This window comes from Gasterosteus aculeatus, chromosome 9 (assembly GCF_964276395.1).
Source record: "Gasterosteus aculeatus chromosome 9, fGasAcu3.hap1.1, whole genome shotgun sequence".
NCBI lineage: Eukaryota > Metazoa > Chordata > Actinopteri > Perciformes > Gasterosteidae > Gasterosteus > Gasterosteus aculeatus.
Window position 1 is genome coordinate 5,841,881 of NC_135696.1, and position 144,179 is coordinate 5,986,059.

The window sequence follows — 144,179 nt, forward strand, 5'->3', positions numbered from 1 at the left end:
GCCTCGGAATCAAACCTCGGATTTTCACCATGAGCATGATTCAGTGTAGTGCATTATTTGATTCGATATTGATTTTCTAATCAAGTATCAAAATACGCTCCCAGATTCATGCTTTTATTTTATTTGCATTTGGACGGTAAGGTGGAACGGTGGAGCAGTGGTTAGCACTGTCGCCTCACAGCAAGAAGGTCCTGAGTTTGAAACCGCCCAGTAGCTCCTGTAGGGTGTTTGCATGGGTTAAGTGGTCTAGAAGATGACTGACAGACATTCATATCTGTTAATAAGAGGAAGGGGTTCTAAAGCCTGGCTTGACTAAGTACAGTCTTACTGGGCTCACTGTTATTTCATTGTAAAATATCCCAGCATGGTGGAAATATGAGATTCCAACATGTAGCATGTTTGCATCTTTGAGATAACACCAGGGATGGAACATCCATTGGCCGGTAATAATTATCACAAGCTCTGAATTTGCTTTTTATTTCTGCGACATGTTGAGGTGAATCTTTCTAATACCACTCTGCCTTTTAAAGCCTTTTCTTTCAACACTAGTAAACAAGAAATCACAGACAAAGTGCTTGCGACCACAGATTATCGAATGCAAAACTAATGCATTTAAAATGCAAGCAGAGCAGTTCTTGTCTTCAGCTCGAGCCAAGCAAAGCAGGAAAAGCATAGCTTGGAATAATACAGCTAAATACAGCTGCATTCCACAGGTGAGTCATTTCCAGGTATTGTGCACGCTCACAACACTGGGTTGTCGGGACGGAATGGAGCCCTTGTTAATGTGATCATTTACACCTGTGCTTTTGTAGACGGTACATGCAACTATGGCTGCTTTGAAAATAATGGCAGTTACCGAAACCAATTCATGCCGTTCATAAATGTCCCATTAAAGTCCAGACCGCGACCAAACGCAGAAAAGAAGTAAATAAATGAATACAAAATGCAGTGCTGATGTTTGGAGTTGTGTATCCTGGAAAATCACACATTCGCACATTTGAGACTAAACGAAGCAGCGAACAAACATTTCAACCCGAACGAACATCTGTGCGATCCTCAGCAAAGCTTTGCCGGAGCTACTGTCTGCTGAGAAATGTGTGAACTGTAGGATGGAGAAACACCGAAGTGTTGTGGAGACAATCATTCAAAACTCCACTGAACATAAGATACTCAACATCTAACATCCACAAACCTCGTATAATTCACTATATACATTATATAGATTATGTGATGTCTCTCTACAAAACTCCAAACCTCTCCCTGCTCTGCACACACACACATCCAAAGCCTCTTCATGACTCTCAATGTCTCTCGCTCTCTCTCGCTTTGCCCTTTGTTTGAGCCCCTACAGATCTCAATCACACACAAGCATGAATCACATTTATGAGCTGATCTGGAAGCTTCGCTGCACTCATAAACACGCCAGCCAGACCCAATCTCCACCCATAAAGAATGCCATCACACAGCTAATGTCTCTTGGAAGGTTTGTCGGAGGGCAGAATGAGAGTTTGCAGGAAATGGACAAGCTGTCCTTCAGGATTTGATGGACGTTTTGTACGGGGGGCAAATCACACGCAGCGCTCATTTTAAGTTTATTAAGTTTTATCTGGAGACTGACTCAGCCCGTTATGATGACACAAAGAGCAAAGAAACGATTGTCAGCTGGAGACTTTTCGTGACCAAACATGAGGCTTTTGTCATTTGTGTGACACAGCGTTTTGCATCTACAAACATCTGATGGTTGAAAAAATGAAGTCGGTGGAAAACTAGATGTTGTTTGCAGTCCTAAATTAAATCATCAGTTGACATTTGTTTAGTTTTGCACATACTTTTAACAATGTCAAACCCTGTGACTAACAAGTTTAGAGTAAAATTGCGACCAAATGGCCCACGGACCCGTACCGGACTTCCCAAGCATCACAAAATGGTCCACTCAGTTCCTATGCTCTCCGCCACCTCGCCGGCCCGTTATTTTGCTGTGTTTATCCGCCACACCTTCAAGACCGGTCTGCGAATATTCTCTGACATGAAACTGGTCTGTGAGGCAAAAAACTTTTGGGAGCGCTGATTTAAAAGCAGGTTTTTTTCCCCATGCAGACTGGAAAGAAGCGGTGATGCCATAAATGATTTATTGTGCCATTGCTTTAATTCCTGGCAGCCATAAATGACCTTTTCAACGAAAAGGAGCTAAAGAAATGTAAGGGTGCTGACAAGTGACAGGCTCGCAGAGAAAATGTAGAGCAGACAGCAAAGGTTAATTGCTGATTGGTGGTGAGTTCCACAGCCCTCCTCTCTTGACACGGCACTTTAACAAGCAATGCATTGACATCATATCTCGTCTCAGTGGGAAAATCCACATGGCCCATCAGTTCAATGACACGTTTTTGAGCCACAAATGCAGACAACAGGACCACCCTCTGGGATCCTGTGATTTTAAAGGTCATTCTTTAACATATATTAACGGGCTCTGCATTGCTTTTAGATATTGTCATTATATTGATTTACATGAAGTTACACTGGACTGGAGCCAAAATGCCTCTAACGTGGTTTGAGAGAGCTGAAGCTATACTACATGAACATCGAGACATTAAGGGGAATTGTGCTTCGCCATCTGTGGCCTCATGATGCATCGGTCTCAGTGTAATCTGCACGCTGTTCCAGCCTTCCAAAAAGATGCTATTGAATAATCTTGATTGTAGTGCAGCTGCCTGCTGTTGCTGAGGGGTTTTAGACTGGAGAGAAAATCATCATGACATGTTTTTCACACAAAAGTCTTTTTATAGGTCTTGGGCTCAGGTGGCCGCTGTGATAATCGGATTAATTGGCTTAAGTGATGTCACTCGAGACTATTTGAAGACAACTTGAAAGGAAGCCACCTTTATCTTGTGAAATACCGACGCCTGGCGACCTTCCGCTTCATTGTCCCTTTAGAATCGGCCTGCGACGTGTAAGTGACGACAAGACGGTTTCCATTACAAATGAATTGGGTGTAATTTGCCAATTTTGTGCGTTATTGGGTTGAAAGAAGCGTCTCTGTTAACTATGATAATAAGGTTTGTTACTTAGTTGGGTCAGTCATGTTTTGCCAACCTGTACACCCACCAACCTTGTGCGACTCGACTTGCTTCTGATGACGACGCGTATGAATACGTTTGAGTTGGTTGAAAGCCTGTGACGTCTCATGTCCGGAATCAGAACGCTGCATTCCAGAAGCAAATGAGCTGTGACAACATCGGCGCCACAATGTAAAGTGTGGAAGGAGCAAATGACGTCAGATAAACAATTTGTGCATGGCGTCTTTAAAATGAGTACATAATTCTGTGTCGTAATGTACAGTTTAATAAGCAGTTTGAGGTATCTTACACCTGTTATTGCTATTGTTAGCTCCATCTGCATTGTCACTGCTCTTGCGAGGGATTGACGGATTAATTTGATTGAGGCTATTTCTCTGGCCAACATTAGTCCTGTATAATCAGATTTATCGTACCTGAGTCATGATTCTCTCTAATCTCAACAACAATCTCAGGAACCTTTGTTATCTTTTGTTTGGAGTGTAAATTGGTGAGGTGCTATATTTGGCGACTCATCCCATGCTTCACCGAATCCCGGTGGTGTTGTCAGCAGCTTTGATGCGGGACAAATCTACGTCTGAGGGAGAGTTTATCACTGAGAAACCAGCTCTGCGGAGATCAGAGGCATGTTTCCTCCGAATCAGAAAGCTAATCTGGCTCAGAGCATACAGGGTGGCTGGCCTACCTTCTTAGTGAATGCAGAGCCGTGCTCAAACTTGCCAATGTTTGCAAACGCAGAGGATCAGCCTCTTCTGTTTGCTTGCACTTTGCAGTTGCTGGTTTCTGCATTGCATTACTTGGCCTAAATATATCCTTCGTTTTGGCTCCACTCCCAGATTAGATTCCCGTTTCTAAAGGTGTTTTATGATGGAAGTTAAATGCGGCTCGCACTGCTTCCGTGAAAAAGATGACCCCCTGTGTGATTAACACTTAGGCAACCGCTAACTCCCTGAAATTCATTTCCCTCATGGGTCACCAATGTGTGACTGAGAAATTATTCTTCATTTAATAATAGGGGTGGACAGATGTCCGCCGGTGCTAACGGACGGGGAACTTATCGGGTTCGACAATGAATAATGACGCCACAAGTCACACACATGGCTTAAATACACTAGGGAGGTGCAGGTGATTGGACACAGGTGGAAACAATCAGACAATCACAGGGGATGACAGGACAAGGCAGGAAGTGAAGTTACCCAGGGAGACAAGAGGCAGAAAACTACAAAATAAGACAGGAAATAACCCACACCAGGACAACCTTGAATCGGTCAAGGTGAGCCCACGTCCTATTTGCATCATAAAAACTACAATACGACTCAAGGATGCGAAAAAAGCGAAAGGAGTCGTCCTGCTTTATGAAACCGCTGCTCACCGAAGACAGACGCACAGCTGAGACCGAACGCCTGTAAGTCAGTTGGTGTCCGACGTTTGTTTAATTTCCGCAACGACAGAAGTAGTGTTTATTTCCATGGTGGATAGCGGAAATGATAACAGTCTTTACGGAGACAAGCTATGGAGAGAAGCCACGCCTATGGAGCCAAATCCTGGTCAAAAGTTTCGATCATTTGAAACCTGAAAGTTCAAGTTTTGTTGTTGAACATTGAACAATAATGTATTCAAAATAAAAATAATTCGATAAAAAGTATTTTAGGGTTGAATATAGTTTTGACTCAGTTGTATAATCAATCAATCTACACATACTGTATATACTGTATATTTTTTGATATTCGCAGCATTGTCTTTTTTTCGATTGCAGATTTTATATTTTCAGATTCAAATCATTAGAGTTTTGCATTTTATTTTATTACATTACATTACATGTGCACTGCTGTCTTGTCTATTGTTACACTGTCTAGTGTCACGCACCAACTGCCAAGTCAAATTCCTTGTATGTATGACATATTTTGACAATAAATATTTCCTGATTCCTGAAATGTTAGATTTGCACTTTTCAGATCTTTTTTACAGGGGGCAAGTCTTAGGGCAATAGCAGTATCACAACATACGGACCCCCCGTGTTATTCGCCTGTCACAACAGATGCCTGCCTCCGGAAGTGAGGCGCAGTGTTGTAGAACAGGACTCTGGACCACAGGGGCCTGCTAATGTTTAATAGCTAGCGCTAAAACATTTCCCACTATACTGGTAGGGAAAGAAGGTGTTTGTCCGGTTGGACAACACCTCTGCTGTGTTTTGAAGACAATATCGGGGGGGGGCGACATATTTGCGGAACTGATTGCCCTTATTCCGGTGCCTTCTTACTTTGGCAATTTGCATGACCAGCCTTCAGGTAATAACCCAACTGCATCCAGAGATTACATTACATGTCATTTAGCTGATGCTTTTATCCAAAGCGACTTACAATAAGTGCATTCAACCATAGGGTACAGACTCAGAAGAACAAGAAACAAGAAAGTGCAATTTCCTCAAATAAGCCAATTTACAATTTGCTATAGATGAGTGGCGTTATAAGTACAATTTAAGTGCTAATTTTTAGTCGAGGTAGAGTCTGAAGAGGTGTGTCTTTAGTTTGCGGCGGTAGATGTGAAGGCTCTGTGCGGTCCTGGTGTCTTTAGAGAGCTCGTTCCACCATTTCGGAGCAAGGACAGCAAAGAGTTGTGATCTAGTCGAGTGTTTTGCTCTCAGTGACGGAGGGACGATCAGTTTTGCAGATGCAGAGCGGAGAGTGCGGGTCGGGATGTAGGGTTTCACCATGTCCTGGATGTAAGCTGGACCCGATCCATTCACAGCATGGTACGTGAGCACCAATGTTTTGAACTGGATGCGGGCAGCCACCGGTAGCCAGTGAAGAGAGCGGAGGAGTGGAGTAGTGTGGGATAATTTCGGAAGGTTAAAGACCAGTCGAGCTGCTGCATTCTGGATGAGCTGCAGAGGTCAAATGGCGGTAGCAGGGAGACCAGCCAGGAGCGAGTTGCAGTAGTCCAGGCGTGAGTTGACAAGAGCCTGAATCAGTACCTGGGCAGCCTTCTGAGTGAGAAGGGGACTAAGGACGGCTGTGCCCTCTCAAAGCAGGGTCCATCCTACTTGGTTTCAGAGGCCATTGGCTGGACATACAAGGCGTTCTACCAGGAGTGTCTTCACATCATGGGCAGTCCTGAGAGATACGCCTATGAAGGGTATACGTGCACACCGAGCATATTCACAAAACACTTCAGAGTGAACGTTGCCACCCCCTCATCCACTGGGGATGGTTCTTTGGCCCAATTCCTCTGCCTGAGCAATAGGAGGTGGTTACTTGTAATCCTCGTGACTGTTGATACAAGTCATCCAGTGTGAAGCACTGCCTCTGGCGGTCAGTAAGGATGAAATAGAACAAAAGTTACGTATGTAACTACGGTTCAATGAATCCTGGATGACGGAGAGAGGCTCATCTCAGAATGACATCATAGCATTGTCATAGTGGAAAACTAAAATCTCCTCCTAATGATAAGGTTAGATGAAAGAGCCGCTGATCAACATCCACTAATCAAAATGTACGGTAACCCATCAAATTCTGGTGTGGAAAGACCTTCACAAGCAAGCACACATTTCTTTTAACCTTTATTGTATTGTAAGGCTGATGGACTGTGTTTGTGTCGACCAACAGGGTGCCATCCTTCTTCACGCCGCCTCTAAATGTCCCGTGCTGTTCCATCTCCAGACACAACCCTGTGTGCAGCTTTTTCTGTTCCCATGATTTTAGTTCTTTCTACCAAAATATATCCACATTTAAAGTCAGTGAAATGTAAGGGAATCTATTAGCCAAAATTGTACTAAATATTTATAGGTCTATAGGTGCATAAATCACCCAAAACCAAGAATCGGTTTCATAATCCTTTTAGCGCATAATGAGCAATTTGTATCTACATAGGGGTGCAGGGCCTTTTCACTCCGTCAAGGGGGCTGTCCTGTCCACTTTCTAAGGACTGTTTGACAATTTTTAAACCCCCTGCAGCCTGGTGTTCTCATATCCCCCCTGGCTTTGCAGCTTGGGCCCATCCATCTCTGAATTGACTATATTTAGACGCATATGACTGGCCTTGATGCTGACGGTATTCATGGGCGGTGTGTATTAGCCCTTCTAGCCTCCCCTGGGCACTCACCCACTGTGATTTAGTGTGACTGGGAACCATGAATTTCAGCCAGGCAGTTGAGGAGAAGCGCAAGTGATTTATGCTTTTGTTTACGGGGTGCTGTGGGGACCTTAATCTGGCAGTGACGAGAGGGGGGGGGGGGTCGACAGTGAACATAAGTGTGTGAGGAACCTGCGTGCATAAAAATAACTAAAAAGAAGTTAGGTGTGTGAAAGAGGACGGGATCGGAGGGGGGAAGTGGGAAGTCTCCATGTGCACGTCTGGATATTTGTTAGAATTCACAGGGGAGAAAACACTGAACGGCAGAAGCTGTTTTATTTTTAACTGGTGAAAATAATACTTCTTGACAATATATAGTATGCGGCATACTTTAACAAGCTCAGCATTTATCAGCCAAAGAGCCACACAAAGGTGTGTGTACATATCATCCAGCAGAGGACTGCTTCTGACTGAGCGCCGGTCAAATCCTCCACTTGTGTCCCTTTAAAGGCACGCGATCCTTCATAAATAACAGCCCTGTCCATTTGTTGGAGTGCATAAAATGAGCTGTTAGTCGGCAGATTGAAATGGCTTCTATCAGAGCTCCCTCACCTGTCTGACCGCGCGACCGGCGATAATATCCTCAGTGTGAGAAGTGCCCCCCGTTATCTTCCCATTTTTATCTGTGCGACAACACAGAGACACATATCAATAATATGCTCCCGCGGGTTTTAAGCTGTTGTCTGGTGTTGTAGATGAGAGGGGTGTTCTCCTTGGGGATGGGTGTGAAGGATGTGTGAAGTGTGAAGGATGTGCATGTTAACAGAGAGAAGGGAAAAAATAACCCTAAGCACAACACACACACACACACACACACACACACACACGTGCACGGCCAGACTCCATTGTTCTTACTGTGGAAAAGAGGGTTGATGGTTTCCAATTGTAATTCTCACATCCAAAAAGGAAACCTCACATCCTTGGAAGGGAATTACTTTAACACCCTGACAAATGCCGGAGGGATATGAACTCTTTATATTAACAGTTGAAACATCAAAGCGTGTCTGAATGTAAATGTAGTGCTTTCGCTACAAACTTTTACCTTTTTCTCTGAAAGCCACAGCAGCGGGCAGGAGGGATGTTTTAAGAACTACAAAGACGGTAAAGATGTACTTGGAAAAAAACAGAGGCAGGAAGACCATTAGGTTACTGACTCGTGTACCGTTTTATTGGGAAAATTGTTGCACTCAAGTATCTCCCATTTGTGTTTTGAACCGAGCCGGACCAACTTCCAACAAGAATATTGTGAGTCTTGGCTACAATATCAACTTATACTAAATACTCCAAACACAAGTCCAACAAATTAAAAAATATAATATGCAATAAAGTCCAGAAAATGTGCACACGGCGGTGCTTATGTATTTCATCAGCAAAACAAGAAGCTAACAAAGGAAACAACACACCAAAGACCGAGAAGACCTTGACATAATTCTTCATTTTCCAATCAGTTTTAATTTTTAGTTATTGCTCCAAATATTATATATCATAACTGAATTCTTTTAGCTATTTAAGTCAAATATCAAACATTTTAATCTGCTTAAACCAAGACCATTAATCATAGTTCTTAATAAAAATCAAAAGCGGTTTCTTTTCTAATGTCTTTATTACAATTTTTTTAACATATTGCATACCGGATGGTGGGCACATACCCGGTGGTCTCCCACGAAAATAATTTCTTGCCCTCACATATATGTCTATCATGGTTTTTGCAGTTTGAATAATGAAAACTATGGTAGAGAGTACGTTCTCTACTCTCTGCAGGTGTATGAAGGACCTGTAAATTAAGGACGTTTAATGGTCCTGTATAAGAGGGAGCCTTGTTTACCCCCTTTTGTTTTTTTCAATACACTATGATAATTAACATATTCGTTTTAAAAATGTCTCAAAAGACACTGAGCGTCTTTACATCTTCTGCTGCAAAATAAAGACACACCTCTTCAGACTCTACCTTGACTAAAAAACACAAAAGAAATTGTAGCACTTAAATTGTACTTATAATGGCTCATATCTATAGCGAGTTGTAAATCGGCTTATTTGATGAAATTGCTCTTTCTTGTTTGTCGCTCTTCTGTCTTTGTATCCCTATGGTTGAAATACACTTATTGTAAGTCGCTTTGGATAAAAGCGTCAGCTAAACGACATGTAATGTAAAGCATACATGGTATATGTACTGGCTCAACATGAAAACTGCAAAAATTTGCAGAAAGGAAAGTGAATATCGGATTCAGGAACCTGGCTGTTTACCTGTAAATTCACCATTTTAACTTAAATTGTGATACCAAAGTGCACGTTGTGTTCATACCTCATATTTCTGACTCTTATTCGATTGTGCATTACATTCTGTGGATAAAGGGGGTATTTCAGAACACACATCTGGATTTAATACGCATGTCAGAGGGAATCATTCGTATCACTAGAAATCATAATAGATGTATAAAACTGAACCGTGTGAGTGATTGTTCAAGCTTTAAATGCTCTGTTATCTCCTGACCCTTTGAACGAGGAAATATCATGTTTACGTTTGAGAAGAGGGAGAGCAGGGTAGCTACAATTAAAGTTCAGGTAAATGTCACATTCCAAGTTTACAACACCGCTTCCTGTTTCCACACCAAGGCGCTTGGAAGCGACGTTGCATTCATTGTGTAAAGAAAGGTGACATTTTGCCAGAGGGAAGCTCAGGGATCGTCTTTCACGGAACTTCTCCGGTTGGTTACCCTTCAGATAAATTGTTTTGGACCAAATAGGACTTTAGAATTATTATTGTATAAAGCTGGAAAGTGTGCCTTGCTGGAAAAGACCATTTTGTACAAGCGCGCTATTTTAACTTTAGTTTCAAGGGAGTAGCTCCATTGCCATTTGGGCCAAAACAAACTCAACACAAAGTTCATTTTAATCGAGTTAAGAAAATTCTCTATACGGCTTCAGGGTGGAATAAAGGGTTCCAACAGTAAATATCTTATTGATTGTTGAACTGAACTGTTGTTTTAAACCATAGAGCTTGAGACAAAATAAAACACCTAGTTGTCAGCTACACATACTGAGTTGAAGTCATCCGATTGTGACCAGTTCCTGCTGTTTAATAGAAATCAGGTCTATAACCTTCATCCTCTCATGGATTCTGTGTGTGCCGAGAAGGACTACTGCTGGACACAAAACTGGACACAGCATTATATTGAAATATACTTCTATCCTTAGGGTTTATCTGCTGCTCTCACACCAGCTTGCTAATTACAGAAGCAATTTGTCTCTTACCTCTTGCCTTTTCCCTCCGTTGGCTGTTGAATCATCTATTTGCAATGTCGTCCTGGGCTGTTTGTTATGTCCCACTATCACCGCTCCTCCACTCACATCTGCACCAAAGCATGCATGCTGCCGACTGCTGAGTCACTTCCTGTAGTGAAAGCTATTGTCTCTGTGATGCCTTCACTTAACTTCAGTTTCTTTTCCTTCCTTCCTCTATGTCTAATGAAAACGTCCTGTTTCCCATATGCTTTTGTACTCACTGAGCTTGTCAGCTATGGTCTTTATAATTGAGTTTGGCTGTTAAAACCCAAACGTCTGCTGCAGGTTGGACACAGCATCGTTCTTTTTATGCACTGAGATAATGTACCGTTCAGCCTAACTCCTTTAGAACAGTTAAAAAATAAACATTTAGGTTTTTACTTGACTTTGATTGGGTCCAAAGACTTCTTTTAAATTGTCGGGCAGGTTTCAGGGTGATGTTTTATTAATGCTGTATGACGTTGCATAGTCCTCCTTTAAATATATATATATATATATATGATAATGTCCAATCTCAAATATTTTTTGATCATTTTGTTTTAAGGAGTCCAAAGGATTAGGAAACTCTGCTGAAACAGACAAGAACTCCAGATAAATCACTCGGATTTGCCTAATTACACCAAACTTTAGTCCTAATTTAGACAAAAAAAAAAAACGCTTTGAGCACTGAGAAATAAAAATTGAATTCCCTGCAGAGCCACAGCGTGGTGGTGGTCCAGAGAGAGGCAAATATAGTAAAGACAAAGGTTTGTATTCCAAATCATCTGTATAGCACACAACATATTCTGCATCAAAATGAATAATAGTTAACTCTCAACATTCCCTTTAAAGAAATGGACAAGACCGATCAGTCAGAGGACAAATCCGATTGCAGGATTCCTGTTTATATTTAAATATATATTTGGTTGCCCAAACCGTATATTCAGTGATTTAGGCTCTGTTGGAGGGGTTTCCAATACTGGTATTGGTATCGGAACTCTGCTTTACCACATGGGATAAGATGAAGCCATGCCCACCATAGTTTTCATTTCCTTTTCGGCCAAAAAGCTTTTTGAGATTTTCCATTAGGCCTGGAACCACACCAGCAAGCTCTAGCTTAATTTATTTGGCCACAATGTGCGGCTGTGATATATCGCTGGGATTGTAATGAGGTTTTAATGGGCTTCTGTCAATAACGTTTTGCCACAATTCGCTGTACTTTGTGTTTAGGAAGAGAGTAACGCTAAAGCTCCACAGCAGCTGCTTGGGATTTTCAGAAACAGAGTAGATCCATACTGCCTGCAGAGTTTTACATAGTGATTTATGCATGCTGTTCTCGTTCTTTTCGAAGGGGTTTAGTTGGAACCAAAAGTAGGAACAGAAAGTGATGATGTTTTTTTTTAGAAACCAGGCCTAAATGAGTGAGGGTAGCCGATCTGGGCAGTGTGATGGGAATTCAAGCTGGGCCAAAGCAAGAGCTCAGAGTTAATGGGTGGCAGGTAGGCAGAAGGAGGGAAGTGATCCTGGGAACACAGTGGAAGTTTTTCCCCCCCCAAAAAATCCAACAGCACAAAGAAATACTCAAAACTGTTTGTCCCAATGATCTCGTGACAAGTGGCTGAAGAACGAGGGTTGCTTAACTGCACTGCGGTGGATGCAAGGCAGTGTGGGTAATCAGCTGTAGTGGAAATGAGAAGTGAGGGGAGGGGAATTGATGCAGGGAAACACAGGGAAGTTACATAACCAAAGCCATACCAACGCATACGTCTGTTTATAGCCAGTAGAGTAAATTATCTTTATGTAAACCAGTGAGTCAAGTGGAAAGAAGCATTAGTCACTCGTGTGAGCCGTTGATCAGTAGATGGCACTTTACCCGTTGCTCGTTTCCTAACCTTACTAAGTAGTTTTCTTCTCTCAACTTACTGTCAAGACAGAAGCATATTTTGAAAACACACTCTGCATGTAACACGGGTGAATTGTTACTCATGTACGTAGAATGGCTGGAAGACTTTCTGAACCTCATAAGCACTGAAGCAAATGCTTAATATCAGATGTTGGATGGAATATCAGATGGAATAGTGTATTGATCAAAATAAGGTCATGAATGGACTCAAAACATAATTTCACGTTGATCGGTATAATTACTTGTCTTATGATAAGACAGCGAACCCCCAACTAAGCCCATGAAAATAACTTTTGATTATCAATATTGATCCCAACCATGGCGTATGTTTCTGTAAACTATATATATATATATATATTATACATAGTATGTGTTGGAGCTATGCATGTATTAATGTAGGACCATGTACATGCATGTGTTCCTACAGTGACACTAATTGTGCGACAGTATATGTTCTTATGGTGTCTTTTTGGTTTTCTTCTTATGTTTTTCTATCGTAGAAAAATAGTCCAAAAAAATAGACATAACTCTGTAATACATTTCTTGTTGAAGGGGACTTGTTTAATTGTGGAGATGTAATATATAATGCTCTTTACTGCAGCGCCTCTGATTTGGCTCTGCGCTCGTCTGTAGTTCACAAGAAGCCTCCAAGCGAAAAGGAAGCAAAAATGAAGGGATTTCTAGGCTAGAGGAGTTTTCTGTCATCAATTCTGTGGATGTCTACCTCCATCTATCCATCCATCCATCCTTCAGTCCACCCCTTCACATACATCTCTCCCTATTCCAGGTTGGCAAATTGATTGTTCTGAGCTCGTGGGAAAAGGCAGCCTCTGGGGACACGCATTGGAGCACCGGTCTGCCAGCACCTCTATTTTAATTAAAAACTAAAGCCCAAGCGATCCTATACATAATACTTACACTTACACACAGCATGGACACACACTGAAGCGGGCCTGTGGGTGGACCTGGGCCAATAATCACCTATGCTGTGTTGAGTCCCGCTGGCATCTCAACTGGAGTCACCATCCTGTTTTCCCGGCTGAATGGGAAATGTATGTTGGAAGCGAGTGTTTGTGCAAAAACTGGGTTCCCTTGTGCGAATACATAAATAATGTGTAGAAATTCATTCAATGTGTTGTTAATGCTAGGCTAATATTTTCCGTGTGACATTTAGATGTTCTCTTTACTACACTAAATCTCAGGGGTAAACTATATATTCAACCCCCCCGCCCTCCATCCACCCTGTCCACAGTACACTGCTTTCTTCTGAGCAGTAATTCATGGTGTTGACCAGCATCTACTGTATATAATACACTGACTGTGTATAGCTACCTCATACAACCCCACTCCACCGACGGTCGCGTAATCCATAAACGTGTTACCCTTTAGTGTGTCTGGATTCTTCCCCACAAAACGACCTATAGTTTAGTCTGAATAGCCTTTTATTGCTCGAACAAGCAGACGTGTCTGCAGAACTAGCGTAGCAGAGAGAGATGGGGAGGGAGAGAGATTTTTATTTTTTGGGGTGTGGGTGGTTGGGCACGCTCCTATATCCTTGAAGGGGGCCCTGACAGAAAACGTTTGGGAACCACTGGATTATGGGTAGTTCTTCAAACGCAGCCCAGAGCGAATGAATTCAGGTGTGCACAACTTGATTTGAATGAAATGTTTTATGCATTTCCAACTTAAGGCTGAACTGTTAACTAGGCTTAGCTGCAGCACAGACACTTCCCTCCCTGGTGGAACCGCTCCAAACACAATCACATAACTGCAGATGCTCCCCTGTCGAGGAAATGTGCTCAGCTGGAGTTTGTTTGTGTTGGGTGCACAAACACACACACGAACACACACACACGCAACACTCGTCCCTCACGCCTCAGCCTTGATTGGAAGCCAGACTGACGAGCTGTTTATTTAAGGAGTTGATTTTTCTCCCTTCTCTGATTTTGCATCCCTGTCATGCTGCCGCATCTGGCTGATCGATAATGTCATTCTTAACCCACAGCTGCTGCTGCGCGCGCGAGTAATTACCTCCTCCGCTATCTGACCACATCTCATTACACTGTAAGCCGCCTTCATCAGATCCACGGGCTGAAAAGCATGGAGGGGCGACCCACACACACACGTATACACACGAACGACTGATAAGCATGCGTGAGCCCCTTTTTGCACACCGGTGTGCTGGAGTACTCCAGATGACAAACAGGCCGACAGGCCTGTCACCTTTCTTCACTGCGTCGCCTCTCTTTACCCACTCAATCAGATAGCCATTAGCCGCTATCGGTCCCCAGGGCCGCTCTCTCACACACTGCACATCCACGGGAGCATTTCCATTCGGCGAGATGGCTCACCTCCTCGCCTCACTCTGATAGCACTTGCAGCCCGGGGGGAAATAAAAGATAGTCTCAACCAAATCAAATTCACAGCACGGCGGGGGGGCAAGGATGCCATGGATCAGTATGTAACCATCCTGTTTAGGCTCCGTCCGGGGGGGTTTTGTGAGCCGGGCCGGGGGTTTGAGATTGTCCTTCAGGGCTGCATGCGTGATTTTGGCCGTGGGTAACTGCCTGAAGACAGTGCTGGGAATTGCACAATAACTGAGAGGTGAATAGTTATGGCATTGCTTGGTAATGGTTATGAGATTTTCAAATAGTTTCCATGTTAAAGAGGAAAGGATTTTATTTGAATAGCACATCAACCACAAGGACATTCAAAGGGCTCCATACAAAGCCATTAGAATATAAAGCAAAAGAAACGTAAATGTTGTGTAAGAACATGTAAAATAATAAACATGTACTGAAACATTGAAAACAGATGTTATAACTAATAAAAACTAAACTAAAAATAGAATAAAGTTGCAGTGCAGTTTAAGAAGTAAATGGAGGAGTATTCTGTACTTTGTTGCAGATATGTGGAGAAGAAAAAACGAACGTTGCTTCTCCATGTTTGTTTCTGACTGTGCAGAAGGAGACCCGTCCCAGATGACCTGAGGGGTTTGGATGGCTTGTGACGTACGTAAATTAGTAGGAAGAAGGTGCATCTCGGAGGTGGGGAGAAAGTTGGCGATCGGAGCTGGTCCCTGATGATAAGGTGTGAGACTCCTCCTCTTGGCCCTTCCCATCCGTGGGCATCCTTCCCTGAATGTCTCTACTGGTCATATTGAGCGGTTATCTCTTGTTCAGACTCCTCTTGCATCTTTTCCTTTGCAGTGAGAGATGACGGGTGGACAGAAGGTAAAATAGATTAGAGGTAAACAGTCTTACCCCAGGTTTGTTCAGGTAAACTCAATTTGCCTTAAAAATTAGCCAGAAAAGGTTGAAATTGTTGACAAAATGCACTGAATGGTGAGTTGACAGGCGTCGCTTCCACTGGTAAACACGTCAGCATTGACACAGCTCACTGTGTTTAACGGATCATTTAAGTCCCGCTTCAGAAGTTCAGACCGTCGCTTCACGATCTCACAGCTTCCTGAATGCAAAACTATCATTTTCACCGTTGAATGGTCAGCCGCGATGCCCAGGACTTTATCTCTCACCTTAGAGACCATGTCTTTCCGAAAGCAGTATTATTTTTAGCAGTATTCTTTCTGCAAATCTTTTACAGAAAAGTCACAAACGATCAGAGAGTGAGGCCCAGTAAGTAGCTTCCCCCGCGGCCTTTTACCTTCACATTTACTCTCAGTTCTTACCCCACTTTGAGAAGCTGATTATCCAACTCATCACAAGGAGATTTTGTATCCTGCGACAGTGGAGCAAACCAAAAACGTTCTTAGGTTGTGTGTGTTTACATTTATTTCAATCTATAGCTGCCCTTATATCTGTGGTGGAAATGTGTGGATCAAGCCCTTGTAAGAAATCAAAAGTATCTTGAACTCGCTTTGTGATTAAATATTTATTACTAACTCGAATGTAGAAAAATGATGAAGAATACAGAAATCGTCAACACAAGCCGTACAGACAGGAGTCGAATGACTGCAATTCAGCTGAAAAGGGGCAGATTTTACATTACAGATTTCCCAACAAGGTCACACGCAGTTTTACTGAGAAACCCTGAGAAATGTGCAGATCCAACTTTTTCCCACAACTGTATCCATCTTCCCCCTTTTTGACTTGTCAAGGGAGACGTGGCGTGACCTGTGAGAAAGGAATCAGTGTTGCGTTCTTCCTCGTCAGCTGTCTCCCCACCGCGGCCCTCGGCTTCTCGTTATGCGCCCGGCTATCGGCTGGATGGCAGTTTGCTAATGGTGTCAGCGGACTTAGATTAGCTCTCCGCCACGCTCTAGTGCACAAGCCTTTTCCGCTGGAGACGGTCCTTAAATTGTCTGAAATACCAGAGCCATTAGGGTCGAATGGTTAATGGGAGTTTAAACAGGGAGGGATTGAGGAGCGGGCAGGAGGGGCAGCGCGACATCACGCCGCCGGACCGTCTCAGGCTTTGTTTCCCACTCTTCCTCCTCTCTGCGGCCTCGTCTGGAGGTGTATGAACACGTTACGTCTGGAGTGGTGGGGGATGACTCATGGCTTTTCTTGCAACGCGCTGCAAATTACTTTCTTTTTCCCACGACTCCTGGGAGATGTGGAAGAGAAGCACGTTTTATTTCAATCCCCCTCACTTTACTGTATTTTTAACCCCTCAGAGCTCGCGTGTAGAAACAAACACAGATGTAGTACTGGAGAGGTGTTTACGACCATTAAAAATTAAAATTAAAATTAAAAATCATCGTTGTCGTAAAAAACTAAAGAGAGGTAATTCCGTGTGCAAAAAAGCTTTGTACTCAATATGTTTAAGACAAAGTAACTGTAGTCATTCCTTCCTTTCACAACGGGTTTGAGAATTAGTCTGAATTGACTTTATTAGTAATGAAAGCACCATCGATCAGCGTGTTTATTGTCTTATCAATCAATAATCACAAAACGGTTGCATTTAAGCTCATTACATCAGTGTCAGAATGTCGAAATCCAGTTATCAACATTAGTATTTGGAAGACAAAACTCTTTTAGAACCAATTCAACGGTCAAGTGTTGTTTTCCTTTTGTGTTTATTTTGCAGTGTTGGTAAAAAATAATGTCCTGGTTTAGACAAGCAGGAAAGATAAGCACTTCTTAGAGGGCATCAGCTGTGAGAGCTGGAGGGCTGGAGAGTGCGATCACAGAGACAAACATGGTTTTATTGCTTTTCGGTTGTGCGTTTTTGATACCGAGATTCATCTGATTTAGGCAATAGTTTGGGATGATTTATTGACTATGCGCTGCAAGTTTTTCTTGCGTCTGCGACCGTACGTGCTGCAATTCCAAATTGTTATGGATGAAATGAGTGCGCTCTCAATGAAGGCTGTGTAAATATGAAGAAGGAAGCTTTGTTGAGCTTTAATTTTCTTTTTTACCCTATTTGCAGACAAGAAAAGAGCTGTATTTTTGTATTCATCTATTTGAGTGGGTTGCAGATGTGCATGCCAAGAAAGAGTCGCTGGGTCCTCCTGTATGGGGGGCATTGGCAGGGGTCAGGGCCTGAAGCCTATAATGAGGTCCAGGGTTTTATATGCGCTGAGCTGGAGGCTGTCAAAGGACGAGGTCAAAGGCTAATCATCTTAATTCTAACTGTATGAAAGGGTCAATGCTCATGTCCAGCACGGCCCATTGGTGAGATTCACAGGCTTATTGAAGGGCTGAAAACGGTGGATAGAATGAGAGCAAAGGTCTTGGGAGACTCCAGGTGTTGTAGGGTGTGGTGGAGGATGATGTAAAAAGCCTCCTCAGCAGACCCATTGGCTCGCAAGGCAAATGACAACTCTCCATCAGGGTGGTCTTGATGGATTTCAAACAAGAAGATGCTGTGCTCAAAACACCTCCTCGACCACAGATGTAAGATGTAATCAATTGGTCTGAAGTCACTGTGGCCGGAGACCTTTGTGTATTTCAGCACAGGGATTATGTTGCTATTTAGGGGGGATGTTTCTTTTGTGTGCATCAATACAACTGTGCCAATTCAGTCCGAGTTCTACCCTGGGCTGCAAAAGAGCCTTCCAACAGCTAGAGGAGAGGCAGGTGGTATTTTCCACACTTTTCAATTTTCACACAGAAAGGCAAAGCCCACACAGTGTTTCTGGACCAGAACTAGAAGCACGAGGGGCAAACTTTGCGTGACAACACCCCATCGGAGAGTGGGCACCTCGCTCCCTGAGCAGGTGAGACTTAGAGACTAAAAGCTGAGACAAGACTATTTCTTTTCATATAAACAACCCAAGGGCACAAAACATCTACGCGTGTGCTCAAATATAATCTTTCTCTGGGCCAGGAGGGACATTTAGGAACACAGGCAGTCGGTGACAGTGTGCCAGATCAAGAATTGGCATATCTAGGATGTTTAGCCACAGCAGGTGTCTGGAAATATAATCCATTTATTTCCCCTACTCGTGCATTGTATAGAGCCAACAAACAATGAGTGCCAAACTATACTGAATGAGGAGAAAAGGAGAGGGCTGTCTCTTAAAAAAAAACAACCTTGTAAAAGGTAGATAGTCATATCTTCAGTTTGTTCGTATTACACTGACATTTGATTTCTCGACTTCCTGACATTGATTTACCTCCTTCCTTTGGCCTGCAGGCCCATTGGGTCTGTACATCCGCACTACTACGCCTGTGTGTGTGGGGAGAGCAGAGACCTAGACACAATAAGCCAGACACCCGCATTTGCAACTTGATTGGGTTTTAGCAGCCACGGCATGTCCTTCCCTGATTTGTCACGCCACCTGAAGAAAACAAACAATGGCCTTGATTACAGATCGACTGGTCTATTCAACGTGGACAATAGTGTTCAACAACATATTGTGATATTTGTTTTCAGGCGTGTTGAAATCCGCGGAAATACTTTCTAAAACGCAGCTGAAGTGCTCACGTGGAAAGAGACGTGCGTGAGTCCACCTGCAACTGGATGCAGATTCCTGTTTAGTGAGCAGCTTATGAAGCAGCAAAATGGTACATTAGTTGCCTTTTATTCAAGATAAGTCAACTGAATAATCAAGAAAAATGCACCAAAAGAAGCAGGCTGAGATGTGCCTGAACATCAACACTTCCGTCAAGAGATCTTCCTGCGTGAGCAGATCTCCAAAGGTGCTTTGGACATAATCCAGTAATTACTTTCAAAACAGAGGGGATGGTTTTAATTTTAATGAACGCAGGCCCATGTGGAGTCTTCCTGCTTTCCTAGCTCCATCTTATCCCCTAAGTCCCAACAACGTTGTTACGTCCCCAGAGTTCTGGGTTTGTATAATGATTCTGATTCGGGGACTGCTTGTGTGTGTGTGTGTGTGTGTGTGTGTGTGTGTGTGTGTTTGTTTTCCAGGTAGGATTGGGACCCGGAGCTCCACCCCCTCGTCAGTGGTCGCAGCTGGCTCGGCTCTTTAAAAAGCCCAGTTTTGGACCAGTTCTCTCTCTCTGCTAATGCTGTTACGTGGTCTTTGGTTTGTACCCTGTGTGGGGATATTTGGATTTCGAAAGTTTGTGTTAATGTTGTGTTAAATAACCTAACTTGTGTTCTTTTTGTGAACTTGTAGCAGCAGAAATTTTTTGTTTGTATCCTTTGACTAATTATTTGTTTCCTCTTTTGTTCACAGGGAGTGGGGAGTAGATTTAGAGCTACCCCGGGGTATACATCACCCGTAGGTTTACTTCTGTCTAGAAACACCATTTTAGACCTGGGCGGACACACCACCTGTACGTTTGGTTAGGGCGCCTTGACCGTGTGCCAGGAAGTATTTTCTATTGAGGGTTAGTACAGGTTATGGGTGGGGACCTTTTTGTTTATTTCTTTGTTTTGGTCCGTTCAGCCCTCCCCTTTTCCCAGAAAGTTATTTATGTATATTTATTTTTGTGTTTAGATAAACGCTTTATGCAGTATTTTGTGTTTGTCTGTTTCTCACACCGCGACTCCACACCCCGTTGGCCCGAGCAGTGGGTTGTCATGTTCCCCTCCCTTTTGGGAGCTGGAATGTAACGTCTGTATACATTAACACACATTTCTCTGGACTATGATCTATATTCTGTGCATAATCCTTTGAATTAGTTTTACTGTGAACCTCAGGACATCGTATTGCACATTGCTGTCTCATTTTTAATTCACACACACAGACCGTCCCAAGAGGAGACAAATTGTTGTCTCAGTCAAACTTGAACTATTTTAGTGTGAGAAGGATGTTCAGTACACAAAACACACCAATTCTTACTCCACTCCAAAGGCCTTCCAAGTACTTCATAGATTTGATTTTTCTTATAAACCCTGAGATTTGCTGCTGAAACGAAATGGACTTTGCCTCGATCCGCAACTCTCGTTCTCTGTGATCCCCCCCAACTGACTGATGCCTTCTGCGTGACGTGCCAACTAGAACCACTAGACGAGTTGAGGACGTGGCCCTTCCTAACGAGCTGATATCCTTTCTCAAAAACCTATTCCGCTTCGTGAAGGAAGTGAAGAAGGGTTTGGTTGTAGCCTTCGCGTATCCTGCATCCGAGAGCCAAAGACCTCCGTCCCCGCTGCACGGCGCTCTCCATCACTTTGGAGGTTAATCACTATAAAGCATGTCCCGTGTTAAAATTGCACCAATGCATCCAAGTGTGAAGCATCTAATGAGCTTATTTTGAGATATGCAAAGGGAATACACACACACACACACAAGGACGGGACGAGATTTCTTTGCTTTATAGTTAAATTCTTTCATCCCTCTTGCGTTCAGTCAGTTAAAAGACAAATGTGTGATCCCGAGGCACATTAGATCTTTTAATGGCGAACTCTGTCTTTGCTTTGGTAATATATTGATTCGGCTTTATCTGCGGAGGAATGAGACCCAGCCGTTGATTCAGTTTGAGCCTGCTGTGATCGAGGAGTCTTGCTGCTCGTTGTAGGTGTCCATCTCCAAGATCGACGGCTGGGCCGCTTAGCATGGAATCAGATAGTATCCGCAGGTGGCCGTGAACATTGTTTCTCTTTCATTTTCCTTTCATTTAGTCCCTCAAAAAGCTGCTTCATCACCATAAAGTTAGCTCAGCAAAGCTTCTCACCCAATCTCCTGACAGCCATGGCTTGGTTTAAAAGCTGATAGCCTGTCAATCTTGGCATTATATTTAATGGTGAAAGATCATTTTTTAAATATTTCCTATGTATTGCACAATATATATGGAATATTAAAATGCTTCTGCACCATTGTCCTTCCTGTTTGTTTGGCCTGAGGTCTGAACAGCTTTGTTGCTCTGTGTCGATTAAAGCAGATGTTAAGTATCCTGTTGTTGTGGAGACTGTGGGTCTCATCATCAATCACAGTTCTTATTGCTAAATATTGTCATTAACGTCTTACTTGAATGGGATGAACGATGCAAGCGGGTCCGTGAAATGAAGAACGAGCTGTCTGTCATTTGAGCAGCGGGATCACGGTAAGTTGTGCAGCCTTTGTTTCTGCGCTGTAGTGCTCTTTTTATTTATTCATTACATCCTTACATCAGAGTTTGGGATTTTTTGGGGTACAATTTTTGTACAATTTGGGGAGTTTTTTTCTATTTTCTACTTTTTTAGCCGGGCACATTGACATCTGCGATTAACACCTGAACTCCTTTGAGCGTCCCTGTGTGGCTCCGGCCCTCCGGCCTCCTGCTCTATCGACATCCATGAGTTTTGGTTTGACTGGCGAAGAATAAAAAAAAAAGGACACATTCATACAGTGCTTTGTAAACATTGGAGGGAAAAGCAACGCATCCATACTGAAACAACAATCCCTCTCAGTCACAAACACACACAAACGCTTTTTTCTCTAGTTTTAGTGAAGAATTGCTGTCGCTGCTGGTGAGCGCCCTAACACACCGGCTTGCGCGTGCAATGACGCCAGCGGCTGAGACCGCCCCACTGGTGATTCATTGCTTTAATCACTCCGGCTCTCCAACCTTTTTACCAGCCATGGCAGAGTTTGACACATCACTGCCTTCTCACAGCAGTTGCACCATTTGTCGTGTTTAGGACGCTGCCTCCCCCCTCCCAGACAATTGGATGTTGGTGCTGCAGTGTTACGTACAGAGCTGGTGAAATACAGCACAGCCGGTGCAGGTTGATTTGCGGCGCCGACTTATTGGACTTCTTGAGCGCCTCCTTCGTCACCGACCTCATCTGACCCCATTGCCGGATGTCCGAGAAACGGGCAAAAAAACATTCAGCCCCCATATTGAAGAGCGTCGTATGAAAACGGGCCGCTCGTTCCGTCGATCCAGCCTTTGATTTCTGTCCTCTTGCTTTGCTAGACGTCACTCTCTAGGATTCATAGTGGTCATAACATTGTATCCACGGCAACCTTCATAACCTATTGATTTTCCCCGGTCGGTCTTTTTACTGCCACATGAGGTGTAAAGTGGACAGGCTCAACCAATCCTCTTTGTCACCAATCACCACCTACAGTCATCACATAAAGTTTCTAGCAACAGTCCCAATGCTGCCACTGTTCGGGGGAAACCTAAACCAAAGGGAAAGAAGCCTCACAGACGCTTCACTCTCAGAGTAGACGAGGACAGGATGCTCTGCTGGCTGAGAAAGTCTGACTGGCTCTCAAATCTCACGCGGAGATAAGGGGTTCGTCTGAAGTCAGCTCCAAACGGAGGCGAGGGCTCGTCCATTCCTACTCCTGAGGTTTTTTTTTTTTTTTGCTTACTTACCTTATTTCCTTTATTGCCCAACTCTCCTCTCCTGCAGTCACCATTCTCTCCAACAAAAGCAGGGCAGCAAATTACGTGCGATTGTGCCGGTGGATGACGGTTGTGCATGTAGTGTGAATGGGAGGAGATGTCGCCCCTGTGAGGTGCGGCAGCGGGAGGCTTGGCTTAACCTTTCTCTCCCCCAGAGGAGCCAGGACATTCAGCCAGATCCAGAGGCTGAAAAGAAGCTAGTGGTCACTTCACCCGTCTTCACTGCAGCTTGTTTTTCTTCTTCGAGCTCCTCTGATATGCTGCATGGCCAAAAGCTGAAGATAAGTCATTTGCATTGACCGCCTGACCTGCTCCGAATGGCCTTTGTCAGTTAGCATCAGCAGCATTGATTATAGAGCTTTGATTTGTTCAGTAGACTGGAATCCTCTATTGGCAAACTGGATCATAAGCATCTAAATAGTTGATGGGTGACAGTTCACATGTGGAGGGTGGATGGGCGGGTCAAACAAACACAGGGGACCGCCATTCATGTCCAACACACTATATGTTTTATATTGTACGAAACATACTTAATTCTTTCATATGTTAGTTAAGGGTTACATACGGGTTTTATATTAAAGCCTCCTAAACCTGAACAAGTAGGTTAATTTAAATTCAAATTGTAAAACTGCGTCCGTTTCTCAACATGTGAGTAGGTGCAGTTCTCCAATCCAGAAGCACAATGGATGTAATAACGACGGATTGCAGCTGTATCACGGGCTGATAACATGAATCAGGTAACAACTTTCATTCCCACAAGAATTGTGAATCTATATATTGCCAAGCAAAATTGTAAATGATTTCTTTTAAAATATTTATCTACTTGTGCCCACTGAGTGATGGAAAGAAGGAATTGGGTAGTGAACAGTGATCAAAAGGAGAAAGAGAAAAGAGAAGCTCTGCTACCTTCTGTGCGTGCATAACTTATAAACCCATTTTAACTTTGCATGTACCGCCATGGTTTACTCCGCCGGCGCAGCATGTCTGTGCTCTTGGCACGTTCTGTGAGAGACAGTAAGCCACGAAGAGAAGCTCTGTTTGGATCAAAATGCTGGGATCAGATCATTTCTGGAGCTCGTCGCCTCTGTATGTTCCTTATACCCTGCTGTCACTGACTGGGACTGTAGGTCTGTCAGTCATAGTGTCACGACAAGGGTTCTCAGTGGCCCCCCAAGGCCTTTCCCCTTTGGCGTAACTTGGTGATGCCACACAGATGACTGACTGCTCCTTTCAGTCGGAGGGCTGCCGGCTGTCAAAAATGTCTGCGTGACAAAAAGGCTTATTCTGTATGTGTGTGTTTGTGTGTGTGCGCGTGCATGCATGCATGCGTGTGTGTGGCTTCATCACATGGCTTGCAAAACCTTTCCCAGTTTAAAATCTAGAACGCCTGATTAAACATTGAAATATATATACATAGAATACGAGAATGATTCTTTCGTTGCCCTTTCCATATCTGGCATCGACACACACGAGGGCCTTTGTGTAGCTGTCACTCGCTCACTGCGGAAGATGCCAAAGGTCTGACACTGCACAGAGACAGAGCCGTCCATGATCTGTCCATGTTTGTTTACCATGCAATGTGTCTGGGAGTGTGTTTGTGTGGGAGTGTCGACCCGCAGAGGAGAAAGAAGTCAATCTCCAATGTAATGAAAATGCAAATCGTCTCTCTTGTGTGGACCTGCGCTGTCAATCAGCCGCACAACACTCCGTCGCCTTTCAACCCCCTCACAAAATGGTGCCTCCATCAACCCGGACGTGACTGGATCAAATTACTATTCTAAGCCATTTCCCCCTGTTCATTACAGATAAATCCATCTCCCTTATGGTTCTGTCCATTCTCTATTTTGCCATTGATTTCTGTCATCCCTCCATTTATCTGACCTGTTGTCTTCATCCCTTCTTCTAACAGTTTCCCTCCGTCCTCAGCAGAGGCAGGATTAGACTTTGGTATAAGAGTGAAGATAGGGGAAATGAAAAACGATGAAGGTAGCTGGAGGGGACTGTGGTGATTAACGGTCACTAATTAACCCTGGGTTCTTTTTTCAATTAGGGTTCAGAGGTAATGGATTGCTTGTTGTTGGGGCCGACTCCAGACACACAATTATCCTGTCTCTGTCCGGTAGCCAGTGACGGCAGGACAGAAGGAGTTGATCCAACAAAGAGTGGCACTGCCTGGTCTAATTTCTTATTTGTTGGTTTGAACTGTACAGCAAAACTGGTTACGCTCAATCCTTTCACAAACACGTAACCTGCAGTCAAGAAGTTGTAGGGAAATATCTGGCAGCTTCCAAATGCTTCATTTAATTTACTCGAGTTCTGACAGCGGTAAAACTTATACACCGACTACGGTTTAATGTGTTCTACTGTGTCAAAAACTGTTTGCAAATGATGCCAACATTTTTTGCCAAAAACAAAGTTTTGTTGAACAAAGTAAAACTATTAAATAAGACTAATAAGAGTTAAGTTAATTCAACAATTTATTTTTCAGACTAAATAGCCTCAACCTGCTCAAACACAAAAGGTCCAGAAACCTCAGACATGATTCTTAAAATTGATTCAGGCCTGTCATTTCTAACATTTCTTTGCACCTGTTGCGTTTGAGCCGGTCGGGGTTATTTCATCTGGGAAATAAATTGTTGAATTAACTTAATTCTCATTAGTCTTATAATAATGAGGTTTGAAGTATAAAAAATGTTCCGTTCTTCAGGCAGGAAGCGTTTTACTCCATCTATTTTTTCATTTTTTCATTAAACAAATTAGATATGTTGCAAATGAAGCTATTGAGATAATTGAGATTAATTGAGGGCAACTTTATCACTGTGGAGTGTTGATTACTGCTGTAATAGCTCATCAAATTGTTAGGATTTTTTCAGCACGTTACAAGCTGTCATTATCTCATTCTCAGATTTGTTTTACTGCCTCTGTTCAGATTGGTTTGGATGATTGTTTAAACGAAAGATGCGTAAGATAACCCTGTGGTTTGTGCACTCATATTTGCAAGCGAAAGGGATTTCTTCACCCCCACACACCACGTGTCCGTTTTAAAAACTGCCCATTAGACAATCAGACCGCTAGCTGTGAAGATTTGTTTCAATTATAAATATTACGTCTCGGCAATAGCATCTACTTCATGTACTTCTCTAAACACCTTGTTCCCTTCAGTGAACTGCATCTCTAGTAGCTAACTCACACTGTGTGAAATACTGCGCGATAGATTTGTTGGATACAGTTGTTGCTTTTTTTGATCCATTTTGAAACAGATTCCTTAAATTTCTCAGTCACACAGCAGAGAGGAACTCATTGGCTGCAAAAACATTTTGACCACATGTACCATGTTGGTTAGCTCACAGACACCAAATCCATGACCTGTCTGTCATGTCCACGAAACGCTGTTAAGTTAATTTAATGTTGCCTCGTGATTTCGTGTTTTACTTTTAAAAGTTAACTTTCCATTCCTTTCAGGTACCTTGCTCCTTCCCCTTGTGTGCTTTCCCGCTGGTCCGACTGTCTGTCCCGCCCCTGATCGTTTCCACCTGTGTCCTTTCCCTGCTGTACATATTGTCTGTGCCTCCCTTTGTCCTGTGCTAGTTCGTCTTGTCCCTCGTTTCAGAGAACCCGTGCTGCACACATGCCATTTGCCGTTGTCAGGCCTCGCTACTTTGATACTATGTTCATGTTTGATTTCTGTTCGGTTCTTTTTTATAGTTTATTTTCTAGATCATTTTTAGTTCTTAGGTTTAGTACAGGGTTTCCCTCTATAGAGAATGATTAACATTTGGGTTTTTTGTGATAAACTTTTTGCTTCTTGAGTCGTGCATTTGGTTCAGTTCTATTGTTCTCTTCTCTTCTCTTCTATCTTTTGGCAAGACCTGTGGTTCTTCCAAAGACAGGAGGCCATTCTTTGCCACAGTGGGCACATCTTGCAACTTTTTTAAACCAATCTATCACACAGAGAGTACAAGACTTTCTGAATGATGGATTTGATGTGAGCCGGGGTGAAATGTCTATGTTTGCTTCGTGGGAGTCTGAAGCAAGGTGTTCTTTAAGGGTATTCTATCTGTCTGACAAAATGCTTTTTTAAAATTTGTGTTATTTCTACTATTGTGTGTGTTTGTGTGTGTGTCTGTTCATTCTCAAATGTGTGCACAAACGTACACGCATACAAACAAACAAACCAGTGGTGTAAAAATCCCTTGTTTTTCTCAGTGGTTTCCCGCTGATAGATCAGAACTATTCCCACAACCCGCAGTGAGGGACAGCGTGCACGGGCGGCGGACTGTCAGTCAAATCCACATCTACCAGAGCAAGTGATGCATGAAGGGAGTTTAAGATCGCACTGTCATCTTCACTCTGGTCCCCTGCAGTTCTTCCCCCTTCTGCTTCCATTTCTGCTCCAATACTCCGCTGGCCACACACTGTATAATCTGTGTAGCGACCATAACTGACTACAAATAACTCAGCAGGACAGATAACACTGTCTGAAGTTATAGCTTCGGGCCCCTTTAATGTGTTAGAGTGGTGTGTTGTGTCATTTTAAGTGTCAACCGAGAAGAAAAAGGAAAAGCTTGTGTCATTATTGCATCTTTACCGGTAAATCAACTTTCTGCTCTACTAAGCAGTCTACTACTACGATATCTGTCAATACTACCGCTGCTCTGACAGCTTGTACCAACACCGGCCGCTGGGGGCCGCTGTTGCATCCCGCTCCCCGTCGCTGTCCGTGGTGCTGAAATCACTTACTGCGGTGCTCAACACCGGCCTTATTTTGGTAAACACCAAATAGACACACAGCGCAACCGTCTAAAGCGACAATCAATTACTCAAATAAGTAGTTCCACCTCCAAATGAGACGGTGATCCACTCCAACTTGGCTACAGTTTAGAGCCCCACAGAAGGCATGATTCTAGGCAGACTGCACAGAAGAATCGCAGGTAAAGTGCGAAATGATTCTCAAGCACTGAGGTGGCAACATAGAGGTTTGGGTTTTTGAGTGCTACTAGAGTGCTTTTCGTGTCACAACATAGAAGCTGGCACCATGGTCGCGGGGAGGGGGGTAGGGGGCTTCGGACAATCCGGATCAGTGCCGCTGGATGAACGTCAAGTCAGCCAGAGGAAGTTACAACGAGAAAGGAAATAGTGGAAATACTACTCCTAAATAAAAAAAAGAATACGTGTTCGCACTTCGGGGGTGTTCTAGTGCTTCAGCCCCCAGGGTCGTCGTGCCGTTGAATCAATTTTCCTCTTCAGTAACAAAAATATCCTGGCTAAAGTACAACCTAAAGGATTGCACAGAAAGCTAATTAATATATGTTCCACAGTTTGCGTAAATTACGATTTCAAGTTTTGTAATACATGTTTACCATTGATTTTACTAAATATTGTGTTAAAACTTGAAAATAAGAGGTTAACTGTGGGTATGTAAACCATTAGATACGATCATGTGGATTACTCAGTTCCTCTGGGGAACACTTCGTAATTCGGGGTCTTATAAAAACAGTTACTCAAATTCGTATAATTGTTTATATTCGTTACCTCCTTGAAATTCCAAGCAATTGGCCATGACGAACAAGCCTTTTATTTTGAAAATATCAACCGGATTAAACAAAAACTAGCGAGCTTGCCTCCTGAGAAGTGGACACTGGGCGATGCGACCACTCGCTCTGGCTTCCCCGAGAAGTTCACACGTCCGAGAAACCAGCTCGCCCCTCCGTGGAATCCTCGACGGGACCCACGCACACTTCTACCCGGAGGTCTGACGACAACGCCATTTGTTCAGTAACTCCCATCGGATATATAAGCCCGACAGAACCAGCGCGCGGCACTTCGCCTCAGATCCGGAGTGCTCGCCTCGCGACGGAATTACGCTCCATACACGTTATCTTCCAACACGGCCACGGACACTTGCTGAATGAAACTTTCCACCGTTTGGCAGCCCCCTCTGGTCACAGTGTCCGCTTCGAACGAGCGCGTGGCCCGCCGCTGTGCACCGCTGGTTGGCACGCGCATAGACATGTTGTCGGCTCGCGTCAACTTCCACGTCGGGAGGGTAGCAGCGATGTCCGAGGTCGCTCGTTTTGGGAAGTGATTACTGGCTGCATCGACGGTCGAATTATGGTCAGAAGATGCCTTGTGACGTTCAAACCGTTCAGGTAAGAGACAAAGAGCCCCACGGGGTTATTTCTCTCCACCGTGTTTTGGTTTTTTTTTTTGTCCCTCTGTCATGTTGGCGTCAGGCGTTGCGCTCGCATGGTATTGATTCAAAATGTGCATTGATTCCCTGCTTCCGCGGCGCTGGTGCATTACGCGCGGCCAAAGTGCGCGGACGAGTAGCGCCCCTCACCCAAAACATTGGCCGCACACACCAGATGTTTTCTCCGGGAGGAGAATTAGATTAAGATCCGCGCGGATGAAAAGGGACAAAACGCAGAGGAACCGCTCCAAGAAAGCCCGTGCCAGCAGGCGGGCGAGCTCTAACTTAGTTTCTTGCATGGGGGGGAGCGTTCCCTTATCTCTGTGTATCCGGCCTGTTTTTGTGAAGATGTCAAGAGAAATCTGTCACACACGTTTGACAGTTTATAGCCGTAGGGTCCATTGAGTCATCGGGCACCGAACTGCTTTATATCTGCCCTGAGAGGTAAAGAATAAAGGCGGCGTTAGGTTCATTCCTCTATTTCTGGATTCTGGGAGTTGGAGAATCAGTGGACACAGCCATCTACCTTTTCTTTTTGTACCCACTTTCCATCTAATACTGTATCTGGTGGCTACATTCATGCTTCACTGAATCAGTGGAACAAGCTCTCATTCAAACACCGTCATTAAGCAGTCTTTGTGAGGAAGCCTTGAGAGCTGGTCACAGATGTGCCTCATGTTCAAAATCACAACGGATGTCTCGCCCAGTCAGCTGGTGTTTTAGTCATTCACTCTGAAATGTATTACTTGGTGATATTCAACCTTCTTTGGACATTTAAAGGCGCTTGAACTGTGGTTATTGTGAACAGGAATCTCAGATCACTGGAGCATCATGACAAGACTGATTTCATTTGATATATTAATATCTTAATAATAAGAATAACTTCATTTAAAGGGCACATTTAAAAACAGAGTTGACAAAGTGCTTTGACGGACGAAAGCCAGGCCATAATACCAACATAAAGCTCAGCGGGGAGCGGGAGGGACCGGAAAGGGGCCATTGGCCAGGCAGAATTCAGCCGTCACGGTTTGCTTGTTACCAGTTGAGCTGCTAGGTTTCCCTCAGGGATCACTGATCTTTGGCTACTTTGTGCACCTGGAAAAGGTTTACTTGGAAAACACCACAACGAATATCTTTCTCCACCACGCAGAGCTCCTCTCGCGTTGACACCTGCAGGCAGAATCTGATTTGTATGTGTGAGGAAGCCAATTAGCTGATAGCAGATCTCTCCTTCTGATCCAATTAAGGGGAGCAGAGCATTTACTTTAAGCCTGTTAATTAAGGACTCGTCAACCAGGGCCGGGACCTAATCCTCTCATATCACCCACCTAACACCACTTTGGAAAACGGTAAGAGAAAATGATAAGAGCGGAAACGACCGCCCGAGGACGGCATCGGGCTTCTGCACCCACATGAACTTCATATTTTTATCAGTCTTTTTATTTTTTTCCCCCCTTGCTTTGTCTTCCCATCAGTCACTGCGTCGCTTTCCTGCAAACACACGCGCACACACACACACACACACACACACACACACACACACACACACACACACACACACACAAGACTATTAATCCGTAGATCACTGAGGGACTAGATGAAGTGTAATGAAAAAAAAGCATCCTGGCGAGCTGTAAAATCAGCCAATTTTCCCTAAGTGTCCTCTATCTAACCCCTTTAATCTTTTTCAAACCTGTCATTGGGCCACGCCGGTTTTCCTGATAAATAAGAGATATCAGACAAATAATACGGGGGGGGGGGGGAGGGGCTGCACTGTGGAAACAATGTGTCTCCTGCTAATCATATCAAAGTATATAGTAAGTGCATAATCCATGCAGGTACAAGCATCGCTGGATCACGGCAGTCATATTCATGACAAATAACCCCACTATTGTAATGAGTGTTTGGGATTATTGGATTCGCAGCAGTTAATGCATCGCAGCTCTGCGGTCTGCTGACAGTGATTGAGCTATTCTAATTCATTCCGCAATATGCCCAGAACAGATGTGAGCGTGTAGGAAGGGGGGGCGGGGGGGGTTACGATATTCATAATATCATAATTTTCATAGTGTCCTGGGAGGGACAGAGCGGTAATAGAGGAACCACGGTGAATGTGCCAGCTGCCGGGATGCTCTGATTTTGATGTACCCTTACGCTGCGATGATGACGTGCCCGTGTTTTCCGTGTAAATGACTAATTGGTGCCGACGTGCTGCCACTTCTCCATGCCGCTTGCGGCTCCGATCCTAATGATCAGAGCGTTCATCACGAGTGTGCTCTACAAAATTTAGGGTGGTGTCAATTTTCCACACGAATGTAGTCAGACAAAAAGTACTGTTTGTCTTTTAATTCATCGGATCCAACCAGCTAAAAGGAAAATAATGTCATCGGATCAATTTTGCTTCCAAAACGTGTGGGAAACAAAAAATAAATCCCACTGTAAATGAACTGAAACCTGTAATCACGTTTGATGCAGCCCATTAGATAAGAGCCTTGTCGATGAGAATGCTAATTATTATTATATTGCGCTCCCACTTTCTGTCCTTGAAGCCGGCGGATTACGACAACATGGGCTTCGTCTGGGAATATAAAGTCTCCGGGGGAGTTTTCCAAAGTACTCAATGTACTTAGCAGATCATGTGGCATCATCGTGATCACTCCTGGCAAATGTACTTTTAAGTGGGCATTCTTGCACGCCGCCGGTGGCGACTCATTTCTGACGGCCTCATCAATATTAAGACCTTTGGTTCAGAACTTTGCGTGACTGGAGCTACTTCCCATCGCGGGGAAGTGCTTTCAAATTTCACAGAGGGGCCGGGGCATTAAGGCAAACAGCCTCTCGCCCCGGAGTCGAGGAGTAAAGCAACAGCTATGAATAATGTATTCATTTGTTCTGTTAACATTCAATTTAGCCAACGTCTGGGGCAGAAGTTACGAGCTTCAAGGTCACCGGTGCAGAGTAAATTATGAAATGGTTTGTGACAATTATATCACCAAAGTTGCTTTTCTTTGAGCTGTATTATTGCACTTTTAGGTACGTTCTTCATTTGCTGGATACAATATTTAACTGCTTGTTTTGTTGTAGAAAATCTAGGATAACAACATTGTACCCAAACAAATGTAGGGAAATGGGAAAATATTTAGTATAAGTAGAGGTGAACTTCACTCTAAATCCTCCTTTTGTACTGTTCTACTGCTACTAAATCTTCACAGACTGTTCTCTTGCGAGGTGGGCGGGCGGGCGGGGGGAAGGCAGGGGGGGTGTTAGCAGCTGAGCAGCGAGCTTTTTTAAAGGAGGACCTGTTAGTCACGGAGGCCGACTTGTATTTTGTCCAGCGGATGAAGATCACAGACAGCTTTGCCTCTCCGGTTCCCCAAAGAGTCTTGGCATTATAAGATAACCTCTGATCCATATTCAGCAGACCGAGTAGCTTAACTAGGGCAGGATTTGAACACACACACACACACACAAAAGACCTGATTTTCCATGCTTTTAAGTGAAAGATCTGACTCTCTCATGGCTGTCTTCCATGGGAGAAGTCTCTTTTTTTCTCTTTTCCCCTTCTGAGGCAACACGTCCGCGCCACAAAATGAGGCAACGAAGAAGTTTATGTTTCTAAGCCAGATCTTCACTGCAGATCAGAGCTCACAACCTGCTGGATTTAAAAACACGGTCACCAGAGGTCCGTTTAAAGGATTGGTTCAATACTGACATGCTGACGTGAGTTATTGGGGACTGAAATCTTTTACACTCTGACGGTCACCTGAATTGCTTCAATGTTTTTGCCCGTCTTCTGTTCCTCTTCCTGTCCCCTCTGCACGCCTCTGATGTCGCGTGAATAATGACATTTTGCCTGCTTAGGGGACAAACCCATTCTGGCCGACGTCCCGCTTGTCAGCCAACCGATGACATCCAAACGCTAAAAGATTTTGAGTGCCCTTTGGCATCAAATTTTCACCATCTCCGCTTGTGATCGCTGCTGTATTTGTGCCCTGCCTTCTGGATGTGCTTCCTGTTGCTTCTCCACTCTCTCCTCTTCTTCCTCTCCCCTCCACATCTTCCCATTGACACTCCTAAACCACTTGTTTTCCACCGCCACTCCGCCCCACACCCACTCTCTCTCTCTCTCTCTCTCTCCTCATATTCCCCATATTATTTCCCAACGACCTGCCCGGGAAAACATCTATTTACCTGCCCTTCCCCGTAAATATGTGTACCTGTCTCAACTCCCTTTTCATCTATTCCCACTCTCCTCCCCCATGTGTTGCAGGATATTCGTGGTGGGAATTGGCTTCTTCAGCCTGTGCTTTCTAATGACCTCTCTGGGGGGGCAGTTCTCAGCCAAGAGACTCGGGGACTCCCCATTCACCATCCGCACAGAAGGTACTGACATGCATGTGTGTGTGTGTGTGTGTGTGCATGCTCTAAACTGTTCCTCCGCTGGGTTGAAATGCTGTGATGTCACCGCGTATTGCCGTGCTATAACTCTCCCCGGTCCTGCTGGCACTTCACTGCCACTTGGCACTTTGTCAAAGCCGCGCCACCTGTCACTGGAAACATAAAATGTCCCGGGATGGCGGGACGAGGCGAGAGAAACCGCCAAGTAGATGTAAATTGGGTTGCAGAACAAGCACGACCAGTACATTTCACTAGCATAACCCTCTGCAGAAAAGCTGCTTTTGCAAGAGGTGTGGTCAAGTGGTGAGAGACAAATCAAGCCGCCTGGAAGGGAAGATTGATGCGGCGGTTGGGAGGTGAGGTGGAGACGCCAGTCGGTCGCTGTGAAGCTATGGGTCCGATCCCCGGCGGTGACGGCAGGGTGGGTTCATCCTCACTACTTTTAGGGTTCCTGCACTAGACGACAACATGGTGCATATGTTATCAAAGCACATGTGACCAAATGAGTTTGGTGAAATGCTGTTGACTGAGCCAACAGTGCTGCGCAGCTTAACAACGCACAAACAGTTGTGCACAACACAACGGAGAATGAATCTACTCAGTGATGATTTTTTGTTGTCGCACTGTCAACAATATCTGGAGGATCAAAATAATCATTTTACAGCTCCCCTTAACGCTCTCAGCTTCCTCAGCGAGACTCTCCATCACAGGAAGTCCAGAGAAGTGATATAACTCTCTGCTTTAACTACACGTGGTATGACGGACAGTACTTCTCTGCCTAACCCCAGAATGTCTTGTGCCAACTTACACATCAGCCACTGGCGTCCACGTTGGAGGGTTGAATGAGCATCTTCTAAGGAGGGTTTAGGGTTTAGGGGTGGGATGATCGCAGCGTGGAATGGGAGCCATGCCGGGCCCGGAGGCGTCAAGGAACCCAGGCAGTGAGACTCGGGATGGGGTCTCGCTCAGCCCCGGCTTCATCCTGCATTTAAGTGAATAATAACTACTTAATTAAGTGCTAAACGTACTCAATGTTGAGATGTGAGAATGAGTAGGATGTTGAGAGCGCGGCAGTGAGAGACATGGAGAGGTATGAGCAGGTGACTTTACATGCAAATTGAAACGGAGCAAAATGGATACATTAGCATAAGCTGCGGGCGAAGCCTCCTGATCTTACACTGTGCCGTTGAGACACTTCTCAGCACCGGCGGGAATTTCCACACACAGCGCATTGGCCGCCGCTTGGACACTGAGGCCGGCCTCCAGCGGCGCCGTATCTCACCAGTGAAATATCATTAACGCACCGGCCGGCCGATTTCACACGAAGGCTGACCGCCGCGAGCGAGGCAGAGAATAAAAGTGCCGGAGCTGTACGGGGCGCGCAGATTGAAAGTCAGAGGCCATTTTGTCGAGGCCGACCAGTCATAACTACACTCTGTCGGTCATGATGGACTGGTGGTAATGGAAAACATAAAATAGCGGACTTAACTGGAGACGGAGGAGCGTATTATAAAGTCAGTCACAGTGTGTGTGTGTGTGTGAGAGGGATAATGGAGTGTGGATGGGGAGGTGAGGGAGGGAAAGGGGCATTTGGGATTACTGTGTTTGTGATAAATTGAGATTACTGTGTATGTGTTGGTGTGTCTAAATAAAATGCACTTGATTATTCAACTAGTCATGCACAGCAGCCTGGAAAGACATCTGGCGCCAGCTCATTAAAAACTGCATCGTGTCCACTGGTGCTTTCCCATAGGACTTAATAGTGTGTGTGTGTGTGTGTGTGTGTGTGTGTGTGTGTGTGCGTGCGCTTGTCTACAGGGTTTTTTCTGTATCCCAATGCGCTTAAATACTTTTGTGCCTGTCTATGCACTAAAGCTTGTATCTCGGTCATCAACAGTGTGCCGGGGCACATTTGTTTGTGCATGCCCCGCTGTGTTCACCCTCTTCTCTCCATTTACGCTCTCTGTGGTCCACCACCGCTTACAGCTCTTGCTGTGGTAAAGAGACTTTAGAAATCCATGTGTGTGTGTGTGTGTGTGTGTGTGTGTAGGTGTGTGTGTTTGCGATGAGCTGGCTGGAAATTGGCTGTTAAATGGGGCGACGGCAGCAATGTGGGACAAGATTGAGACCAGAGAGACCAAGAGACAGATCCATCTGCTCTGTTCAAATCAGCCTCGTGAAACAACTGGCCCTTTCATTGAGCCTGTTGTCCCCACCTGCAGAGGAGCAGCCGCACACACACAGAGACACACACACACACAGCTAACGTGTCAAATCGGACTGACCTTCCATGTGAAAATGTGCCACATTGCCAAATTAAAACAATTCCTGCTTCTGTTCAACACAGAAGGGCTGTTTTATTGTGCGGCAACTTTAGCCGTGGTCATTTTTATTGTTTTTATCGGCTTTGAAGTCACTAATGTATTTTTTCCACAGGCAGAATTTGGCTAGTTTTATGGCCATTGGATATCAGTCAAGACATTTCTGGTTAAGGAGCAGTTAGAAACAATTTATGCTGCGATTTGCAGAAGAACTATTACCAGTTCCACAATATTAGGTGCAATGTACATAATTAACAGCATCATAATGAGCTTTAGCAATTAGAAATTTAAGCTGCATCACAATGTGGCTGTGAAAGGTTCTGCATCGATGCAGTGACCAACCTGAGAGTTGGCTCCTTCAGGGGTCCATTAACTTGTTGCTTTCACTACTAACAGTGATGGGCCGAAATGGAGGTTGTAAGAGCTCTGAGTAAGGAAAAGTCCATACAGGCTCGGCAGATTTATATAGTGTAAAATGACAAAGACCTGCAGGAAGTGTCTTAGAGCTGCTGTCTGAGAAATGTACTTTCGTAGTCTACCGCACACTACTTATGCGCTTGTAACGCATCACAAGAGACAGGAGTGAAACCCAAGCGCAGAGCGCAGCTTTATTGTGGAAGTACAGACAAGGGTTAGGCGTGGTCGAGTCCAGTAGGCGGGCAGAGGGTCGAAAGCCAGGAGAGCGGGGATAAACAGAGGCACCGTCAGGGGGTCAGGCGTGGTCGTATCCGGAGTACAGGCGGGTGGTCGAAAGCCGGGATTACGTGGAGTTAGGCAGAAGTACCGTTGAGGATCAGGCAGGCAGGAACGAGGTCTGGGACAAACGAGAGGTCAATAACAGGCAAGAACAGGAGATTGGGAAAACGCTCGGAATGTGATGGAACATGCACAAGACTTCGCAAGGAGCTTTGGGGAGTCACAGGCTTAAGTACAGGGCTGGCTCTGATTAGTGACGAGCCCCAGGTGAGTCGGTGGGCTGATCCCAGATGGCACAAACCATTATGGCTCAAAACAGAGGGGTGACTGAGGTCCCGATCTTCGCACCTCAATATTCCGGGGACGGGGAGCGTCTGCCTGTGACAGAGCCCCCCCTTCTACAGGCGGCTCCGGAAGCCGAAGTTCGTCCTCTACGGGGGGGCCGACCCCGAGGGCGCGGGCCGGGACATTCGGGGTGGGCCTGATGGAAGTCCGTGATGAGGTCAGGGTGTATGTCCGCGGCTGGACGCCAGGCTCTCTCCTCAGGGCCATAACCCTCCCAGTCTACGAGATATTGTAGACCAGACTGGCGACGACGCGAATTTAATAGTGCCCTGACCGTGTATGTTACCCCGTCATCCAGGAGCGGTGGGGGTGGTGCCGGCTGCACCTCAGGTCCTGACTGACCGCCCTCGGTCCTGACTGCAGGTTTAAGCAAGGAAACATGAAAGGTCGGATTGATCCTGTAATGGGAGGGTAACTGTAACCGATATGACACTGTGTTGATCTGTTTGATGATTTTGAATGGGCCAATGAAACGGGGACTTAGCTTCTTAGACGGGAGGCGGAGACGGATGTTCCGCGTGGAAAGCCACACGTCCTGCCCGGGTTGGAACCGGGGCGCTGGGCGCCTGCGCTGGTCGGCGTACTTCTTCTGGCGCTGAACGGCCCGTTGTATCTCTGTCCGGGTAGCGTCCCAGACCGTCCTGCTCCGCCTTAACCAATTGTCTACCGCCAAGATCTCAGACGGTTCCCCAGACCACGGGAACAGCGCTGGCTGAAAACCGAGCATGCACTGGAAGGGTGATATCCTTGTGGATGTGCTTTTATGCGAGTTTTGCGCATACTCTGCCCATGGCAAAAACCGGCTCCATTCCCCTGGTTGCTGAAAGCAGTAGGCGCGTAGGAACCGGCCAATCTCCTGGTTCAGCCTCTCCGTCTGTCCGTTGCTCTGCGGGTGGTATCCAGACGACAGATTCACTTGTACATTTAACATCTTGAAAAATGCTGCCCATACCTTCGAGGTAAACTGGACCCCTCGGTCTGACACAATCTCCTCAGGGAGGCCGAAGGTCCGGAACACATGATGGAATAGAGATTCCGCGGTCTCCAAGGCAGAGGGTAGCTTCTTAAGGGGAATCAAGCGGCAGGCTTTGGAGAATCTATCCACCGCCACCAAGATGGTGGTAAAACCCTGGGAACAGGGAAGGTCGGTGATAAAGTCCACTGCCATATGGGACCAGGGTCGGTTAGGTATGGGGAGGGGTTCCAGGAGACCTGAGGGGAGGTCCCGGGGGGATCTTGTTTGTGCACACGTGGTACATGCCTGAACATAGTCTGTGACATCCTGTGTTAGAGATGGCCACCAAAACTGCTCTCTGGCTAGTGCAAGGGTGCGTTGGATACCTGGGTGCCCAGAACTGGGGCATGAATGCATCCACTGAAGGAGCTGAGCTCGGACCGCTGCGGGCACATAGGTTTTATTCCCGGGGCACCCCTGGGGAATCGGGTCACCTGGCAGGGCCTGTTGTATCTGCCCCATGATATCCCACCTGATGGGAGCGATGATGTGCTTAGGTGGTAGGATCGGTCCCGGAGTGTCCTGGGAGGACGCAGATTCCTGGAGCCGGGAGAGTGCATCTGCCTTGCCATTTTTCGAGCCGGGTCTATAACTCAAAATGAAGTCAAAGCGGGTAAAAAACAGAGACCAGCGAGCTTGACGCGGATTTAGCCGTTTAGCCGACTGTATGTACTCCAAATTACGGTGGTCGGTTAGCACCAGAAAGGGGTGTTTGGCTCCCTCTAGCCAATGCCGCCACTCCTCAAACGCCAGTTTGACCGCCAAGAGTTCTCGATTCCCTACATCATAATTTCTTTCGGCCGAGGTCAATTTGTGAGAGAAGAACGCGCACGGGTGTAGCTTTGCGGGCTTACCCTGGCGTTGTGAGAGGACGCCTCCCACTCCTGTCTCAGATGCATCCACCTCCACCACAAAGGGGAGGGCCGGATCCGGGTGCCTGAGGACCGGCGCTGAGGTGAACATGTCCTTCAGTTTCCGGAAGGCCGAGGCGGCAGCCTCATTCCACCTGAGCTTCTTGGAGGACCCCTTGAATAGAGACGTTAAGGGTGCTGCAACAGAACTGAAATTACGGACGAAGCGTCTGTAAAAGTTTGCAAACCCTAGGAACCGCTGGAGCTCCTTGATAGTCTGGGGCTCGGGCCAGTTCATTACTGCCTTGACCTTCCCCTCGTCCATCTGGACCCCCTGGGGGGATATTATGTACCCCAGAAATTGTACCTGTGTCTGGTGGAATTCGCACTTCTCCAGCTTGACATACAAGTGGTTCTCAAGCAGTTTGTCGAGGACTTGGCGTACATGCCTGACATGCGCCTCCAGATCTGTGGAGTAGACCAGAATGTCATCAATATACACTATTACACTCCTGCCTATGAATTCCCGGAGTACTTCATTGACAAAGGCTTGGAACACTGATGGGGCATTGGCTAATCCAAAAGGCATCACCCGATACTCGTAATGCCCTGTTGCCGTGTGGAACGCCGTTTTCCACTCGTCCCCGTTCCTGATGCGAATGAGATTGTAGGCGCTGCGGAGATCTAGTTTAGTATATATCCGAGCTTCTCGCAGTTGTTCCACTGCTGCAGGCACCAAAGGCAGGGGGTAGCGGTACTTAACGGTGACGGAATTCAACCCCCTGTAGTCAATACATGGTCTGAGACCCCCATCCTTCTTCTTTACAAAAAAGAAACTTGAGGCTGCAGGTGACGTGGATGGGCGAATAAAGCCGTTGGCAAGAGCCTCCTCCACATATTTTTCCATGGCCCGGGACTCTGGTAAAGATAATGGGAAGATCCTACCTCGGGGTAGCGTAGCTCCTGGCACCAAGTCAATGGCGCAGTCCCATGGTCTGTGTGGTGGCAGGCACTCGGCGCTCGCCTTGCTGAACACCGCTGCAAGGTCTCGGTAGGCCGGGGGGACCTCTGGTGTGGCAGCCGTGGCTGTGCTCCTGATGGTGGCTGTTCTGAGGGGTTTTGTCAAACACTGAGAGACACACTTGTCACCCCAACGGAGCAGTTCGTTAGTGTTCCAAGAAATTTGTGGTTCATGAAAAGCCAGCCATGGCAGACCTAAAATAACATCGTTCGATACATTGTCAATGACTAACAGGGATAATTCTTCAGAATGCAGAACACCCACAACCAGGGTAACCGGGACGGTAACCTGTGAGATGAAGCCTGACCCAAGGGGCTGATTGTTTATGGCGGTAATCGATAATGGTGGGGAACAGGGCAACGTAGCCAGTTGCAGTTGTTGTACTAGGCGTTGACTAATAAAATTCCCCGCAGACCCCGAGTCTATCAACGCAGGAACGGTTGTTGCCTGCCCCCTGCTCCCGATGATAGTGACCGGTACCAGGCATTGGTGCTGGGAGATGTTTGGGCAGAAGAGCGTACTCACAGTCAGTGGCTGTTCCCTGGTCCGCCGATGGGGGCAGTTGTTCCGGTAGTGCCCAGCCTTACCACAATAAAAGCACAACCACTCCCTCCTTCGTTGATCTCGTTCCTCAGGGGACAGTCGAGTTTTTCTGAGCTGCACTGTTTCCCCCTCCGGGGCTGGGGTACCCTCGGGGACGCTGTGTGGAAGACCCCTTAGCGGGTGGTCATCACTGCCCCTGGACTCCTTCTCCTGCTGTCTCTCCCTCCTGCGACGGTCGAGTTGGGTAGCCAGGCTGATGAGGTCCTCAAGGGTATTGCCCCAGTCCCTGTTCACCAGTTCATCCTTAAGAGACTCGCTAAGGCCATGATAAAAGGTGGGCATCAGGGCAGAGTCTTCCCACCCGCTTTCTGTTGCCAAGGTCCTGAAGTCTATCGAAAAGTCAGACACTGACCGTGGGCCCTGGCGTAACTTCAGGAGGCGCCTCGCAGCCTCCTGCAGGCTAGTAGAGTGACCAAACACCTGTCTTAGCCGTTGCATGAACCCCTCATGGTCGGAACAGACAGGTTCCTGTTGGTCCCACACGGCCGTGGCCCACACCAAGGCTCTTCCTGTGAGCCTAGAGATGATAAATGCCACTTTAGCACGGTCTGAAGCAAACTGTGGGGATTGCAGTTCAAATATCAACGAGCACTGCGTCAGGAAACCTCTGCAGAGTTCGGGACTACCATCATATCGCTGAGGTGGCGTTAGATGAAGTGCTGACTGTGGTAACGCTGGTGCGAGGGTTCCTCTGGTAGAGGGAGCCTCGACAGGGGCAGTAGCGGCGAGCGCCTGAACAGCCGTATGTACTGTGTACTGCTGGAAATCCTGGAGCGCTGCTGCTAAGTTGTGCATGGACTCCCCGACTCGACCCAGTCGTTGACCGTGCTCTGCTTGGACCGCGGCAAGATGTTTGACGATATGTGCCATGCTGGGGCCTCCTACAGCCCGCTGGTCCGGGTCGGACATCTCCAAGGACTGAAGGGACTCTGCGACTCTGCTGGGTCTGATTGAAGGCGAAGTCTTCTGTAACGCATCACAAGAGACAGGAGTGAAACCCAAGCGCAGAGCGCAGCTTTATTGTGGAAGTACAGACAAGGGTTAGGCGTGGTCGAGTCCAGTAGGCGGGCAGAGGGTCGAAAGCCAGGAGAGCGGGGATAAACAGAGGCACCGTCAGGGGGTCAGGCGTGGTCGTATCCGGAGTACAGGCGGGTGGTCGAAAGCCGGGATTACGTGGAGTTAGGCAGAAGTACCGTTGAGGATCAGGCAGGCAGGAACGAGGTCTGGGACAAACGAGAGGTCAATAACAGGCAAGAACAGGAGATTGGGAAAACGCTCGGAATGTGATGGAACATGCACAAGACTTCGCAAGGAGCTTTGGGGAGTCACAGGCTTAAGTACAGGGCTGGCTCTGATTAGTGACGAGCCCCAGGTGAGTCGGTGGGCTGATCCCAGATGGCACAAACCATTATGGCTCAAAACAGAGGGGTGACTGAGGTCCCGATCTTCGCACCTCAATATTCCGGGGACGGGGAGCGTCTGCCTGTGACAGCGCTTCAGAAGGATAAAGATTTTATGTTTTGTAACGTTTTTAGTGATAACGGCACAAAGATGCAGCTTTTTGTGTCACTTCTTTGCACTCTCGTTTTGAAAACATGTCCTAAGTGAAAAGGGAGCGCGGACTCATCTGACTGCTTCTATTGAGAGAAAATGGCAGAAATGTAGAAAACTATTATGCGATACATTGAGATGGTTGGAAAAACGTCGACACGTGATTCATAATTATTGAATCATCAGGCCAGTAAACAACATCGACGCTTCTAACGCCCAGTGACAAAAATATATCTCCATTCAACTGGTCCATGTAACACATTTAACCAAACCAGCCTGAAAATGGAAAGGATATTGAACTGATGCATGAGAGTCGAAGGGGGTCAATGAGAGTCCACTCATGTATTTGTAAAAGCTTTATTCTGTAATTGAGCCTTTTATCAAAGAGGTGACTGTGTCATTACAGAGCTGGCTGTTGCTTTGACCACAGCCTTTGGCTCCCTGTCAAACATGACCTCTGCCTTCAAAGCTCCATTGAAATAGTGGGAGAGATGATTTACTTAAAAAGATCAGTCTTTAACATTGACTAAATTAACACAGGAAGTATTTCATACAAACATTTGAACTGAAGAAGACAGCTAATTTTAACCTTTACGAGCATAATATTCAGAACTGGTACGTCCACAGAAAACCTTTAGTCTGTTGTCTAGTTCTATTATCTCAGAAAATGACCGAGTTTACATGTAATGGGGCTTTCTATGTCCCGAGTTGGTGATGATGTCAGCAGCTGTCATCTAAGATGAATCATCATGAGATGTGTCGGCAACTGTCAGGGTTGGGTAGGAAGGCAGGACTCAAACGCAGACTTTAAAGCAATAACACATACAAGTACCGGGGGAAAAAACCGCTGGCAGGAACGAAGAACTTCCAGGACAAAAGACCGGGAACATCCAGGACAAACAAAACACACTGCTTAAATACACTAGGGAGGTGCAGGTGATTGGACACAGGTGGAAACAATCCAACAATCACAGGGGATGACAGGACAAGGCAGGAAGTGAAGTTATCCGGGGACACGAGTGGCAGAAAACTACAAAATAAGACAGGAAGTGAACCACACCGTGACAGGCAACAAGGCCATCAGGAACACATGTCAACGAGACGCTTTTCTCAACATACATCAAATTCACAGGATTTCATGCCTTTGTCATTTTTCTTCTTCTTCTTATTCTTACACAGATATTAGCCTGCCGTTTGCACACAATAACGGGCAACTCTGTGTAAGGCTTTGTCGCTGTAGTGGGAGTTTCGCTGATAGCGATTGTTTGGGTATTAGCTTGAATTTCGTCGCCACCTCTCGCCTACGTGGATTACCGGCTTCCACTGGAGGTTGTCTCTCAAATCCCCTCTCAAATCCCCGTTACTCAGTGACTCACAAACTCATCAAGAGCCGTGAGCCGGAGATGGAGAGGTTGGGACTCAATAGTGTAAATGAGAAAGTGGGGGAGGAATGCGGAGGTGGTGGTAGAATGGAGATTGTTTGTTTGTGTGTGTGTGTGTGTGTGTGTGTGTGTGCATCTGTGATTAAGCAAGAGAATGAGATTCCTAGAGGTTGCATTGCTTAAAAAAGACAATGATGAAAAAGCGGGATAAAAAAGGTGCGTAACCACATTTTCTTTTCCCTGCCGATTCAAAAACTCACCAGGGAGATGTTAAAGTTGATCAAAGGCCTTCCCTATGGAGCTTGTTTATACTCTGCAGTTTAACGGATTAACAAGGACCCATGACAGTCCCTTCACCCAAAGCGTGTTTCTCACTAGCGTTTGTTCTAGCTGAGAGACCCGCGGCCTTCTCGCTGTCTGGATCTCGCTCCCCGCTGAGACGATAGAATTTAAATGTTGTGCTCCGTTTAAGATGTTCCAGTTCTCTCATCCCGTAGGTTTTTCATGGCTAAGATTACTGTCAATCAAAGACAGTGATTTTATGAAATACAAGATTGCCAGGAGGAGCGAGCTCTCTTTGGAAACGCTGGAGCTCTCCGATCAAGCGGAGGCCGAGACTAATGTTTGTTTGTCTGAACATTTCCACGCCATCAGTCAGAAAAGGACCTGCGCTTATGTGTCACATTCCCCAAAGACGTTTCTACTCGAGTCCTAAAAGGACCTCAAGCGAGAGAAATACCGACTAACAAGTAGCGGCAGCTCCGGTGCGCGTGCATTTCTTTGATTATGATAAGATGCGTGTGTGTGTGTGTTTCTGTGCATCAGTATGCAGCAGCTGGTAGCGGTTGAGCACCCTGGACACCCCCGTCCTGTGGTCCACTTTCATGTTTTCTTACACTGGATGTTCATCTCTCTCACACGTTCCCTGCAGTTATGTTCCCTTCCCATCGCTCCACGTCGAACAAATCCGGCACGACAATCTTCTGCACGTCGCTGGTGCAGATGGGGAGTCGGTCGGGGTGAATACTTTATCGGTGCAGTCTTAGCCCGGGGGGGTTTAAATGGTTTGTGTGTGTGTGGGTGGTGGTGGTGGTGGGAAGGTTATAGGTTTCTGACTCTCACTGAATAACACCGTCAACTCTGAGCCAAAAATAGAAAATGGTATGGGAATGTATTTGTGTCTCTTTCCGTTCTGCGTAGGTGTATTTGTGGATTCCTGACTGAATTGTAGAAAGGTAGAAGATGGGGAAAATCATCAGAAATCGTACATCCACGATCTCTGACCCGCTGCATCGCCGCCAATACAGACCGACATTTTTGTCTTTGAGAGGTCGTGTGAAGCGGGAAGGGGGTCAAATACGCCTCCGACGTTGTGGAACGTTGTGGGCGAGCGGAATATTCACCTCTCCCCTCAAAAACACAAATGGGTTCAATGGTCACCCGGGAATAGCGCCCCATTACAAACACACGCTCGTCTTATTCGGTTTTGTGGAGAGAAAAAAACGCACTTCGTTGCATTCGGTATCTGTATAATTGTTAGAATTGACTCTTGTGGATATAATAGGAGACTTTATAAACATATTAGAAGTGTTATAAACTATGTTTACTCAAAGTCTCAATGTGGTATTTTGAAGATATGTAATAGAACTTCATCGATTTCAACTGTTATTTACCAAAGCATTGCTGAAACCATTAGTAGTGTAGTATATGGTTGCACTGTCATCACCTAACAGTTCTGGACCCTTTGTGCATTGTGTTTCAGTGTGGAATATGTAATAAGAACCTCACATAACTAAAGAGTAGAAATGATTGAGAATGAAGTATTGGTTTAGCATGTGTATGGTATGAATGAAGGAGTTATTGCATGATAAATAAAATACCCAACTCTTAGCTGTGCTTAGTTTATCCCCTGTTATTCCCAATGGTTAAATCCAAATCATGTGCCTTGATGTACACAGAAGTCGCACACAGAAGGATCTGCGTTTTACACCATTTAACATTTTGTTTTGAAATTAGAGACCAATTTTTCTCAATTCTCTTCCATGGACTATCTAAGCCAGGTAAAGCTGAGTGTTGGTCATATTATCAATTTGCCAGCCGAGACGTAACAAAGGCATCCACAAGTTTCTGGGTAAGGAAAACACAGCAATGGTTAGACTTTGGTTAGGAAGCCGGTAAGCATCAGTCGTGTGGTGATTCAGAGTAGAAGATGAAAGGATGCATGTGGTCATAGGAAGCCGATGAGTCACGTTGGCGCTGTACTTTGCATTCATGAGAGAATCATTGGAAGTGTTCAGGCTTTATAGAAGCGCATGCACATTGAACATTTTAGATGCAGCAGCAGCATGGTAATCTTTCTGATTCGGCTATTTTTCAACCACTACCCCGTTTTACTTCAAAAGACAAATTGTAGTGTAAACCCAAAGGACCATAGTGTAAAATCGCCTGCGTTTGTTGTCGCTCCACCGTTTACTTCCACACTGTGCTCAGGGGGGGATGAATCGGTGGGGACGCTGCACACGCACCGACTATCCGGAGGAATAACGAGCTTTTGTTGGCATCGTCTAGGGCTTTTATTATGAAGGTTAAAAACTGTAGGAATGTATTTTTGTCCTTAAAATCTGGTTGCCTACAGCTCTTAACAGTTGCTCTTTGTCTTTACTATACAAGTACGATACATTTGTAACTGTATATGTTGCATTATACACGTTCCACTAATGAACTTTTCTGGTATTTATAACTCCCCGACTCAATTTCCCCTTTGTGCAAACGTCCAGGCCATTCGCCGTGTTATTCCATCATAAGCCCAATACATATTAATGAGAAAGCCTATCCAATTTCCAAGGAGAGGGAGCCATTGTTCTGAACTAAGTGCTATTACCCGGCCAAAATGAGAAATTTCTCCACTGCACATTATATTATGGTTATATCTGTGGGAAGGTTATTCTGCAGCAATATGCCGTCTCAATTACCCAGCCTGCATCGAGCTTTGTCTACAGGTTGCTAGCTCATCGTTTCCTCTTCCACAAGTTATTTCCTCCCGTCCTGATAGTGTCACACTCCGGCATGCCTGCGCTTCTTTTCCGCAGATATGCACTAATGGTGTTTTACGAAGGACCAGTGTCGCTCGACAATTTTGGGAGGTCTACCGGTTGTATTATGTCTGTGTTAACAAAAAGAAGTCCACTGAATTCATCAAGTTCCTTCACTGGAGTGGGCTGATAAGGTGGTAAAAGCACATCAAGCATGACTCAGGATTATTTCTTCCTCGGGTTTCCTCTCTTCCTGTTTCTGATTCCTTCTCTCTCAGAGATGCCCAGTAACACTCGACTAGATCGCGACTCTTTGCTGTCCTTGCTACCAAATGGTGGAACGAGCTCTCTGATGACATCAGGACCGCAGAGATCCTCCACATCTTCTGCTGCAAACTAAAGACACACCTCTTCAGACTAGACCTCGACTAAAAATACTGAACGAATTGTAGCACTTAGTTTGTACTTACAACTTGCTATAGATAAGAGCTATTATAAGTTGCTTATTTGATGAAATTGCACTTTCTTGTTCCTTGTTCTTCTGGGTTTGTACTTATTGTAAGCCGCTTTGGACAAAAGCGTCAGCTAAATGACATGTAATATAATTGGCAAATAATTACAGCTTTTTCTTATTTTCCTCAGCTCATGAGTCCCACGCGTACCTGTGTTGAAGGCAAATGGACAGTTCTGCCAAAGCCAGAAATAAAATACCCCGCTGCCTTTGTCTGAAAAGCGACAGTAATGATCATGCAGGGGACTTATTTATTGCAGAGTCGGTGGCGGTGCAAACAAGAAGGAATAAACCTTTTTGAGTCATTTTTATAACTTCAAAGTGACAGATGTGACTTTAAACAATGAGGCTTCGTTTCAGATTGTTAGTAGACAACTGCCAGTTGGAGACGGCACAGAGAGACAGTCCAATAGAGCTTGTTAGTAGAGCTCTCGTGTTTTTGAAAAATAACTAAAATTATCTTTGGTGAGATACTTTGAAAGATGGACGTTTGCCAGAGCCCCCCACCAGACCGTCAGATGGCTCCCGATGGCATCAATGCTCCCCGTTTTTTGTTGTCTATCAAGTGTCTGCTGGAAAACACACACAAAGAAAGATCGCTCCGTTGAAAAAAAACAAAAAAACAGTAATTTCTGTCATCACAGGCTGGAATAAAGGAGCCCTGTGCGCCAGCACAGTGGCAACATTCAGTTTATCACAATGCATTTAATGGGAGCTTTTATTTAGCATTAACATTAGCAATACAGGCCGGTGAGCCTTACTGTTAGTTTAAAAAGTTGTGTTGGTAATTTTTTTAAATAATTCAGCCATAACAGACAGATTTATATTTGAGAAAAGGGGGAAGCAACACGACCACTGACGTGTTCAGGCCTAGGGTGGCAGGGGCCACCCCTAAAATCTGATTGGCCACCCCATGTGCCACCCCAATATCTTAAAATATGATTGGCTATATGCCCAGTCAGAGGCGGGCCACGGCACTGAATGTAAACTGCACTCTTGTTCAGAGTTGCAGTTCCTTCTCAAACCTGACCAGTTTTCAATCACATTTGTATGTTGCGACTAGTAGGTCTGTTCTTGCTTGCAGTGTTAGTAAGTGAAGTAGATGTGGGTTGTGGATACAAAAATGGTAAATTAATGCTATGCCGACACCTGTGTGTGTGTGTGTGTGTGTGTGTGTGTGTGTGTGTGTGTGTGCATACGCTCCTGCTTACACTTCATGCCACCCCTGCATACGTCAGCGTGCCTGGGCACGCCCCTGAACACGACACTTTGTGCAAACCATTGTCCTTGTCACAAGAAGACACATGTGAAAAAAAGACACAAGCCACACTGCATTATTCAAGGTACCAACACGGGTCGTAGCTTGGGGGGCACGTTAATTCTCATATAGTGTGCGTATGCACTGAATCTGAAGGCCTGTTTTGGACGCGGCGCTTACGTTGCTACACAATGGCTGTGAGCGCCGGTTTCTATTTCAGGAAGCGCTGCAAGGAGGAAGTGACACGTCAGCAGAGACGCACTAAAGATAGTCAAAAAGTAATACATGGGATAGATCACTCTAATAAGTGTAAGTGCATCTCTGCTCTTCTTTTACAGTTCAATACCTCCCTGTTTAATTGGATTCCTCCGCTGTGTGTAAAGTGCAGCTCTCTTTTTCATCTCTGATCTCCATCTTGTTTTGCAGTGCTTAGAGTTTTAGTTTTCCTTGGGCGGAGTGTTTCCGGCCCCCCCGAGCAAAGTTATTCAAAGCTGCCACAGACGTCCACATGTAATCTACATGGATCTGATGGAATTTTGGTTTTGAAGAGGTCAAGACACAAGGTCACTTGAAATACCTCACAAAACCAGTTTTGGGCCATTAAGATTAGATAAGATTATGTGCAAAGAGAATAACCTGATGAATGGAGGACATTTTGGACGGACGTGGCTCAACTGACTTGTTGTTGCAGTCATCCTGACAGGGAATGAGGGAGAATTAGAGAAGTTTGACCACGATGAAGACGACTTACGAGAGAAAGAAATGAACGTAGCTCCATCGATTCTCTGCCAGCTCCAGACAGGTGGAGTTAACCTCACCTGGGTGTGGGTTTGTTTGTACACATGTGTCTGTGTGTGTGTGTGTGTGTGTGTGTGTCTGTGGAGGCCCTGTTTGCAGCCCCGGGAGAAATTAACCGCCTCTTCTGAAGTGAAAAAGGTTTGGAGAGTGATTGCTAAACGTTTCCATTTTGAACGAGGGCAGACACACAACGCGCAAATCTAAATCGGGTTGCTCCTGTGCTGAGAACACACGTGTACAAACACTCTGCTTTGTCACGCAGCCAGTTACAATTATGGTCACCTTGAATGCCCCTTTTTCTTCTCCCCCATCACGCGACACACACACACACACACACACACACACACACACAAGTGTCAAGCTCTCCTGTGCTCCCAATAATCACGCTGCCGCCATAATCACAGTAATGATAATAGCCGTTATGTTGCACATCTGTCAGCAGCGTGCGATAATGTCAGGAAGCGGCGGATGTTCGCCGGCGGTCTTGTCGCACACAAACACTCGCAAAAGCTCTCTAATAGTCGCTTTATTGGCATCCGTGTCCAATTGTTTGGTTTTTGATGAAGTGGAAAGAGAAGAAGAATTTTGCAGTTTTTCTCTCCTCAGACTAAAGGAACGAGACTAAACGTGAATGTATGTATGTATCAAACCACTGGAAGCATCTGTATAAAACATGACAGAGAGAGTAAACACTACTGTTCAAATGTTTTGAAATCAGCAGTTCATGCTTCTGTTCTTAAATAATGAAGGTAAAAACAGTTTAATTTAGCCGCCATATGTATTATTTAAATTTGAGATTGTGTTGGGGATTTGAGACCCAGAAGTAGGATAATTAAATAACTCAAACTACCAAATCCCCCGCAGGGTTACAGGGTAGAATACTTCCTTCCAAATACCCTTTTGATTTTCAGTTTGTTCATTTGGGCTATAAATATTTCACAAATATTTAGCTGTGATTAGCTCGTACTGAAACTCTTTAATCCAGTTATCAATACTGCTAACCCTAAACTGACCTCCTATAAGAAAAGCTAACAGAGGTAGCATGTTTTGTGTTCTATGCAGGACAGAGGTCTACCACAGGCAGGAGATATGCATTTATTACTCAGTAATATCTCACACCGGATGTTCAATCATTTACGTAGACGTGTTTGCAGCTTTCTTTCACTCAGGCGTCTTTTTCGCCGTTTACTGAGCGTTCGGTGTGGTGGCGTGTGCTGCAGCGCCGAGCCTTTGACTCTTCTTCTCTCCGGGAAACCGAAAATGGCGTGGCCTGTCAACGCGAAGGACAGGGCCATCCGTCTCTCAGTAAATAAAAGACGTGCCAAAACACAACAGAAGAAAAGAAAACAAGCAGTTCTGGAAAAAAAGAAGCTTTTCCCAAATCTCAGCTTCTTTGTTTTCTGTCACATAACATTCAGCAGATTTGTCTTCTGAGAAACGCAGCACGTTTCAACGGAAACGGCTCTAACAAGGGCAACCATTCTTCCTTGTCAGGAGCACTCGCCTCACAATTGACGTGTTGGAGTACAGCCGCTTTCCTGGGATTTACAAACAGTGATGTGAGTTTAATTCAGTTATCTTCAAGCAGGTTGAGCTGCAGTCGTAGATGCAATGCTGTAAGGTGACCAATTATAGCTTTTGGCTTTAGTTTTTGCAGCTTAAAAATGACTTAATCGGGTACTTGTACATGCCAATGGGTACCTACGTGGGTTTGCGTTGTGAAGACATTGCGTCTTAGTCCCTGCTCACACGTGGGTGCGTTGGTCCAGAGCCTCTGGGAGATCAAGTCGGATTAATCTCTTTTGAGTGATCGCTCTAATTTCCTTAATGGACCAGCCCACGGCGCCGTCGGTCAGTGTGTGAGAAAAATGAAATGTGTCCGACTCAGCATCCAGTGGGTCGTGGGAAACCGGGAATCCATATAAACCTGTGGGACACGATTATTTACACAACGCGGTCTGATGGTTTCCCGGCATACATAAGACATTGCATATGTATATTTGCCAACCCCCACTTTCTCACGCACGCACACACACACACACACACACACACATGGCTGACTATACCCACAAGCTTTTGAAGCAGCTCAGCTCAGACTGTTTAGCAAGTTGATGGAGGAAATTGCCTCGAGCCCATCAGCACAGCTTTCTGCAAATAAAATCCATGCTGCATTCACATCGAGGAAAACGAAACGTTCACAGCAATTAAATGTACTACATCCAGACTGAAATGCACGCAGCTGTAGAGCACTTAGTGCCTCTCCTTATACGATCCTGTGTTTGCCCGTGTGAATTATACATCTGTTTATGGGTAACCCGCCCGTGTCCGTGGCGTCAATGCTCTTATTCTTGCATGCGTTCCCTCTCTTTGTTTTTCATTATAGATGTATAGCTGGTTCTGTCTCTGCCACATAAAACGCAGCCATGTTCCATTTTTCTGCACTGGATATTTTCTACAAGCGGTGAGCTTTCTGTCGCTGCATGCTTCAACGTGATTTTCTATAAAACCACACCTGTCTGCTTAGTTTCCCTCACTTGGATCTTGTTTCTTGTGTCCTGGTGGAGTGCGGGGGAAAGCCTGGCAGGGACCACCGGCTCTACCTTTTTTCCAACCTAAACGACTGCCGTCTGCAGCTGAACAAATCGATATCTGTCCATCGTTACCGGACCAATCAGTGTCACTGCTGTCAACGACCACACCAAATCTGTTTGAGGATAAGCGGTGTTGTCCAGCATCATCATTTGCAGGACAAAGGTGGGGGTGTGGAAGGAATCAATGCCCATATTTCAACAGTTGTTCTGTCATAGTGACACTACCGGCATTCCTCCAGTGCACAGTGGTCATGTTACATCCAGCTGGATAGAGCCTAATACTCCCATATCCAAACATCCGGGTTCAGTCAAACCGAGAAATAAATAAACTTTTATTCAAAAAACAAAACCGGGTAAAGAATTCTTGAAAAAATACATATATTATTTTGATTGAACTGAAAAGACACGTGGACAGTACCGTCCATCTCAAACCGAGAACTCTGTCGTCCATCTCTGTTGCTGTCCGTGGGGGGCGGTGGCTGAAAGGGCACGGCGGAGGCCCCCTCTGGCTGCATTATGCATGGAGACATCAGCCTCGGGACCCAGATGTGTAAGGGGGCTCGCAATTTCTATGTCTTCAGGTAGTTCACTGCAATAGTTCTGCCTGAATGGAAAAAAGTGGGTCACTCTTTAACAGCACTGAAGCAAGCAGATAAACATTATAACTTCTTTGTAGATTTCAAAAAAGCCAAACTTTGCAGTTATGTAGTTAGAGCATATTGTATTTGTAAATATACTTTTTAAAGTAAACATTCCAAACAAAGACCTGGAGTACAATTATATATTTATCACCTTTACTTTCACACACAATGGAACGACAGAGATACTCAGATACTCTATCATTAATATTTCATAAGAACAACATCCTCAGCACAGGGGAATTCATGAAATATTAATAAGCCATCCTGTGGGATTTAATGAATGTATTCTTTGCATGCACAGTGTTGTGATGTGTGTGTGTGTCTGTGTGTGTGTGTGTTGCACCTCCTAGTGTGCTGAGTTTGTCTTTGTGTTGGCATGTTTCTGCCCGGCCCACCTGTCATGGTTCCACACTGTAACCCCTGAGTGGACTGTAGCGTTGTCGACACAACGCGCACTTTCCGAATCACCCTCTACAATAACTAACGGCTTATCGCCGCGTCAGCAAAAAAACAAGTAGTGTCTCCGGTATCTAAGATTAAGGCGTTTATGCAGAGCCGGAGACTCTTTGATTAGGCTGTCAGATTAAGCTGGGAGGGAGACGGGTCACGCCTGTGCTTTAGTGTATGAATCTTTGAAGGTTGTGGACTTCAGGCGGAGCTTTAAAAAAATAAACTTATTAATAACAACAGAAATCATTATTGAAGCTTTTGGCTGTTATGGATCCAGATATTCACCAAAAACTTGGAGCAACATAAGTTTCAGCCAGACTTGTACAGCATGTTCCTTGTCTTTCAAATTCTCTTTTAACTTTGTTCAACTCGTTGTTTCTGTGAGCCTTGGTGCAGACTGTTGGAGACAATAAAATGTCCTCATCGTATCTCACTTATTGCATGCAAAGTGTGAAGGACAATTCACCCATTTCTTCATTTCTCATACTATGCATGTTGTACTGAGTGAGCTGAACAAAGGTCTTTACATCTGTGGACATTTTTAAATTTAAATTTAAATCAAATCCCCAATTGTTTTGTGGACTACTCTTTCAGAGCCTCGACTTAAAATGGCGGCCCGCTCCAGATCACACAACAGAGTAAAGTAGGGGGTCAAACACAAATCTCGCTGCACGGGGCGGTTTGCTAACTTTGCTATGTGAATGGTTGGTTATGAAAATAAAAGGAACAAACTGAACTGAAACAAATAATGTAATGTAATGTCTATAATGCAGCAAATGTGCAAATTATTTTGCGACGTTGCATATGTACCATTTTTGTTGTAAGGTGGAAAATCATTCAAACATAAAATCATAATAGAAGCGTTTCATTATTCAGTGTGGCTTCGAGAAGAGCTGCTGTAGCTGCTGTGTTTCCTGAAAATTTAAACAATTCCCTCTGTTTTTGCTGCTGCATTAATCTGGGTGAGGAGAGGGGGGGGCAACAACATTCGCTGCTTTAAAATTCAATCAGCGACTGAAAGTTTGGGAAAGTGCACTTACAGAAAGCCGTGTCAGCTGTTTCAGAAAAATGCTGTTGTTTACTCCCTTTTTCTAAGAGCTGCAAAAAGCAGCTTGCGCTTCCAAAAAATGTATCGTAGCCACAAAACATGTCCTGGATTTAACAAAACCTTATTTTCCGAGTCAAACTTGTGCAGTGAACTACTTTTTTCCCGCATTAGAGCCAACAACTGTGTACATTCAAAGTGTGCATGTTATTTTATTTGGACACTTGGGCACCTGTGGCACGATTTGTTGCCAATGGCTAAAAACCTGCAGATAAAGTTCCACCTAAACTACCCCGAGCACAGCTGTTAATTTCCCCTGTAAACGTTTGTGTATCCCATGTTTCCATCTCAGCCCCTCGGTATCACAGGGACAGATGTCCGCTCTGGCTCCTGGAGCGCTACGTCTCTCACACGCGGTTTCACCGGTCCTCTGCTTCATTACCTGTGACCCGGAGTAACTAACGGGATGACTGAATGTGCCACGGAGCAGCAGGAAAAAAAAACTAAAAACACAGCAGCTTCTGCCAAAGCTCTCGGCACAGAGCAAAGCCTTGACAGATGCTGATTTATCTGCTGGGGGCTGAATTATAGAGACAAACACTTACAGGTCCTGAGACAGGAGTGGGGAGGGACTTGTGAGCCACTTTGCATTCATCCTATGGATGTCTGTTTTGTCTCATTTTTCATTCTAAGGCCCTTTCTTTACTCCAGCTGTAGATGGGCTGGATGGGCTTTGGGTTCTCCGTTAAGTCACCGTTATGTGCTGATGGTCGATCGCTGGTCTCTATGAAGGCAGATCAGAGCAGAACAGATGACTCAGCCATTCTGATTGAAACATTGACATTGCAGAGCGTTTCTCTCCAGCTGTTTTCGCACACACACTCGCTGCCCTGTGAGCCGTCTGAGCTAGTGGATTGTGTTAATGTTAATGTGTTAGTGCAATATAGAGACAGTAAACTAACCTAGGCTAAAGACAGTGGAGCAATGGTTCATGTTCATTTACCGAGGACTTTTAGGGCTGCGGTTTTACTTCTGACAAATCTCAAAATTAGTGTGTTATATATATATATATATTATCTATTCCTTCATTACTAACATATAAATTAGTTTTACACACCAGAACACCCACAGGGCTTCCGCTTTATCCCCACAGAATATGTCCAAATACATAAAGTAGTAACAGAGTTAGTCCGTTTTTTTCACGGGTTTGCCATTTTCTCAGCAGAGGCCCGAAAAAACCGCCTCAGCGTGCGACAGGTCATGGAAACGGCCCTCTGGCTTATTCTGACAGCTGCCAAAACCCACCGTCTAAAACGTCCTCACAAACGGTGCAAGGTAAGTTACAACGGTCGGGCTGAAGCACAGGACGAATCCCTCTCATTCTTTACAAAAGCCTGGCAGCTCGCCTTATCTCTTCAAACTCAACAACAAATAGACAGCGAGTGCTTGTGTGCAATGAATTCCATCTAGAGTGGAAGGAAAGACGAGGTGAGAAAGAAAAGCACGGCAATTTTTATGCCAATTTCACATCTCCATAGTCTGTATGCGGATAGAAAATGGGAAGCTGGCCTCTGGCTGGTTGTTTATCTACAAACTGATGGGTGACCAGCGAGCTCCACTGGTTTTACTGCTGTCCTTCTCTTGCTCTTCCATTTTTTGCTCGACTTTCCCTGTGGGTGACAATGCAACCCCGTTTCCATGTAATGCTGATTGATGGGAGGCTTTCAAGTGATGTAGTGAAAGATAATGGAGAGGCAAAGAAGACCCAACACATAAAAATAGCTTGCTTGCTTGAGGCTTTGCTTGCATGTGCAAACATGAGCCTCAAGTTGCATTTTCCATTTCATATTTGCACTTTGTGTGGCACTAAGACTTTTACAGCGTTTTTCTCAAGCAAAATGAGTTTTACTGATATTAGTCTCACTGTGAAACTATCGTCGTCTTCAATGGCGTCCAGAAATGAAGTCCAAACAGCCAGCTGGAATTTTTCCTCCTAACATCTATTGTAGTGCTTGTGAGCGTACAAGTAAAAGTCAAATCCAAATTGCCGTCTTCTTCCGTCCGAACTGGTGGGAGAAGTAGCGCTGGTATTTATTTATCCATATTTGTTAATCTGTAGCCAGTAAAAAACAATGTCTCAAAATTGTAAATCCTCTGTCATCAAAACACAAATCATCTGACCTCTTTCCAGGAAATCCCTCTGAAGCTGCGCATCGTGCACGGCTCTACAAACACACGCACACACACACACACACACACACACACACACACATTTGTGAAAACACTGTAGCAGAACGCGTCACACAATACGGCGTAAAGGGTTGTGTCAGACATGGTCCCAATATGAATTCTTCTATTGCACTCCTCTAAACCCTGGCCCCCCCCCCCCACAGCCCGGGCATAGAACACAACGCTCCGTCACACTAACGCACTTAGACGTGGTTGTGGTGGAGCCCCCGCGGCTGTGTGTCTGTGTGCGTCTGAACAGCGTGAGTAGTGAAAATCCTTTGTGAAAGACAGCGACATCAGCAGGTGTAGGGAGCTTGTGTGTGTGTGTGCGCTCGTAAATGTCACTGCTTTGTTGAGGAGAAACACATTGCGTTGCTTCTATTCCAAGAGGAATGATGCATTGCTGTTTGATGAAGGGAACCCGTTGTTTTGTAATTGTGCTTTGGAAGAGCAATCAAGACGCTATCGCCCCGTTTCATCACAATTTCATCAAGAGGCCGATTGCGCGGCACTTGTCAGCAGATTAGCCTTCTCATTCTGCAAAAGCGTGAACCCAATTTGGTCTCTGTTTAAATATTGTTTTTGACTTGCCCGTCTCAGGTCCCCTTGCGTGTCTGAAAACTCATCCAGGCCGGTTAATTATCTTCTGTCATCGTCATTCGCTAAACTACGAGGACAGAGAATTAAAGACAAGAGGACGAATAAGTGGGGATGTAGCAGATGGACAAAGGAGGGGAGAAAGAAAGAGATCTTGTCCACTTTTATCTTTTGAAACAACAGCATCAGCACATTTTGGGATGGGGGTTGAATTGAAGCTGTTGAGATTGCAGCCGTATACTGAATCTCCGTCCTCAATCACTTTGATAGAGAGAAGCATTCACAGGAGAAGTGACAGACACAGTTAGCGTTAACATGCATTGGAGCTGTCCGTCTTTCTTTGTGTCTTTTAACATCCTCCCGTCCGTCACGTCTCCCTTCATGAAAACCAATTTGTCTTGACATCTCTGGATAAATGGTGAGATAATGTCAAAACCAGATGAACAATAGATATTTTAGAAGCTGGACAAATAGAGGAAATTAACTAAAGCGGGTTTAATACCACGACCTCCAGCTGCCTCTGTTCTATCCTGTAGGGTACAAAATAGCTTATTGATCCTCATCCTATGCAGTCTTACATCTTATTGAATTGTCTTTTAGATCATTGCCATTTATTGTGTTTACTTTATTGCCAGCGGGATATTTTGCTTCCTTCATGCTTCATTTGCTGCATTTCCATTTGCCTGAACCCTGCTCCCACAGCACACCTCCATTCTTATCGTGCAGCTCAATAACAAACAACCCACTCCTTTGTGTCGGCGCTCAGTCCTGCCGTCTTTTCGGCTAATGAGCAGCCGAGCTCCTGCGCCATAATAATTAAACTGCGTGTAATTTGCAGTAATTGCATGTGGGTGTGTGGATGTTGTGGAGGACGGAGCTGTCTGTACGTCTGTCGAGAGAGGAGCTTTACTGTTGTGTTATTTTCCTTGCCACAGAAGAGAGGGAAGCTGAAGCGGAATGGGGGGGGGGGGGGGGGGTAAAATAATGAAGTGAAGGACTATGGATGTGGCTTGAGGAGGGTGACAAGCGATAAGGTTGTAAATTGAGTGGTTTGAAAAGTTGAGGAGGAGATGGACGTGTGTGCGCGTGTTTGTCTCTCGAATCAACCCGTGGGATGTTATTTCCGGCAGGAGTGTCATGCAATCAATTTGCACGTGGCATCGGCTTTGTCTGTGAGTGGGCGTGCGCCTCTTTGTCCGTCCGCGGCTAATCTGACATCCTCCCGCGGCGGTAATGGCCGCCGGCTCGAGGGCCACCGGAACTAGCAAACACACTGCCAAGTGCCTCTCGGCAGCTGCTCCGCGGCTCACTTTCATTTCTTTTGGATGCGGCGTTCGGCTGAACCGTTACTAGAACTCCAAGTACACACGCAGCTGCACCTCTGTGCCACTCGGGCACGACTAAGCTGGCAGGAGAATGGGAGCGTTTTGTTTTGTTTCCGAGAAGATCGTACGCCCGTGTCTTATACAAGCGCTTAGAGCCAATTTAGCTGCAAGCGTCGCTGCGTGTTGAATGTGAGTTTAAAGCCCATCGGTGACTAACAGGGTGTGGGTTTGGGGGGGCGGAGGGGATGTGGGTCAAAGGAGTACCTGGCGCCGGTACTCCTTTGATTGCACCTTTCTAGTTATGTGAGCGTTTTGTTTGTGTCGCGCGGCTCGGTTCGGGGATTGTGAGCACGGTTCTCTTTGATCCGAGGAGACAGACTGCGAGGGTAGCGTCGCCTCAAACACGTCCTGGGATGGAGGGGAATGGTGGGAACCACCACTGCACACATGGAGATTCTTAAAAGGGATTCATCTGCGTTTTCCGATCCCCAGCTGGGAAGGAAAATTCCCAAAACTGTTTTTTTTATCTTCTGAAATCATCATCATATCTTAATTCTACGCTTTACAGTTGAGAAAGATTTTGTGTATGTGTAAAATAATGTGACCATTTGGGTTTGTGGATGGATTTACGTAATGGCGACCGTGACAACCTTCTTAATGTGCTACACGCAAAACCTCTTGCACGTGTGCCACGTTTCGGAATGACACACATGCTATCAACGCACCCACATACACACTGACACAAATTATAGTTTGACAATAGGAAGGATTATCGTCCACAGCTGTCTCACAAGCACGCAACACATCAAATGATAGAGTGTTTCATTTTCAACGGGGGCGCTCAATCGCATTTGATGTGTCGAGACAAGAAAGTGTTTTCAAAGCCCCGTAACTTCTCCAGAGTTTCTCCAGATCACATTTATCCTTTTTAAATGCTATTATTGGGGTACAACATGGTACTAGTTCCATGTTGAACTGTTCAGCAGATTTGCCAATCCAGCTATCATTTGAGCTCTGAAATTTAGCTCAATTCAATTAGCCATGCAATAAAAGCAAAGCAAAGCCCATTCACCCATCTGTGGCCTTTCTGTGACCTCTGTTCTTGTTACAAAGATAAAACCTCACACACACACACACATACTCATACTCACACTCACACGGGCCCCCTGGGCACAATCACACTCCTGATGGAAGGAACCCCACCACTTAGAGGCCTTTTTTTACCCCCTGCAATCAGCCATAGTGGAGGAATGTATTGTATTCCACCCAGCACACATTACATGCCTCAGTCATGAGCCTTTTTCACACATAGTTAATTGTTTCTGTTATCATACCATTAGATCCATCCGGCTCAATGACTCAGAGAGCTTTGAGATGTTAGGATCTTTATTCAAGCTCAGCTTTCTGCCGATTTATAAATGTATTAAAAAAATGTAACATTACTTTTAAGTGTCCTTGAGTCTCATGGTGTGAGGACACTACATCATGCACCGTTTAACATCATTAGGTTATCTTTTACATGACATTATAATTATATAATTATGATATCCATAACTAGGAGGGCATAACGTTGATGTGGAAACAGAGTCTCTGTACCAGTCTTTCTTTTACTCTCTGTCACACGTGAACACAGCAAGCAATGCAGCATTCCATCCGCAGTTAAAGAAATTACATATTTAAAATGAAAAGAAAAGGATGTCGTGATTTATTAAAATATTATAATATCTTTTTGAAAATGTCATGTACTGCTCTCAGCACACACACAGGGAGGCATGCGCCTGTATTAACAGGGCAATCTCGCAGTAATCCAACAGTATCATAAATCATAGTTATGTAACCACAGAAGTTATTTTTTCACATATTTTAAGGTAAGGACATCACATTTATGTTCATTAACATAGGAGAAGATCTCACAGATTATTTTCTGGAACTTGGTTAACAAGAATCTTTTTTTTTGGTGACAACTTTCTCTAAATTTGAAAAAAAGAAACAAGAGACAACCCGAAAACCATACGTTCAGTATTAAGCCTTTTCTTCACTTGTTTACCTTTAACATTATAAGGTAAACACTGGAATTATTAGTAAAGCTCACTCAGTTTCCAATCACTAAAGTCAGGCCAATTGTGCCCACTGTGTAGATTAAAAAACATTTGTAGATTCTAGGACTGCAACTAACAATCATTTTAATAATCGATTATTTAGTCGATTATTTTTTTGATTAATCGATGAATCAGATAAAAAAAACAGCATTTTAACTCTTTATTCTAAAATAGAACTGCAAATTTACATTGCAAAAAGACTTCAGAAAGTCCTCAAACAGGTTGCTCCTTGAACATAATAATTTTTATAAAAAATAATGAAAAATACAAATCAGAAAATTTAACAGGATAATCAGAACTTGTTCTCTACGCTAAACTCACAGGCGCACATACTCAAACGCTCACACACACACACACACACACTCACAAACACACCCCCGTGTTCACTTGTATATGTATGAAATGTATACACTACATCTAAATACAGCTAAAAAATAACCAAGTGGTATGAGATGAATTTAAAATGGCATTAAAAAGTACAACACACACAAATATATTTGTCAACAATAACCAATAAGGGACAAAGCACAATATATATAGATGACAACAGATTGAAAAATGAATGGTACCAAAAAGGCGAGTAAATAAAAACGTCTCTTTAGTCTTGCTAACTGCTTTACTGCTGTTGTTAGCCAGCTAACGCTAGCTTAATCAGCTGGATGACGAGAGTAAACAGCTGCTGGAGGCTCCTTAGGTTCCTTACGTGAAAACGGGGCAACGTGATGCTCCTGTTGACTTTACATATTTTGCCATTGACACACTTTTTTAGTTTATTTAGTGTGAAATGTGCAACATAGTCGATTTTTTTTTATTGATTTCATCGATTTGTTGTTGCAGCCCTGGTAGGTTCTAAAAGTAAGAGATGTTTTGGATTGGAATGTAGTCTTGAGATATTACAGGTTTAAAAAATGCAAATATTGGTTGAAAGATTATGCCTTTTAGAGAATAATATGGAATAGAAGTAATGATACAATCATCATGAATCAATAGACCGTTCACAGAGTCTCTGGCCCCGAGGTCACAGGGTCACTAGACAGTTGATACAATAAATACACAAATACAGCACACAAACCTGCAGTAGAAACCTCTCAGTTTCCTAAACTCTGTTTATAAACAGTAACAAGAACTCAGGTCCCAAGGTCAGATCACTCAGTCCCCAGGAGAAATACGATAGACATAACACTAAATATTCAGTCCAATATGGTTGATAAAGAAGGCAGTGTGTGTAGTTGTGGGTATTTGTGTGTGTGTGATTTACTTAACAGCACACCAATGGGGAAGACTAACACGGAACAAGTATGCCGGCAGCTTTGTCCTATTAGCACACAGCTTTGACTCTTTGAATCTTAAGTCTGCATTTATCTTAAAAAAACAGGTAGTGATTCCGACAGTACAGCAGCTCTGTGCTCGATTCATCACTGAAGACAATCCCCCCCCCCCAAAAAAAAAACAACACTTATGTTTGATCTCTTGAGATAATTATTCCTTCATGGATTGTAAATAACTTTCAGCAAGATTCACATAAAGTAAATATTTGGTTATTGGGAGTCAGTTTGAAAGTTAACCCTTTTAAATCCATCTTAAATTGTACCCTTTATAGTTCTATTTGGATGAAATTTGCCACTACAGCATAATTAGAACTGCAGGGCAAAGACGCATTAATCAGCATCAAATATGTGCATGCACTGATCAAGGTCAGCAAATTCAACACGGAGCCGGACCTTTACAATGTGTTAGAATTGACAAGATTCACAAATGCCTTTGTTGTTGTTTGTTATCTTTTGGCTACATTATTCTGCTCAAACTTACAAAAAAGTAATTTAGACCTTGAGGCAGCCATCACCATCTAATGCTCCCACTCTAACTTTGCCTTCAGCAAGGACCTTAATATAACCTCAGTGTGTTCTAGTGCAAGTTAGCTAGCCGACCTGCTCAAAAATAATGGAATATTATGTTTGTTTATGTTCTTATTTGCATTTCTAATCATCAAATGTACTTTCCAAAATGTTTTTCCCGAGGCTGAATCGGATTTTGCTGGGTTGAACAGAAGTTGAGAGCTCAAGGCATTAACAGTAATGAGAGGCAGACATAGCAACCATGAGGGAAACCTTCCTCTGGATGAATATAACAACTGTTTTTCATATCATTTGCATTGTTGTCGATGGTCAGTTTCACTCCTTTGGTCCGTTGCAAGATCAGAGACGGTGTTTCGAGTGATGCAAATCAGATTCCCACACTTACTAGCCGTGCACCATTTACATATGAATTAATGCTCCATGTCAGAAACCCCCTGAATCCACTTTAGCCGCTTTTATTTCGATCCTTTAACCTTTGGCCCTTTATGTTTAGTAAATTGCGCTGTAAAATATGTTTAAAAGCTGTGGTGCTGCATCACAATGCATTGCAGTGATTAGCAATGGAATGAACTTATATCCCATAAGAGCTGATTCTGTGCAAGGTTTTCCTGGTGATTTTATTGGATGGAGGAGAACTTGGCAACAATGAAGGGCGTTACTTACTACAGAAAAAGAGCTTATATCTAATAACCTCAAACTATACAGATACTCAAAGTGGTCGTTTTTTGGCTTTTGAGTCTTGATTGTGCACCACGTTTGTCCTTTTCTAGTTTGTATCTTAATTTGTGTATTTCAGATTTTCAAATGATTTATTACAGCCGGTCAATAGCAAAACATGGGGGTGTGGCTTCATTTTGGCCCAGATATTCATTAAGAAACTAAGAGTCACGGAACAATTCGCCCCCTGACTCCAAATTATATTCCATACAATGGACCATTGCAACAAATATCTATTCATTAATTTGCCTTGACTCCCTTTGCTGCACTGCTGAGCTTCTATCAGCAAGGGTTGTGTAATATTATTACATCGGTGGTTTTTACTTATCTTACATTCATTAGCAGTAAAGCCAAACAAACCCAAATTAAACATTGTCAAAGTAGCTGCTTCATACTTTTTGCAAAATAAACAAACTTTAAAAGCGGGTGTTCTTTGGGTCATCGAAATTTATTTGTTAGAGGTTTTGCGAAGAACATTAATTTCCGGGAGAAATGCTGAATATCAAACACGCCGCTATTTGTTCAACCCACATAATAAATGTTTTCTCAGCATTGCTTCAATGTGCTCTGTCCTATAACATGGAATATTGGAATATTGCCCGTCATCACAAAGATGTCGCCAGAGCGACCCGCCGGCTCACTCTGACGCCGCGATCCATCACGACAAAGGACATGAAACTGCCGGTGTGAGACGAACGCATCCATCGCTGAGGGGATAAGCCACTGAACTTTAGGATTGGGCTGCTGGGGAGACGGAGGCAGACAATGACCTTGCACCGCAGCGGCCCATCGGCTGTAATTACCTGTCGAGCAGCAGACACCAGGTTTGACAGAGTGGTCGGACAGCGTAATCCAGGTTTTTGCAGTGTCAATATGTGCCCCGTCAAGAAGAACACACTCTGACCTGCGTGTGCCTTATTTCCCGTACCGCTTACATTTATATTCGATGCCACCAAATTGAACTCCCTTTAGGCACTATTTGATTAGGGTTAAACTGTTTGACTGTGTATGGATTTATTATTCACCTTGGGTTTGGCGTCCGTCACATTGGTGGTGACTGAGATGCAAACAGGGAAAAACTGCAACAGGTGTGACAGAGGCAGCAGTGTTTACCTGGAGGGGAAACGCCGCGCGGACACGCTTCTGCACAGACGGCGTTGCCGCGCTGCAGAGCGATGGCCTTGAGCTTCAGCCCGCTCATGCAGTCAGTAGCCCGCGCAGACCGCCCAGCTGTGGATAGACTCTATTTCAAAGGTCGCAGGCACAAAAAAAGAGAAATAAACAAAACTTTTCTCAGTTTTAAAAGTTTAAAAAAGGATGTTTTCATGTGAGACTCATGTGTTGAAATAACAGCCACGCTTGTTATCATTAGTGTTTCCCCATCATTCTCATGTTCCAAAATGTCGGACAGAAGGCGCCCTTGCTAGTGTACAGGACTCATTGAAGGGTAACAATAGAGTCTTGCTCAAAGGTAGTTGCCATCCGCTGCTATCTGAGCCACAATCTTCCGTTCAACTCATTCTCACCAGCGATTGTTAACTCGTAAGATTCTGCTCTTTCATATTTCGGTGAGGACTTCATTAAAGTCTCCCTCACTGTCCGCGCCCATGTTCTATGAGTCACTCTTCCTTTGTGGTGGTCAGTGATGTATATATCTCTCTGCACACACACTGCTCTGCTGTGCTGGTGGAAAACGGCCACCACACAGACGGGGAGGGAAAGAGAGGAAAAAAAAAAACACGAGTGCCTCTGTCTAATGAGTTCCTGGCTTTTCATAAGTCACAGTCTTCCTGGAAGTTATTCTATGAAGGTAAGCCCGTAGTCATGGCATCAGACCATGAACAAAATGTTTATAACCAGAGAACAGAATGCAGCGCTGCTGGAAGAGGCAGAGGAAGGGCGAGATCAGGCCTTAGATAGACGGGTTCAATACGGAGGTACTCACACTGGGGACTCGTGGTGTGTAGTTGTAGACGGGCTCATGTGAAGAAGAGCTGCTCTCATGAGGTTAAAGCAGTGTTACAGTGGGGCTTTTATTTCTCAAACTTAAAATGTTTATTTTTTTCTCTCTGCTTTTCCTTTAAGGAACTGTCAGCTTGTGTCACATATCGCACGTTCAATGTGCCGTTGCTTTACACGCGCCTTTGCGACAAAAAAACTCTCAATATTGAAGAGAACTTATTCAATGCTGAGGGAAGTTTGGGAAATCATAACCTGATTGTGTGGGTTGATTTCATTTCAGAGGAACCGTCTATCTTCACAATCATAACACCGTCTTAAGCTGGCAGAGCACTGCTGTTCAACACAGATGGAAGATGGATGCCGAGTGTTTTCCTACAAATCTAATAGAGGACTCTTGCCTTTTTTGGCACGAGACAGAAGGGAATTCTCTTTGGATCTGCTTTACAGTGAAATGCACACACACAGTTGTCCAAAACAAGAGCAACGTCCAAAAAATAGGGGCCAGAAGATGGCGAGCCAGAAGAGAGCCGCGGCCTCGATTAATGTGCATGCTGTTCTGCTGGTTTGTTACGTGCTTTTCATTCATCTCCCGTCCCTCCCCCCATGTGTCTCTGCGCTCCGCAGTGCTGGGAGGCGTGGAGTCCCGCGGCGTCCTGAGGAAGATCAGTGACATGCTGGAGGTGATTCTAAAGAGGATGGACAGCCTGTCCAAGCTGGACAACAGCAGCAGCAACACCGCCGACGCGCGGCGCCTGGATGAGCTCAGCTCCGCCATCAACAGGTACGCCGGCTTCCAAGTCAATAGTGCGTCCAACTGGTTTTGATGATCACGAAAATTTGATTTACTCTTATCAGTCTCTGCAGATGTAACCGAGTGAAGTGGGACTTGATCTGGCAATCATTTTAATACATTCCCACCTTAATGCTCTCCTTTAAGGCCCAAGGGATTCATTTTTAGACATGTTTACTTTTCTAAATGCTGTGTTTGTTATGATTATTTTCACACAAAACACAGTAAAGTAAAGTGACTTTCATTCCAGTTAATCAGAGCTCTCACGTTATGGGTAAAGGCATTGTCCTGTTGGGATGGGAGTCAGAATGGGTTGAAATGTTGATAACGGGACAGAACAATGTGAAGTAGGTGTGTTATTATGCTGTTGGGTGGATTTGCACCAGTACTTCATTCTCGTTGAAAACACCAAATCTTTGTTGTAATTAGTTGTGAGAATGAATATGAATGAGAGTTACTGATATGCATAGTGTGGTAGGCATTGTTCCGTCCTCTTACAGAAATGGAGAAGTATAATACAGACACAGATAACGCTTTTATGACCACGAGTTCTTCGCTCAGCTCAGATAAATGCAGAAAGCAGCTGCCGGAGCTTTGTAAGATGTCCTTTACAGCATAAAATACTATAATGCCACCATCATGTTTGAGATATTCCTGATTGTCATTTATACTGCACATCAGCTCTATCTCGACTGGAGACACGTCCTTTTCTTTTTATTCCCCGGCTTATTTTATTTCGCTCTGATCTTAGACTAGAGTGATTTTCCCCCGTCTGTGGAAATTGACGCCTATTACCCTAAAACCGCTGCCGTCTTGTGTGACCTTCCTGCGGTTGCTTTTATCAGACGACTCCTCTAATCGCCCCGCTCTGTCCCCAAACATCCAATTTGTCCTGCCTGTTGTAAGTTCCTGCCGTTCTCACCACTCTTTCTCCACTTTCATTTTCAAACGGACTGACTTAACAGAACGCAGGTCGGGGGGGGGGATGTGATGCTCACTGACAGATATCCGCCTCACTTCTTCGAACCTTGTTAAATGATCCCCGGTAATGCGCTAAGGTTCAAATCCGCACGGCGGCACCGGAGCAGAAGGATGGAGCGATTAATACGGTCTGGCGTTGGTGTTGACTGCAATCAATGTCTCGTAATGGGCTGTTTAATGTGGCGGGAGCCGTTTAACTCCCTCTGGAGGAGAGTCCACGCTGAAGGAGATGACTGTCTGCGACTGGAAGCTGGACGGTGCACGCGTGTGTTACTGTAGCAGGAATCAATGTCTAGCTTTTGCCTCGGAAGGAAGCAGTATGAATGGATTAAGGACTGCTTGATGTGGGTGATGTTTGCCCCCTTAATGGCCATGCCGTCAACCTCCAAGACATATTAATGTGTCTTAATGTGTTGAAAGTCTACCAGGATTAGCCTTGCACGATCATGCTTTATCATTACTCCAAAACAAGTTTTTCCTAAACAAACCATCATCAGGGATCCATCCATCCATCCATTTTCAACCGCTTATCCGGGGTCGTGTCGCGGGGGCAACAGCTCCAGCAGGGGACCCCAAACTTCCCTTTCCCAAAGTGTTCCGATAACCCCCTCAGTTGCGGTCAACATGGTCCCATCCTTACTGTACACAGCTTGGATGGTTCCCCGTTTCCCCCTCCTGGGGTGCCGGATGGTCTTCCAGAAGCACTTTGGTGCCGACCGAAAGTCCTTCTCCATAGTTACCCCGAACTCCTCCCATACTCGCTGCTTTGCCTCCATCACGGCAGAGGCTGCTGCCCTTCGAGCCTGTTGGTATACTGCAACTTCCTCCGGAGTCCCACCGGATATCATAACCCGGAAGGCCTCCTTCTTCAGTCGGACGGCTTCCCTGACCACCGGTGTCCACCACAGGGTTCGAGGGTTACCGCCCCTTGATGCACCTAAGACCTTGAGGCCACAACTCACTGCCGCGGCTTCAGCAATGGAGGTTTTGAACATACACCACTCTTGTTCAATGTCCCATACCTCGACAGGAATGTGAGAGAAGCTCCGCCGGAGGTGTGAGTTGAAAATCTTTTGGACCGGGGCCTCCTCCAGACGCTCCCAGTTCACCCTCACTACACGCTTGGGTTTACCGGGTCTGTCGCAAGTCTTCCCCCATCGTCTGACCCAGCTCACAACCAGATGGTGATCAGTTGACAGCTCTGCCCCTCTCTTTACCCGAGTGTCCAGAACATGCGGCCTCAGATCAGACGATACGATTACAAAATCGATCATTGATCTTTGGCCTAGGGTGCTGTGGTACCACGTACACTTATGAACATCCTTATGTTCGAACATGGTGTTTGTTATGGACAATCCGTGACTGGCACAGAAGTCCAGTAACAAACACCCACTAGGGTTCAGATCAGGGAGGCCATTCCTCCCAATCACGCCTCTCCAGTTATCTCCATCGTTGCCCACATGCGCATTGAAGTCTCCCAGTAGGACTATGGGGTCCCCTACTGGAGCCCCATGCAGGACTCCATTCAGGGTCTCCAAAAAGGCTGAATACTCTGAGCTGCTGTTTGGTGCATATGCACAGACAACAGTCAGAGTTTTCCCCCCCACCACCCGAAGGCGTAGGGAGGCAACCCTTTTGTCCACCGGGGTAAACTCTAATGTAGCAGCACTCAGCCGGGGACTTATCAGGGATTATTGTTTTTAAATGATTGTCCAAAGGAACCGGCGCACATTCTGCTGCATTCAAGTCACGTTGGATGAAACGCTCTGTAACGACTTTCAACTGTACGGCGATCTTTGGATTGTTTAGGATGTCAATTGAGTTTCAGCAGCCTGAACAAGTCAAATGTTCACATTCACTGAATGAGCGCTGCATGTTTTAATAGCGTAATTGGTCTTGCGGGGTTGAAGTACAGCGTGAACGATGGAAACGGGATCCTATTAGGGTTTAGTTGTGGAGCCTGAGAGGCGCGAGAGGGGGGGGCTTCCACTCCAGAGGCCGAGGCTTAATCCCCTGCAGCCTGCGGCTCTGCTCAACACCCCATTACACACAATTGTAGCACAGATCGCAATGCTGATTTAGTTACTTTAAAGTTAAGGAACATTTGTCGAAAAAATGTTAATGTTTATATTGCATTGAAGTTGCTTCGTCATCTGGAAACTATTATATTTAGCTGCAAAAAAGTGACTAAATGAAAGGAGTGAGCAACATGGATAAATGTTTTAGTCTTATCTGTGCTCACACCAACACAATTATCTAAAACACCAATAATCAGCTTCATGCTGCAGTTTTTCTTTGTTCACACTGATTAATTATTTTCTCTGCTACTTTTAGATTGAGCTTTAAAAACAGCATCACATACGTTTGTGACGGGTTCTAAAGATCAACCTCCCCACGGAGACCAAAATCATCCTCCTCCAAGCTCTGAGACGTATCACATCAGCTGCCGCTACAAGAGGTTCACATCCCTTTTGTCTCACGCTTTGACGAGTTCTCTTCGGCGGCGGCGCTCTGCGAACAAAACTAAATCACTAAATCAGAACAAAACCCCAAAATGATTTCACATTTTTCAGGGACAATGTCGTTTGTTTTGGGCTTGGATGGTGTGAAGTATCTTCAATAGCTGGAGTAAAACTTTTAGTCCAGGCAGCCAAAGGATGAAAAGGATATCGACTCAGGAAAAACAGTGGCAAAGAACAAACACCACACACACACTCACGCTTTTGGTATCGATGATGGTGCTTTGATAGCTCCCCGCCGAAAGAAGCACAACAATGTGTTTAATGAGTGTGCGTGTGTCCGTGCATTAGATCGCCAGAAGTAACACTTGTTAAAAGCAGTCTGGGCGTGAGACCAAGGCACAGACCCCTGACCGAGCACACAGCCTGCAGAATTATTGGCCACACGCACACACATGCACACACGAACGTGGAGGACCAAAGTCTCTCTTTACTCCAATGATTTCCGTTCCATCACTCGTTTCTCCCTCTCATTCTTTCTCTGTCTGGTACTTTTATCCTCTTTCGCTCTGGCTCTTCCTTTACGCACCTTGCTCTTCATTTTCCTCTTGTACTCTTACACACAAAGAGAGAGAGAGAGAGAGAGAGGGAGGGAGGGAGGGTGAGAAATATGAGCGACGTGGTAAAGTGTGATTTTGGCCAGCGGCGAAAGGGGGCAAATGGGAAGAGAGAGCTTTATAAAAACGTATCCCAAATCCAGGCCAGTCAGGCACACATTCACAGAAAGACACACACACACACACACACACACACACACACACACACACACACACACTGGGCGACTGGGAGGCTCATCTCTGTTTGAGCTTCATTGGCGCTGACACTCCCGCGTGGCGACGAATGGGACTTGATGTCTGAGGCCCCGGCCTGTGATTCGCTCACAGGGCAGCCACTCGTTAGAGCAGAAAATGGAGGGAGGGAGCCTGAAAAACAAGACGGAGGGGGCAGAGGATGCACAGTTGTTTCACTCCATTTTGCTGTGCTGTGGATGAGATGGTAAGTATCCCCTGAGGCGTCTACGCCCTCCAAAGATCACTGCCCTGGCTTGGCTTTGCCTTTTCCTCCTCCGTAAGCAGCCTTCGCTTCCACGTTGCTCAAGTCACTGTCATACCGCACCTCTTCTGCTGGAAGTAGGCAGCACAGCGGAGGAGACAACACTTAAAAGGTTCAACGCCCCGCCAGAGATCAACAGAACGGCCAAAAGGCTGAGTCATTTAAAACCACGCCGTGCTCCAGCACGTCGCAGGTCACGACCCAATCTTGACAAACATCACAGCTGGTGATTAGAAAATATAGATGCGGTGTGTGGAACAGGCTGTTGAGGTTGTAGCGATTCAGCTACAGCGCAAAACCTTCTCCCATGTGACCGGCGGCTCTCTTCCCTGCTGCAGCCTCCAGGCCACCGTTCTTCTCATTGTATGTGTCCACTACTAACATTAGCACGAAAGCTAACGGACATAATTAGCCAGGTCACTAAATGTGAAAAATTGTTGCCACGCAGCGTGCGCCTACGTGAACGGGTAAGCAGTGAAGCGTGATGTTTCCACCCCCCGTGCCAAAAGGTGTAAAGGGTCAGGGCCGTGGCAAGCGAAGGCGAAAGAAACGACATGCCGTGGCTTTGTCTCATGCGTCTCTCGCCCCAGACGGCTCCGCCTGATGTGATGCCGTCAGAACTGTTCCCCTTTCCGTTAAGAGGATGAGGTCATTACGTCGAGAAGAAGCAAAGGGAGGAATAAGGAGAGCACGAGAACACTTTTTGTATCCTTAGAAATTCTCCCAGTAGCTATCATTGGTTTTCTCTTAAGGCCTCCCTCTCGTTCACCTCCCTTCAGTGGGTTCCTCTTGTCGTCTCTGCTCCCTCTAGAATTCCCTCTCGTTTTGTCTCCTCCTTGCTATTCCTCATTTCGGTCTTGTTCCCCTTATTTGTAAGAGAGCCAACTGTCTACATGCATCAGCAGGGAGGAAGCTGCCATTAAATATGTATATGCTTGTATTCTTTGATCATAATCATCGTTTAATCTTTCAGTCTAGCAGGGTTCTTTTGGCTTCCGCGCAAAGGAGCTGAAGATGTCTTGATTTTATTATTTCTGCTTTCTTAACACAACCCCCCTTCATTACTGGCTCAGTGGCTGTGTGATCTCCCTCGTTTCCCCTGTTTTCCTGGACTCTTGCGGCGTCCGTGTCTCTGTATGTGTATGTCCGTCCCCCTCTTTGGATCTCCTTGTGAAGTCCTCTCTGTTACATCTCAGACTTTTCATATACATTTCTCCGACCTTCGTCTGTGCCTCAATGACTTCTGTCTGTGTCCATCTCTGGGGATGATTTCACATGATAGCAGATGTTGGAGGTGGGATTGGGAGGTTGCGGCTCATAGAGGACAAAGTCACAGTGAAGATCGAGTTCTACGGTAATAACGTTTACTCAGCGCTTACCCAGCGACGGCAAAGTAGCGGTAATTCTTTCCAGCTGTGTGAAGTGTTCAATTTAATAATGATTTTAATATAATTTCATAGCGTATAATAATGCTGGCTTTCATTATAGGACAATAAAAGGTAATATCTTGCGTATTTGCTTCCTTCCCCGGCAATGGGGGAAGGGAATTAGTTTTGTCAGATGCTGTCATTCAGGTGCTGCTTTCACACCGAGCATGTTTGTAGAGTTTTTTTCACGCTGTGGAGATATTCGCCTTGCTGACTTTTACCAGGTGAGAGGGGGGCATTTGTGGCACTAAATCAACACACTAACAAAAGTTTAAAAGGGGTATTCTTCAAGTGTGGTGCAGAATGCAGAAACCGTCCTGTGACAAAGATGCTACATAGTGAAAGTCAAGAGGTTGGATCCCTTCCTGGTGGTCCCCAGCTACGGTATGAAGGGGCCGGGATGACAAACACCACCTCCGTGTCTGTGGCCAAGCTACTCTGCAGGGAGAACAGTGGTTCAGGTTTAGAGAAAGTCAGTTCCATGAGTTCTGAGTATTTTAGCTCTCTGTAAAACGGTCGATTGGTCATTGCAGCAGCAGTAAGGGAGACCCTTCATTGTTTTAAAGTGAAGCCTTGCGGGCCGGGCTCCTTTTTAAATGAAAGGGGGTCAAAAAAAGGGGGGTTTGCATGTGAGTTGGAAGCTCTTCTATGAGAGTATTCTGGTCTTGCCCGAAGGAATATGCATCCCACGTGGCTGGTTGATCCCCAGGAACCATGGACATGTCTATGAAGGAAGACGTGTTGGCTGCCTTGCAGAGCTCGCTGCAACAGCAGCTACAGAGCAGCATAAGTAGGAAGAATGGATGGATTGATGGATGCGGTGTCCCACGAGGCTGAAGCCGCATTTTGCTTTCTCATTTTATTTGTCCCCTAAGGGTAACTGGTTTCAAAGCAATGAAAAAAAAAACAGCTATTATATTTGCAGGATATTTGTCCAGCCCTCATTCCTGTGCACATTATATCTCAGTAGACGTCTGTCGGTTATTAAAAAACATGTTTTTGTCTCCAATTCAAATAGTAATAATGACAATTTCACACAAATGGATGAAATCCGTTTCAGACAAACATGGATATGTCACATAGCAGTAACATGGTAACTAGTAGTTTTTAGTAGTTTAGTTTTGACCTACAAGAGTCCAAATGAACAAAGGTTGTACAGTTTTGACAATTATTCATTAATTGAATATTCAATTCTGCCAATTGTGCTGTTTTGGAAACAGCCGAAAAGAACTTACAAATATACAATAACTTGACTGAAGTGATCGTGTTGTTCTGGATGCAAACACACATTGCAATGCTTACTAGTTATACTTACTAGTTATACCTCTTAATGACTTGATGGCTGTCTCCTATGTGTAGTTTGCAAAACTGAAAACCGTCCTCGCCGTTCATTTTTAATGCAGCTGCTGTTGTTATTTAGTACATATTCACCCTCTTTTACTCAAACACACACGGACGCACACACACAATCAATAACTCTCATCATCATCATCACTAATGATTTGTTATTATGCTGAGTTTCATCTTCTGACCTTAATGAGCGGTAATACCGTCTGCTGATGAGACAATACAGAGTAACAGGAAGGCACACTCAGACACAACCCAATACACGCACACACACACACACACACACACAATTTGCACGCTCAAATCGAGTCATTTGAATGGACGTAATGGGCACAGCCGTGTGGGCATGTGTGGATACGCAGCTTTGGTTTTCTGTGATGTGCAATCATGCAGTCAGTCGCCTCGGAAATATGCAGAACTACAATGAGGACACACGCGGACGCAAACGCATACAACACTTACACACACAAACGTTTCCCACACATCTTACTAAGTGAACGGGAAGTCTCTCACTCCACAGAGGAAGCAGTATTAACAGCACAGGTCTTTTTCTATTTCACGCTCCAACCAAGTGTCTAACAATTTGCATCTCCCACTAACACTTGTACATCTGTTGAGTTGTCAGAAAGGGGAGGTGGGGGAAGCAGAGGAGGAGACGGCATAGAAGGGGAGAGTCCATGAACAAGTGAGATGGGGAAAAGAAAGTAGGGACAACCAAGAGACACAATTGGGTGTTTCATTCTACGCTTGTGTTGTGTGTGTGTGTGTGCGCAGGTTTCAACCCGCCGGCTTGGTGGAAAGGATCCAAGCTATCGCTCAGAACGTCTCCAACATGGCTAACAGGGTGGAGCAGATCCTGCAAAACAGCATGTTGCAGGGAAGAGGTACGTACCCATCATCATCATCATCATCATCATCGTTGTAATTGGTGCAAAAGGCTTTTTTTGTTTTACTTACATTGTGGTTGCATAAGACATCAAAAAACACAACTAACAAAAAAGGAATTATCAGCAATAATCAGTTCAAAGATACACAGAACTCACCTGAACACAGATTGCCTTGTGTACTACAAACTTACAAACCATTCAAAGGGAAGAAAAGTTACTTTAGTGTTCGTCCTCATTAATGTTGTAACTTGTAAGTGTGACTGGGCTCGTGCTCCGCTGCCAGTAACAGAATTGGAATTAGTAACAGAACAGAAGAGAATACACAACATTTGAGCACATTTGTGCGCACACATGCTGACTAAGAGGCAATATTGTCTGTGTCACGTTAGCAGACTTTCATTGTCGCCAGTGCTGTAGTGGTAAAATTAGAGGTGGGTAAACTCTGAATTTTGTGATCATACAGACCTCGATGCGATGCGAAGCAACGCAACACAAAGCGTCGCGACTCTGTAAGGCTGTCCTGGCTATATTGCATTATCTTATCAGTAAAAGTCATATACAATCATTGACAATGAATACATGTGTTAGTAGTTTATTAAATTTAAGAAAACAGTAAAGAAAAGTATGTCAACACAAAAAAATTGCAGATTAAGAACTATCTCCTTTTTACAGTAGTGCCCAGAGGGCCTCCTTGTCGTCCACGTCAGGTCCTGCCTTGCACAGAGGAGCCATGAACCCCAGAACGCGTGTTCTGGGGTTCATGGCTCCTCTGTGCTTCTCTCTCTCTATTGGACCTGATGTTTCTCCTCTCCCTGTGCTGTCTGCATCATTGCCTGTCCTCTCACTGCCTGAAAAAATATGTTGAATTTAAGAGCTAAGAGCTAAGAGTTAAGCAGCCTGTCAATTACACTGACAACATAAGTTAAAGGAACACTCAGCATGTTTTTTTTCACATTGAGAACTGACTTGTTTTCTAATCTACGCGTCACCAGGCGTTTTTCTTTTACCGTGCACGACCAGCGAACACAGAGCGCGCGACTACTCCCCCCCCCACCCCCCCCTCCGTCGGTCGTTCCGCCCGCAACGAGGCTGCACTGAGGCACTGATTGGATGCTCACAGACCGTAATACAGCGCAGATGAACATGTTTCAGGCTACGGCGTTTATATGTTCAACAATAGGAAACGTAGTCTTAGCTGTTTTAAAATTACACCAAGTTTATTTCGGATTTTTCCAACGGAAGAATACAAGGCGCAGGAAACTTTGAGGTCCCTAAACGCCACTTAGAGGTGCGTAAACGCTATTTCCAAAATTCAATAGGTGCGTAAACAGCGTTTACGTGCGTTTACCCTCCACTACAGCCCTGATTGTCGCACTTAGACCCTAATAAACTTCCTAATTCCTAAAAGGATATTTACATATTTTATATTTCAACGAAACGTGAGAAGATCTTATCATTTCAGACATCTGAACAAGGGACCCTGAAGTGCAAAATGTGTTTTGGGGATTTATTCTACTCTTTAATTTGCTCAAAAAGACCAACCACAAATCTGAAAACATTGACGTCTGAGAGTTGCACTCGTAAAAGCCTGTAGTTAGATAGATTGACTTCATTTGTTCTGGATGTCTTCTCTGGCAGCACTGTTGTGTTTTACATGTGGGACTCTGAGGTCATCTCTGCATAGCTCATCATCCCTTTATTGCCTCCCTCCACCCCTGCCGTTTGCTCTTGTCTCGCTCTCCCACATTTATTAATCAAAACAAAAATGTTATGCACACGCAAATATTACAACCCACATTATGATCATTCTTTACTCCTTGTTGTCCTCCCTCACTTTTCTCTCGAGTATAATTGCCCAACTCTTTACATAAGAATAAATGAGTGTCACATCTCCTTTTGTTCCTCCCCACCGCGTCCGCAGGGACTGACGGCACGCGGCATAATGAAAACCCCGCTGCTTTCTCTAATCACAGATGAATTGAAACTCTGCCGGCAGACTTTTATTTTCATACGGCTCAGTGGCGCTTTTTTTATCTCGTGGTCAGGCGTGTGCGAGGGAGAACGACAGCAGACAGGGACACAGAGAGAGAGGACGTGATTAGAATATCCTTCTCCTCAAGCACCAAGGAGGCTTTTATTTTTTGCCTTGCAATGACAGCAGTCAAGTTTTTATCTAGTTAGTTGACCACATTTCCAATTGTTCCCACCACGGTTGCTGCTGTAATCATATTTGAAAGCGGCGTGCGTCTCGCTGTGTGTTTGCAGTCGATTGGAGAGAAGCCCCCCGGGGAAGACTTATGTGGAGAAATGTCTCACTTTCATTAGGCAAATGAAAACAAACGGAAGCTAAGGGAGAAGGCAGATTTATTGGCCCGGGAGAGAAAGGAATAGAAAGACAGAAAAACAATGAGACATTCAACCTGGACCTTTATTTCTTCTTGGACGACGTCATTCCAATCTTGTTCATCTCTGTCTCTGTCCCTCTCCTCCTTTCTTCCCCCTCACATCAGCAGCAGTTACTTAAGCCGGTGGAGCAATTAATGCAGTGAGTGTAGCCTAAGCGAGCGGACGGATTTGCCGGCGTAACCGTTGGACGGTTGGCAGCAGCGGGGTGGGGGGAGGGGGGGGGTTGCGAGTGTCAGGCCCAGTGAATGCTGTGCACTGCAGCGGAGCGGATACCAGCGCGATGTTGCGAATGGGAAACCACAGGGATTTATGGTGCATATGGCGGACGCTGAGAGCAGTGATTGTAATGATGATGAAGGAAGCCAATGTCACCATAAAATGGTTGAAAGGGGGAGTGCAGAGTGCAGGTTACTCTGTAACCTGGCGTTTCCGAGGGGGGAGGCTGTGGGTCGGACAGGTTCATGTCTGCAGTAACTTTGTGGAAATGAAGAAAGGAAGGAAGGAACATTTTGCGGCTTTAAGGTGCACCCGGTGCTGCTAAATGAGCTGCATGATTGTATACTAGTCGCTCGGAATTGTTATTTTAGTTGTTATGACAAAAGGCGACTAACGTATAAAAGCAAAGTCTTGACTAATGAAGCACTGATAGTGAGTGAAGCAAACTATCTCCCTCACAGGAGTTATATGTTGATTCATCGTGCAGCTCAAAATAAGGAGTGGATCCTGGTGTGTTAAGCCGACAAAAAACGCACGTTTTCTTACTAATACTTGAATTTCACTCACTGTGTTTTCTCAGCAGTGAGAGATGGGACGTCCAGCCAGTGTGAAGTACCCAGAGACCCCCGCTTTCCTGAGTGCCCGGGGAAAGTAGATGTGAGTGTCCATCTGTTATTTAAAACCCATTAGACCGTTCATCTCTGACTAGCCACTTCAAACTAACTATATTTCTCGGGAGGTGACACATGGTGTGACTAGGAAAAGAGCTTTAATATGATTGTTTAATATGAGTTTTACATCCTCCGTGCAAAGCCCCGGGGGACTGAAACTGCTGTTAAATAAAATCCTTTATACTCGGTTGGTTCATGCACTTCCTGTGTCCTCTATATTCGTCCAGTGGATGCGTGCACGTTGGACTTCGGACCCCTGCTACGCCTTCTACGGTGTCGACGGCTCAGACTGCTCCTTCCTCGTCTACCTCAGCGAGGTGGAGTGGTTCTGTCCCCCGCTGGCCTGGAGGAATCAAAGCAGCCCGCCCACCCAGTATGTTCTGCCGCCAAAGGCCCCCAAAAGACAGGTGAGCGGAACACATCTGTCAGAGAGCATGTAGCGAGGGATGCTCGTGCTCTGCAAGGGCTTAACGTGACGCCAGCGCTGTTGGCCCTGATAGAGCCGCGTACAGGCAGACAGTCCGGGCTGAATGGGATGTGTAGTAATTGCTACTGGATTAGGTTGGCTGATGCCCCGAGAGGTTTTGAGCACTCATTCCCAGCCCCATGCCCAGTGGGTGAAGGCTACCACTTGACAGTAAAGATGTACGGTAAAAACATAACGGATTTTGGTTGGCCCTTCAACGTAGCATCAATATGGCTTTGATGCACCAGAGAAGCAGCATCTAGCAACTACTTAACTTGGTTGCATTACCAATGCCTACTACAGTAATGTTCAACAAGTTATTCATTTAAACCTACACAATAATAGCATCTTTCAGGTAAAAGAACTCTCATTTAGTCCGGTTTAAATTAAAGGTTGAAACTGTTGCAAAGACAGGGGAGGAACAGCTGCTCTGGTAAAATAATGCACGGCTCCCAATTTGTGTTTTTATGATGACGGATCCCTTTCCTTTCACCTTTGTTTGATTAAAAATACCACATCAAATTAACTAACCAGCTTAGAATTACAACTTACAATGCGTTCCCACTAACAAAGGTTATGTCAAAACCCTACGGTTGAACAATTCATTTTGGGATCAAGGCAGTTCCTTCAGATTCATACTGTGAGTTTTGAAATGAGGGTTAAATAGTGCGGCTGGTTATTTGGAGTAGCTCTTGTTGCATTTAACCCTGTTCGGATTTTTCTCATGTAGCTGTTGCGTATTTAAGAATGAATTTAATAAATGACTCCTTTTTGCAACTAGTGATGATTTGTGGATGCTGCTTTGGCTCAGGATTCTTTTCCAGTGCATCACGGGTAAAAATAAAAAAAATACTACAGATTTGCAAATTTTAGACCAACCACTTGAGAAGTGTGAAGTAAAAAACCGTTAGGAGATGAATAAAACATTATACCAACATATTGAATCTTGCTCTCCTTGGAAACCATTTTTTGTTAGCAGCCTGTAATAAGAGAGACAAAAAAATCAGGATTTAAGAGGGATTGAATGTGGTCATTAAGTCGTCAGAAACAGATCCAGAGGAGCAAGTGGGAGAAGAGAAGAACTCTCAGTCCTTTTGTTCAAAAGACTTGTGTTTTAGGAGCAGTCTGCCGTCACCGCTACATAAAAGTTCACCTTCATACGACCCTTCTTCTAATTAAAAAAGGCTTAATCCTCCTCATTGTTTTCTTCAACTTTTTATTTAACTAAACATTAACTTTGAAATGATGGAATAATACTTGAATTCAAGTATGCGCGTTATGGACTGCTTTTAAGTTGATAACAATAACAAAAAAAGATGAGATAACTGTAAATTTCCATTTATGCTTTTTTTAAAAAGGTCAGAAGCTGTTTGTGTATTCCCGAAGGTGAGAGAGTGTTTGGTGAACAATAAACCAACTTTAAGGTGCATACGGCCACCGACTATATTGGACTGTGCAGAAGCAACTTGACGTTATATATTTGGGGCTGAGATTTTATCACCAACAGTTTAACTGTCTTCATAATAAACAGTAATTAACATTTGCCATTATCAGCCGCTGATATATCGGCCTGATATACGCATCCCTCCTCGAATTCCTTACAGAGACAAACTAACACGCAGTGTGACTGTAGCACGATGCAGCGCCACACACACAAAAACACCAGCACCTTTTCTTTTTTTTACAAAGGGAAACCCTTTGGGGAACTACCACTGCTGATGCCGGTGTCCTCTGGGTCTTCACAGTGATAATAAATATGGGTTTAGAGGTTTATTAAATGGAAAGGACATAGTTCAAGTTACAGTGGCCTGCTCAGCCTTTCTGCAGAGTGTTTTGGATCAAAACGCAATCGTGACGTGTGCGCGCTGTGCGCTGGTGTGTATGGGTTAACCTCGCCTTTATTTGCACTTTATTTTTGGTGGCAGTGAATTTTTCAGGCGGGTTTTCAAAATGTCACCCCAACTGAAGACTGATATCTCCACCTTATCCTGTGACCCAAATTACCCAACTGTGGATTAGAATCTTCCTGTATCCCGCTCACAAACCAGGCTGAGCCAAAGTTGTTCTCACAGGACAAAACTTTACTGTCTGTACTACAAAGCTTTTATTTGAGTGGAGCCACTGAAGCCAGCCTCTGAATACTGTAGTAAAACAAACGGTCACGTGAACATCGTTCTCATAGGACTCTGTCATACTTGTGTAAAAATAGGAGAAGGTCTCGTCCGTATTGCTGCTGCTAAATTGAAATTGACTGTGGAACCCGTTTGGCCCGATTGCTACATTCTGACAACTTGAATCCATTCACTTCCCAGGCCGCCTTCCGCACGGACCTGTCTGTACTGCTGGACCAGGTCGGGGCCGGGAAGGAGTCCCTCAGCTTCATGAAGCGCAGGATCCGCCGCCTCGCGCAGCAGTGGGCGATGGCCGCCAACCGCCTGGATGCAACGCTGGAGCAACGTTGGAGGGACCAGAAGAAGGTGAGAAATGGAGTGGGGGTGAGGGGGTAAGGAGATTGCACGTCTATTAAAAAGAAAAACTACGGGAAGAAGACCAGGATAGCAGTACAATACTTAAAGACAAATGTCTAACCCTTAAATGGGGGATTCCAGGTCAGCTAAAATCATTTGAATTCAAAGATCCAAGGCAGGGCCACCACCGTTTCCCACTCAAGTAGATTTCTTTGACGCGTCTGGAGGGTTCTCACTTTGAATGGTGATGGGACTAAAATCATAGAGGAGGTAATGACAGGATGTCTGAGGTCTGACTGCTCTGGTGTCTTTTTGTAACCGTTTCCAAAGCTTCGTTTTTGAAAATAAGAATTTATCGCGTTATCCAACTGTTAAACAGTCCTCATTTTCGTGGCGGTTTGCACAGCTGTGCAGCGTTCTTCCTGCTAGCAACCATGCGTGCCAGAGGCTTAGTGTGGGCAAACAGAAAGGAAGAGAAGCAGGAATAGATCAAAGAAAATGTTTAAAAGGTTGAGAAATGATTGCAAACTATTGTGATCGTGATGAAATGCATGAGTGTGCGACAGAGCTGGAGTTTGAAGAATAAAAGGAAAAGGGACGGACGAGAGGCAGATAAATGGTGGGAAGGTATTCTAGAATCTGGATTTAGGAAATGATTGGGGGATTAGAAAGGGAACAAAAGACTTGAAAGCAGAGATGCCTGTGAAGGCAATTTGGTTAAAGATAGAAAAGAGTTAGAAATAAGACTGAACTTTAAAGGATTCTCTAAATATTTGTAAAAGCAATTTGTAATAAAATCTTTGAGTCTAATAAACACATTTTCCGCATGTAATCTTTCACTACACGAGCCTATTGCCCACTCAGCCCGCTCTGGGTAGGTTGAGGAAATAATGATGAATGAACGTGTTAATGCAAAGGGGCAGATGTAAACTACACATTCTGCTCCTTCTACCTAAAATGTCTCTCTTTGCCCCCATTTCTCTCTAAAAGGGTGAAAATAGTCTGTTTCTGTGTTCCTCTTGTAATGCACTGAGGGGTTTTGTTTTCCTACATCACGGACGATGTTAACGTCTATATAGATTTATAATGTGCCGCAGCTATCTGAGCCGTAGACGTCTGTGGTATTTGTAAGACTAAGCCTTCCCCGTCGAAAGCTGTTCATCAAAATAATTAGAAATGAGAGGAAAGTGTGTTTGTGTTTGCATAATTTGCAGTAAAAGCCAAAGGCTGAATCTCATACATTTTATTTGACAATTTAATCTCAGTCTGAACTACTCAAATATAACGTTTTTCATCTGTTTCCCATCCACACCCGTGGAAAGATTTATGTTCACTTTCACTTTTAAATAAAACAAAGGGCTGGCTTTTGAAATTGAAAAAGGCAAACGCTGTTTGATTTTAATTAACTAGAACCTCTGCAAAAACATTGTCTGATGTGAGCTGCACTCGCCTGACCTCTGTCTGTGACGGAACCCCTCGGTTCCAGTGGCCACTTTAGCATTCTGCTGGAGTGTGCAGCTTTTACAATTCCAGCGGGGTTTCCCGTTAGTTCACTTCTGTTTCCTTGTTTGGCTTTCTCTTTGATTGTGAGCGGAGTGGATGTTTACTCAGAAAAGGAATAAATTAGCAGAGCAGAGAGGCAAGCTTCCAGGGAGAGAAGGATCAAGAGAGGGAGAGAAAGCAGGAGGATTCTTTTGAACTCTCAGTGGGGAGGGACGGGGAGGTGTGTGAGTGTGTGTGTGTGTGTGTGTGTGTGAGATGACCGTGAAAACTTTGAGAAACTTATTTCTGAGGTTGAGTCGTGGACGAGGTGGAAGTTTCAGAGACATTATATGAAAGCTGCCGCATTGAATGAGGCAGAAGCCGCCTTAAACATTCTAGGAAATCTCTTATTTTGTGATTAATCCACAAAGTGTGTTTCCTCTTTGATCATGGGGCTCAGGGTAAAAATTAATCAATAAATCAATCTCCTGCTGCACTTCACTTTCAAAGCAGCTCCGTTCTGAATCATCTTTCCTTTACGAGACCTCAAGGCGAAAATATTCAGCAAAGCCACGGCGCGACGGAGAGCTTTTAAGAGACGATTGCACAGATTCAAGGACGCTCACCGTGTCTTGTTGCCTGTCTAGACTGGATCCAAGAGGCAGAAAGTGACTTTGTGTGCATCTGCGGCCACTTGGTGATGGTGCATAGTGTGTTTGTCAGCATCCGCCTAACCGCTCATTTCCCTTCTCCCAGTGTCTGGCCTCTCGACAGTTGATTGACCCCCTGACTGATGAAGTGCAGACAGAGTGGGAGACTAATGGGATGTGTAGTGGGAGGGGGGGGGGGGGGGGAGTAAAGACGTGAGGGGAAAGCAGGTCTGTGGAGCGTTGACTCGGAGGATGACGGAGAAGGTTAACTTAAGGTTTGGGCGGCGGATGGTTGGCAGCGCCAGCTCGCCTCGCCGCCCGCGGCCTTCCATCGGACAGCTGTGACCTCCATGAGGGCCGTAGTGCACGAGTGAACCGGGTCGCACGGGCGCATTCCACCCCCCCACACACACACACACACGTACGGCATGCCTCAATGTGCATTAGCATTCCTCTGCCAGTCAGCGATGAGTAGAGTAGGTGGGACTCCGTACCTGAGAGACATTTTTAATATCAGCGCATCAAGGACTTTTCAAGGATTCTACATATTTAATGAAATGTTCCGAACACAAATTTTTATTTTCCACCCTGTGTCTTATTAGTTGTATAACTACAAGTTCCCAAAACACACATTCTGAATGCAGATTTGAGCATGAGAGCGTTGTCATGGTGCCTCCCCGTCCGTCTCAGCGGGTTTGGCGGATGGTTGTGCTCGATCCCCACGGGGCGCCGACAGAAGAGAGTGGCTTCGGATTCAAACGAGAGACGCACACAGAGTTCACTGATGTATGACAGTGAGTGTGACGCAAAGGCACGCACAACAAACAAACAAACAAACAAACAAACGAGAAGGACGGATTCAACAGCCTTCGGCTCGCACACACACGCCCTGAGACCCCCACTCTCGCATGTGAGATCGGGTGAGGCGTGCGGCCTCAGTTCATGAGGAAGTGCAGCTTTAGCGTCAGCTGACGGCCTCGCCATCGCGCGGCTCCTCCCACCCGTTCATCTCCAATCCGTGGAGCGATGAAACCCAGTGCGAGCCCACCCTCACTGGCTCTCCCTCTGCTCTCCGTTTCTAGCTGCCGATTGCTGCTCTGTGATGTAAAGGTTACTTCTCCGGCGCGGCTCTGATATGTGTCACTGAGCTCCGCGCTAATCCGGTTCCCATTCGGGGGAATTAACATTTCCAAATGGAGATAAATACTGCCTATTACAGAGAGTGAGATCCCCCGACAGCACTCCAGCTCCCAGGTGCAAGTTGCCAGGTTTGGTTAAACGGCCTTACCTGCCCCCCCCCCCCCCCCCCCCGTTAACTTTTCATTTGTGTGTGGATGCCAGATTGCTAGAATTCAATCCACAGCCCTGCAGTCACAGAGTGATATTCCTCGTGTTTATTTAGCTTCATCTCTTGCGCTGCTGCCAGTATGTGAATTTCGCCTCCCTCTGACTCCATCGCCTGCCTCCGACTCCATCGCCTGCCTCCGACTCCATCGCCTCCCTCTGACTCCCATCGCCTGCCTCTGACTCCCATCGCCTGCCTCTGACTCCCATCGCCTGCCTCTGACTCCATCGCCTCCCTCTGACTCCATCGCCTCCCTCTGACTCCATCGCCTCCCCCTGACTCCATCGCCTCCCCCTGACTCCATCGCCTCCCCCTGACTCCATCGCCTCCCTCTGACTCCCATCGCCTCCCTCTGACTCCCATCGCCTCCCTCTGACTCCCATCGCCTCCCTCTGACTCCCATCGCCTCCCTCTGACTCCATCGCCTCCCTCTGACTCCCATCGCCTCCCTCTTACTCCATTGCCTCCCTCAGACTCCATCGCCTCCCCCTGACTCCATTCTCGCGTGGTCGCCTGTGTTTGCGCGCCGTTTTCTCGCCAGCACCGCCGCCGACCTGCGGCCGAGGCGGGAGAGTGCACTCTACTGGCGCCACGAATCCTCACTCGCCATCTGCCACCCAAACTGTAATTAAATTTCACTTATCTTTTTATATGAAGCAGAAGTTAATAGAGCAGCCTTATTAAATCAGGGGGGTTTTCACGCCAGCTGGAGCTTGACTCTGCCGAGTGCCCGCCATTGTCCTCACATTTTGTACATGTTAACTTTAGTGGGATCACTTGAGCAATTCGACTGGATGATTACAGTTATTACACTGCATGAAAGAACAGCCCATCACTGGATATGTTTTTAGTCTCGGACAGGATCATAAAACGTGTGATGTGCAGTGCCAAGGTTTGTTTGCCGTGCGTTCCCACGGTAACCTTCAAACATTAGTACATGGTGGCTAATGTGGCTTCATGGAGACAGGAGGAGAGTATTAAAGCAGCGCACTGCGGCACGCTTCTGAAAGGCTCTTGGAGGCTTTTAATCATTACCTCTCCAGTTCAAAGCTGTGAGGGAACAAACACAGTACCCAGATGCACTTAGATACAGGCAGGGAGAGAGAGGGAGGCGTCCAAACTTTTAACTTTCAAACTCCCCACAGTTGGCATCAAACTCATTCCGTACGTCGCACGGAGGTGTTCATGCCGCGCCGGCTAATCAGGATTAACCAGCAGAGCCGCGTTTTGGACATGGCCGCATCTAATCCCCTGTGAAAGGCAACGTGTCGCTAATTTCTCGGTGGGTTGCGCTAATTACAAAGCAGCTAGGTGGACATGCACGACAGGACTGTAAGTAGCAAGTTGCACAATAGTGCAACATATAAACTGGGATAATTCCTCCACGTGTGTTGTGCCAGGTTATTTTGACCCGAAAGGGATTCCCATCGGGGGGCTGGTACTTTGTCCCAGCGGTTATCTGCACAGGCGTGCTGTGCGTGTGAAATGAGTTGTCCGTGAGGATGGATTTCGACACGCGCCTGCTGTTCCTTTGGAGCAGGAGACCGTGATTCATTTGGGGATTTCCAAGAACTGCTTTTCATTTTCTGGTGGAAGAGTCTGAAATTCCAATGATCTTAATCCTCAAACTCATTAAAACAGTTTGCACCGCGGAGGCTTGACTTTCAAGGAGCTTAGCCTCATACAGTACAGTATGCACACATGCATGAATGATTTAATATAAATCAGATTAAATTAAATGTGCTTGATGACATTGTGCCTTGTGTGTGTGGAAATTACTGCACCAACATAAACTTCAATAGATGCATATTTTGGTAAATAATGAGAAATTATAAATTGAGAGTGTAGCTTCTTTGGTCACATTGCTCTGGACTTTTACGTTTAATCTATGAGTTAAGAATGCAAAGTCAGGCCTACTAAGCTGCACAACATCATTCCCAATTAGTCCAGTTTTCTATAGACAATGGTTTGTTGTAAACGTCCATCACTGTCATTGACCAACCTTAAAACTTCTAACTCAACTAAACAACCGCTGTTGTTTTATCTTCGAGTAAGCGAGAAAGAATCCGACCGATCTTGAAAATGTCGTCAGCGGGTTGTGTCCCTGTCTTCTTTCAGATCCTGGTCCACGTAGGCTTCCTAACCGAGGAGTCTGGAGATGTTTTCAGCCCCAAAGTGCTGAAGGGGGGTCCTCTAGGAGAGATGGTCCAGTGGGCCGACATCCTCACCGCGCTCCACGTTTTGGGACACAACCTCAAGATCTCCATGTCCGTCAAGGAGCTGCAAGGGTGAGTTCACTGCTGTTTTTATCAGCTGATGGTGTATGTTTATCCCTTTTCTCATTCCAATGGTTTTCTCCTCAATATACACTGGTAGATTCAATCAATAAAGGGATCGTTTAAATAAGGCAACATATTTGCACTGACTGTCGGGGTCAAGGCTGTTAGTAAACGGAGCGACCCCTGCTAACATCTACATGTTTGATTAACTGAATAAATTACTTTCAATAATCCCGTCCTGTCTGTATTTATCATTTTCATAATGACGCCACAAAATGAAGCTGATGACGACTGACACTGAAAACCACGTTTTACTTCAGCCCCCCCCCCCCCCCCTCATTTCAATTTGCTCTTGTACGTACTCATATCGGAGCTGAGATGTTCAAGGGTGCGTTGCGCTGTAATTACACTACTTTTCCCATTCAGATCATCCACAAGGGCCCTGAGGTCCTGTTGATTCATTTGTAGGTGCATTGATCCCGTATCGACGCACTCCACAGCCTCCTGTCGGTGCGACTGCATCGGCGTGTGTCTTTTTATCCCCTGCATCAGCACGCTTGCATGTTCTGCTGACGAATACAGCTACAGAGCCAACACGCACACGCACACACACGCGGATGGTTGGATTGATGTGAATCAACCTCGTGGGGCAAGATCCCTCCGGCTTCTTTGGTCTCTGCAATATCTACTTCACGGTGGAGACTGAATGAATCCCAAAAGGTTGTCAGGCGCCAGCGATGACTGACGTTGAAGTTCAGAATACTGAATAGTTACGAGCCTGAGATCACAACCGAACCATGCGGCGCATGTGCGATGTCTTAGTTCGGCCTCAATTGGGGTAATAGTTTTTTTTCTCTCCGCCATCACAGCAAGGACCCGGGTAGGGAGTATAGATCGATGTGATGACAGAGACCCAGCTGTGCCCTCCTCCCACTGTGTGCTGCCTGCGACAACTATGGCAAATCATAAAAGAAGTACTGTATTGACCGCCAGCCTTCGGCAGTCATTTTGGTAGACGTATAACACCGCTGCAGGGAGCAGGAGAGAGAATGACAGACGAGAGGAATTTTTTTCTTTAAAAAATGGGTTTGGAGATAGCAGGGTCGTGCAGCAGGCCGGGCTCAGTTGCCACACTTGAAATTGATGTTGGAACCGTTTTTAGGGCCGTTGTGTCACTGCAATTGTCTCTGGACCTTCGTTTCAAAGACCGATCTCTCTCACAACCCGGGTGGCAACGCGTTTTAGTGAAGCGTGAGCTGGTGTATCAGCATGATGGATCATCTCCTCTCCTCGGCCACATGGCATGCCGTCTGGTTGGAAAAATACCTCTCTGGATTGCTCAGAGAAGCCGTCTACTTTCTCTGCTTTTGGATCCTTAAAAAACACCAGTTGGAGAAATGGCAGTAAAGTGGAACAGGGTTGTGCGGTGCGTCCAACCATTTTTGTGTCTACTTTTTGTTCTCACACATTTCATTTGATGAAATATTGTAATTTTTATTTATTTATTTCAGACCTAGAGGGATCCATAAGACAGTATAAAGCAGACACCCATTGCAATAGATACAAAAAACTAAAAATAAATAAAAAGAATAGCAATACAACGTATAAAAACCTTCAACAGTTCATTGTCTAACATACAGACATGTTCTCCAGTGGTTCCACAACCTGGACGCAAATCTTACAGAACTTTGTCCTGGGTTAGCCAACACAATGATTATGTAATTTTCTGACTCCGATACTCTACCCATAAATCTGTACATCAAGTTGCGCAATACTGCAGTACAGGTAGGTACCCCAACACTAACAAACATCTGGCTTGCACTAGAGTCTCTTGGGACTTTTAGCAGCAGCCTCATGTAGTCATTATATGGGCAGTATACAATGGTGTACAGTACGTCCTAAAGAGTGAGATCTTCACAGGGACAGAGCACATACTGAACTTACGACTCAGCATGTTTGCTTGTGCATACAGTTTACGACGCTGCCTATAAATGTCCTTATCATCGGACAGGTCATTTGTAATAATATGGCCCAAATATGTAGTATCTGTGCATACCTCAAGTACAGTACCAGACAGATTGAAGTCTGGAAAGTCAGACTGTCTATCCTCGCTACTCCTTATGGTCATGAAAGAAGATAAAAGAAAAAAGATGAAAAAAAGAAACGCAGAGTTAAGGTTGAGTCCTTCATGCTTCACACAAATATATTCGGTTTCTCTATTTAATCTTTGGCGATCTTGGGCGAGCAGATACTGCCACCGCTGATGTGAACTATTTGAGGCACACTGATAATTTGTACTGTCATTCTTTGTTCAAATGCATATTTATTTTCCATATTCCTTCTGCAAAGCTACACGCCCAACTGCAGGGATTTGTGATTTGAAGAGCATGAGCATTGATTACCGAACCTTGTGAAAAAATGGATTTAGTACTCTCTCAGCGCAAAGCAATGCGATGCATTGGTCTGTTTTTATCACTCATTCAGGAGGAATCCAGCGTGATAGCTCACAATCAACTCATTCGGATGGAAATCATCAAACGCATTGTTCCCAAACAGATGGCTGGTGTCGATTTATTGTCAACAGAAAGACACACGCTGACTGACAATGTCCTGTTATTTTGGTGGCGGTAAATAATTCTGCTACTTAAAAAAGGGACTTTTCCTCCTATTTCATGTCCGATTCATAACTGTACAATTCTGTCTCTGTATCGTTGCAAAACCATTTCTTTCTCCGCTTACGTCCTTTCACTTGTTCCCAGGATTGTCCCTTGACTTACTGCACTTCTTTCTTTGTTCCTCCTGTCACAAAGACAGACGCGCACAGAGAAAAACAAACTGGACTACTTGTCCAGACAAACGATTAGGACAAGTAGGCCGACCAAGACAGATAGAAAACCAGACAGGTGGACACAAATATCCCAAAAGACGCCGTTAATGGCGCGTTTCCACCAAGCGGTACGGTACGGTACAGGTTGGGTCGGTACCCTTTTATTTGTGTCTCCACTGCCAAAAGTTGAGGATGGTACCAAAAATCCGAACCGTATCGTACCACTTTTTGGGTACCCTTCCGTTGGGGTACCTGGCACAGTTGTTTGGTACTAAAGGGTGGATCTAGACTCACTGCAGAACGTTGATTGGTTGAAAGAGTGTCGTCATTTGTGCGTGCCGCAAGGGGAAAGACAACACACGACTGTGTTGTATTTTTCCGCTGTATTTTTCCTTGCAGCATGAAGCCTTTGCTCAAACAAAGATTGTCGTCTCCTTGTGACAAACAGCCAAATATCGAGAAGCAAGAACAGGATCGGCTGTATGTTTGCGGTTAGCTTTCAGTTTTCGCGCGATCGAATGACGTCAATCTACTTTCCGTCATATACCACGCCTATCAAGTGACGTTATCACTACTTTCTGGAATACACCACGCCTATCAAGTAAGAGTACTGTTGGCGGTGGAAACGCTCGCCAAATCATGGTTAACCGACCCGACCCGTACTGTACCATAGCGCTCGGTGGAAACGCGCCATTTGTGGACCGTTTAGTTCAGATATGGATTTCATCACTTTCCTCAGGGGCGAGACGGAGCAGCGTTAGAAACAGGACAGAACAAAAAGTCCATCCACAACCACAATTACACAACTTTTCAATGGCTCTTGTGTGCGTCCGTCTCCCTTTGTGTCTGCGATCTTCTAGTCGTAGTCCTCAGAGGGGGAAGCGGGAGGAAGCCGTAATTGGCCACTGAGGGGATGCTTTGGTCTAGTATTGTGTTGCTGTGCATAACACACACCCTGATTTGTAGTTTCCAGTCAGAACCGATACAAGCTGGCCGGGCCTTATTCACTGGAGATGCACGATCAGAGCAAACAGAGACTCACTCACAGCCCAAAGACAAAGCCTGAGAGGGAAAAAATGAGCCACAACATATGGACGAAAACAACTTCTATTGATTCAAACCGGCAAGCAATATTTTTCAGTGTGAAAGCTCTGCCACACTGAATTCTTTCTTTGTGCGCATGTGATATGTATTGTGGCGTGCATCTCATTCTTATGGTGGAATTTGTTCATTTATGATATAATAGTATGTGATTTATCTCAGTCTCAACACCGCCTCTGTGCATGACGATGGGCTGAAAATATGAGAAGTAGGGAGAAGAACAGCAAAGCGCTGAGTTGGCATCTGTGTAGTTTCTTTTTGTGTTATTTAAATATGCAAATAAGGCCTCTTTTTTTTTTACGGCTACCTGATGATTTCTATCCCTTTGTTTTGGATCTTGTCCTGTCCATCAGTTCTGCACAGAGCAGAAAATTCCCTTACACCATTCACCGGTCCCCACACACACATACACACACACAACGCCACACAACCACTGCTTAATTCAATACAGGTTTGTGCATCTTCCCGTCTCTGCTGAGTGTGCACTCGTCACAATGTGGCCTAACCGAGCAACTCGATGAAATGGAGCTAAATTTGGTGCCAATGAAAGTGGCGAGGAACCCGAAACGTATTAGTGTGAGAACGTGTGAAGACTGGCCTCCGTCCGCTCTCCGTCACACTGAAGGGTGCAGATCTCTGAAGCTGGATGCTCAGCACCTTGGTGCTGGATTCTGCCTCCACTGTAAAGATAAATATTAAACGTTCCGTATTACTGGAACATGAGGAAGATACAGTCTTCTGCAGCGTAGCCCGCTCTGCACGGGCCGTGCAGACTCTGACTGCACCCTTTCTGTGCTAAAAAGGCTCATTGGAACTGTTTTAGGCCATTCGGGTTGTTCTCATAGGAGAACCCTTGTTTGTTTCTCGTAGAACTTTGGTTCCACCCAGAACCCCTTAAAAAGACCCTTTATATTTCAATTATTCAATCAAAAACCCAACCAGGGCGCAGACCAAGATCAAGTAAATGACCGTCACCCCCATTTCTATCCTTCAAAACCAGCTTAGAATGCCGCTTCCCAGTTCAGCTTCAACCGTAAACACTTTAACGGACCAATATGCTCGGATACCCATCGGACAAACTGGATTCAAATCTTATTAAGAGTACTGGTTGTTCTTGTTGAAAACTGCCCAACTGGTTCATCAGATGGTATTGAATTATTTCAGAACAAGAACTGAAGTAAACTGAACACGTGATTTTGTTATGCCTCTTATCTATACATATTGTTATTTGTTTTTTACTTCTCTTTACTTACTTACTTAGTTTTTTGTCAACAAGCAAAATCTTATGGTAGAATTTTTGTCATTATTATTAGTATTATTAATATATGAAGTATAATTATGTCCCTATTTTACCAAGTGGATAACGTACCAGTAACGTAACAGTTGATTTAAATCTCAAGTGAAGTAAATACTCTCTTCTCTCCCCTTCAAACTCCAGGCTTTTAGATTCTCAGTGTCTTTCTGTCCTCTGTGTGACTCCGTCTCGCCGTCTCGCACAGCCCCTCTCTATCTCTTCCTCCAATTTGAGGTGTCGAGATGTCATCAAAACGGCATGTGATGTCTTAGTTGCCATGGAAATCAGACTTTGGGACCTTTGGGGTCGGAGGTGGAAAGAAACAAAGTTGAAGCCAATCAACACCTTGGAAAAAGTGAATGACAGAGAAGGAGGAGGGATTTAAAAAGCAACTAGTCTCTTTTGTCCCTGAAATTTGACAACGATCGGATAGTGGGACAGGACAGACACCACGGGGACAGCAATTGTCATCTCTGATATAAATGTACCGTTCTGTTTTTTTTTTTTTTTTGACAAAATATCAAAGTTAACCATTGACTTAACACAAGTGATCTTATTTGCTTCAAGTCTGGTTACGTCTGTACTTCCCAGTGATCCCCTGTGGCCTCGAGCTTTCTCTCATAGTGTTACAAGCATGTAAACAGACCCCTCCAAGGTCTTTTCATACGAGCTCACTCCACCTCAGGAGAGTCGGTATCCGGACGTGTCAGTCTGTCTCGCGTCAGAAGATGCATTTTCAGGAGAGATGCTGCGTATGTGCTTGCGAATCCTGGTGTGTGTTAGACTGTACTACGTGAGCATGTGACTGTAAAAGGACTAAAGCTAGTTTGCATCATAAGCTCATTGCTGTAAGTCTAGCGATTTAGCCCCAAAATGGCTTGCATAACCCTGGAGATTAATGCAAAAAGAGCCGTCCGCGAGTTTACGTAATGCTGTATCAAATTGGATTGGTCTGCAGATTCTCTCGCGGTTGCACACTTGTTTTTCTCTTACTCTGTTTCTTACTTCTATTTTACCGTCTTCTTACAGTGTCTCCGGATTCTTTTCGTTGCAATTTGCCCTCTCGCTTTCATCCGTTTGTCCACATTGGTGCACTAAATGTTTTCTGACCGCTTTGAAGGATTTGTGTTGCAACCTCAAAAAGAGTCCGAAAGTGTCAGGAGAATTTACCTCTAGTGAGAAGTTTGGGCTGCAGCTGCAGCTCAGATACACAGAATCATGATGCTGGTAGAAGAGTGTGGCCCTGTGACCCATAAACCCTTAAACCCTCCTTTTAGCTCCCTCTCTTCTCCCCCCATTGACCTGCCTGCCTCACCTTTCGGCCATGTTTACAGGGAGGCCTGTAGAGGGACGGTAAAGTCAGTCACTTTGGTTCACCTGCTGTTTATCCCTTACATTCATTTTCATTTCATCACCTATGACGTTTACATTACATTTACATTACATTTAGCAGACGCTTTTATCCAAAGCGACTTACATTACACTTTAAACCCATGGCTTTTTTCACATTTTGTCCAGGGAGCAATTAGGGGTTAGGTGTCTTGCTCAGGGACACTTCGACTTGAGACATGCGGCAGCAGGGACTCGAACCACCAACCTTACGGTTCCAAGCGCACCCGCTCTACCCCCTGCACCACGATCACAGGTTTAGGGTTGAGGTGGGGGCACGGGATAACTTGTAAAGCAGATCAAAACATTATTATACACTAACCTTTGTATCATTTTTCTAAAAATATCCAAATCTTTCAGTCTTGAAGGGAGGGTGTATCTCTTTATTCGAGAGAAGCTGCCGACGTGTGTGAAACATCTAAAGAGATTTCTATTAGAAAGCCCTTTGCACTTCAACATGAATTAGTTGTGGGAAATGTTTCTTCTATTTATGTGCGCGTGTGTGTTTTTGTATGTCAGATGGAGCTTTAGCTTGTCTCTTTGTTAAAAAACTAGAGCATGCAAATGATGGTACGCTCCGTCTGCATCATTATGTCTGCGTAAAGCTCCTCTGCTCACTGCTCCTCACTTGCCTTGTGTCTCTTCATCTGGCTCGTTCTCTCTTTGTCTCCATGTTGTTCCCCTCTAAGCTAAAATCAATGTGCTTGTTAGCAACATCCCAGATTTGTGGGAAATGTGTTTCATCACACCTACTCTTACTGCTAACCCCTTAAAGAAGACACACACACACACACACACGGCAACACATGCTCGGTAAGGATTTCCTTAATTCATTGTCTCCGATTTACTGAAGTACTCCGAAGTACTGAGGGGGCGGTACTTTGTGTTTCGTAACTAGTGTTGCTTCTGTCCCCACTTCTAATTAGTCTGCCTGGAACAACTGGGAATACCAATAGGACCAGTTTCCATACGTCATGCAAGTACACACCAAGAATTGGTGCTATTGAACGTGAATAAATCTATGAATAAAATGAGTGATGATATTAATTTAACATTGCCATATGACACCAGTCGGCCACATTTTGAGCTGCGGTGCTTCAGTAGTAAAGAAACGCGGTGAACGAAAGAGCCCTTTGCCTTCCTGGTCGGTGAGCAGCACAATCGCATGTCATGAAAACAGCTCAATGCCTCTTTGTGCTAATCAACATAAGCAGCTGTGAAAATATCCATGACATGACTTGGAAAGGACTCGATCAGACACTTTTCTTTCAGGTTAATGAAATGCATGCGTTTGCAGAGACTAGGTTATTCTACTGTATTGTTTGTATGTTTTCATTCATTGTTAAATAAAAATAATTTTCCCTAAGGTTTGGTTGGTTCTATCTATGTTCTGGAGCGATGACAAAACCCATCAAACACCTGATAGTCGAATATTCACGCCCGGTTTTCATAATTCGTAATATTTCCACGTGGATGCAGCCTAACTAACACATATGGGGAAAGTTGCAAACAAAAGTAAATCCCATCTGGGTTTAATAAATGATAAGTGTAAATGTGGTCTCATAATCCTAAATAGAATGATCAAGATTATTACATCAGTGCTTGATGTCGGTGGTTTAACGAAATGTCCCCCCTTCCGGCTCATTCAGTCATTTCAAATCAAGAGAGCAAGGTAGAGGAGAGTCGAGGCAGTTCCATGGTCTTTATGTGGTGTCAGTTGTCTGACTGTGTGGAAAGGCTCAGAGAGGTCAGCCTCTACCGGCTGCAGGGCCGACACAGTTAGCTCAAGCTGAATGAAGTGAGCAAGGAAAAGCAGCTAGACAGACAGGTACAACGAGGGGATGTGTGAGCGACTGTGTGTGTGTGTGTGTGTGTGTGTGTGTGTGTGTGTGTGTGTGTGTGTGTGTGTGTGTGTGTGTGTGTGGTTTGTCAACCCAGACACAGGCACTGAGGGCTTTTCAATCTCCTCTTGCTGGGAATGGAAGCAGGGGAGGGGAGTTTCAGCCCTGAATAGACTCCAAGGCCCGGGGAAACATTAGCTCATTTCCCTCACCCAGCTTTATTCCCGAGGTGACACAGCGCGGACCTTTGGAAACAATGAGTTGGTGGTGTCTTTTCCGGGCGCTTATTTTTCTTTCAAAATGACCTGCCGACCCGATCCTTATAAGGATTAATGTACATGGCACAAAAGAGCCTTTTTACAGTGTTGTTGAATGGTTGCTAACGCAATTGTGTTTTTGTTTCATTGTTCAGGTATTTGTATTTGGAACACACGTCTGTGTTACCCATTAAGGTATCAGGACTGGTATTTTGTGCGCTAATACATTTATAATCAGCCTGAAATAAACTTCAAAACTGTTGCGTGATCCCGGGAGAACAAAGTCCATTTTCGAGTTAAGAGAAGCAATGGGCCCTGGCTCATCAACATAATGGTTCTTAATTGTTGTCAGTGCAATGGTGCATTAACACAACTGATGAATCAGTGTGCAGCACCTGCGGAGCAAGTCATCAATTTTGATGTAGGGAAAATATGCATTCATGCATTAAATGAATATATCAATAGTTACGTCATCAATTATGTGCATCGCAAAGCGTAAACCTTTAATGGAGGATCCCATAGAGTACACAGTGCTCACATTTTGGCTTTTTCTTCCTGATTTTACCCACAATTCATTTTGACCAATATCAGTGTTTCTTTATGAACATTACAGCTATTACAGAACATTATAGCTATTACAGCTATATGCGTAAGTGTGTCTAGGAAATCTATTTAAATTACATTCAAGACGTATTTATCACGTCTATGCCAAGCAATGCTCAAAAAGGGGGTCAGAAATCTCTTATCATCCACTTTTCCCTCTGGTAATCTCGACAGTGCTCGTTAGTTGTATCGGAGTTGTTGTCTCCACATTCATTGAAAAGGGAATGCAGCTGATGTGACCAAAGTGCAGCATAATTGGGTTTGGTGCCTGCATACCCCTTGGTGGAGTTGTTGGAAGAGTTAACACGGGAACCCGGAGCCTTTTGCTCAACGATGCTCTCCGTGTCTCCTCTTCCTAATGGCTCGAATAGCAGCGGCCTGTCAAAGAAAGGCTCACACTTGGAAATGAGCAAGAAAAGTGTTACAAGAACGGTGTTTCTTGTTTACAAAATATAAATGTATCTTCATTCCTCTGCCCTTTCCTTTTTTTTGGACCCGAGGACCACTTTTCTCGCTCAGCATTTTTTCTCCTCTCTTTCTCTGGTGTTGGCAGAAAATTCAGTGTATGACTGAAGTCAAATGCAGTTATAAATCCCACCGGCCATTGCTCCAAAATCGTTACAACGGCAAACCGACGTGCTGTTTCTGCTCCCTTGGTCTGATGGAGAGCGCCCACCAACACCTTTTTCTCCATTCCTGTTGAGATTTTTCCGACCAAAGCGGTGGACCACACGACACACAGAGACCAGCATTGACCGCTAGGGAGCCTCGCCGACTATTCGGTTAAGGTGGAGGATCAGTCGTGATTTGGGGTCAAATAAACCAACATTGACTGCGAGTATAAATACAGGAAGCAAACAGCGGCCTTTCTTGTACAAAGATTTCCCTCTTCGACCTCTTCCTTCTGAGGAATTTACATTCAATAACAAACTATTTGTCACTTAAATGCAACTAAATTGCCGGTGTCAGATTTATTAGTTCTTTTGCACGTCTGCTCCAGTCATCTCAACGTTTGACCAAAGCAACTTGCCAATTAACGCTCGTCAAGCCGTGATAGTTACGGGCGAAAACAGAGCTGCAGACGTTTCCCTGCATGCAGGCTGGGAGCTGGGTTTATTTTCTGCCGTTTGACTGCCACTGAAAATCTCTTTCCTCTGAAAGAGGCGAGTGTGGGTTTGAAAGTTTTAATTTCAGGTGTGAGCTCGAGCTCAATTCATGCGGCAGAGTGCCGCTTCAGAGGGTCAACGGCCTGCAACACACGTCAATGAAAATGAGTTCTCGGGTGGCGCTCTGCCGAGTCAGCGAGCTAATGCTAATGAGTTAACTTGAATATTCTGTGTGTGCGTGCGTGACGGCGCTCGCATCCACACGTCCACTTGACTGTGGATGATTTGTGAGTGTTTGTTCCGACACTTTCATCCATATGTGTGCGTTGGTTCGTGCCTGCGCCATCGTTTGACTGGCACTCTTCCTCGTTTCCTTCTCTCCTCGGTGCCGGTGGAAGGTTGCAAAGAGGATACATCTGATCTGCACGCTGTGTGAGAGCTTAACGCTCCTATGTATCTGTTTACACATTCGTATCCCACCATATGTGTGAGTGTGTGTGTCTGCGCGTGCCTGCGTTTCCAATTCCCTCGACTTCTTCCGTCACAACCGATGCCGACTCTTATTCTTCTTGATTTAGTGGGATTAGATCCAAAGTCGCTGACGAAGGGAAAAGGGCGGACTGCCCGACGCCTCGGGAGACAAAGCAGGAGCCGACTTTATTAGCACAGAGTGTATATGCAGTGTGTGTGTGTGCGTGTGTGTGTGTGTGTGTGTGTGTGTGTGTGTGTGTGTACATTCACATTTAATACAGAGACTAAAGCCAGATCGTGTAAGTACTAGAGGTGGGCTTATTGTTGAAAAAGAAGCCCTATCTGTCAGTGGTCTTGAAATAATACAATGAAAGGCACAGATGCAGTAATAGACTGGGATCTTAAAAGTTATTGTAAATTATATTGTTTTTCCAGGTACATCTTTCTTATTCATGTTAAACATTTTCTTCTCTCTCTTTTTTAACACCCAAACCTTTCTGTGCATCTCATATCTTGTTTCTTTTCCTTTCTTGCTCTATCTTGCTTCCACTTCCCCCTTTTTCTTAACACTCTCTCTCTCTCTCTCTCTCTCTTTCTTGCTCCGTTTCTTGTCCTCACCCTCCCTGTGTCTCTAACTCTCCCCCTTTCCACTGGAGCTCTTCATGCGATAATTGTGTTATCTCTGACAGGAGTGGTGGATTCTTTTCTCTTGCTTCTTTCATCTCTGATTCTTCCCTCCCTCCCTCTCCCTCCTCCCCTCCCTTCCTCCCCCTTCCTCCCCCTCTCGTATTGGTGTTTATGATAGCTGGCGGCTCCCTTATCTTGTGCACCCTTGCCTTGGCTGATAACCGAGGCCTGTCAGCTGCTTATAGCACTGCCGTATGTGTGTGTTTCGGTGTGTTTAATGGTACGTAAATATCTGCTCATGTGTCTGCACTTGTGTGCGCTCGTCGTGTGTGTGTGTGTGTGTGTGTGTGTGTGTGTGTGCGTGCGTGTCGAGTAAGATAAACGTCGCTAACACGCACACAGATTTTCAGCCCCTGGGTGTAATCAGACAAACTGATGATACACGGATGTTTAAGTCAATTATTTGATTGCACTAAAATAAGAACATGATGAACTTGATTTACAGCCGTGTTTACTAGTGTTTAGGAGTTTGGGGCATTTAATCTTTCTTTGCTTCCACAACTTAACTTCTTGAAGTAGACTTGTCTCCCTAAAGTGGTGATGTCATGAAGCCCACAGCTGCCTCCACCTTCCGCACATGAGAGCAGGTGTTGCACAGTTTAGTCATCATGTCACGGTGACAAACTTTTAAACCGATTTCTTACTTTTTTGACGTTGCCTCATGCAACACCAAGGCAACATTTCTGTGACATTTTGCACCGGTTTGAAAATTGAACTTTTTTATGGCTGAAATATGCAACTTAAAATTCAAGATGTGCAGTTATATAACGTTTATATTATTACTGTCACCAATAAATTATTTATTTTTCCTGTATTTGTTTTCTTTTGTACGCTTTTGTCCAAACAATCCTTTTTAAATGTTTCATGTGCAAATTTGACAATAACAAGAAATCACATGAACTCAATAACTCAAACTCATAGGGGACATCAGATTACCTCGTACCACGTTTGCTCTTATTTATTCATTTATTCATAGCCATTTTCTTTCATCTATTATTGCATTACTTTTACCCTAAATATTGAGGTACAGTAAAAAAAAAAAAGTCACCGTTTTGGCAGCGTGACAACCCGAGAGCAGAGCTCGACGCGGTCTCAGCTGCTTCCATCCACTCTGCACCGTTGACCCGGCTCGCCCTCTGCCTGCCGGGCCGGTGGGGAGGACATTAGCTGTCAGCGCCGATTTAAAAGTGCCCTTCAACTTCTGTGTCATGCAGACGAACACACACACAGACGTCACGCATACACTTGAATTATGTGGAAATGCACTCACGCTCACAAACTCCACCCGCACTAGGTACACACATCCCTGCGGCCAGTATGGATCTTCACGCACACAAACACACACACACACACACACACACTGGTCAGAGAGGCGTAGACTTGCATTAAATCATACAATTGGTATAGAGCTGGAGGGGAAAAGCATAACATATCTGTATTTCTGCTCTACTTTACAGAGACACACACATACTCATACACCTATTAACTCTCCACTAGCCACACACTGTGTTATTGCTCATATTGTGCTATTGTGCGTCTCATAACAGCCTGCTAAATTGCTCCTTAGGAGATCAATACAGTCATTTGGTATTGAATGGAATAGCTATATAGTACCAGGGACAGGAAAACATAACCAGTAACACTCAATCACACAAAGCACAATTGCACGTGCACACACAGCATTGCACTGTGATTCTGTAGATTGTTCACATACTGAAAGAGAAAAGAGTTTAAAGTAAAAAAAGAAACGACACAGTGCTCCTCTGCCTACGTCACCCATGTGTCCTCATACTCCATGGTGTGCTTGGCGATTGTGTGTGTGTGTGTGTGTGGGTGTGTTCATTTTGAGGGCTTGTTGATTTGATGCCAGCCCTCAGACAAGAGAACCTTGGGTAATTGGACTCCTGTGTGGCCCTGCGTGGCACTCAAATTGTGTTTGGGACAGCTGCCATCCTGTGTGTATGTGTGTTTGTGTGCATTAGAGATGTCTGTGTTCAACCTCTGCACAGGGTCCTTTCTGCATATCATCCTTCATACTCTACATTTAAAACACTACATTGTTTATACAGACAATGTGCTCTATGACTCTATGGTAACTTTAAGGATTTAAAAAAGAGAATACCTTTGGAGTAATAATAACGCTGCATTCATTCTGCATTTTAGGATTTAAGTTAGTTTATGGCTGTTCTAATTTGAATTGTTTTCTACTTTTGGCCAGTTGTGGGGTCCTGTTTTCATCAATGCACTTTCCAATCTTATCAGAGGTCTCATGAGCTTGAACTGAAATGAACTGTTAGCATTGACTGAGACTAAAACTGCGTCTCCGGAACGAGTATGAACATATGAAATGAAGATATGAAAATGTTCTTCAATTCTTTTTAAAGGGCTGTAAGGGTGTAAGGCTGTTTTCTAAGGTTTTTTTTTGTTTTTTATTATATATCTTAAGTCCCTATCTGTAGTTAAATGAACAAATCCAATGACAATGGAGGCTAAGACACATTAAATAAAGTAGCAGTATTACATCATCGATCCACATAAATCTCCACATGTACACTTTCAGACCATGGTAGTGTGAAATAAACCTTAAGTGATGATCGATGTCAGTCATTGATTGGGAAAAAGTCATTAATGCTTTATGGTCGTCGATAAATGATGACGCCACAGTGTGGAAATGTTGAGTTGAAATTGTGGTGGAAGATTTTGCACAGACAATCGTTAAGTAAGAAACAAAGGCTCTGAGTCAAGTATGTCTTTTCTCCGTTTATTTCCTTGCAAGGGAAAAAGGGTCACAACAGCTACGTGGTCAGTAGACTGTCAAGAACCTCCTTTTCTTCCCAACACATCGAGGCAGTTCTTATACCTAAATTTAGATATCGGTGGCGTCAACAGAAACCGTTGACCATCTTGTTGAGTATCTAAAGTCAGGATACTGGGAACATCTTATCCATGTAAGACACGTCAGCTCTTTGACCGTATCCTTGCTCTCCCAACATTCAAAAACAAAGGTGGTCATAGACATAACAAACACTTTGTTCAATCTCTACAGCTATGACGCTGGAAACATCTAATCCAAGTGGGAGACATCAGTTCTTATGTCAGGGCCTTTGTGACCTAAGCACTTGCAACTAATAAACTGGTTATACAAATGAAGCATTTAAAAGGGTCACATATCATTTTCCCATTACAAAATCAAGATGGTGCGTATTGTCGTGTGCACGTATTGGCAGAAACGTGGAGTTAATACCTGGTTAGTTTATACTCATTTCCACTCTTGACCAATGATCGGAGGAGAAGAATGAGATGAACGCACTGCTGGTGGAAAGCAATAAGGAGCAGAAGTATTCGCCCATGCTGCGCTTTTCTCAGCTGTTGGTTCAGTCTTTGTTTTTCTTTCTGTCCTTCTGTCTATCTTCCTTGTTTTTTTTCAATCATTCTTTTGAATCATCCCGGCCAGCATCGCTGGAATTATGCATACTATGTTATTTCTGAAATGAATAATCAGAGATGGTGCCGGGATCATTGTGAATTACAGTTTTTTATGCCTCCGCACCGGCAGCAGTCGTAGGTGGAGGCATTGCCTTACGGCCCATTCTCATGAACGTGATATTTCACCACCGCCTGACATGAATGTCTTCATATCAGGTACAAAAGTCCACTTGGACACATGGATGTAATTGGATTACATCCATGATGTGCTCTATGACTCTATGGTAACTTTAAGGATTTAAAAAAGAGAATACCTTTGGAGTAATAATAACGCTGCATTCATTCTGCATTTTAGGATTTAAGTTAGTTTATGGCTGTTCTAATTTGTTTTCAGACCTCAGGGTCAGTCCACTCCCCTGAGTGGACTGAAAACAAACCATAATTTTCAGTGGTGAAGACACAGACACAGATCCTAAAATGTGATGAGGTCATAATTGCACTTTGCACAGTCGTCATTCATCTTGGCACACCAGCCTTGTCACACTTTGTGCTCCTGGGTGAACTTAACCTCCTGCCCTGGTGTGTTCCCTGCCGGTGTGTCTGCCTCGGCCTTGATTGAATCCTCCTGTGTCAAATCCCCCACACCTCCCAGTGGCTTCAAACCATTTGTGTCCCATGTCTGATAGTCGGTTCCTCACCTTTACTTTTGGATATGTGTACTTGCTCCTTTTGAGTTAGCTTGTGTTCCTCTCCGCTGCTGACCTTTTTGTTTCCTCTATCACCTTGTTCTCCTGCCGTCGTCTGCGCTTGAGTCCTCCACCACAGCCGTATGACAGTCCTATCCATTTCACTGCAGGGATATAGTTGTACATTTTTCACTTCAATGACTCCATCAAAATCTGTCGTCTTTTGTATTTTCGCTGCTGTTTTGTGCTGTTTAGAAGCTGTTTTAGAAGCTCATGTAAGTGCTACCGCACACCATTATTCAGTGACCCTTCGGCGGAGCAGTGCAGCCAAAAAGACTCCAGCGTAAAGCTAACATAGCAGGGGAAACTCACCAGGGGTACGAATCGCATTACGACCTCCATTAGCCTTTGGCCTTATCTGTCTTGGAAATAAGAGCTAAGTAAGAGCTAGCGGTCTACTCACAGGTCGGCATGGTAACAGAGAGGCCAAACCAGAATGGGAAGCTGCACACAATACATTACACCCTTCACACACCTTCTGTACTCTGTGTTATTCTGGTGTGTGTGTGTGTGTGTGTGTGTGTGTGTATACCATCTCAGTAGGTGTACATCATACTAACACTTATACATACAGTTATCCACCTGACAGACACGTGCACTAACCCAACACATCTGTTACACTGGTCCCTGTTCCTCCACCCATGTACCATCTGTTGGTGCTGCAGTAATGTTCAGTTCATCCATGTCATTATGCATTCAGCTCTCTTCATCCTGTTGGTTTGAATTACATTTTGCCAAAGGCCTCCCCGGTGCTACCTGGTTTGACTTTGATTGAAGTCGGCATAACACACACGATACCATCGGAAACACACTTTTACTTTGATATAGAGAAACGTTTACAAGAACAAGGGGAGATGAACACTGATGGGTATTTGGTTATTTGACATCACCTTGTTAGGTGACTTTGTCACGCAGTCATCCAGATCTCTTAATCAGATCACATACAATGCAAAGCATTACCTCAACAGTGGATCTTGGTTTAAATTCCTCTTCGTGCTGGGCCAAAACTCTGGCATCAAGCAGCCATCTATACAGTCTGTTTCTCTCACTCATGTCTGTGTGTATCTCAGCGGGTTGAGCTTAACAGCTCCGGGCTTATGGGCTTTCATTTGTTCAACACGCATGCATCCTAAACATGTTTACTTCTAGTGCATTTTCTCAGAAAAACCTACTGGCCGTGTTTTTGTCCTGGAAGCCGTCACCCCCCGTGGTGTGGAGACAGATCGGCTGCCAATCTAACAGGATATTTTGCTGATGGAGTTAATTGTTCGGAGCTGGCGCACTTTGTCGAGTCTGTTCCATGCCACGACGTTCCATCCGACACTTTCCATTGTGGTTTGACGCAATCAACAGACTGCTATTGGGTTAAGCGGCGCGGCTAGCATGGTTAAAGTCATCGAACTAATTCAGAGATGTTGACTTATTAAACAGACGGGAAAAGCATTCATCTCGGAGCCATCAGAGCTAATGAACTCTGTGGTCAGGTGTAAATGAATGCAGATGCTGATAGTCAGCGTACTGTGCAGTCCAGCATGTGGAATTGGCGCTAGATGCTGCGATGCAATTTCCATCGCTCTAATAAAATTACCACTTTAGAAGTGAGTTGAACAATTACCCGCAACCCGTTTTTCAAAGCAGCAGCTGGAGCAGTGAGCAACAGGAAAAGGGAACAGGGTCATTATTTTGTTATTATAGTCCATAAAAAAGCATTTACCGAACTTCAAACTTCATAGAACAGCCTTACAGTATCACATCAGGGGGTCTCCATTATAATAAAGATCTCTAACACGGGCAGTGTGACTGAACTCGGCACTCTGAGTCTGGGTTGATGACCACTGAACGCAATACAATACAAAGAGTTTGGCAGAAAAAAATACATGATAAAATTGCAATAAACACTTTTTTCTACATAAACATACTCCAGCAAAGGGGCGAAACTGCAAAATGAAAAGAATAAAAATAAACTGCCAGCATACAATGTTTACCTTCTACCGTTTTTAAAGAGTGAATAATGAATGCTTGCACCACGGTCCTTGTGCTCACGCTATTTTCGTGGTTTAAAAAATCTGTGGGCTGTGTTTTCCTGCTTGTCTAAACTTGTTTTTTTTTCCTCTCCGTGTGGCAGGTTCCTCGGTGTGCCCCCAGGCAGAGGCAGCTGCCCACTGACCGGCCCACTGCCCTTTGACCTCATCTACACCGACTACCACGGCATGCAGCAGATGAAGCAGCACATGGGGCTCTCGCTCAAGAAACACAAGTTAGTGGGCGTGCATTGTGATTGTTTATGCTTGTGTGGATTTATGTATCTCTGTTTTTTTTTCCTGAATGAAAGTGCAATTTGGCAGCAATTTTCCTGGCAGATGGGTGGAGTTAATAGGTTAATAGTTAATTTTATAGATTAAATATTGCCGGTAATAAGTTGCACATGTCTCTGTCCAGATGTCTGCTTGTAATTCACTCACTATATATATATACAGTTGAAGTCAACAAAATGAGCCAGGATTTTATCCGTTGTGATGAAGTGAAACAAGCTGGCTCTTTACCACCTGTCAGGCACCATTTCTCTCTGCAGAAAGAATACCATTAATCACAAGTAGTCCCTGATTGGAGGGTTATGGGAAATTGACAACTCGATATGCATGCACATTCTTGCATGGACCTATTTCCCATCAAACTTTCTTCGGCAGCTTATTATTGCTTTTGTTTTAGTGCTCTCAGAGGCTCGCTGTCAGCAGCAGGGTGGCGGTTAACCGCAGAGAGAAGAAGAGACGGGAGTAAAAGCCAGAGATATCGGCCCTGTGAGAAAGAGGAAATATTACAATAACTTAAAAAGAAACGGGCAAACGGGTTGTTGCTGTTTTTGTGCTGTTACAAAATTGTGCCTAATGGCTTTTGGCATTGCTATAAAGCTGGAGCAACTTGGAAACTAGGCCATGACAGTCATAAGACCGCTGCAACAAAAGAGTGAAGTAATACCCAATTGAAGAAGTTAAAGCGCCCTTGTGCATTCGCAAGAAATGATGTTAAAAACGTCAGCTGCACATCCCTGCAGAGCACAGCAATACTAGTGTGTTTTATCTTCAGAGGTCTTCCATGTTGTTTCCTCAGAACATAATACACAACATTGAAAGTCCAGCCCCTTATAAACAGCCGGCAGCCATCACGCCCTGTCGCCCTCACATCTCTCCAGGTCCAAATCAGTGGCTTCTCCGTCCCGATCTCACTGTGCGGCGGCAGCGACTGACGCGTTGCTTTTCCTTGTTCTTGCTTCCGGAGTGGAGAAACAACAGTGAGAGATAAAAGGGAGGAGAGGGCCCTTTGTGAGTAGGAGGCTAAATGAGGGAGAAAAACGAGTGGGGTAGAGATAAAACAGTAGAAGTGTGTGGACGGACGGCAACAAAGGAGAAGAAAGGGAACAGAGGGAGACGCCACAGAGAGCCTTGAGTCGACCGAGCACCACATATGAGAGGCTGCTGCACGTATGTATTTTTTTAAATCCAATTATGAGAGAGAGAGAGAGAGAGAGAGAGAGAGAGAGAGAGAGAGAAAGCATTAGGGTGTGCTGGGGGATATCTTGCCTATTCTCCCAGTGCACAACCTGTTTTTCTGCTGCTGTCTTTCTCTTGATTTGTCTCTTTCACACACACACACACACACACACTCCCATAATTTTCCCAGACAAGGTGCCAGTCAGCCAGCAGTCTGCACCTAATTGCTGGCTGATGTCAGCAGTCTTACGGCTCCTTCATTACGCCGCCGAGTCTTGATTTCTGGCCTCCCTGACGGAATGTGACTTTTAGTGTTTGTAGGAGCCTCTCCTTTGTTGGTTCAGAATTATTGGAATGTTTACCTCAACGTGGATTCTAATGAGGAACATCTGTCTTTGGTGATTTCAATTACCAGCGTGGATATTCAATTCTTTGGTCAAGTGCGGATTTATCAACCTCAAATTTACAGTCAGGTGCATAGCGTGTCACATAGACCGATTATTTCTATTGATCAACACTACAGCAGGAATAATACGCGCCCTTTTTCAAAGATCCCCTGCAAGGTTTGTACTTCTCAGGCCTTCTCCCCTAACCTTCTGATCCATTATCTTCACCCAATAATTCCACAATCCCCAGAGGTTTGGGGCAGGTAGAGGACACCCTATTCTCCTCTCTCTTTCTCTCTGTGTGTCTCTCTCTCTCTTGTGTACTTGGGCTGGAAGGCATTATTAATCAAGTGCTCTGAGCTTCAGGGCCCTTCGGTTCCCTTTTAATTACCTTTTCCGTTTTCTACCAACACCCACAATCATTTATTGTGCACGGACAACACAATGCCGTCCTGTCTTCGGGGTGCTGTGTTTTCGTCAAAGCGCGCATCCGAGAGCGCATTGCTTTTCGTGAAAGATGGGGAAAACCGATAGAAGATTCTTAAATCACAGCCACTTATCTGATAATAGGACAAGCATATTGATTTTCTCAGCAGGTATAATTTAGTGCTCTGATAAAAGGCTGATCAGAGAAGATACCCAAGGGAAGGCCGGAAGAAGTCTGTAAGGCTGAAGACCAGCTGGAGGACACGCCGCTAACTTGAGGCAAACTTTCATTGTGTTGTTAGTAGCTGGTTGTGATTATGATAAAATGATCATTTTGCTGAAACTCACAAAAAGAATACTTCTTCAACAAAGTCACTGATATCCGTGGCTTGTGTTTGCCTCCACGTGTCACAATCATTTTTAGTGCTTTACCGACTATCCGATTGTTCCAACAACAATAGAAACAGCGCTAACACACAAACACACACACACACACATACAAGAGGGTGAGGTACTGAAAATACAGAAAATGCTATTACCATCTTGTGCTTTGGCCAACCCGTCAAGTTGTAGTTTACATCCGTGTCTGTGCAAGATCTCAATGTGCTATTTGCACAATTAGAATGTAAATTCAAGTCACGTTGAACTGATGTGAAGATGGAAGACACGTGTTTCAATAGTTATGACAATAATAAGACAAAGCAGTTACGGTGATTATGTTATGACCTAATGTTGGCTTGACCACAGTCATCTGTGGATGCGAGATAGGTGCAACGTAATAAGAGGAAAAGGTCAACTTCACATCTCTGAATACATATATATCAAAGGCGGAACCTGGACGTCACCTCAACAGCTCCTCTGACACGATTAATATCTTTATTCTCTTGCATGTTCTCAAGCTTCCTTCCAGCTTGGTGCAACGTATCATTCAGGCTGTTCTTCACTTGCTTTTGCAACCTGGGTTTGAAAAGCGTTCTACGAGGGACACAAGTGGTGAGGTTTATAGTCCTTCAAGATAAAGAGGAGGAGAGGGCGATTTGACCACACAAAGGACCTTTCAAGTGTGCAATTCCTTCCATAGCAGTGGTAGCTCTCAAAATGAAAAAGACGAGTTCCCTCCACACCACAAGCTTCAGCAAATTACAGCTTTTAAATTGTGCACATGAAACCAAACCGGACCAAAGATAACACAAAGCGAAAGTCGAACTGTGTGTAGTGGAACGTAAAACCCAACCATTTATTTTGAAAGTGCCTCAAGGTATCATTTACCATTTTAAAAAAACATTCCCAGTTGTGAATTAAAGAACACTTACATTTCTGCGGCGAGCAGGCATATTTCAGGATATTGATGTATGGATACATATAATTACCACATAATAGTAGTATGTTAGTGGATGACGCTGTATGTAATCGCACATTGAAGCTCATACAATGTTAATACATTCAACAGACCCTTTGCTTATTAGTTTATTATATCACACAGTATTATATATTTACAATATATTAAACATTCTCAGCTTTGTTGTGCTGTTTCTCGAGGCGGCAGCAGTTAAGCAAAAAGGTGAAAGAGAAGGAAATAAAGAAGCCTCTGAATAGGTGGGACGGACCAGTGCGGGATGAATGAATGACGCCGTTATCCGGGGCAAAAGCTGATTGGAAAGGCGGATTGCTCAGTGGGCCAGGTCGACCCTGGTGAACAATAAAACTGCTTGAAATGAGAGGATCTGCTTTCTTCAAGTCAAATCTTGGTTTTGTCTTGTTCCCCCTGAAGTCGAAGCTGAACCTCGATAGCGGGGACCAACACAACCGCCTGCCATAGTCCCTCGACCCCGGAGGACGGTTCCGCCTCGCTGAGCAGCCGTTTAAATCAGATTAGCCCGACGCTCTGATCTGCCGGTAGATTTGCAGCTCAGCTTCTCCTCCCCTCTTCTTCCACTCTGTTTTTGTTTTCCCTTCCTTTCGGCAACTCTCGAGACATTTTCAACATTTCATTTCAGGTTCGGAGATTGTTGTGAATAATTTGTCAGCTCGCTGTGACCCGTTAGAAATAGACATATTTTCCGCAGTACCTCGTCGGCAGAAGCAGATCTTTTTATAAATAACAACATGTTTAGCATCTGCTTTCCGCCATATTTCACTGTCAACTTTTGGTTTGCTTCTTGGATGCTGCAGTCGTTGACAGAAATCTGTTGGAAGTGCCCAACAAGATAATAATCAACAGAATCAACGTATAAAGAATCAACAGAGCCAATGCATGGACAGCAGATCCCTGCAAATACAAAGCTACGTGCTGTGTTTTGACATTTCGAACAATAGAATACATTTAATGTAGAGAATATGACATCTTATTGCAATTTTAAAGTGGAACTGGTACATCAAGAAGGTAATAATACATTATACTGTGCTTCAAAAGAATATAAGAATAACAACAATATATTATGTCAGTATGTACGTGGTTACCACATGAAAAGAGGCATCGTCATTTATTCAAGATATCAAAATGTTTAAATATGTCAGCATGTAAAAAATAGATCCCTTGTGTACGTGCAGCAGAAAGTAAAGTGACAGTTCTAATGCAGAATCTCACTGCACTATTACACACACACACTCACACAGACACACACACAGAAACACATTGTTATCTGGCAAGGAAAAGTCTCAGGGCGGAGGAAGTTGAATCTGTCGTGCACCTTTAGCTCCTGTTAATCCCCCTGAGCTAACAGACTGCTACAGACAAGGGCATCGGGAGATTCCTGGGAGTGTGTGTTCGTGTACTCGTACAGCTGTCTCTGTGAGGACCAATTTTTAGTTTCGGATCTCTGAGTGGGGACATTTGAACCCCTACTTTGTGTGACCTGTCAGAGTTCGGTTATAAGATTTAGAGTATCTTAGGCCAGTGGTTCCCCCCATTTGATGGTATAGGAACATTGAACTATACTGTCATACTGTCTGCCGTCAGCATTTTAAGACACTCGACACACAGGGGTCTCTCTTGACCGACCATTGTTGTGAAGGCCGGCGACGGACAGTTTGGTTGCACACGATGATGATGATGATGATGTATTAACAGGTGTTGGAGACAACGTAAAGCACAAATGAAAATGTTGTACGTGCGAGGCCATAGGAATATTTCTTTAAGTGGTTGTGTCGTGTCTACGCAGATGTCACATTCGAGTGATTGACACATTTGGGACGGAGCCAGCTTACAATCACGAGGAGTACGCAACTCTGCACGGCTACCGGACCAACTGGGGCTACTGGAACCTCAACGCCAGGCAGTACATGACCATGTTCCGTAAGGACCAAACCGCACACAGTGTCAGCATAGTAATGGTTCTGTTCTGTTATCTGTTATATTGACGTTGGCATATTAGGTCCATTCTTGATCAACTAAATCAGTTAATAAATGAGCTATGGGATGTTAATCTGGTATTTGTTTTATTTTATTTCTAAGTGCTTTTATAAGCAAATTCACAATATTATAATTAATATATTTTGCACCCTGCAGCTCACTATACGGCTGCGTTTGACAATGGCATTTGGGGTTTGTCCACCTTCCAAATTTAAGCCGTATGGTTCCTTTTCTCTCCCATACTTACTTGGTATATCACCCTCCTGGCTCTGTAACTTAAAACTTTTAAAAACTCAACAAAGAATTGAAGTTAAAACTGTCCCTCAACAAACACACACACACACACACACACACACACACACACACACACACACACAGATCTGTCACCAGTTTTGACAGTGCTTTCACTTTCTTTGACAGGTCTGCCTGCTTGTTCACATTAATTTGGATAAATGTGTCTAATGCAGCTATTTTCAGCAACACTGCAGCTTCAAGCTGCATCTGCTCTTCATCGCGTTCGCGTTCCTCTTTCTGCTCCATGCTGCACAATATGTCTGACGTGCTGTCTTCAACGCCCCCGATGTTGTCTGTTTTCTCACTGCTCTTGACTGAAACACTGACAAGCGAACTGCTCCCACATTCACTTCTCGGCCACGTCGCTGTAGCAAGCTCTCATCAGCAGGATCGTCACGGCATTAACGCGTTGCCCGGCGCTTTCCACTGACCTAAGCTTTCACTGCTGGCTCAACATCTATTAAGGGCTCCATATTACCCGAAAGAGCAGCAGCGGCCAGAATGGGTTAGTTTTATTATTTAGATAAACATTTAAAAAAAATACAATTGGCAGTGAGGATGCAATAGAAGGTCGATGATCACACCGACGAAGCCAAAAAGGATTCTGTGCCATTTTTCTTCATCTTTCTCCGCTGTCTCTCTGTAACAACTAAACTTGATTTCCCTCTTTCTCGTTTGCTCTCTCTCTCGCTTTCCTACTATCCTGCTTAACCTTACTCCTATCTCACGCACACACACACACACACACACACACACACACACACACACATGTTCAGCTCACACACCAGACAACTCCTTCATGGGCTTTGTTTCGGAGGAGCTGAACGAGACTGAGAAGAGGAGCATCCAGCAGAACAAAGTCAACAACATGGCTGTGGTGTACGGGAAGGAGGCCAGCATGTGGAAGGTACGAGCTACACGTGTTCAATGTTTCCTCAAACTGAGTCCCGGTATTTCCTGGAGGGCCACAAAGCTTATGTAGTTACAGTAAATACACACACAAACACACACTGTCCATATATGTGGGCAAGGGCGAATTTCGGGAATGCTTATAGAACTTATTTAATAGATGTTCTGCATCTCATGAGGACAACCATGCATGGAAAGTTGAAAAACCTTTAAAAAATGGAATTCTTCGGTTTTATTTTACAGGCAATTTTCCTCTCAGAAGCAGCCTGCTTGTTCCTCTGCACATTGTAGAGCAGCACGTTTGTTCCTCCGTTGTAAAGATGCCATTTGCAGCACTTCCCTCATTGTGACAACACATTCCCTGGATTTCTTTATAGTTCTTGCTTGTCAAAGGGACGAGCACAGAAGCGAGATGGAGGGCTGAGGGGGGGGGGGGGAGTATAAAAGTACAATAACTTGATCTACAAAAGCCTGGTGAAGAGGCACAATGTGTACATTAGTGATTCATCTCTTTCTGCTCCCCGTTCTTTGTTCTCACCATTGTTGTATCCTTCATACAGAAACGTGTTTGATCTCCTTTTTCCGTCTCTTTCTTTTGTGGCAAATCCGGATGGATGCCCTTCAGCTTCAGGTAAGAGTCAGCTACTTTCACCACACACTGCTCTTAAGGACACATCACAGCCTACAGCACAAGTGTGCCGTTAGCATGGCGAGCATGCCGTCATCATTGGATCCAGAGAAGTGATTTGTGCACTCGAGATGCACCACGGCATTCACAGCATCAGCCGTCATCCTTGGAGAGCTTTATGTATTACCGCAATTATCTATTTATCCTCTTTACTTGTCAGAAAGCGCAAGGACTGGTCCGTTCAGTCGTATGAAGGATGTACGTGTTACCGTGGAAATGCAGCACTAATGATGGTGTCGGTCTTCTCAAGTGGCTCCCAGCCGGTGTTTCAACAGCTGAAATGAGACGCTGGTTTCTCCTCTACCTCCGTCTGACATCAAGGATCCTTCGTTTCATGGATCCACAACAACATATAGTGATACAATGTAGCCATTGAGAAATGAGGTTAGGAATAAAACCAGCACAGCCAAACATACTCATTAGAACTAATCCCGCGCAAGTTGAGAGAGATAGCTTGGACACACAGAGCGATAGCTGCATGTGCAGGTTATGTAATCTGCCCGTCTACACCCGTGTTTCTCCTTCTGCTAATTCATGTTGTGTGCTGCACTTACCGCCTGGGCTAATCTCCTAATTGGCCGAGAAAATCCTCACAGAGGAAGCTATCGATCGCTACAGCCTCCAATTACGGCGACGGGGGTCCACACCAGAGAACAGGGAGACAGTAAGCTGCTCTACAGCAGTCGGCCCCGTCAATACCCCATGCAGGGGTCACGCTCCGCTTCCATGATACAGTTTTGTTTGCAGACTTATTGGATGTTTGGTTTTAGTTCCCGCAGTCATCGTGCTCAGCCTCATGTCTGCAGAAACAAGCAGAGCTGTTAGTGAGTGCAAGTAACACCCACACATTTGCAAGCACAGTCGTTTTGCAAATTAGATATCTATCCACTGAACCCTGCACTGCGTTCAATTACATTTTCTTTGTTTTTCCTTTTGGTAAACAGCCTGTCGATTTCATCAATTATATTCAGGGTCAAGTAGCGCAGATTTCTGTCTCACTAGGTAAAAAAATAAGTAGGATCCGGGCATCCAATGTGTATTCTCTGTGTCCAAAGGTGTCTTTGTAACACACAGAAGACAGGGGAGTAGTAGCAGTAGTAGAGAGGGGTTCCCGGATGAGAGAGAAGTCATTTTCATTCATGTGAGTGTTTACCATTCACAGCCTGCAGCTGTTAGTTTTTCCTCTTTATCTCTCTCTCTCTGAAGTCTATATCAGTAGCATTTGTTTTCTGGTTGGACTGTCATACAGAAACACGCACACTCTGTAGATAAAACAGAGACGTCCAAATACAAACACGCCTGAAAAGTTGAGTAAGCCACACACGCAGTGTTTTTCTTTGCGATTGTGTTGGTTTTCAGGGCATTTCGCAGTGTTTGATCGATGTGTCAGCGCGGAGCGCAGGATTTTGGGAATTGCGTATTACTTGTTCGTATCTGACGTGAACAGGAGAAAAAGATGAGAACAACTAAATGAGGAGTTTGGCAGGTTGGTTTTAACCTCTAACCTTTAGCATTTCTGTGTTTTCCGACCTGAAGACACAATTGTAGAAACAAGACACGTAATGACAAACATGAACACACTGTACTGTAAAAGTCTAAAAGCCACGCAAACGGACGGCTCACCCAACCAGCGATTCTTTAATCATCTGTCTGCTGTTCTTTTCCCACACATCTTCCTCTCTTCACCCTCCGTCCTCAATCTCACCAACCAATCCTTTCCCCCTCCTCCTCCAGCAGGGTAAGGAAGGTTTCCTGCAGATTCTCCACAGGTACATGGAGGTCCACGGCACGGTGTACTATGAGACCCAGAGGCCTCCGGAGGTCCCGGCCTTCGTGAAGAACCACGGCCTGCTGCCCCAGCATGAGCTGCAGCAACTGTTGCGCAAGGCCAAGGCAAGAAAAGCAAAGAGAATATTTCATTCTCACTGCCGGTGCCATTTTGTATGCCTACAGACTCTTCTTCATCTGCATTCACCCGGGAACGGACCATGCTATGCACACGCAACAACACGTTGCGATACTGATCTAAAGACATCTTGAACCAATTATCATAACTGCTGAATAAACGACCCTATTGTTCTTCCAGCTCTTCATTGGCTTCGGTTTCCCCTACGAAGGCCCTGCCCCTCTGGAAGCAATAGCCAATGGCTGCATCTTCCTGCAACCCAAGTTTCACCCGCCTCACAGCTCACTCAATCATGAGTTCTTCAGGGGCAAGCCCACATCTAGAGAGGTAAGCTCATTACGGCCATTACTCCTCCACCGATGACAATGTTTTGGCCACTTCTGTTTCCGTTGCCGGCCAAGTTGCCAAGTAACTCTATTTATCAGTTGATCTTTATAAAGAACTGGCTCAAAGCGTTGGCGCCTGGTAAGAGTCTAGCACATGGGGGTCCTGCCATAATATCTATGTTAGTATTGATGAAAATGGAGAGAACTTCTAGTTTTTTATAGCCCACTTAGTGCTTTAAAGCGAGTATTTTCAATAAAACTTAATATGTATATTAAAACCCCTCGATTTCCCATTGAAGACAATGATTTTAGCTGCTGTTACTGGAGGCCATGCATGTGTTTGCTGCAGGTGTCCTCCCAGCACCCGTATGCAGAGCAGTACATCGGCAATCCTCACGTCATGACGGTGGACTACAACAACTCCCTGGAGTTCGACTCTGCCATCAGGGAGATCATGAGGACCAAGGTACTCTTGGCCTGACGCTCTCCGCTGTTTCTGTCCATTTGACTTCTCTGTCCTGAAGTCAAGTCAGTCAAGTCGCGTCATAGATGTCAGGAGATGTTCTGCGCTGGCACCTCATGAAATCCTCTGCATTGATTTGGGTATGAGCGCTGGCGATGTTGCGATCGCTGTTGCGATCGATGTTGCAAAATGAATACAATTTTGCAAAATGAATACAATTTTGCAACATCAGATAATAAACAACTGTTCGTTTACATAGTGAGGTGAGATTTATAGTAGTTCTTTTTCTGTTTTCTAGTTTTTGTTTCCATTTACCATAAGGGAGCTGTGCTAAAGCTACGTTGAGGTGCTGAGCCTCTTGTCTGCGCTGGAAGCGTTTTATTAAACATTAAACGTTGCAGTAGCTTTGCCAACGTGTAGACAATCAAAGTATGCAGAGAGCTGAATTTTTACACGCAGGGTTTATGGGTTGAGAGAGAATGTGAGGATTGTAGGAACCGCCAAGTGTGGGAGAGAGGTTAATGAAGGAGTCAACCAGGGAGATTAAATCCTAAAAAGAAGGAGGGAGGAGGGTCGTTTGAGACCAAGTAAACGTCTGAATGGTCTCAAAATCAATCTGCTCTCGTTCAAATAAAGGGACACAAAAAGTATGATCATATTTTAAACTAAGTATGTTTAGAAGAGTTAAGATTTCGAGTGCATTAAGAGCGTGAAATCAACACTTTTAGGGTTTAAGCAGTGGATCACTGTCAACATTGCATTTTGTCAAAATATATTACTTCTCATTTAGTCGCCGCTTTTTTCCAAAGCGACTTACAATAAGTGCATTTCAACCATAAGGACCATATTTGAAGCCTAACTGAACACACAAGTCGCAGTTACGCCTGTGAGCGGAGTCACAAAATGCGAGGATAAAAAACATGTCAGGCCCAGTGTGAGTGGGGGGGGGGTCATTCGATCAAACATTAGAGCGGTGGTTCAGATTACAGGAAGTGTGCACGGCGCGTCGAGGAAAGGTAGCGCTTGCCTGCTTGTGTCTCATCTGCGTCGTCAGACAAGACACAGCCCAGCAGCTCCGTCTGTGTGAGCACGTGGAGAGCGCTGATGGACCTGTTCACCCTCCACTGGAGGCACGGTGCCCCAGCAAACACACACAGACCAGTAATATCATTCCCCCCGCATTCATAACACCACTCAGAGGCTCACCCACACATTACAACACACACACTCACACAGCCACGCTGTGTGTGTGTGTGTGTGTTTCAGAGGCTTATGGTCAGTCATGCAGGACAAAGCAATCTCTGGCTCCCTGACAAATCCTCATGTTCCAATAAATCCTTTCTTCATCTCATTCATTGTGTTTTTTTCTTCCTCTCCCTTCGCAGGTTTCAGTTTTTACGCTCCTTTTGTGCCTCCTCTCCGAGCTTCAGTCTTTCTCCTTCCATCCAGTTGTTTGTTGAAGATCTTTGCACAATTTTTGGCCAAATTATGGTTCAACATCCAGTTGATTAAAGGGGGACGTTTCTTTTACTATGCTGATGTAAAATACTTATTTAAATTGCTCCTGTGAATGACAAAAAGCTCTAAGTCACCTTGCCTGGGTGAGCAAATTGTCTGTCCCAGTAGATTGTGAGTTTCTGTCCCCCCCATGCACGAGTTTACTCTCTCCTCCGGCCTACAAAGTAAATTAACACAAGGCTTTGATCAGATTTTCGGTGCGCAGAACTTTTTTAAATTGCATCATCCCTGCGTACTTTCTTCACTTGAATTGGGCCACGTCTGATTTCACACATGGTTGAACATCGTGACCGCTTAGATTTTCCCGATTGGAGATGCAATTTGGTGAGTCGTGTGTCATTTGCAGAGGCGTTAAAGACAAGCCGCTTAGATCTCTGCTGAGATCAATGCTGAGATTTGTTTAATTCTCCATTTGTTACACTTTTGCAACAACTTCCTTTAAGTCAATGATGACGCTCTGATTGATATTTTCATGTATGGCAGATTTCTAATTAGGATATCAACAATACAAACCCTTCTATTACATCAGCTAAATCAGTTTGTGTTAATCCAAGCACTGCAGCTACTTTACATTCGTCGGGCATTTGTGTCAATTAAAAAAAAAAAAAAAGTTTTCGTTCTTCACTTACAGCTCATCACTAATTAGGATCATCTGAAGTATTATTTCACAGGCAGCACAGCAGGGCATGATCTATTGGTATGTAAATAAAGTCTAATGAGTTTCAAAGCAGGCTTCTCCCACTAAAACCAACAAAGAGCAGAGACAACTTATTGCAATTAGTGAGAACAATGAACTGCCAGCAAAAAAAAGCACTGCTGTGTGCAAAATATGAATGCAGTGTGAACTATGTTTGTGATTTCCAGGTTGGGCCATACCTGCCTTATGAGTACACCTGTGAGGGGATGCTGGAGAGAGTTCATGCCTACATACAGAATCAGGTGAGGTTCAGTCCACCTGGAGACCGTGTTCTCCCTCACTCCCATACATACTCTTTCCCCCAGCTCTAAAACTCCCCGCTCTGCTTAATATTTCATCAACGTGTGCATTCAACACCCCGAACATTGTGCATGTCTGCTCCTGTGTGTGTGTGTGTGTGTGTGTGTGTGTGTGTGTGTGTGTGTGTGAGAGAGAGTCATTATCCCTGTACTCCATGTATGTAGACTTGAGATGAATGAGATGAATCTACATGCTAACTCTCATTAAAAACCACATATCTGCCCTGGAGCTCTAAAGCAGAAGGTCTCCTGACACTAATGAGCAGGGATGAGTAAGGAGAAGGAGCAGAGGTGTGGGCATCAGGATGATGGAGGACACGAATGAAAGAACTTTTCTTCTTTCTATTTTTTTTTTACTTTCTCGCCCTGGATGTCAAACAAACTGCAGAGGTGTCTCTCAACAACCTTCGTCTGCTCTTGTCCGGCAGCTGGTTTCGGATACTGAAATCTCTACTGCAACATTTAGAAAGAAGAACAGGAGAAACTGTTAATCAAGCCTCACCTTGAAGACCACTGCTTGGTCAACCCTGTAGATATGAGTGATGTACACGTAGCAGCTGAGGCTGGCTAATCTTCTAACTTGCCTCACTCTTTCTCAGATGTTTTACATGTTTTAAGCTTCTTTGCCATTCTTATATGTGTTGTAGAAGCTTTCAGCACCCTTATCGTTTCCAATGGGAACATTGTGTCAGCTGCGCTACTGGCGCTCAAGTATCAGCGCCACAACGCGGGGGGGTTATGGCTGCTCTTGTGAATTCACAGCTTGATGTCGGCGACTATGGGAAAGAAGTGCTGTTATCTGAGTCTCCCTGACTGTTAAAGGCGTAGATTCACGTATTATTCTTAAAACAATAATTTCGTGCCCATATTGAAACCGTTTCTACCTGCTGAGATGGTTCCTCCTTTCCCTGTGAGGAGATCATCTCAAAAAACAGATTTGTAATGCGTAGCTAAAATGATGTTTAATCAAATCAAGTGGATATTCTCCAAAATGTGTCCCTTTGTTCCCTTACTGTTTTCTTGCTAATCCATGGCAGAAGCAGGAGTTGAGGGGTTGAGCTCGATATGAAGTGTGGAATGCAGCTTTTCACAAAATAATTACTATAGATTTGTTGCCCATCACATCGCATCATACCAATAAACTATGAGAGGAACAAACACCAACCCTTCCTTCAATATGCTTTCTACTAAGCTGCTTATCAGCAGAATAAAAGTCTCGCTCTTGCCGTCGGTGTCCCTCCGACAGTCTTGCACAATAACACGATTGCACAAATAAAGGTCACAATATCTTCCCCCTCCAGGACTTCTGTGCGCTCGAGCCCCCCTTCGTTCCAGCCAACTTCTCCAGACAGCTGTCCGCTGGTGGCAGCAGGATTACAGGTTCCATGTTTGTGCCCCGGGCCAATTCCACAGCCCTTGGCTGGGCGTCCAACCTGACGGCGCCCGCCGCCTGGCCTCCTCTCAGCTCCCTCAGACTGCTCATATCTCAAGAGGGCCAGTCCTGTGTGGAGGCGTGCCATTCAGAGGGTTTCATCTGCGAGCCCGCTCACTTCCGCTTCATCAACAACAAGGAGGCCCTGCGAGGGTAAGACCCCACCTGTTACAATTCCTCATCTGCAGTCTTTGGACTTCTGTCGACCCCACAAAGTGATAATGCTTTATGCGTTGACTCCGATCGTGTACTCTCTTTCTCTGAGCTTTTTCCTGGAGAACATCGACTGTCAGCAAAGCTCTTTTCAGTTTGTGTCTCAGTAGAATATAAAGAGGAATTGGAAACATGGGCAATTTTTTTGAATTTTTCTTCAGCATAAAAACAATTCATCCACTCAAGGTAAGAGCTAAATCTGCCGTACGTCTCTGCATCGCCCGGATGGATAACGTCTCTTACATTAGCAATGTGAGGCCTCGTCTCACCAGGTATTTATTTACTCTACTATATCAGCTGCAGGCAGCTGAACCACAAAGACTGCTGGTGTCTGAGTGTCTCCTCCAAAACATCCCTCCACTGACTACTTTCAGCTCCGACACTCCCAGAGTCTTTAGTCTTTAGTTCTGAGTGTTGCCGCTCTTCTTTTGTTTTTTCTTATGTCTCTCCTCTTCAAAACTCAACTTCTGTCAGAGAGCAGACTTTTCTTCCTGGCACTTTATCCACCTTCCTTGTCACTTTTCCACTAAATTTCGTTCACTGTTTTTTTAATTGACATCCGAAGTGTGATGAAAGCGAAAAACCTTTTTTCCTTTCTCCTGCTACTTATTCCATATAAAAATAACTCGGTGAACTGTTATTTCAGGGAGAATGCAGACCGTTGCTCTTCTCTTCCCCCCCCTCAGGTTGAAGGTGCAGTGCGAGGTGGTCGACTCCGAGGTCAACCACATCCTTCCAGCCTTCTCGGTGGTACGGCGGGAGTGTGGCCTCCAGCAGGAACCCCTCCTCTTCAGCTGTGCGGGACACTCCCCCAAATACAGACGCCTTTGCCCGTGCAGAGACTTCCGTCGTGGCCAGGTGGCTTTGTGCAGAGACTGTCTATAATGAGGGGACGGGCGAAGGACACACACTAAAGAATTAGATTCTGATTGGCGTCAAGGTTTGAGGTGGAGACGTGTGCGGAGCTGTGATGAATGATGATGATGATGATGAGAGGCTGCTAACCCCCCCTCCCGCCGTGAAACAGTAAATGTAGAATAGTGGGGAACAGGCATGCATGGATTAAAAGAGCTAAAAGCAGGTTGGAATGGTCGGCAGGTTATAAATGAGGACTGTGGTTGTTATAACAGCTTTCTGTAACTTACCAGAGTTTTAAAAAATAGGAGTAAGACTTTAATGATAAGAGGAAGAAACTGGGTTACCATTGCCAACAAACCTTCAACTGTAGAATCACCCTTGTTACAAGAGGTTTTCCATCTTTTGGAGCTGTGTTACACCAAACAATAAGGTGTTTAAGTTGGAAAATATGTACTTGAAGAAGCATGTGACTGCAGCGAACAGCATTGGGACTATTGTGTAATTCCATGACAAAGTCTTCAAATAAGTTGGCGGCTTGAAGAAGGCAACCTTGGGTCAATATCCAATCTCCTCTCTGCACTTGGACAAAGGATGATGGACAACCAGGTTATCTCCCTCGCTCTTACTCTCGTCCTCCAATGATGGACAGAGTAATTTATCAGACCGAAGCAAAAGTCTGAGGCGGCGTCGGTCAATGCAATCATCGCTGGTCACAAAAAGGAAAGGAGGAGAAGCGGGAGGACAGAGCACAAAAATAAGGAGTTCCAAGATTATTTTTCATAAAATATTCTTTAGAGCTCTCGACTGGATTTTTAGAGACTCCCCCGGGCTTTATTATGGAAAAAAAAAATGAAATGAAAATTAAAAAAAATCTGAACAGATCAAAGTGTCGAGGTGGGTTTTATTTGACATGTTCACTCGGGCCTCCTTTCTTGTTTCTTTTGCTGCTGCTCTTACACCCATCTGTTCCCGTCCTCCCACACTACAAACTCATCTGCATTCTCATCAATCCAACAGGAGGCAGAAACGACGCTGTCGATGCAGCAAGTGACAGAGTGGGAGGGGGGATGGGGGGGTATTTCGCTAACAGGCAGCAATATGCAATAATAAGGCCAAAAGTCTTAAAGGCTAAATGTCTCGAGGTCCCCAATCGACCTCTATGTCCCCCTTTTCACCATGTTCCAAATGATGGACCTCCACATGAAGCAAAGTTTTATTCAGTGAAACTTTGATGACTAATCATGCGCTTACTAGAGTGAGTGAGTGCACCTCTGTGTCTGTCCACAGACATTTTGGCTGAATGCTCAAGGACCTGTTTTATTCTGCCTTTGATTGCCTGCTGACTCCTCGCTCATTACTCTTAACTGGCGCAAGACGGCCGACTGCATTCTCCACCCTCAGCCGCTGCAGACCGGCCCTCTACCGAGTGCACATTTCCTATGTTTTATTTTGAGCCAGATTGGATTAACCATAACGCTAATGAAGGACATCCGTAGAGTCAATATACAGTTCTTTGATTAACGATTGTGTCTGTGTGTGTGTGTGTGTGCGTTAGAGAAACAGAAAAGCTTTTGGTCTGGATCCTAGTGAATAAGGAATTAAATGAATAATAAATCACAAATGTGAATGCCAAAGTCCTCATCAAATCCTCATTGACCTGCACCAGTATGGGGGAAAAGGTGACCTTTTTCACCAACGCACTTTGACTTCAATTTAACACCAGAGGCTCTTCAGATTGCAGTGACTATTTATCATCTCAACAATTCATCCATCTTCTTGATTGATATGTTTACAATGATCATAAAAAAGCACTTAAGCCCTGTGTAGAAAATCACTTTATTCCATCAGCCTGACAGCAGGCAGCAGCCAATAGAAAGCTTCCTATGTTAAGTCAGTGGGCATAATTTGTGATGACATCGCATCATAATTCAAATGGATTAAAAGCTGATCACCTGTTGTATTAGCAACAACTATTAGACGTTTATTCCTCTCATATCCCCTTATGGAAAATTTTGCGGAATACACTGATGTTTTGACAATTGTTTCCACATTCTTACGACACAGCTCTTGAATGCTTTCTGGGTGCCTCTCTGACCTGAACACCTTTACTCTTAACCTTACTTTAGCGCTACTTCCTGCTTTAGAGTTAAATTACTGACTAGAATTAGTCAAATGAGAGACCTGGTTTTAAGGTTGCTGTTTGGCTTTCTTCCGATTGTGTCCTTCTGCTCTGAAGGTGACTTTAAAACTGTATCCATGACTGCAGAGGAACCACATGGGAAATTCTTCACAGCTGTGTATTTCCCGTTTTCGTTGAAGCCACAGCATCTCTTGACAGACTGTGTGTGCGTGTGTGCATGCATGTGTGCGTTTGGGAAGATGCTCCACACAGCTTGAGCCTAAACGGTCTTTAAAATGCCTTTAAGGCACAATTCATTTTGAGGGAATGCTCCATCCAGACAGAAATATGCAGACCAGTAAAGCAAAATAAATACATGGCGCACAGACAATATGTCATAAGTGTGTATTTGGTCAAAGCATTTTCTGTCTTTGAAATATATTACAAAACTCCCTTCAAGACACATTCTTGCCAACTTCATCATGGTGGTATCTGCCACTCAGTGGGAACCCACAGAAAATAACTCACCACTCAAGGAGATGCTAAATTAAGCCTCCTTCAATGAGAACAACTCATCCGCCTCCTGTAAAGGTCCGTGTGTGTTGAAAACTCTCAGTGACCATTACTCTGAGGAGCGCACATGCAAACTGACTGAGGTGATTGATTATCATTACATCTGCTTTAACAATTCTAACCTGTACATTTGTAGTAACGAGATATTGACATGTTAGTTATTTGTACAGAGTGATTGTGTACACGCCCGTAGAGCTGGAACTGTTTGTCAATGAATCAGTCAATTCACAGAAAATCTATTATAGATTATTTTCTGCTCTGTAATTATTCCTGTCGCAGAGAAACCCCATAAAGCTTTTGACCGGTCGTGCTGTACTAAGGAAAAGTTGAAGAATTTGTTGGATTGTTATTACCAATGTGTTTTTAAGGTAGCTAGTTTATTATAAAGCAGTTGATCATTCAATTTATTTAAGGTGAAGTAAAGTAGCAAAGGTAGAAATCTTCTTATAATTATATCCAAGTATAGAACTAAAGAAAATGTACTCGTCTAATCTTATTCCATGTGATTGTTTCTGGCTCACTGTTGTTTCCGTCTGTTATCCAGGCTGCGTGGGCGACTGTCCATAAAGCAGCATTAACAAGCTTATTATCAGTCCTTTTTGGTCCATTGGCTGTTAAGGAATTTGAGTCCAATCATATTATTTATGCTGATTTAAAACAATAATTAATCACTAGAGGAACAGATTGATTTACACGGCTGACTAATTACCGAGCCACGATGCAGATAATAAAGTACAACTGAACCTGCCGCTCCTCGGCTGAAGGCTGACAGACATAAGGACGCGTGGCCACGGTGGCGACCAACACGAACGCCTCTCGGCGGTCCAATTTGCCGACAAGAACCGTTGGCTCAACAGTTTTGCTGACTTGCGCTTGGTTTATTTATCTGTTGTGCATTGTTGCAACATGCTGGGCTCTAATTAGCATACTTCCCCTTGTCTTCACCTCCGCACACGGGTGTCAGCCTATGTGAGTGCTTGTGGGTACATTGGTGTGTGTTTTTGTTTACATGTGAAATGCATAATGACAGATACCCCCTCTGTGTCCGAGTGTGGAAGTAAGCGCTGGCTTTTTGCTGAGTGTGTCCCTTTGCCCACGTGAAGACAAACGCTCATCCATTTGTGCCGCCTCCTCACTCTTTAATGAACCCCACTTCCTTTTGAAGTGGAGGAGGAGGAGGATGCATCCAGAGCCTTCAGTCATGTGGTCAGATGGGCTCCGCTGGGCTTTTCACATCAAGGTGGAGTTGGAGCCTCTTTGTTGTTTGCCTCAGATGTGTTGCTTTCCTAGTCGCTTTCTCACTGGAAGGAAACGTCTCTGCATGTGCCAGTACTGAAGATAAGAAGGGTTCAGGGGCGACTGTGGGTGAGTGGGGAGCACGGTCGTCCTCCAATCAGAGGGTTGTGGGTTCGATCCCAGGCCCGGCTAACCCGCATGTCGTTGTGTCCTTGGGCAAGACACTTAACCCAACATTGCTCCTGTAGCTGTGACTACAGTGTGTGGATGGTAGTTACTGATGGCAGGTGTCACTGTGTGTGGTTCTCCTGTCATCAGTGTATGAATGGGTGTGAATGGGTGAATGATGTCATGTAGTGTTAAAGCGCTTTGAGTGGTCAGAAGACTAGAAAAGCGCTATACAAGTACAGTCCATTTACCATTCAGATTTAGGAGACCATTGTGATTACGTTTTGCAACATCGATTGAGAACAAAAGGGAGAACTAAATGTGTCATTTCCAGAATAATCTCCAAATCGAGTAAGATGGAGGAGTGATTCATCTTTGTTTGGACTAAAATGGGAGATGGGAGATCACAGGAGGGTGAGAGGAAGGAAGAAGGCAAATGAAGGACACAGGTGATCAGATAAGAGGCAATGGCCAGCGGAAAAGGGGTGGGGGGACAAATGGAAAGAAGATGAAAAGGAAGGAGAGGGAACGAGGGAAATAGAAAGAGGAGAGGAGAGGAGAGGTGGAGATGGGAGCCACGAGAAGTCGACGGCATCCTCGTCAATAATGCATTGTGATTGGCAGACTCCTCTTGAACGCCGACGCAGCTCTGAATAAATAAAGTTGCGTGTAAATAAAAGAGACGCTCAAAAGGAGACGCAAATCAATGAGAGGCCCCAGGTGAGTGCCGCGCTCCCACCTCCTCCCCTCCTCCCGCTTGCTTTCTTTATGTTCTTCAGTATTAAATAAGAAGTCAGGCTGTGTGGCTCAAAGCTGAGTGTAACAATAACCTGAGGAAGTGTGTGTGTGTGTGTGTGTGTTCTTTCTCGTCTCTAACCACGTTTTTCTTCTCCCCCCACATGCTCCTCTTTATTACTTTATAACTCCAGCAATCCCGTCATTGTCTTTTGACAAAAAAAAAATGTTGCCTCGAGTGAAACCTGAAGGCACGAGCACCATTAACTCCAATATAACTATTTGGGTATTCTTTGACTTTTTGTGCTTTGTTCAAATATTCCTTTAAAGCCACAATGTGTCAAATTTGAACTAATTTACAAGTCAGTACAAACACTATCATCACCTAAAACGTCATGCTACTCATCACACGGGTAGCTGTTACATTTTGTAAAGTCGCTTTGGATTTTAGAAAACTACAGAATAACCAACAGGAAATCTCATCTTCAAAATATAGAACTTTTAATATTGTCCCTAAGGTAGGTTTAGCGTCCCAGTCCTGTCGCTTGAAGCACAGTCGAGACTAACATCTCAAAAGCTAATGCTAGTGTTTAGAACACATCATTGGAGCAATTTGTGACACCACAAAATGAGAAAAAGTGATGTGAATCCTTTGTTAATGTCTCTTTCGTCAAAGACAAACAAAAAAGGCAAGAGACAGAAAAGGCGAGAGACAGATGAAAGATGGCAGTCAGTGGAGGGGTCGGCCCCCCACCTCCCTGTGCTCATGAGGGGGATCAGCAGGAGGGCCGAGGAGATGAAGAGGGCCTCTTTGAAAAGGATGGGAGTGAGAGCATCTTCTAACATTCGTCCGAGGCTTCCTGTCTGATGTCTGAATCAACCTTGAACGCCTCTCACTTCACACGCTGACCACATCACATAACAAGTCAGGGAGCAAGAAGGAAACCTTCAGCGAGCCGACGTGTAGGAAATAGAGAACCGGAGTTTGACCCAAAGGTGTGCGGATCAAACCGTGCAATGTCGGCGTTTTTGTCAGGTTTCCTGCCCGATTCAAGCCGATTTCACACTTTCATCTTGGAATTGAAATCAAAGTACGTTTTCTCTAGCAGGTAAAACTGTTTAGATCTTAGATCCTGTCATGTTGTCTCTCTTCTCATGAAGCAGATATAGTATTCAGGCAATAACTCACCGAATGAATGAGGACAATAGAACCCAAATAGGAGCAAGAAACATTCGCATTTCTTTCTACCAAGAGTCTCATTTTTGTATCCTTTAATGGCTGCTGTGTCCGTTTAAGTGTAATAACTGCCTGCTGTATCTCCATTATAAGCACCATGGTGCTCAGAGACACATTTTACCAGCACTGCAGATTAGCTTTATCTGTTGGCTCTTGTACATGATATTGCATATTAAAAACCCTGCTAATATAAAATAGATATAGGTGATTTTAATTATCTTAGTCCATCAGACCCCTCAGGTGGAGGTAAGGTGATGATTTTTATTCTACAGTTTAAGCACAAAAGAAAGTTTGGGGACCACTGTCTATTAACCAAACCAAGAAGGGGTACGTAGCAGCTTCAACGATATCAAGGAACATTTGACTTTGGTGGAGTAATCCAGCTGGATAACCTAAATATGGTTTTAAGCTCTATTAGTCAGTTCAAGAAAATTGTTAGAAAAGCAATTCAAAAGTAGTCAAAATGAAAAAGTTACAAGAATTTGAATTAATGAAATTAACTGAAAAGGACTCAAATAGATACATTTTTCAGTTGTAAGCTATTTCTCACTACATTTAAAAAGTAACCCTCCGTCATGATAATGAGTAAACTAGAACAGCTAGTTTACTCATTATTCATGCATTTATTCACGTTTAGCATTTTCTGTTTTATTTTGATACTTATATACATGCAATCTGATTTTGTTTTTTTCTCTCTCTCTCTGCCTCTGTGTGTTTTCCCGCCACTTTTGATTGTCTGCCTCGCCCTGATTGGTTTCACCTGTCTCTCGTTAGCCTGCTCACCTGACCGCACCTGTTCTTACTTCCCTAACGAGTCTTTCCCTTCATATACCAGCCCTGTTTGTCTTGCCGGTAGTTTCCCTTCAGTGTTTGTGTTACCATTATTACATTAGTTTTTATCTCAAAGCAGCTCCAATTGTAATCTATTTGATTTTGACACTCAAAGCGAAAGCCGTTGTCACAATAAATCCTTGAAATCATTTTGCTGCCACCTCTAATGTTATGTTTGGTTCCATCATATCACGAATGTGTCATCTTCAACAGTGTTAAAAAATAATCTGTCAGACTTGCAGGGAAACCCATTAAGTGCTAAAACAATATTCCTGCCCTCATCATTTGAGCAGTTAATAGCATGACACTGCTTGTGTTTATCCTTGACTGACAGAGATTATGCTTCATGCTTTTAATTATTAATATTTATCTGGGCAGCCAAAACGCTGTCGTCTCTTTTCTTCGTATCCTCTTTGCTGGGACAGTGGCAGCCTTGGTTGCCACTGGCAACAGAAAGTTAAACTGAAACCAAAAGCTTTTTGTGTGTAATAATCACCCAATAATGCCAAACTAACGGCCGTAGACGTGGCGGGAAAACAGGTTTACCAAAACGATCTGAATTTCAGCATCAAATTACTCACTGGATTACTTATCAATGTAATGAACGTCACAAAATAAAATGAAAATAGTTGTTTCAGACTGCACCCGGTGCACACTTTTAAGATATTTTCTTATATATTTCTCTTAAAATATGTAACATGCAAGCTCAAAACATGTTAACTTGGTTGGGGACTATGGTTACAAAGGAGCGGAACATTTTTATGTGAAGTTAAGCCCAGGAATTTTAGACATTTTGACAATTGTCTTTTGCAAACGTTTTTTGCAAAGGCATATAACAGGGAACTGAAATGTAATGTTGAGAAGAAGCCTGTGCGGACCTAACTGAGCTGGACCCTGCATGCAGCCTGTCGGGAACATTGTCTGCCGTTGTTTTTTAACGTCTTTGTCATTACCTAGATTATTGATTACTCTGTAAACTGAAGCCATGTTAATACCAAGTTTATTTGTATAGAGGAGGCTAAACGTTTAGAGCAGTGAGAGTAGGTTGTACGTATGTCCACACTAAAGTACACCATCACCTCGATTATTCACAGCTGTTGGGGTCCATCAAAAAGCATGTTGGGCGACTTATCATGAATAAAAAGATTTACTGCAAATGAATGTCTGACCAATAAAAATGGGCTGCTCAAAAAAAAGTTGCTTTTTTTTATTCTGTGTGTGTGTTTGTTATATTCACGAGTACACGCTGGGAACTCGTCTACAGCAGAAAGCAGCTTTGATCATCCAGACGCAACATGGACATAGAAATGGTAGATTATGTTGTAGGGGGTGTGTGTAAGACAGGCAACACACATGAGACAAGTGTAGTAGCCTTGGTCTATACAATAAATAATGTATATATCAACCCTCCACATACAATGTAAAATCAAAGTAAACCTCAGGAGGTGTGTCTGGCCATTAAGGAGCTCAGCCCCACAGGTCTGCCTGACAGTACAGATGGAAACAAGGAGAATCCCTTAGAGGGAACAAACTGTCACTTGGGCTGTAGCAAGCAAACATAAACGATAGTCAATTGTGTGAACTTAAAGTAAAGTATTATAGTCTCTAGGCTCACGAGTGACTTTTCAATCGACCAGCCTATGAGAACACCCATAGGTTGTTTTGAAAAGTGTTTACCCAACCAGCCAGTATTTGGTTGAATAGCACATATTTTCAACCCCAGTTCTGCATATGTTTATTGATTCATGTTGCTTTTTCAGGTCCAAAACTTGCCAATCATGAATTCATTTTAATATATTCAAGGTTAACCTCCAACATTTTTTTTTTTAGATGAACGTGCTTCAGGCAAATAATTGTTGTAGTAAACTATAATGACTCATTGTCGTGTTTAATTAGCCAATTTATGTATAAAAGCCTTCAGCATTTTATTTACACCGTATATACAGTAGTATATTGAATGTACTGACAATCCTCTCCTTTGCTTCTGTACAAACCAGGAAACCTGGTTGTTCTTAATTAACATGTTCTTCATTAAAAAGTGTCAAACCATACTTCATCCTCCTTTGTTTCACTTTATGTACATTCCTCCAAGCTGTAGTGTATTCCACATAGCTTAAGTAGACCATTTCTATAACATTATTATTACTACGATAAAAGGGTTGAGAAAACGTTTCACTTCTGCAACTTCTCAAAGCAAACTGACAACTGTATAGTCCGACAACAACTGGACCAGCAGGCAAAGATACTTTGCGTCAGCATCGCCCTTTCTTTGTCAGAACCCAACAACGTTCATTCAATACCTCAAAAGGAGTTCTAAAAGTTCTGTGGGAGTTGAGGGTGAGTAGCTGCGAGGGCAGGACAACCCTTTCTGATGTCTTGTATCTGATGTCTCTGTACTGCAGCACAATCCTTCACTCCCTTAAACTCTCGTCCCAAGGTTGTCAATCTTGTATGCGGCATCGTCTCACGTTCAGCGATGTAAGCCGTTGCTTAGGGACCCCATCTTTTCATGAATAGGAGACAAGAACTAAATAAAAGTTCTGTCTATCTGGACTTTTTTTTTGATAGATGTGTGAGAAACCAAGTGTAAGCATACAGTACAAAGGTGTAGTTTCCATGATTGACCTTACGCTTCAGCTTCATTTGAGCTTCATTTCTTAGAGACAAAGTCAACCACCTAAACACATTTTTAAAAACCCTAAAAATTTCCTTTGGCCCAGTCGTTTGCGATCCCTGATGGTTTCTCAGACAGAAGCGTGAAGGAATTCTGCAGAAAAAGAGAGATGGAACTCAAAATTCTCTTCATATGCACTTGGTTGATCTCCTCTCAGCGGCGGCTGTAATCCAAATGTGTATTTTCTCTCTGCTGAAGTTGACCTTGCAGGTACTCGTTCTCCTCCTATTTCCCTTTGACTGAGGTCAGACACAATTTCATAGCCTTCAGTTAAGTTGTCTTCTTTTTGGGGTTTGTAAAAAGTATTTCTTTACCTTGGCCGACATGCTTCTCCCGCAGTAATAATATGTCCTCTGAATACTATTTTCAATTCCCGGATGAGAGAAGAACAAAACGCTTTTAATCTGATAAAGATGATGAGTGAGGTGAAAGGCATGAGATGGATGCAGCTGTTATGAAAACAGTTTTCTTGGTTTGGCTTAGTTATCAACAGTCAGCTGTTTGAGCAGCAGTCCAGCTTTGACACAAACATGGTGCACATATTTTAGATTCCAGACGGTCCATCAGGAATAGATCAGTACAGAGCTCAGCTGAGACAGACTCTGAGAAAGCAACGCATCGCCTGTTGTCCTCTCAACCCTCCACCTACAACTCTCCTCTTAGTATGTGCGAGAAAATAAGACGTTGGTGGTTAAGCATCATGTATTTGCCAAATCTGTGTGGCAACATGCAATAGCTCTGTGAATGCAAATAACATGGGCAATAATGTGGCTGTCTTTCCTCTGCTGCTCCGGGCAAGGTGATGCTGCTGGCTAGTTGTGGAGACAAAACAGTCCCAGGCAACCACCTGGCAGTTGAAATAAGCTCCACATGGCACGGCGGCTACGTTACAGGCCTCAGGGCAAACTAAACTAAACCGCGCTGCCCTCGCAAGATGACATTCATCCAAAGAGAACCACTAAAAAGACTTTAGCACACGGGATGTGGTACTTGAATGAGATAGCTTAATCATATCGGGACTTCAAGGTCATTATATTTTAAAGAGATCTGCACATCTCAATATTAGTTCCCAGAATAAATAAAACTGAAATTGCTTTTCTGATTCCGACACATAGAGTGTATATACAGTGCGTCCGGTAAGTATTCACAGCGCTTCACTTTTTCCACATTTTGTTATGTTACAGCCTTATTTCAAAATGGATTAAATTCATTATTTTCCTCAACATTCTACACACAACAACCCATAATGACAAAGTGGAAACTGTTTTTTGCAAATCTGTTAAAAATAAAGAACGAAAACATAATATGTACATAAGTATTCACAGCCTTTGCCATGACACTCAAAATTTAGCTCAGGTGCATCCTGTTTCCACTGATCATCCTTGAGATGTTTCTACAACTTGATTGGAGTCCACCTGTGCTAAATTCAGTTGATTGGACATGATTGAGAAAGGCACACACCTGGTTATGTACAGTATCACAGTTGACAGTGCATATCAGAGCATAAACCAAGCCATGAAGTCCAAGGAATTACCTGTAGACCTCCGAGACAGAATTGTATTGAGGCACAGATCTGGCGAAGGGTACAGAAAGATTTCTGCAGCATTGAAAGTCCCAATGAGCACAGTGGCCTCCATCATCCAGAAATGGAAGAAGTTTGGAACCACCAGAACTCTTCCTAGAGTTGGCTGCAGAGCCAGACTGAGTGATCGGGGGAAGAGGGCCTTAGTGAGGGAGGTGACCAGGAACCCGATGGTCACTCTGACAGAGCTCCAGCATTGTTCTATGAAGATAGGAGAACCTTGAAGATAGGAGAACCTTCCAGAAGGACAACCATCTCTGCAGCACTCCACAAATCAGGCCTGTTTGGTAGAGTGGCCAGACGGAAGCCACTCCTCAATAAAAAGCACATGACAGCCCGCCTGAAGGACTCTCAGACCATGAGAAACAAAATTCTTTTTTCTGATGAAACAAAGATTGAACTCTTTGGCCTGAATGCCATGCGTCATGTCTGGAGGAAACCAGGCACTGCTCATCACCTGGCCAATACCATCCCTAAAGTGAAGCATGGTGGTGGCAGCATCATGCTGTGGGGATGTTTTTCAGCGGGAGGAACTGGGAGACTAGTCAGGATTGAGGGAAAGATGAATGCAGCAATGTACAGAGACAACCTCGATGAAAACATGCTCAAAAGCGCTCTGGACCTCAGACTGGGGCGACGGTTCATCTTCCTTAGTGGCCCTGGCTGTGTGTTCCGTGTCGTTGTCATGCTGGAAGACCCAGCCAGGACTCATCTTCAATGCTCTTACTAATGGAAGGAGGTTGTTGGCTAAGATCTGCCAATATACACGGCCCCGTCCATCCTCCCCTCAATACGGTGCAGTCGCCCTGTCCCCTCTGCAGAAAAGCATCGGCAAAGAATGTTTGTTGTTTTCCATCTCTTCAAAGTCTTTCAGGTGTCACCCGGCAGCCTCATGTGACTCATGAGCCGCCGGCCCGAGGAGACCTTTCAGCCAGAGAGAGGCGGATTTGTCCACTTTCAGTGAGCGAGGTAAACGCACATGTTACGGAGGCCAAAAGTTCACTTGGATCAAATCATCAAAACAATCAGACAGACGTATGGATAGAGGAGCGGGGGGGTGGGGGGTGGAAGTGAAGAGCGAGGGGCATTGTGCACGTATCGGTGGCGACATGATGGGTTGAGTGCTTGTGCAGGTGTTCACTGTAATATTGTTTTGGCTGCTCAGCGACACACAAAGATCTGTACAGCCACGAGGTCTAGTAATAATTCTAATCTTCTACTCTCTTTTTGACATTGACACATACTCACACACACAATGCATTTTGTCTCAAGCTGCAAAAAGCCTGATGACAGGAAGGACAAAAGCCACAGAAGTGTGAAAAGATCGCTCAAGACCAGAATTCTTTCTCTTCTGTTCCTTCTGCTCTCGTCCATTGGGTCTGTGTGACCTTGAAGGTTTAAGTAGACTGTCGATGCTCTAACGATCAGAACACGCTCTGAGCCAGTTCAATCCAAGCTCAATCTCAGATGTACTTTTCTACCTTTCCGCATCACTAACTTGATACTGTGGATGAGTTTATTTTTCCTTTATTTTCATTTCTTTATACGTTTGTCCTCCGAATTTCAGTACTTTATTCAAATGATTAGAAAGGCTTTTCTCCAGATGCTAAATCAAATCGAGGGGCCCGGGTGTCGACACAAGGACATCTTAGTGAATGGAGAACCTTTTATTTTATTTTCTTTATTTGCCCTTCAAACACAACTCATTTTAGGCTGCACAATGGCCGGCATCCAGGAGATTGCACGCTGTAGAGTCCTTCACTCAACCATGCCTCATACAAACGTACGTCCCTATACAACTAAACTGCATTCTCAATCACGCTTCAGATTTCGGATTGCTGCGCCGGTTTTACTCATGTTTTAGCTCTAAACTGAGATAAAACTAAACTAAGCTAATAAAGTACTTAGTTAGGATTGGAGCCATTCACCCTCAAAAGAACATTGTGATCACAGTGTGCACGGGAATAAAGCTTCATGCTCCTTAATGATGTGGCAGGGCTTTAGGGGGGGAAAAGGAGGTCACCTACAATGGGGAATTACACACCAGTTCAACACCCTAAAGACAATACATAAAGCACAAAGATCAGTTACTAAGAGTGAGGCAGAGGCGTGTTTGTAATAATTAAACAAAAGTTCTTCATCAACGAACAGAAAATACAAAGGAAAATTAATAAAAACAGGGATCTTAAATCATTCTTTTTTACGGTTTAATCAAAAGTCTTTTAAAAAAATAGTTCCCGGGCAACGCTTACAATTTGTCATTGCAATTAATTGTATGTTTTTTATGATTAATCATGATGCATATCATGAGGTACTGTGTATCATCAATTACTTTGAGATCTATTTCAGCAGACAGGCAAAATGTAGACTGCAAAAGATAAACAACAGGACTTTGGCACTTACCACGTCCAGGCCCCTTGAGGGTACGCGGGGGAGTATTTCACCATTTCTCAATCGATGGAGCAATGTACTTATGGGTGGGTCGCATATGGCATCTGCACCACTGATTAACAATTGGTTGTAGTAACACACACATAAATGGATCAGCATGCTGAAGAAGACTGGTAGCTCGTTCACGAAGAAGAAAAACACGTTCAATTAATTGTCAAATTAAACCGTTTACGGTAAAGAAAATGCATCCAGCATGAACTCCACAGAGCACCTTTTAAGCATGTAAAGTAAATGCTTGAACTAAAATACCATTTAGCCATAGCCGACAGATAGCTGCACTATCTCCTATATACAGTTGTCAGGAGTTGTCAAATGGTACCCAAGAGTCTTTCTGCCCTGTATTAAAATTGTATTATCATCCTTCAACAAAATAAATTACTTCAGGAAGCCGACAGGTGCACTGCGCAGGTCCTTAGAAGGACACTTCACTTCTCTAGCACTTAGCTATTCTCCTTTCCCCTTTTTTCCCTTTTCTCCCCACCAGATTAATCTCTGAGCAGCTCGGCTGAAAAGCGCCCCAGTTCGGCTGACGCACAGCCGGAGAGATATAAATGAGTACGATCCCACACCATAATAAACTGTGACGGAGACAGGATGCAAACAACGGGGGTCTTGGAAGGATTCGTTTAGTCGCTGGTCAGTCAGTAGTCAGAAGTCCTGTGGCTTAATAGCTGCTGCTGAGGTGATCTAGTGGTTCCTAATGTAGGAACGTGTAGAAACTGGGTAAACCCACAGCATCTGAAATGAATAAGGATGGCGTGTTTGTCACTGATACAGCTCCTTTAAGTGATGATTGTATTTTACTCAGAAAAAAAGGGCTAATTGGCGTACATAAATCCAGCTTCACATTGTGTTGTTTTTACTGAAGTATCAGATGTTCCGCTCATTCAGTGGGGAGAGTATCTCAATCCCAATGGAGTCATTTCTCATCCCTCTTAATTGTGATCAACATGTGCTCGTGTTCGAGCCACGAAACAGTTCTCCTGACAGTTTACAAAGGCTGTATTATGAAAAGATATTGTAGTTTCACCTACAGATGTGGTACATTTGGTCGTATATAAAAGCGCTGACCCTTGACGCACACACATAATAACGTATCGACAACAAATAACCAAAAGAAATAAACTTGTGCTGACGTTCATATTAGTATTAATATTAATTATGTGCTCCATCATAGTCATGAGAGTATTCATTTGCATAGCGGGTTGCACCTCTGTTGGCGACCCCATTGCAATTTATGGCCTGCTGATGAGGCTACAACACTGTGTGACTTCTGCTTTCATTCGCATGATTTTACGACCTCAGCGGCCGTGTCCCAATGGGAATTAGATCCTTTAATCAGAACAGCAATGCATTGGCACAGCAGGACGGGCAGCAGCAGAGGTGAGAGGTGTGTGAGGCAAATAATGTTCAAGAGTTGTAGACAAGGAAAGACAATGAACACAGCGCTTGTTCCAGCATCGAATCTGCTTAAGAAAACAAAGGGACCAAATGGCCTCCACCGACCTCCAGATTGAGTTGTCTCATTATCGGTCCTGCAACATATCAAAGAGCACAGTGATCCAAATCATCTGACGGTTATTATTTAGAGCCCTGACGATTGTATTTGTCTATTCTTGTCTTCAGCGGAGAAGCCGCTGTTTTCTCCTCCATTGGCTCAGATCATCAATACTTTCGTCTGTAATAGATGTGGAAGACGTGGCCCCCTTTGCTCCGCTCTCTGCTAACAAGCTCTTTGTTCCCTGCTCTCTGTGAAAACATCCGGCGACATTATTGACTCAAGTTATCCTTCAAATCCTCTGTTTATCCGCAGTTGTCTTGGTGATAAGTTCTAACTGCTGTTGTGTTTTTGTACTTCTCAGAGGTCACCTGTCAATCAAACTGTCCGTTGTTTTCATTTCTTATGTAGTCAAAGTGTAAATTGACTGTAAATACAAAGTGGATTTAGTCACCAGAATGTCACCCATTGGTTTGTATATTAAAGTTTCCATCTACCATAAAGCACACTAATCATATCCATAGTAACTTCTAGGCTCTGTAGGAAACGTTTTAAATTGACAGTAACCAAAATAGATTATCTGAGCACTGCAAGATTAACACATGAGCAGCAAACCCTGTATCTAATCTCTACCTTCAGCGTGAGACTGATGCACCGACAGGGGCATGAAAGCAGAGGAAGCGCCTTTAATTTCAATAACCTGCTACGGATCTCATCTTAGCCATTATTCATTAGTGGCTAATGAGTGTGTGTGTGTGTGTGTGTGTGTGTGTGTGTGTGTGTGTGTGTGTGTGTTCAAGTCCGTTGTCATTCCCTATGTAGCGGCCAAAAAGCAGGGATCTTTAACCGGGGGGCTCAACGTGGCGACGGCTGGCAAAGGAGGAAATGTCACTGTTCGTTCATTAGTTGCTAAAAATGTGTAATTTAGTTAGGACACCTCAATGGTTATTTAAAACCTAATATTTCCTGGTATATCCTGTGAAAAGTTCATTTTGAAGACCATGTTCATGTAATGAGCGGACATCGATCCCTTGTGTAGGGAAATCTCTCTTTGTAAGATATCAAAGCCTTGTATGAGGATAAGATGCAGAGAACAGTGTCCACACCCATAGTTTTGAGTTATTGCTTACATCTTGATGTTTTTCTCAACCTTAAGTATTGTCTTATGTGTCTTGTTGTTCGTTGTCTCACTGTCTGATGTTATGCACCAACCGCCAAGTCAAATTCCTTGTACGTCTAAACTATTTTGGTAATAAATGTACCTGATTCCTGAATTTTGTTGCGTAAACCTAAACAGGTATAATCATTGAGCTAGAAAGTGACCCTCAGAGGGTCTGACAAAACGTCAGTATGTCACAGTTTGGTGTGAAATGGTAAATGGAATTGGAATTACTAGAGAGCCCTTCTAGTTTTCTGACAACTTAAAAGCTCTAGCTCTACATGTCAACGTTCACCCATTCGTACACACTGATGGCAGAAGCTGTCAGCTGCATCATCGGGTTGTTATCACTCCTTCGGGAGCAGTTTGGGTTCCGTATTTTGCCCATGGACACCTCGACAGGAGCAGAACCACCAATTTTCATTCACACTTGAATCCCTCGGCTGACGACTCCTTCTACCTGCTGAGCAACATTTTACCTAATTCGAGTTGGGAAAACAAAACGTGAAAGTTTTTTTAAATTTTTTTAAAAGCCAATAAAATCGTTGAATGCTTCTCTGCCACTGCAGTCTTCTTCCAGAGTGCGTGTAGACATGAGAGCTTATGTTCCCAGACCCAGGCGATCACACATGCCTATGCACACACTCCAACACACACCACGAGAAAACACAGCGCATAAGCAGATCCTCTAGTGATCATATCCAATGTCTTGAAATGCAAAGCAGCTCACGTGGTTGACTGCTGGAACACAGTGCACATCTTGAGGGAATTAAGTTCTCTGGATCTCTGGATATCTTTTGTGCTTCTTTTTTTTTTTTTTTCAATGTGGCCTCATGATGTGATTTTATGGGGATCAGAGTGGCAAATCTGGTGTTTTCTATTAAAATGTCAGTGATTGAAGAATTGTTTTTGCTCAGTGAACCATAGAAAGTTCGTCATGTGAATATGAATCAACTTGGTTCCTTCCTCCTGTCTATTCACTCAGTCCACTGACTTCTGTTTAAACATCGGCTTATACAATGGAAATTAGCAGATTAGTAGTAACATTTAGTAATATTTCAAGGGTACCCTTATTCTTGACACAGCTCGTCATCCTTCCAATGTCTCCTTGCATGGGAGCTCCTGTGGAATCCGTCTCCATCCTGCTTATGAAGCCTACGTGGTCTTGCGCGTCGCAGCAGACAGACCCAGCTGACCCACTGAGATATGAATACAGTAAATACGCGTCTCCACTTTTAGGTAGTTTCCACCAAAAAAGTCAGCAACAACTCTGACAACCACACTCTTAGAATAGAGGTGCAAAGTACAATAAGAGAACTTTCAGAGTCACTTCTTCAGGACAGTGTTTTTTAGATGAATTGTTGTCATTTCTGAGAGGTCATTAAAACAGTTTCAGAAAATCTCATCACATCATTGCTAACAAACTTAAAAACAATTCTCTGCTGCTGTTAATTGTCATTTCAGCTTCAATCCGATGAGAATGCTCCTCCAGCCACCATCACAGTCAAGCTACTCCTTCTTCATCGGATTACTGCAGCTCCCTTCCCCACCACCAGTGTCCAGACTTCAGGGCGATTCTGCCTCATCTGACCTCAGCATCACGACCCCTCCGTTATTCTGCTTCAGGAGGAAGTCCAATAACCAACATGTGCAGTATTGACATGTTGCGCATGTGTGATAAAATACCCTAACACCCCAACACAACAAAAACTAAACCATGGATTTGTGATTTTTAAAGGTTTATAAAGAAATTTATGAAGGAAAAGAGAAATAATATTGTTCTGCCGATTAATGCGTCTCATCAGAAAGCTATTTAATGTGGCAAAGAGCATATTTTCTCGTTTAATTTTGAATGAATGTATAAAATGTATGAACCAACATTCAAAATGCCAGGAGAAGATTTAAAGCATGGGCCTGTGCAATGTTTTTTAGATGGCTAACCTGATCAGCGAGATGGTTTGAGGGACGGAACCGAATATGACATTGGAAAGTGTTTGGAAAAGGGAATGCATTTTTAAAACATACTTGGCAGGTGATTGGATGAACCATCTGTCAATTTATCAGCAGTGGAGACTTTCCCTCCACAAATACTTATTATTATTATAATTATACATTATTTCTTTGCTCATCCTTTCATAAAGAAATACTCTCCTCTTCAGATATTGGAAGACTCCAGATGCAAACAGACATCAAAGGGAAAGATGCCACCAATTCACATCGTTGGCGTCAGATCAGCAAACATGTTGAGGCGTTGTTTTATAAAATAGCCTCGCTGCCACTGGCGTGACTTTAAACAAAGGTGACCCTGAAGCAATCGGCCATTTGTCTTCCTCACAGTGTTTGTGTTCTCATATGTAATGTGTGTGTGTGTGTGTGTTTTCCATCCATGAATGCAGAGAGGCTTGGCGAAATAATTCACTCTGTCTCAATGAGTCCAAGCTGGCCGCGGCGGTGGCTGAGCCGGGCGACGGCCATCTGGAGCTGCTGGCTGGCATTGCCCTCCTGATGAAGCGCAGATTGGAGATTTTTGGCGGGCAGTCTTCAGTTTGGATAATGACTATATTGATTAAATGGGGTGTGGATTTTGGACCTGGCCGTGAGAACATGGTGCAGTAAGTAGTTTCTATAGCTGGCTGTGCAACAACTTGTGCACGAGGAACAGAAACAGCGCTGTAAGTGGATATGAGGCTCGGTGACAAAGCTGATGGGCCTCATAATTAAAGCCAATCTGCTCCTAAAAGTTTTGTCTTCTTCCATCAGTCCACTGTCTAATAGAGGAGCTCATAGGTCTAAGAGCTTGGAGAGACAGCTTTTAAGTTCTGACGAGATGAGTAAGCTGACAAAAGCTGCCCAATTATTGCATTGAGATCTTTGCGTGCAGCACATTTAGTTGAATAGGAAAAAATATGTCCATACTAATAAAGGTCATTGATTCTTCATCAATTAATTTAAACTAAACAGTGTTCGGAAAGTTGATTAGAGCTGCTTAACCTTATATACATATTACTCCAGATATACTTCACAGGAAAAGGCTGGTTTGTTGCTGTGCGAGCTGGTGTGCAAGTCTTGTTTGAGGATTACCTCTGGCATTGCAGAAGTATCCGCAAAATGCTTCTTTTACTCTTCCTCTCTTTCTCTATTTATCTTCCTCCATGGTCTTTCATTTACTGGGTGGTCCTTGATCGTTTGTGGCCTCCAATTTATTTCCCTGTGGAATTTGAAATCCACTCATTCATACATTTTCAGGCAACGTAATTCCTGGGATTATAACTGAATTAAATGTATACCCCCAAATGCTAGAATACAAGGTTTTAACAACATGCAATAACTAGAGCCCAACTATTCCTAGAAATGTTTGTCTATCAACCATGAAAATGTTAGTAAATGAAGATGAATAGGAACAAGCTATGATCGCTGTAATCTAGAAACAGTGTGGTGGTTGATCCATCAGTCGGATTCACCAATGATTCTCTCTGCACTGTGCTGATATGTTAGTGACAGACACTGATGCCATCCCGGCACACACAGTCGTAGAAGCGTAACCCCCAACTTAGAGCCCCCCCTTCAACTTGATACTGGTAGCTCTGTCAGCACTGTGCCAATTGTTTGCACCATTAGTTGCTGGCCGCTGGCTCAGCCGTGATGGAGGCATTAGACCTGTTCACGACGGACTGGGAAAATGGATAAGAAAGAATACACAGGTCCAAAAGTGTTAATTCCTGTTAAATCTGATCTGTAAGCTACTTTTAGTTTGCAGACGCCATGGTGATGTGTGTGTATTTGCATTGTAGTTTTTCCTCTTTCTATGTCCGCCTATAAAACACATTGCTGCTCTCTTCGATATGTGTTGTGTATATATGAGCTTCAGTATTATCAACCCAATCCAAGAGCTCCTTCCCAAAGATGTTCCTAATGTTATCTGATCTGGTAATGATAAATGTGTTCAAAAACAGTATGGCCTAAGATATTAATGTGGTTTTATTAACACCAGTATTAGCCACATCAAGATTTGACTGTTATCAAGAATTTGCAACTTGAGAACATCACAGCACTGTCACAGAAACCGCAACAACAGAAAAGAAAAATACAAAATCAGCCTGCAAGGCCTCTGAGGCCTCCCTGGAAGGAGCTCCTGTGACTCATCGAAGGCTCACCTCCCTATAATACTTTGTTTATGCAAATCGATGCAGAGCAGATGACCTTTCTAGCTGGAAATAATAGGGATGAATATGGAAATATATGTATCCGGAGACTTTGACCAACCAGCTGGGGTGCATAATTGCACAATCATCAGCCAACAAAGCCAGAGATTTTGAGTGTGTGACCTCCACCGCCATTGCTGCTGTGTGGCGGCCGTGGACAGTGGAGGATGCCGAGACTTAAGAAGATTGTTAAGAAATGCCCTTGTGTGAGCCTTTGTACCCCGTGCCTGTCTATACGTACGCAGTATGTTCATGTATTGGTGCTGACACGTAGGGATGCGCAAATCTGTGTATGTCTACTGGCCTGGACCTCTGTCTCCATATGTCTCTGCATATCTCTTTACAGCGTCTTTGCATATATCTTTGGATGTCCTTATTTTGGCTTCCAAGCTGCACATGGAATCCTGCATAGAGTGGAAATCAAATATGGAGTAAACAGCTGCATGGCAATAGTTTGATTTGACAAATACTGTATTAGGGTTCCGCAAACTTTAAATTGTGCTCTCTTGTATGATTGAAATGAGTCCTTGTGTGTGTTGTGTTGGTCATGGACTTCTTATTCTTTCAACTGAAAATCAAGCACGGCACAAAAAGCTGTAGATGCAGTATATGTAATCTTTTTTACATATGTTTGTGTTTGTGTGCGTTTGTGTGCACACAAAGATACACTGCTAGAAAAAATAAATACATAAGCAAGCACACGCATATTTGCAGACTCAAGAAAGCTATTAGCCTTCTATTACTGGTTGCTCGGGAAATGTCAAGACACCATTACGTGGGGCTGCATTGTGGTCTTTGCTCAGCGCACCTTTGGTATTTCCTCGCTTTTTTTTGGTCAGATGCCAGAGGGTTCAGTGTCATGGTAATGTGCATTTTGATAAGCCGCTACTGCGGTTTGATAGACAGACAGCGCCTGGAACAATGGGAGCTCCGGCCCATCACTCCTGGCAGTAGGGCAAGGACACAAAGGAGACATAATGAGCAGAGATAGCATTGTGAGGGGAGGCTCCAGATGAGAGGGACCAAGGGTATTGAGTGTGTGTATTTGAGACAGAACGGCAGTGCGTGGGAGGAGTCCCGTACACCAGGTTGAATGTGTGTATGCATGCTCGCATCTGGTTTGACAGAGACACTGAGGGAAAGACAAACCATCTGTCCATCAATTCATACGGTGATGGACAGACAATTGTTGACTCCTTGCTGCATAATTCTGACATACCTTCTTTTCAATCAATAAATCAAACTTTATTCCAGACAACAGGGTCAAAATGAGACAAGACAATAAATTGTTAAAAAATATATATTAGGCCTACTTAGGCGCAGCAATGCCTCACAAAGAGACAGCTGTAACAACGTCTCCACTGCTGCGACTCGTAGGATGTGATGCAAAGCCTTACGTTAATTAAAAGCGACATGAAAAAAATAACTACAGAAAACATGGATGTATTGTCATATATTGCTTTTAGAGGATGAGGAAGGACAGCTTTTTCTTTAGTGGCATGAGCTCTTCCCACCCCTTATTTATACACATGACATATGAACCAGGGACTCAGTGGGCCCTTTGCTCTATAATGAAGAGCCTCCTTGCTGGTTCGCATCGTTCATAACAGTGTATCAACGTCTCCTGACATCAGCTGGGGCTATTTGTATTTCAGATGAGATGATGCAAAGTAGCAATACGGGTAGATGAAATCCAGCGTTCTGATTGGTTGATGTGAGTTCCGGGGGCTACGTTATTGGGTGATAATGTACAGTACCTGTTCACATTGACCCAAGCGATGTGAATGAATGAGATGGTGCGAGGAGACCCAATGCTGTTTACATGAACGTACAGGGACTATTGAAATGCGATACACGTTTGGTGGCTACAGCTATTTTGTGCTGAAAGGCAGCTATTTACTTGTTAATTATAATTTTGCTGGTAACCGTATTATAAAAGCAATAAGGTAAACTAAAGTAAACTGTTACATTAACAGTTCGGAGTGTTGTTAGGCCCAACGCGCATTGGAGGGCCTAACAACACCCCGAAACTTATTGGGACGATAAAGTACAGCCTCTCGTACCTTATTGCTTAATTAATACAGTGGGATTTATGTGGGTTTAGATTACTCACCTGATTATAAATTAAATTAAAGTGCATGGTGCTTATGTCTCTGACTAATTGTACCTTTTTTGTTGGTTTTGGGGATAAATTAATCAGGAAAACCAGACAAAAGAAATTCCCGAAATGATCCATGCAACATGCTGATACTTCTTCAGTGCTGATCCATCCAAAGTGCCTCTCCCCAGCTGAGAAACTCTGCCATGCAGTAACCCAAACGGGATGGCACTGCATGGATGCAACTCCCTTCAAGGATCTTAAAGCTTTCACCTCATTGCATTGCAGGCTCTCAGGAATAAATCAGTGCAGCTCAATCAGGAGACACTATGCTGAGCGATAGCCACATACAGATCAGATCTACAGTTTGAGATTAAAAAGGTGCAATATTGTGTCAAATCAAATGCTGACATGGACTGACGAATGTTCATACTAAGCACAAATAAAGGTGAAAAAATTGAGCATTTGAGTGGTTAAATACAAATAAAAATGAATGTGACATATTTTGATGGAATGTATATTGAGTGTCCCGTCTGGTCTCTATAGGACCGGTGTAATGGCTCAGTGGTTGTCTTGGCAACCGCTGGGAGCTGGTTGCCATGGTAAAAGTAGACTTTGCTGTCTGAGCGGAAGCTGCTAGCTCGCCTCTCTGTCCCCTCTGTATTGTGATATCATTAGCCGGCCAAAGGAGCAGCACTTTGGACATGTGTCACTATCACAGGGGTGTGTTGAGCAGGTGTGGCCTGTGGAGAAGTCATATGAAGCATTGCATCCCGATTACACTGTCACCCTAGTTATACAGTGAGTGAGCGGAGAAATATGAATGATGTAATGCAATGCAACGCAGTAGCAATACTGCTTATTCAAAAATTCAGTTTAGACTTCTACTTCAGTTGTTTGTGTGTAGATGCTGTGGTGCAGTAAAAGGCTGTACTGAATTGGTAGAAGTGTCAATGCAACAATGCCATAAATTATAGCTTCAAATTACCTTTAGATTTTATATGCACATGTTGGTAAGTTGGCATTAAAGTTTTATTTCAGGTTCTCTTTTGTGACACAGTGCATTTGAAAAAAGAGAACAACACAACGAAAGGGAATAATAAGTGTGTGAAAACTCACTTTCCCATACAAGAAGCAGGAAATAACCCCCCCCCCCCCCCCCCCAAAAGGACGGATCCCAGACGGGCCTGAGACACACAGGGGGCGGCAGAAAACAGATAACAGGGTGGGAGGGAGGGGACGAGAGTCGGGCAGCCAGGGGAACTCCGGCGGTCGGGCAGGACGCCGGTTGGGCGGCCGGGGGGTCGACCCGGTGGGCGGACAGGAGCTGGGCTCAGGGGCGCCGCCGACAGGTCATGAGGAGCCGGGCTCGGGCGACAGGTCACGGGGAGCCGTGCACGGGGATGATGGCTGCAGGTCACGTGGATCGGGGCAGTGTCGGGGTCAGGCGTTGGGTAGCCGGTACCGGCGGATTCGGGGACGGAGTCGTTTACATTTGTTTCACCATTCTTGTACTCACATGGACAAAGTCCTGCACTTTTTCTTTGTGCCGACTTGATAAAGAAGCCGAGGTCACTGAACACCAGAAAGGGACTCAATGCATCCTGTCTGCAGAAACAAAAAAGACAATCCAGGACCAAACTTAAGGCAAGCAGAGATCATCTAATGTGAGGAAAACCATACATAGATAAATAGACACATGGGGTCGTCGTGGCGCAGGGGGTAGAGCGGGTGCGCTGGGAACCGCAAGGTTGGTGGTTCGAGTCCCAGATGCCCCATGTCTCAAGTTGAAGTGTCCCTGAGCAAGACACCTAACCCCTAATTGCTCCCTGGGCAAAATGTAAAAAAAGAAAGCCATGGGTTTAAAGTGTAATGTAAGTTGCTTTGGATAAAAGTGTCAGCTAAATGACATGTAATGAAATGCCAAGAGTCAAACATACACAAATATATTTTTTATGACAAATAGTCAGGAGGCTGTATGTTTCTGACGAGACAAAAACAAATCCTAGCTCACATTTGAAAACCATTAATAATTGATTTACTGCTGCATCTCCTTTTTATTCATCCCGTCTGTCCCATTTTGGCTGAGTTTATTTTCTGCCCTGAAAATTATTCATGAAATCCAACACAAAAAATGTATCTCCAACCTGTTTCATTCATTCAGGCACATCCCCACTGTCCTTCCTGTCATAAATGTCACCCACTCGCTCTTATATTTCTGGAAAATCAGAGAACACAAAAACACTGGGACACACTCATCATGGGAGCTATCAATTTTTGTAAATCACAAGGTGCCATTCTAACATCATGAACATTCAGCCTACAAGAGTAACTTTACATGCTGAAACACCTGCACAACGTGGCATCCTCACAGCTGTTTGGAGCTATTTTGGATTATTCAGGTTTTTTCTCAGGGCTGTTTTCTGTGTGTGCAGACTGCATGATTGACAGCTCTGTTACTCTTCTGTTTGCTTCAGAGCACCTGTTAGGATGAGATAACTCTCACCTACTTTTACTTACTCTTAGGTAAAAGGAGGTGGATGCGTCACTAGAAGCGCTTTTGACCGCAACACCATTTTCCTTTGATAGTTAAAATAGTTTCAGTATATCTGCACCAAGCAGGCATTTTGCACTGTTCATCAATGACACATTTTGACGAAGGCAGCCAATCAAATCAAGCAAGGAGGGCACCAGGATTTACTCCTTTACCTCCCTTTGATGCCAGCAGATTATTGTGATACGGAACAAGGATTTCATATTATTATGATCTATCTATAGTTTTTAGTAGGCTACAAGGGCCGAGGGAAGAGGGAGAGTACTCAGTGTGCCCCAAGGGGGGCTCTAGATGAAGCCCTTGGAATATTAATTCAATTCAATTCATTTTATTTTGTATAGCCCAAAATCGCAAATTACAAATTTGCCTCATGTTGGTTTACGAGTACAGTAATATGATTCAAATCTAAAATAATAATGATGATGATGATGATGATGGCAGCAGGCGTCAGAAGGGCCACGGCCGGTGTCAGGACCAGGGTCCAGAAGGAAGTACGAACTACGGAGA

At 44.4% G+C, this 144,179-nt stretch overlaps 2 protein-coding genes across 4 annotated transcripts in view; one reads left to right on the forward strand and one right to left on the reverse strand.

Annotated features, from left to right (window-relative positions):
• Window positions 1-10,586, reverse strand: part of LOC120825788 (uncharacterized) — a 20,742-nt gene extending 10,156 nt beyond the window's left edge. The window contains exon 1 of one of the 2 annotated variants that reach the window (XM_040187613.2): window positions 10,455-10,586. In XM_040187613.2, the coding sequence (XP_040043547.2) occupies window positions 10,455-10,489 (35 nt within the window). In that variant the 5' untranslated portion in view covers window positions 10,490-10,586. The remainder of the gene's footprint in view (window positions 1-10,454) is intronic. The other variant, XM_078080271.1, reaches the window with a different exon arrangement.
• An 18,115-nt stretch (window positions 10,587-28,701) lies between these two features.
• Window positions 28,702-119,436, forward strand: LOC120825384 (alpha-1,6-mannosylglycoprotein 6-beta-N-acetylglucosaminyltransferase B). 2 transcript variants are annotated; one of them, XM_078080272.1, is made up of 18 exons: window positions 28,702-29,230; window positions 33,542-33,654; window positions 65,190-65,346; window positions 73,457-73,566; window positions 76,772-76,848; window positions 77,090-77,269; window positions 79,641-79,805; window positions 85,392-85,561; window positions 103,426-103,557; window positions 108,762-108,895; window positions 110,023-110,153; window positions 110,781-110,786; window positions 112,578-112,736; window positions 112,930-113,076; window positions 113,425-113,541; window positions 115,921-115,995; window positions 117,354-117,637; window positions 118,384-119,436. In XM_078080272.1, the coding sequence occupies exons 1-18, from the start codon at window positions 29,193-29,195 to the stop codon at window positions 118,580-118,582; spliced, it is 2,394 nt and encodes a 797-aa protein (XP_077936398.1). In that variant the 5' UTR covers window positions 28,702-29,192; the 3' UTR covers window positions 118,583-119,436. The 2 variants fall into 2 exon arrangements, with proteins under 2 accessions (XP_077936398.1, XP_040042920.2); XM_040186986.2 differs by lacking the exon at window positions 33,542-33,654 and having other exon boundaries at window positions 28,706-29,230.
• The last annotated feature ends 24,743 nt before the right edge of the window (window positions 119,437-144,179 follow it).

Excerpts from the sequence above, each read along its gene's own strand:
- LOC120825384 (XM_078080272.1), top strand. The coding sequence starts at position 29,193 with ATGGTCAGAAGATGCCTTGTGACGTTCAAACCGTTCAG. Across the intron at positions 73,567-76,771 it reads CAGCATGTTGCAGGGAAGAG|CAGTGAGAGATGGGACGTCC; the intron begins GTACGTACCCAT and ends GTGTTTTCTCAG. Across the intron at positions 113,542-115,920 it reads GGGAGATCATGAGGACCAAG|GTTGGGCCATACCTGCCTTA; the intron begins GTACTCTTGGCC and ends TGTGATTTCCAG.